The sequence below is a fragment of the Benincasa hispida genome, chromosome 10, assembly GCF_027475165.1.
Source record: "Benincasa hispida cultivar pf3 chromosome 10, pf3_genome.v1.1, whole genome shotgun sequence".
In the NCBI taxonomy this organism is placed as follows: domain Eukaryota; kingdom Viridiplantae; phylum Streptophyta; class Magnoliopsida; order Cucurbitales; family Cucurbitaceae; genus Benincasa; species Benincasa hispida.
The window spans coordinates 53,769,039-53,913,217 of NC_143487.1; the positions used below are offsets into that span (position 1 = coordinate 53,769,039).

Here is a 144,179-nt window from a genome sequence, read left to right on the forward strand (position 1 = left end):
AATTTTGCTATACGTTGGAATCCTTCAGACGCATGCCTTTGCATTAGTTGAACCTGCGACACTTAGTGAAATTTATTGAAATCCTGCGATGAGATGCGAGTCATGCAATTTTATCAAAAAGAATGTTTTTGTAAAGGTTATTAATGTTTGAAGGATTCCATGCGTTTTTCTTTAGAAAAGATGAGATTTATCATTAAGAATCCTGATTGTTCCAACTTTCGAGAGACAATAACTTGTATTTCTATAAGTTATCACAATGTAATGTTTAATCAACAAATCCCATGATAATCACAATTCCAATCAGCAACAGTTCAATAGCCAATGAGGGAATGGAGGAAATAATAACTACTTCAACAGTAATGTTAATGATAGAAATCGAACACGTGGAAGGGGGCGAGGCAGTAATGGACCAACATGTCAGCTTTGTGGGAAGTTTGAGCACACTGTGATGGTCTGTTATCATAGGTTTGATAAAGAATTTTTCCAAGCTTCAAGTCAAGGTAGAAGCAATAATGTTACACTTGGGAACAACAAAAATCCAACAACCTTTGTTGCTACCATCGTCCAAATCCTTTTGTAGCCACTTCAGAGACGATCCAACAACCTTTTGTCTAATGGAAAGAATGTTTTTATGCTTAAGAATGTTGTATGTGGGCTTGATATAGCTAAAAATTTACTTAGTGTGTCAAAACTCGCACAAGATAATCTTGCATTTATTGAGTTTCATGGTGATTATTATCATGCAAAGGACAAGGTTATGGGTTGCACTTTACTGAGAGAGGAGCTTAGTGATGGTTTTTATCGCTTAAATGGAGTCGCCATCTTGAAGGATGGAGTTCGTGAAGGAAAATAGTCTTTGCATAAAACTAATGATTCTACCGATTTTTTTTTTTTTTTTTGGAATTAGGATTAGTGTTGTTGGATCACGAGCTATTTGGCATAGACAATTAAGTCATCCATCATAAAAAAAAACACTAGAACTTTTTATTAAAGATTGCAATTTTGCTACCAAGTCTAATGAAGAGTTTGAATTTTAGAGTCATGTCAATTGGAAAAAGCTCACGCATTACCATTTCCTAACTTCACATCTCATGCATCAAAATGATTCAAATTAGTTCACGTCGATGTTTGGGGTCTGACTCCAATAACATCAACAAATGGTTATAAATATTATGTGTCCTTTATGGAGGATTATAGCCAATATCTTTGGATCTTCCCTCTCAAACAAAAATGTGATACGTTGTTATATGTTGATCTCTATCATCTTCCCTCTCAATTCCTAGTGAGCCATATGCCTCTTTATATTTCAAACTAAAACCTCTATTATATTCGTGTTGGTATATGTTGACGATGTCATAATCACTGAAATGACCAAATCTTGATTGATCGATTGGTTGAAATTATGGATAACAACTACATTATTTTATGGGCATTCAAATGATTTATCTCGAATCTGGATTTTTTATCAACCAGGTCAAATATTTTGATGACATACTCTTTAAACTCAATATTTTTGATGTAAAACAACTGCCACCCGGTGTGTTCAAGGAAAACACTTGTCGAGTATTGATGGTAAACCATTTAAGGATTCGTTGTTCTATCAAAGCATTATCGGAGCTCTCCAATATTTCATATATACATACTCAGACATCGCTTATGTTGTAAATCATTTAAGTCAATTCTTATAGAAACCCACAGATATTCACTAGTAGGCTATTAAACAAGTTATCCAATATATATGTAGCACTAAGAATTTTGGGTCCTTTTCCAACCAAATATTGTATACATGTTTATGTTTTTTTTTTTTTTTAATGCTGATTGGTTGTAAAAAATTGATGGCAACGTATTGTGTCTTTGTAGGGAACAATTTAGTGTCGTGGTCTTTGAAGAAACAAATTGCAGTTGCCCGTTCAAGTACGAAGTCAGAAAACAGAGCTCTAGCTCATGTATTTGGCTACAAAAGTTATTCGATGAAATGGAAATGAGATCCTCTATAAAATCCATTCAATGGTGTGACAAAATTAGTGTCGGGACTATGAGGATTTGCACCTAAAGCCTAGTAGTTATTTAATTATTTAATATATTATTTAATTAATTATTAAATATGCAATAATGAATTATCCATTACAGTAAAAATCTAAGGTTATTTCATGAAACTTAAATAGTATGTAGTTGACATATAGGTGGATAATCTATAAATAATAACCTAAAGGGTCTATAGTATATGGATAAGGTTGTGTGCCTTATCCTAGTGACACTATGGATATGATCCGCTTTGTAACTGTTATAAATGATGTGATCCAAATTGTTCATTTGGTCATGCAAGGAGAGGTATCATATACAAAGAGTTTGTATAGGAATAGACTGTGAAATAATTAATCTCTCTTTATAACTTCATTAATTGAAGAGATTAATACTTCATAGGATGATCACATGTAACTGGATTTGAATCCTGAGTGAGTTACGACCTTCTGTCTATTAAGGCTTGTCCTTTGATTTGCATGGGTGATAGTGACCCAGGTCACTGACTCAATATGCCTACCATTTTGGAGACTTGACCGAATAGAGAACTGAAAACATAATCTAACAAGATGGAATTCGCTTCTTTCCATTTAGGATAAGTAGATGAGTAGTTTTCTTAAGTACTAACTCCAAGATTTGAATAATGGCGCCTCATTTTCACACTGGCCTAAAAGGGACTTGGTTTATGATTCGACCATGAACAAATTGTTCATTAGAAGTGAAGGGTTTTAAATACCCGCAATGAAATCACGTGAATGTAATTAAGTCCCAGTTTACATTTTATAGAACAATATAAAGCAAAGAACGAAAACATGAATTAAACAAACTCAATTAAGCATGCTATTCAATGTGAAAATTAGAGGAATATAGGGAATTGGAGAACTTATCCTTGAAGATTCATATTTCTTAATTCCTCCCCCGATCCACAGCACAAACGATGACTGCTTTTTTCTCTTGGTCCCACCAAAGAAGCAACACAGTAAATAAAAAGGGAAATACCATCACGAGGGCTACCTCATTATTTCTAGGATAAAAATCGATTGAAAGTTTGTGGACTTCAGTGAGATTAATTTTGGAAAAAAAGGATAAGAGATTTGATAACAGAATTCACACAATGAATTTCACAGAGAGCATAATGTGAGGGAGAATCCAATTTTATAAACTACCCACGTTGTTATGAGAGATTCAAGGAGGGAGTTGTAAAATCTAACTCTCCCTCTCAAATTATTTAAAATTCAAAAATAAATTAAAAAAACATAATTTCAATTTTAAATAACATATATAATAACCAAGTTTAGTATATAAATAATTAACCATATGTTATATCATATATAACATATAATTTACAGTTTATATTATATCACATATAATATAATCTATAGTTTATCAATCTCTCAATTGATCTATAATATTAATATGAATTACATTCATATTACCTATAGTTTTATATGAATCATATTCATATAATTAATATTTGAATCATATTCAAATATTTATTTCTATCATTAAAACTTTATATTATAATGCATCATACACATTATATTAATTATATCTCATATAATTAATTCCCTTTAATTATTTTGAACAAATCAAATTAATCCAAAATTAATTCGATTCTCATTAATTTTAATTGAGCTAATGAGGGGATCTTATGAACCTATAGATTGAAGCTCCAATGATACTTGATTAATTAATTAAACTCTTTAATTACATTAATCAATTTTCATTAACTACTAGCCTGATAGTGTAAAGAAGCAAAATTTGGAAGCTAATAGAATCATTAAGTACTCTAATTATACTTAATTTAAGTTCAAAGCATGCTAAAAAAGGTTTTACAGAGTAGGGTTTGAGAAATGTACAACCTTTGTAGATTCACTTCAATTCCTTGCTGAATTCCATGAATTGGATCTCCAAATCTCTAGTAGACCACCCAGAGGATCTTTTCTACTATCCTCAGCCTTGGAATGAGTGATGAAAACTTAGTATTGAGCTAAATTGAGATAGGTTTGGAGAGGTATTTGAGAGAGTTTACATAATTTCAGAATTTCTTCATAAAATCAATTGCTAGCTCTTGAATACTCAAGATAATTCATGCAAGCACTAATCATTCTAGCTAATTGACACATCAATAAGTATTAGGATAGTGGGCAAGGTGTAACAATTGGGAGTAATCCACTAATTGAGAGCAAAAATTGGAGAAATCCACTAACATTTTAATATATATATATATATATTTGTTAATTTGATTCTTTAGTTTAATTTAATTTTATAATAAAATTAAAATAAAAATCATAATTCAATTCTGAAATTTAATTTCAACATTAAAAAATGATTTATTTATTTTAATTAATTAATAAATAATAATTTAATATCAAATATTAAATTAATAAAACACCTAACTGAAACATGAATCCCATTCACGTAATCAATATTTAAATCAATATTTAAATATTTTAAACTCTCCAATTACGTTTAATTTCAATAAATTTAAACATTTAATTATATCGAATATAATTATCTAAACCCTAATTTGAATTTGAATATTTTAAATTCAAACCCTAATTTCGAATTTCGAACGCTTCAAAATTGCTTAATATTCTAATCCAAGGTATAATGTTTTATGAATTAGTAGAGAGACCTTATGGACCTACAGTTCATGAACTCCAACGATTTGAGATTAATCGATTAAACTCTTTAAACCGAATTAATCAATATTTGTTTACTACCGAGACATACCATTATAGCTTAGTTGTTGCACTTTCCTCACTGTAGATATATTTCTGTCCACTTGATTTAACCATGATGAATAAGTCGATGTTCATAGGTCGTTTGTATTTACAGCTAGGTCAAAATTACTATTTTACCCCTACAAATGCATCTTGCTTTTTAAGCTCCCATTGATCCTCCATTGAACAATTGGTTTATAACCCATCTAATAAACCATGTCCCTCTCGACCATGAGAGGGTGAGGCCCCTTTGTTCAAGACCAAGAATCAGTACTTAAGGGAACAACCTATCTACTATCCCTAAAACGGGTAGGAGTGAATTTCATCTTACAAGACTATATCCCCAACTATCTATTCGGTCTTATCCTCAAAATAGGAGGCTTGTTGAGCAATGCTATTGAACTACTCTCATCTATGCAGGTTGATAACGGGCAGAAATGCACGTTATTACAACGCAAAGATATAAAACAATGTAGGAATGTGAGGTAAAAATATGCAAAATTGCATGTGCCCATCACATTAAAGCAGCTAATTTACTTATTTTGTGCAGGAAAATGCGTTGGTGCAAATGAAATTGTAATCCAAGGAATTCGGCGTCCACGAGCATTGAAAGATTTCAACCGCAAAGCCATGCGATCGTATGCGCTCGTGAGAATTTGCTTAAGTAAGTGACCGCATAAAGACGACGCATCAAGGTGAAAGCATAATAAATCATGATGGGACGAAAAGCTGATGACGATCGAATCCAAATTTAGTTGACAAGCTGTTAACGACACACTGTAGCAAGTACATTCAACTTTTCGGTGACCATTAATCGGTGCATCAGACAGAAGATTTAATGACCGCCCATCATTACAATCATTTGAGAGAAAAGCTTCTTCACCTTGAGCTCTATAAATACCGAAGGCCACCATCGTTAAAGGGGTTCGAGTTCAAATTCTACACAATTCGCCATATACATAGAAGATAGATCATAGATAGTCGTTAGTCTGTAATTCTTATACTTAGAAGGTGGAGGCAAGCGAAGAGAAGAAGACGCCAAGAGATCACTCCTAGGTAGTTTGAAAGACTGCTGGGAGGCGCTGCAAGCGGAGAGATGGCAGACACTTGTGAAAGCAAGGATATTCTTCTAGATAGAGTAGAGTAAAAAGACAGTGTAAAAGCCTTGGGAAACAAGACATTGCTACTAAACTTCTTATCCCTACTTTCCATTATTGTTTTATATTCTGATTTTATTTATAAAATGGAATTCTCATCTCAACATCTGTTCAATCTCTTCACATTTCGCATGAGTAGCTAAATTTCTGAATGGGTTGAGAAGCACTTAGCTAGCATGACCTAAGATCTTCACTTTATGCGATCATCTTGTCTTATGTATGCATCCTTCACTCTTTAGAGATACTTGAGAAAGTAGTATAAAGAAAGAACCTAGACTTGAGATAGTCAGGCTAGAATTTAGGCTTGAGAGAGTCAGATTAGAATCACATAAGCAAGAGATAGAAACTTAGAGATAAGTTCTGTTTGCTATTATGCATCGCATGCACCCTAGAAATAGGATATGATCGGTCACCTTGTGTATGTATATATCATTCATCATCGCATAGACAAGAATAGAGGCTTAGACATAAGTCCTGTCGACATTATCATATACATCGCATGCGTCCTAGAAATAAGAACTATGACATTTGCATTGAGAGATGACATGCTGTTGTGTGTGTGTAGCATGATCGCATAACTTGGACACAGAAATGTTAGCTAAATTCCTTCTTAACCCGTTTCCCGCATACTCATTGTAACTCTCGCTGTCATCAACTCTTTACTCAATTCCATCACATAGAATTATACTTAAACAACACATCCACCACTTATTTGTTTTATCACTACAAAGGAATCAAAATTTACCATCGCATATTGTCTTAGTAGTCCCTGTGTTTGACCCTAGGCTTACCAAGCAACCTAGTAGGATTTATACTTAGGTTTTACTTGGAAAACTTGCATGTGCAACGCATAAACCATCATCGCAATTACCCACCATTATTTCATCGCATTCACAATGCATCATAGATCAAAGGATAATCTCGAATATACAAGAGTTCATAGTTAGCTCAGGATTAAGATCGAGTTACCTTAGGTCATCAAATTGAAATAGTTAGTTCTAACAGTAAACGATTGTTATAAAGAAAAGTGACTATTTTATGGTCCGACCTTATGCAAAATTCTTTTGCATAGGATGCCCCTATGTCTCCATATAAACGATTTCAGGATAAAATGGTTTGTAATAGCACCGACTCAATAAGCCTCCCATTTCAGGGGTAAGACTTGGTAGATAGCTAGGAACATAGGTTGTAAGATGGAAGTCGCTCCTACCCTATTTCAGGGATGTTAGAGAGGTTGTTCCCTTAAGTGCTAACTCGGGGTCTTGAATAAGAGACCCTATCCTCTCATTGGTCCAAGAGGGATTCAATTTGGTGATTGGATCTCAAAAAAATTATTCATTAGAGGATTAGTGGAACTTAAGGAACAAGAGGTGATCTCGAGGGTAAAATAGCTACTGACCCAGCCGTTATTACTAACAACCTGTGAAAGATTAACTTACTAATTATGGTTATATCGAGTGGACATAATATATCTACAGTGAGAGGAGTGCAACTACTGAGCTTTAATGAAGTGACCCAGTAGTTAACGAATAAGAATTAATTAGGTTTAAAGAGTTTAACCAATTAATCTCGGATCGTCGGAGCCCATGATTTGTAGGTCCATTAGGTTCTCCTACTAGCTCACAAACGGAATAAACCTTAGAGTAGCGTGATGAGTTAATTTGAAACATTCAAATTCGAATTAAGGGAATTAGTAATTATATGCGATATAATTACTCATTTATTTATTGAATTAAACGAAATTAGAGAATAGGTTTATATTTAAATTCGATTTAAAAATCAAATTACATGTATAGGAATTCATGGTAGTGAAATTGGTGTTTAATTAATTTAATATTTGATATTAAATTAACAGAATTAATTAAATTGTTTAATTAATTAAATCAATTAAATTTTGAATTTTGTGAAAATTCAAAATTAGAAAATAAATTTTGTCTAATTTAATTTTTGAAAAATTAGATTCAATTTTCATGAAAATCTAATTAATTTATTTTTGAAATTAAATATCAATTTTAATTTGATTAAAATTAAATTAAATTAAAAATTGGAAAAAAAAAAACCCAATGTTAGTGGATTTTTCATATTTGTGTCACCTAATTCTACTAAATCCACCAAGTAGGTGGTGTCTTCATTTGATGAAGACTTGCAGCATGCTAAGGTTGTAAAAAACACTCAAGCTTCAACTTAAGAAATGCATGCAAACAATTGGATTTTTCTGAAATTCCATATTTAAGAAGAGTTCATCAGTTTCTGTGAAAAACCAGTCACCTTGTTCTCTAAATTCCCTTGTTTCAGCTTGTTTTGAGTCTCACAATTCAATCTTAGGTCCTAGAGAATAGTGGACTTCTGGTGGTTCACAACCAGTAGAGGAGTAGATTGCAGCTAAATTTGAAGTAAGAAGAAGATCTTTACAGGTATTTCTAAAATCCTCTTTCCTTTTGAAAAACATGCTTGATTTGAAACTAAAATTGATGGATTAGAGTGCTTAATGATTCTGTTTCTTCCGTTGCATGCTTGTTGAAACTAATAGAGACAACATTTGCTTTACTCGTTTGCTCCTTGACTTTCATCAAGGATTGGTATGTCTACAACTCGTTAAGGAGGGTAATCAAGTTTTAGTCAAGCTTGTTCATAACAACGTTGCTATGGAACTAAAGGAAACTTTCAGGTAGAGTTTCCAAGATCAAGAAAACCTAACTGGCTTTGTTGATAATAGACTCGTTCATCTCCACCACGTTAAAGTGGACCATCATGTTTAGAACATGTTCATGAACAGAGGCCCCTTCTTTCATTCAAGCATTAAAGATGTACTTAAGAGCGTTATGGCGGAGTTGTGTGGATGGTTGTTCAAACATCTCCCTTAGCGAATCTATGATCTCTTGAGCTATTAACATGAGCCCATGTTTCTTGGCCAAGACTTCAGATAAGCTGGCTAAGATGTATGCTCAGGTCTTTTCATTCACATTGATCCATCTTTCATATGCCTTTTGAACATTTTATGCTACAGTGTTAATAGTATTATTCCAACTTGTGTAATTATCGCTATTCAGTTTATCAGCAAAAAGCAAGCTTAAAGTACTGCTCGTCATAATAATAGTTGCTGAAACCATACAATTTATTTTTATTAGTTAATCATGCATTAACTAATTGAAACCAATCAATTTTAGCAAAAATTTAATGTACCCTATGTGACATTTATTTTTCCATGATACTTTAGTGAATCAGGATAAAAGCCACAGTAGGGTGATCAGTTACTCTTTCACTAAATTGAGACACTCTTGACTAGTCATTACACCAAAATAACTCATATTCCTGTAATGTTTAGTCATCATTGTTTGGTCTTGAAATCATTAACTTACTTAACAATTTCTTGTAAGTGTAAACCTTCAACTTAGATTCCAGAGTTTCGCCCCAATGAGCTAACCATAGGAAAAAACTGATTAGGGTAAAAATTAAAGTAATCCTATCCATTTCTGGAGTTTGAGTGAAATTTCATGCAAGCACCATCTGTAGGGGGACATAAGCAAAAGTGTCTTGAGGTCGAACATGAATGTTTACTACAAACTAATAAAAGAGACGGAGGGATGTGTTGACACACTTCCCTCTCCCACTTACTATAAACACTCTCTCCATTCACCTTATTATTGACCTATGTAAACATCACTAGTAAGGGGACACAAGCAAAGGTGCCTCGAGGTCGAGCATAGATCTCACGGTTTGAACTTTTAGGGAGAAACATAAAAAGAAATTGAAGTATCGTATATATCATTTTCCTCTATTAGGTCTTGAAAAGAACCATGATTTCTATATTAATTCCCTCAATTCTAGTTCAATTCTTTGCTTAAAATGTATATTTTATAGGTAAAATATGATCCTGAGATCAATGGAGTCATCATGAAGAATTTGGAGCTAAATTGAGCAAAAAATAGACCAAAAGAATCACTTAAGAAGAAGATCGATGCCAAATTACCAATCTACCCCTCAGCTAAAGCAAATCAGCACACTTCAGCAATGCTCGGAGCGTCACAACGCCTCAAAACAACACAATCCAATGCTTCCTCGAAGCTACAAGACAAAATGCTACATTTTGCTACAAAACAAGACAGCGTCGCAACACTCTACGCAGCGTCACAATGCTCCGAAAAATGACAAAAATAAAAATAAAAATCATGCGCACACGTGCCTACGCAAGCCAGCGTTGGCCTCCAAAATCGTAGGTTTGCAATGTTGCGACCTTCCTTAGTACAAAAGCTTCAGTTTTCAGATTACACACAAAAAGAACTTCATAATTTTTTTTAAGAGAAAATTCGATTCCTGCAAAATTTGAGAGCTTTTCTCTATATTTTTTCAGAGAGATTCTGTCAAATTTTGTTCAATCTTTGTACATTTCAATAAAATTCAATGGATTGCTTAAAGATTTTCCCAAGCCATGAGTAGGTAATTTCTTTTTTTTGAGATTATGTTTGATTAATCAATTCTTGAGGCTTTTCTTTAATTTTCTTCTTACAATTTTTTCTAGAATGTTCTTGCTAAATTGTGAATAAAATCTTTTAAAGATTGAATTGAGAACTCAATATTTATAGGTTTTTGTATGCAAAATTACATGACTCTTTAGCAAAATTGTAATTAGGTTGCAAGAACTAGTAATCTTGAATGAGAATTTGGATTTTTTTTTCCTATTTTCTTGAAAGAATTTTCTAGTTTAGAACATTTAGATTAATCAATCTTGATTTTAGTCTTCTTAATTTCAAGAATGTCATAGTTAAGAAAACCCAAGAAATTAATGCAATTTAGGGATTAATTGTGGAATGTCTTTAGGAAGCAATTATGAACGAAATTAGGGCTAATTGGTTAATTGGCTAATTAAGGCACTAGGGTCTAGCCTTAATGAACTATGGAACAAATAAATTGAATGAATTTATTTAAGTCAATGATGGAATTAGGTTAATCAACATAAAATCCCCAAGGTTTTTTTTCATTGAATTTCTTGCATAATTGCTTTCATACTCTCTCTCATTTCTCTCATTACTACCATTTTTCTACCAATTTTTGCATTATTTTACTTTGATTTTTGTTATTTTCTTTACAAACCCCTTCCCAATTTTTATCTTTTTGAATTTAAGTTTCATTTTTTGGCCAATTTATAGAGGTTCACTTGGGATCGACCTCTTACTCCACTATTGCTACATAGTAGTTTTAGCTGTAGTTTGAGTCTAATAAATTTCATTTGCTCGAGTTAGATAGAATTAACGACACCTATTTTTAGTTTCGAACATCCTCCCACTGAGTGTTGTACCCAGGATTGATTAACCTAGAAAAATTTGGCTATCAAGTTTTACAAAGTTAACAAACTTTGCCCAATGTAACGATTACATTGGTTAGTTTAGCAATGTTGATTTAAGTTTATTAAATAGTTTAATAAACTTTAATAATTCATTTCATGCTTATAATAAATTTCTCTAATTCACCTTTCAGGTCAGTTTTCAGGTAGGGGTATTCCGTTTCCGTCAGCTTAAATACTCTAGCCTAGATAGAACTTTCATTAGAAAAATGTCTCTTATAGATAAATTTGTTATAAACTTAATCTTTTATTCAAATCCAATTTAATCCTATTAAACAAAAATTAAAAGATTAAACATATCTCTAATCTCATTAGAAATATTATGAACATAGGTCTGAGGTGAAATCAATTTTAAATTATTTAAAACCAATCTAACCTATGTTTGCATGCCACTATTTATTATAGAATTTAATTTTAATTTCATTAACTAATAGATATTATAAAATCTATTGAAACAATTAAAACCCATACATGTATCTAATGACATACTTTAAAAAATTATAACAATTATAATTTAATAAAGTGGTGTTATGCATCATGCATCTCCATTTTCATTACAACATAAATAACAGTTATATAATAAAGTAATGAAAATTAAATAACATAGATCCAACCATCTAAACTATATATTATAACATTTCTAATATAAAATGATGCATAGAAATGTTATTTATACAAGCAATCATATAATCTAACAATTATATAATATGATGCATGAGCATACTTAATAATCATGCTACTTTATAGTATAATATTTATATTAATATGATGCATGAATGATGGTTTATCCTCTGGTGGGATTTTTCTATATGGCGTATAATATGACATATATGATTATAAAACCATACATCATATGTATAATAATTATAACAGCAATTGGGACCGAAATTGGCATCTTAAACATTAATTAAATTAATATAATTGTTATATTAATTTAATTGATGAAAATACAACATAATTAATAAATTATTACAGCTAATAATTAAATAAAAAATAAAACTGCATAAACTGCCTTCAGGGCCTTGAAACCACGATCAACATGCACCACTTGCACGTGCATCGTTCGGAGCATCTCAAAACTCTCTGCTAGCATTGCAATATTGGCGTTCTAATCTCCGTAGTGCAGTGTTACGCTGCTCGCAACATCGTGACACTCTATCCAGTGTTGCGACGTTGAGCACTCTGCCTTACAACATAAGATGAGTGTATAGTAATTTGGAACTAGAAACTATTGGAAACGAAGTAGGTCCTCACAATACAACTCAATAGATAAGAGAAGAAGATTGTTCTCTTACTCACACAAGATTGGAGAAACTAGAACTTGAATATTACTTTATCTTCTTGGCTTGCTTACAAATGACAAATCCTAAACATATTTATACTAGTAGGAAAATACATCAAAAGACATCAATGATAAATGCAAATACATGTAAATTTTCACCAAGACATGAACATTCATCAATGTATCTTATAGTTCATGTATTTAACTATTCCTTGAATCTCAACTATTCATGTATCTAATTAAATCATGCACCTTGAATATAAGTCTAGATTATTTCTATCATTCTCCCTTAATCTAGACTTGAGCAACTCCAAACTTTTCTCTGAACTTAACAAATAAGTCAAACTTCAGTGCCTTCGTAAAAATATCCGCCACCTGATCTTGAGTCTTGGAATGCTTCACCATCACTTCTCCATCTTTAACTAAGTCTCTAATAAAATGATATTTGTTTCTAATATGCTTGTTTTTTCCATGGAAGACTGGAGTTTTTGATAATGCAATGGCAGAACCATTATAATAATATAAAATAGTCTGACTTCTTTGCGTACAATTCAATTCTTTTCAACATCCATCTAAGCCATAAAGCTTGCCATCCAGCTACAGACAAAGAGATGTATCCTGCTTCGGTGGTAGAAAGAGTAACAATAGGTTGTTTCTTCGAAGTCCATGAAAAAACACCCGAACACTGCTAAAAACATAACTAGATGTGCTTTTATGATCATCAACATTACCACCCCAATCACCATAAAAAAAACCAACTAACACTGATTCTGGAACTTTCTTGTAATAAATTTCAAAATTAATAATGCCAAGAATGTAACAAAGCACTCACTTACCCACTTCCCAATGATTTCTTTTCAAGCTTGACACGAATCTGCTTAACATACTTACAACAAATAGAATATCAGGTCTTGTTGCAGTCAAGTTCATCAAGCTTCCAACTAAGCTTCGATATAAGCTTGGATCAACATCTTCTCCAATATCATTCTTGCTCAATTTCTAATTTTCATGCATGGGCATGTTACAAGGAAAAACATTTTCCATTATGAATTTTTTCAGTAAATCACAAGCATACTTTTGCTATGAGATGACAGTCTCTCCATCTTTTTATTGACTTCAATTCCTAAAAAATAATGGATGAGACCCATATCACTCATCTCAAATTCTCTTTTCAAGGAATTCTTAAAATCATCACACAACAATTTATCATTTCAAGTAAAAAGAAAATCATCGACATATAATGAAACAATAAGAAATTTGCCATACTTATCTTCTTTGACAAAGAGTGCAAGCTCATATGGACGCCTTCGTAAACCTATCTTTATAAAGAAAATGTCAATGCGACTATACCAAGCTCGTGGAACTTGCTTCAATCCATACAAGGCCTTTTTCAACTTGTACCCTTTGTCTACTTCTCCTTTTTTCACATAACCCAAAGGTTGTTAAACAAATATCGATTTCTTCAAGTGTCCATTCTAAAAGGCATATTTTACATCCATTTGATAAACTTTCCACTTATTTTGAGCAGTCAAAGACAAAATCAATCGAACTGTCTCAATTCTTGTCACAAGAGCAAAGATCTCTTCATAATTCACACCATATTCCTAATTGTAGCCTTTTACAACAAGTCTTGCCTTGTATTTTTCAATATCATCATTTGACTTCAGTTTTGTTCTGTACACCCATTTTCTCCAAGAACTTGTTTGTTTATTGGAAGATCCATCAACTCCCATGTTTCATTTCTTTTTATTGTATCAATTTCTTGATCCATTGCAATCTTCCATTGTTCATCTTGGATCGCCTCATCAAGATTTAAAGGATCAATACCGAAAAATAATGCAAAATCAATAACATCATCATCAATTCTGCTAATAACATTATAAATTTCTTCAATATTTCTCATTCTTCTTGGTGACATATCATCATCACTTGTTGAAGATGACGATGTAGATGAAGATGACACCACTGCCTGAATCTCTTCTTGCTCTAAGTCTTAAGCATCTCCATTCCCTTCCATGCTAACATGATATGGACTTTCTGCTTCTCCAACGACAACCCAGTTCCAGGATTCATCTTCATTGAAAATCACATTCCGGCTGATAATAATCTTTTTCGACAAAGGATTATACAACCGATAAGCTTTAGAATTTTCACTATAGCCTACCATAATACATTTTTATGATTTTTCATCTAATTTTCCCCTTAGCTTATCTGGTATATGAATAAGCTATACTCCCAAAAACTCTCATGTGATGAACACATGGTTTCTTACCATACCATGCTTCATAAGGAGTCATACCTAGAACACTTTTTGTAGGAGCTCGATTCAAAATATAAGCAGTACATGCAACATCTCCCAAAAACTCATTTGGCATCTTTTTTTCTTTTAGCATACTTCTCACCATCTCCATGATTGTTGTATTCTTTCTTTATCCAACTCCATTCTATTGTGGAGTCATTCGAGCTGTCTGTTGATGATGAACAACTTGTTCCTTGAAAATTTTATCAAAAACTATATATTCTTCTCCCGGTCAGATCTCAAAGTTTTTATCTTATGGCCACTTTGATTCTCAACTAAAGCTTTGTAAGATTTAAAACATTCAAATGCTTCACTTTTTTCTTTCAAAAGATAAATCCACAACTTTCTATTGAAATCATCAATGAAGGTTATGAAATATCGATTACCTCCATTTGATATTGTACGCATGAGACCACATAAATCTGTATGAATCAACTCAAGAGGTTTAGAGGCTCTCCAAGCTTTACCAGTTGAAAACGGATCTCGGTAATGTTTTGCAAGTATACACACTTCACAAATATTTGTCTCATGGTTGATATTTTGAATGCCTCTCACCATATGATTTTTGCAAAAATGCAATAGTGATATGAAATTCAAGTGATCATATCAAAAATGACAAAGCCAGGATGGATCCTTCAATATGTTGTTAAAACAAGAGATTTGGCCATATGTAAATTTAAGAGGAAACATCTTATTAGCAGTCATCTTTACCTTGGCAATAAGAACACCAATCTGATCTTTGATGGCACATACACCACCTTCAAATAAAACTTTTAAACCTCGCTGAAGTAGTTGGCCAATACTCAAAAGATTATGCTTCAGACCTGGAACATAGAATACATCCACAACTCGTTTTGTGCCTTTCTTCGTCTTAACGAAAATATCACCTCGGCTTGTGACTTGCAATCTGGTATTTTCACCAGTTTTCACTTCACTTTGGAGAGATTCCTCCAAAGTAACAAATATACTTATATTTCCTGTCATGTGGTTACTACAACCACTATCAAGACACCATGTAGACTCTATAACATCGTCTTCAGAACTACATGAAAGAAATAGAACACCTTCATCATTTTTCTCCTCTTTATGCGTCATGGTGGAATTCCCATCTCTATTTTCGGTGCCCAACAATCTGCTTGAAAATGACCATACTTTTTGCAATTAAAACATTGAATGTGAGAAAAATTACCACGACCACTTCCTTGATTTCTGCCAAAGCCTTTTCCTCTTCCATCTCCTCTTCCTCGAGATGAAGAAGAGCTTTCTTGTTGATTTTCAGAATTCATACCATTTCTATTATCATAGTTTCTTCCACATCCTCGTCTGCCACAACCACCACTTCTTCCACGAGAACCACCTCTGAATGAAATTTGCATATGAAATTCTTCCTCGGGATTAATATCAAATTTCTTCAATCTAAGCTCATGAGATTGAAGAGAACTCATCAAGCTATTTACTGATAGTGTAGATAAATCTTTTGATTCTTCAATTGCAATAATAATATGCTCAAACTTTCTTGGGCATTCTAAGAATCTTTTCAACAACTCTTTGATCACCTAATTCTTCTCCATTTGTTCTCAAACTATTGACACTCACAAGAAGACGATTGAAAAACTCTTAAACAATTTTGATCTCTTTCATGTTAATTCAATCAAATTCAGATCTGAGAGCTTGTAGTCTTACCATCTTTACCTTATCTTCTCCTTGATAGATGGATTGTAAAATATCCCAAGCCCCCTTTGCAGAAGAAACTGTTGAAATTCTTTCGAAGACATGTTCATCAACAATTTAATAAATGAAAAACAAAGCCTTCTTGTCTTTCTTACAATTTTCTCTCAACTCGGCAAGTTGTTCCTCTTTCAACAATATCCCACAATTCTTGTGAGTCATATAGCACTTTCATTTGAGTACTCCACTAATTAAAATTCTTCTCACTGAATCTTGGAAGTTGGGGTTGCAACATGTTACCACTTGAAGCCATCTCTTATGTTAGCTCTGATACCACTTGTTGGAAATGAAGTAGGTCCTCACAATCCAACTCAATAGATAAGAGAAGAAGATTGTTCTCTTACTCACACAAGATTGGAGAAACTAGAACTTGAATATTACTTTATTTTCTTGTCTTGCTTACAAATGACAAATCCTACACATATTTATACTAGTAGGAAAATACATCAAAAGACATAAATGATAAATGCAAATATATGTGACTTTTCAACAATACATGAGTATTCATCAATGTATCTTCTAATTCATGTATTCAACTATTCCTCGAATCTCAACTATTCATGTATCTAACTAAATGTAATTCATGCACCTTGAATATAAGTCTAGATTAATTCTATTAGAATCTTTTGGTCTTAAAGATTATTAGTTAAAACAAGCAAGAGTAGACAGTAGGTATCACAAACGGGTAGTATCTATCATCCTCACACCTTCTTTCGGGCTTGTGTTGTAAGCTCGGGAGGGGGTGTGACAAATCTATTATAAAAACCCTAGGTTAAGCATGCAGTAAAAAAATGTATAAAGAAAAGGAAACAAAATTTCTTTTGTAGATCACTCGAGTGAAATCGCCAATTCTCCTTAGGATTTCTTGAACACCACCAATATGGAAACACTCATATTTTTTTAGAATTGAAGTGTTGATTTGTGGGAACCAAAACAACAACAGGGATAGGGAAAGGACAATTTTTTAGAGAGATTTGTTCATAGAATGTTTTTGTGTATTGAATTGTCTTCACCTGTAAAACTTATTTTTTGTAGGTTTCTTAACCAAATAAAGAGAGAGATGAAAGGAAAGTGGGATAACCCACGTTTCAGATAACTCCCCTACGTGGGAGTTATTTTATTTACTTAAAAAAATAATTAATTTAGTAATTAATTATATCTTATTTAACTAATGATTTCATATAAATCATAATAAAATGAAACATCTCTCACATAACCTATAGTTTTAAAATCAATCTATTAAATTAAATTAAAAATTAATAAGTTACTAAATTAAATATATATTTAATTTGGCCTACATTTGAATCATATTCAATTGTATTTCTCTTATAACATATAGTTTTAGTATGCATCTAATGTGCATTAATTTTAATCTATAGTTTTAATACGAATCCAATTCATATTAAATTGATATTTGAACTCCTTCAAATATTTAATTATCCTATAAATTAATTTTGAATTATATCCAAAATTAAATTCATATTATAAAGTCTAATTAAAATATAAACTTTATATTATAATGTATCATTATACATTATATTATTTTCCTAAGTGAATTTGAACATTTCAAACTCAATTTAAGACATAATTGTTGGGTTGTATGTCCTAAAACTCGTAGTTTTGTAAACAGTAAACATATATAAAGTTTATTTAGATAAGTGTTATTGATTGTTTAATAACTCTAAATCTAATAAACTACAAACCCTTGGCTATTATCATGAATACTTGGACTTTATGTGGAGACATAAACTTGATCAAGTTCGAGTAAAATAGCCTAAACAGTCTATAGTACTTGGATTAGGTTGGGTACCTATTTCTTAGATACTATTGAATATGACCCGCTTTATGATTATTACAAATTTTGTAAAGTGTCATAAATGATGTGATCAATTCGTTCATGTAAGGACATGTGAGCGGGGGTATTCTACACAATGAAATTGTGTAAGACAGACCACGAAATAATCATTGTTACATATTAACATCGTTTACTGTTAACACTAATTAATTTCACTTCTTGATGACCTAGATAACTTGATCTAAATCTTGAGTTGTCTATGAACTCCTGTTTATTCGTGATTGTCTCTTGATCTGCATAGGTGAGGATAAGCCAAGTGTCGCTGCTCAATATGTCTCTCATTTCAAGGATAAGACTGAGTAGATGGCTGAAGACATAGAATCTACAATATGAAATTCACTCCTTCCCATTTTCGGGATAGTAGAAAGGTTGTTCCCTTAAGGACTGATCCAGGGTCTTGAACAAGGGGTCCCATCCTCTCGTTGACCTAAAAGGGAATAGATTTAGTGATTATGATCCTAAATCAATCGTTCATTAGAGGGACAATGGTACTTAAGGTGAAAAAATGTAACCCAGGGGTATTTCAGTATTTGACCTAACTAAGGTTACGTACAATCTGTGAAGGATCAACTTATTGATGACGGTTATATCAAATGGACACATAATATATCTACAGTAAGAGAAATGCAACTATAGGCTATAGTGGACAATCCTGTTAGTTAACAAATTTTTATTAACTAGGTTAAAGAATTTGACCGGTTAGTCTCGGATCGTTGGAGCCCATAATCTGTAGGTCCATTGGGTCTTCTTGCTAACTCAATACGGACAAAATTGAAGAACTAGGTGAATTAAGAATTTGAAATGTTCAAATTCAGATTTTAGGGAAATTTGTATTTTATATGAGATATAATTTACAATTAAATAATTAATTATTTTTTAGAATATACTTGATCATTAGCATGAAAGTGTTTTCTAAAACTCGATTAATGTGATTAACCAAAGCTAGGTTTCAAAGACAATTTAATATGTCATATTAAAATTGTTTATTTTTATTTAATTGAAATTGTTTTAATTAAATAATTTCCAAATTTAAAATATTATTTCATTTTTTATTATAAAATTAGTTAGTGGAAAAATTCAATTGTTGGATTTAACTAAGTGGACTTTGAAGTGACATTTCCTAAGCTTGATACCTAGAGATTACATGCTAATGGTGTTTGAGGTGGAAGACATGCAAAATGAATTTGCATGTGTTCTCTCTACAAAAGGCTTTATTTTTAAAATTTGTAAGACTAATGCTTCCTCTTTTGACCTATAATCTTCCACCTCTTTTATCTTTACTCTCCTTTTTTCTATAGTAAAATTCCCTTATTTTCACTAACAAAACGGTCCCACAACCGCGTTCTTCAACCGGAGAATAGCGGGGATTTACCATTGGTGGTGTCGTTCGTGCACGGGAGAGGAAGTTTGCGGTGGAGTCTTCAAAGATTGCATTTTCTATCCCTTTTGCATGCTTATTCTTGTTTTTTATTACAATTAGAAAGTTTTTGATTTCATCGCTTCCGCTGTGCATGCGTTCTTTATGTTCCATCAAATGGTATCAGAGCATGCTTATAACATTCTATTGCATTTTGGTGGGTGTTATTCATGTGATGAATGTTTGGTTAACTAAAGTGGATACATTATGGTTTTGACATTAGTTTTCCTTTAATTTCTTGTTAAAATTTGTGATTGCTTACATGTATATGAGCTTTAATCTGTGGCAAAGGGTCTGTAAATTTGCTAGAGTTATTAGATTCATTTTTAGGTTGTAACTGCTCGGTTTGGGAAAGAGGACAACTTCAATTTGTTGGAGAAAAGCTCATAGACCTGATTTAAGCTTTCAGACTCGAGTTATGTCTCCCAGACCCAAGAACACGATGACCCGACCCGGTTCGTATTGGGTTTTATGTCCTAAAACTCATGGTTTTGTAAACAATAGAACTTATTTTGAAAATTCAATAAGTTGTTATTGAGTAGATGTTTTGCTTATTAGAAATCCAATAAACCTAAAAGTCCCTTGACTATTACATGAGTACTTAAACTTTATGTGGAGACATAAAAGTAGATCATGTTCGAGTAAATAGTCAAAATGATCTTTAGTATATGAATAAAGTTGGGTGCCTTATTTTGGTAACACTATTGGATGCGGTCTACTCTGTAGTTGTTACAAAGAGTTGTAAAGTGCTACAAACGATATGATCCTAATTCGTACATGTTATGACATTAGGAGTGGGGGCATCCTTGTGCAAAAGGGTTTGTACAAGATCGGACCATGAAATTAGTCACTCTTACTTTATAACACTGTTTACTATTTAAGACTGACTATTTCAAAGTGATGACCTAGGTAACATGACCTCAATCTTGAGCTAACTATGAACTCCTGTTTATTTGGGATTATCCTTAGATTTGAATAGGTGAGGGTTGGCTCAAGAGCGTTGGCTCAATAAACTCCCATTTCACGGGTAAGACCGGATAGATAGTTGAGGACATAGTGTGTAAGACGGAATTCACTCCTACCCGTTGTTTAGGGATAATAGAGAGGTTGTTCTCTTAAGTGCTGATTTTGGGTCTTGAACAAGGGACCTCACCTTCTAACTAGCCTGAGAGGGACTCGATTTGTTGATTGGATCATAGATAAATTGTTCATTTGAGGGTTAGTGGGACTTAAAGAACAAGAGGTAATTTCGAGGGTAAAATAGAGATTTGACACAGCCGTTATTATAAACAACCTGTGAAGGGTTAACTTACTAATCATGGTTATATTGAGTGGACATAATATATCTATAGTGAGAAAAGTTCAACTATGGACTTTAGTGGAGTGACCTATTAGTTAACGAATGGTGGTTAATTCGGTCTAATGAGTTTAGCCAATTAATCTTGAATCGTTGGAGCCTATGATCTGTAGGTCCGCGAGGTCCCTCTATTAGCTCGTAAATGGATTTGCTCTAGAGTAGCGTGATAAGTTAATTTGAAACGTTCAAATTAGAATTAAACGAAATTGGAGAATTAATATTTAAACATGATTTAAATATATGAAGGTGGATTTGTGTAAAATTAATTTAATATCAAATATTAAATTAATTGGAATTATTTAAATTGTTTAAATAATTATTAATTTTATTAAAAAATTAATTTGTAAAATTAATAATTTTTTTATTTTTGAAATCAAAATTATTTTTCTAAAATCAAATTTGGAATTTGAAAATTGAAAAATACAGAAAATGGAAAAATGATATTTTCCATGATCATCTTCAAGTTGCTCACCCATAACCCACTGTCTTTAGGCTTCAATTACTCCAAGCATGAGCTCTCATGCAGCTATCTTCTTTGCATGATGGTCTGTAATATATTGAGAAGATTGGAGCGAATTTGAGGCAATGCAATCAATATAAATTTGCTGTAAATTTGGGTTGAAGAAGGAGTTCTTCAAGTGGGTTGTTGCTGTGAGTAATCCTCAAAGTTCCCTTGATTCAAGCTTATTTTGAGTCCCACAATGCAATCTAGAGTATCAAGAGAATAGTAGGGAAGATCTTGTGGTGGTCTACAAAATGATTTGGAGAGATTTACAACTGAAAATCGAGATTTCAAGTGTTCTACAAAGGTATGACTTGAAACCCATATATTTCTGTATAAGGATGCTTTAGTTTCTTCCAAAATTAATGAATTAGAGTGTTTATTGATCCTTGTTGCTTTTTACTGTGTGTTGATACAATATAACAATTGGTATCAGAGGATCATATAAGCATTCAATTCGATTTAATTTTGGTGTGGTGGGTTTTTTTCATGAGTTATATGAAATGGTTGCACTGATATGGTTTCTGAGATTTGGCTTTTAATTTCTCTTTGATTTCTCGTTTAGATTTGTAATTGGCTCTTGTTTGATGAGCTTATATGTGTTCTCAAGAGTCTGTAATTTATTCGGAGTCATTAGAGTTGAAATTAAGTTGTAATTGAAGAAATAAGTGAAGAAGGCCGAGCTGAGGATTCCATTTTTTCAGCCTCTGTTCATATCGTCGTTGAGGTTCAGTGCTAGATGATCGTTTAACTTCAGATGCTAAACGATGTGAAGAAAATCTAGACGATCGTGTAGCTACGGGCATTGAGCATTGAAGTGTTATACGCTAGATGATCGTGTACCTGCGGGAGCTAAATGATGCATTGAATTGCTATGTGATGGCACTATACGATTGTGTAGCTTTGCATGGGAGGTAAGCGATGCGTTGAAGTGCTATGCGATAGCACTATACGATCGTTTACCATTGTGTGTGCTTGATCAAGATGAGGCACTAGACGACGGTGTTAAGCGAGTGTAGTATTTGTCTGGCGCTAGACGATGGAGCTGCACGATAGTGTTAGACATTTAACGATTGTGTAGCATTGTCCGGCACTAGACGATGGCATTATGCGATAGATGGAAGACACTACACGATAGTGTATCTTGGTCAGGCGCTATGCGTTAGCTACTACACGATCAAGCAAACACTAAACGATTACACAAACGTAAGACGATGGTCGTCAATACTAAACGATTAGCCTTAGCGAGATATTGAGCATGGAGTGAGAACAACCAGTTTAACCGGTTCTCTTGAGGTTCAATTCGGTTCAGCCTCAAATAATTTTTGGCTGGTTTGGTTTAGACTTTGTTGGTCCAATTAAGACTATTTGGGTCTAATTGAAGTAGTTTGGGTTTGGTTTGGAGCTGTTCGAGCGGTCCAAAAGCGATTCAGAAGCTGTGTTGTAATAATTAGGCTTTTGTTTGCTTGTTTATGTATTTGATGTATGTTATAATTAAATAAATCTTGTATGTGCATACAGAATGCTATGTAGATTTAAAATCCCCCCGTAGGAAGCATGTTACGTGCATTGAAAGTATGTTATAATTTATTATAATATATAGTATGCATGTTATGGTTTCTTGTATTTAATATAATTGTTATATTAAATATTGAATGCCTTTGATGTATTTTGTGGATGTTTAGTATGTCTAAAGTTTTATAAGTTATTATAAAATTGGGTTAGACATTTAAAATCCATAACAAAGAATATTTGCATGCTCACGTAGGTTAACCACTCGTTTTAATAGTTAAAATAGGTCGTTAAACTTGTAAAACTCGGGTTACAAACTCAATCAGTATATAATCCTATCGAAGGATGGGGGTATTTAAGTTGACGGTCTACAGAACACCTTCTACCTAGGGATTACGATCGAATTATTGAGCGTTGATAATCAGTTTTATGAGCATACGTGAGCGATGTGAGGTAATAAAATGGTTTATCACCTAGACGTCATAGGTTTAAATCCATTTATAAGTGTTATACTTGGAAATTCAATAACTTCTATATGATAAAGTTATTAGAAAAGTTTAATGGGAGATTATTAACATATACGATACGTTATTCTTAGCTTTCACGTCCCTAAGAGTTCACAATCCATATTTAAGTGGTATTTCGTGTCACCCTAGGAGAGACCTCCATACGGAAAGTATTTTTTAGCTTAAATCTAAATTTCGGTGAATAAGGGGAAGTTGTTCGAATAGAAATCAAGTATACGATTTCAACTGCCACGTCTCCACATAGTTTACACTGTGAGATTCATATGACGCTTTGTGTCACCCTGGGAGTGATCTCCATACAGAAAGTGGATATATGAGTCAATAACAAGGTAAATGGGAGAAGTAGTTCATAGTAAGTGGGTGAAGAAAATGTGTCAACATATCCTGCGGTCTCTTTTGTGAGTTTGAACCGTGAGATTCCTATGTTGGGCCTATTGGTTAGTTTTAAGCGGCCCTTTGCTAGCCATTTAACAAGGGCTATACCCACGAAGGGTTGTAACATAGGATTCAGAACAACTCAAGCTCCAGAGATGGATAAGATTTCTTAGGTCCATTCCCAACCTTGACTCTCCACTTCGATAGCATAGTCGAGGCTGACCTCTGACATCTGAAAACGGAGGGTTACACTTATAGAATTATTAAGTGTTAATAATTTCTGACCAAAAGTGGTACCTAAATGACTATCGGAATATGAGTTATTCTGGTGATAGTATTTAGTAAAAAATGTCTTGTTGTAGTATCATTGAAAAAAATAATGGTTATGGGATCATTATTGTTACTTTTCTAAAATTGATTGGATTTAAAAGCAATTCACTTATAGAATTTGTTTATAATTTCAGAATGATAAGTTCGATAATATAATTGTTGGCATCAGATAAACTGATTGAGGATAATTATGTGAACTGAAAATTTGAATATTATACTTGTGATAGACAATTTGCGGTTTGTCTTAACAGAGGATTGTCCTCCCATTTCGAGCTCTAATAAAAACTGACTGTTCGGGATGCGGATGATAGATGGATCATGGAAAATGATAAAGCCCGTGCTTATATCCTCGCCAGCATATTTGATGTTTTGGTGAAGAAACATGAGGATATGGGTACTGCCAAAGAGATTATGGTACGAGGGATGTTTGGACAACCGTCCTTCACCCTGAGGCATGATGCTATCAAGTATGTTTTCAATAGCCGCATGAAAGAGGGGGCCTCTGTTCGTAAACATGTCCTGGACATGATGGTCCACTTTAATGTGACGGATGTAAACGACGTTGTTGTTGATGAGAGAAGTCAAGATTGTTTTATTCTAGAATCTCTTCTGAAGAGTTTTCTGCAATTCTATACGAATGCACTGATGAATAAAATTGAATACAACTTGACTACTCTGCTGAATGAGCTACAAGCTTACTAGACTATGTTGAAAACTAAAAGAATCAGAAGGAAAAATTACTACTACTGAGAAAGGGGGAACATCCTCCAAGCCTGACATTCTTTCCTCTTCGTAGAGTAAGAGTATTCCTGTGAAGAAACCTGCTGGAAAGAAAGGCAAGAAAAATGTTGCAGATAAAAGGAAGTGTTTCCACTGCAACAAAGAAGGGCACTAGAAGAGAAATTGCCCTCAGTACCTTGCCAAGAAGAGAGCAAAGAAAGCTAAACAAGCAAACTAGTTCCTGAGGATCGCTTGCTCAGCTTGACCAGTGGGAGTTGTTGTTGCTTGATCTTACTTGCTTTTATGATCTTGTAAAGAATAAATTGTATATAATTTTGTTGTGATTTGAAATGTTCATTTTCAGAAAATTATGTTTGTTCTTCTCATAGCAACTTTTGTTAAGAATCAAACTGTTAAAAGGCATTTGTAAATATTTAGATATTTAAAAACGGCTAGATCAAAGTATAAAAAGTTTAAAGATGTCTAGATCTAACTGTTAACAAGAGTTGTTAAGACAGGTCAGACACGTCTTATTCAAAGAGTTGAGAGTACCTCAATGTAGTGGGAGCAAAGTGTGACTTCCTGATCATTATTGAGAATAAGATGCATTCCCATATAGTTTAATTAAGATCCTATTGTACACTGACATGTTTACAATGATTCTCTCTAGTAAAGCGTTTTAGAATCACCTAGTAAGAATAGGAATACCATATTAATAACCTAGGGTAAGTGGGAGAAATATTGAGTATGGGATACCGGTTGGTAAACCATGGGTATGGGTTTCCCTAGTTTATTGTATTTCTCTATACAACTAAGAAACCCAGTCTTATATATTGGATATTTATGTTATCACTGGAGTTTTAGTCAAAGTGAGAGTTTATTTTGTAAACAATTGAACTTATTCTGAAATTTCAATAAGTTGTTATTGAATAGATGTTTTGCTTATTAGAAATCCAATAAACCTAAAAGTCCCTTAACTATTACATGAGTACTTGAACTTTATGTGGAGACATAATAGTGGATCAGGTTCAAGTAAATAGTCAAAATGATCTATAGTATATGAATAAGGTTGGGTGCCTTATTCTAGTAACATTATTGGATGCGACTTGCTCTGTAGTTGTTACAAAGAGTTGTAAAGTGCTACAAAAGAAGTGATCCTAATTCGTTCATGTTATGACATGAGGAGTGAGGGTGTCTTTGTCCAAAAGGGTTTGTACAAGATCGGACCACGAAATTAGTCACTCTTACTTTATAACACTATTTACTATCTAAGACTGACTATTTCAAAGCAATGACCTAGGTAACTTGACCTTAATCCTGAGCTAACTATGAACTCTTATTTATTCGGGATTATACTTAGATTTGCATAGGTGAGCGTTGGCTCAACAGCGTCGCCTCAATAAACTCCCATTTCAGGGGTAAGACCAGATAGATAGCTGGGGATATAAGGTGCAAGATAAAATTCACTCTTACCCGTTTTTAGGGATAGTAAAGAGGTTGTTCCCTTAATTACTGATTCTGGGTCTTGAACAAGGGGCCCCACCCTCTCACTGGCTCGAAAGGGACTCGGTTTTTTTATTAGATCACAAAATAATTTTTCATTAGAGGATCAGTGGGGACTTAAAGAACAAGAGGTAATTTTTAGGGGTAAAATAGAGATTTGACCTAAATGTTATTACGAACAACCTGTAAAGGGTTAACTTACTAATCATTGTTATATCGAGTGAACATAATATATCTACAGTGAGTGGAGTTCAACTATGGACTTTAGTGGAGTGACCCATTAGTTAACGAAAGAGGGTTGGTTCGGTCTAATGAGTTTAGCCGATTAATCTCGGATCATTGGAGCCCATGATCTATAGGTCCGAGAGGTCCCCCTATTAGCTCGGAAATGGATTAGCTCTAGAGTAGCATGATAAGTTAATTTGAAACGTTCAAATTATAATTAAACAAAATTGGAGAATTAATATTTATATATGATTTAAATATATGAAGGTGGATTTATGTAAAATTAATTTAATATGTGATATTAAATTAATTAGAATTATTTAAATTGTTTAAATAATTATTTATTAATTTTATTTGAAAAAATCATTTATGAATTTAATTTGTGACCTTAATAATTTTTTTATTTTTGAAATTAAAATTGTTTTTCTAAAATCAAATTTGGAAATTGGAAATTGGAAAAATACACAAAATGGAAAAATGATTTTTCCATTATCATCTTCAAGTAGCTCACCCATAACCCACCATCTTTAAGCTTCAATTACTCCAAGCATGAGCTACATCCCATGCAGCTATCTTTCTTGCATGATCGTCTGCAATATAATGAAGAGATTGGAGTGAATTTGAGTAAATGAAATCGTAAGCATTTTTGCTGAAAAATTCAATTGAAGAAGGAGTTCTTCAAGTGGGTTGTTGCTAAGCTATTCTCCAAGTTCTCTTGATTCAAGAGAATAGTAGAGAAGATCTTGTGGTGGTCTACAATGAGATTTGGAGAGATTTGCAGCTGAAAATCGAGATTTCAAGACTTCTACAAAGGCACGACTTGAAAACCATTTATTTATGCAATAGCATGCTTTAGTTTCTGCCAAAATTAATGAATTTGAATGCTTATCAATCCTTGTCGCTTCTGCTTCGTGCTGATACAATTCAACATGATCAGGATCAGACCATCTATAGCAAGTCACAACACTTGCAATTATTCTACAAAGCGAGTCACATCCATAGCATTTCCAGGATAAGGTTTCCCTTCTATATCTATATACTATTGACCATTTCGGTTATCACTTAAGACATGATCCACTTGTATGTCTCCACATACATGCTTAAGTTATAAACGACAGCCAGGGATTCTAGTTTATTGGTTTGTGGTAAAGCAAATAAAACATCCAATGTTCATAAACAATAAGTGAAGAAAATATCATATATTATACATCACAACGTTTGTTCAAAATTGTGTTTACAAACTACAGGATACGAGATTTTAGGTCACCATCCCTAACAATCTCCCAGTTGTCCTAAAACGGGTGGGGTGTACATACAACTAGTACAAAACAATAAACTAGGGCACTAAAGACCAGTACAAAAATATCTTCCACTTGCCTTAGTCCAGCCGCGGGCGGTTTCGTAGACCCATGCTTTGAAGGTGACCCTCAAACACTGTAGCCGTGAGGGCCTTCATAAACGGGTCAGTAACATTGTGCTCTGAAGCAATTTTTATGACTATCACGTCCCTTCGATGCACTATCTCGTGGATCAGATGATACTTTCGCTTTATGTGTTTGCCGCGTCTGTGAATCCTAGGCTCCTTGGCGTTCGCCACAACACCATTATTGTCACAATAGAGGGTGTCGAGCCTAGACATGTCTGGAACAACTTCTAGGTCTGTCAGGAACTTCCTGAGCCAAACGGCCTCCTTACCAACTTTACAAGCCGCTACGTACTCGACCTTCATCGTGGAGTCGCGATGCACCCCTACTTAGTGCTTTGTCATACTACTGCCCCTCTGTTAAGAATAAAAACTGACCCTGAAGTAGACTTCTGAGAGTCTTTATCACTCTAAAAGTCAAAACCTGTGTATCTATTAAGGATCAAATCCCTAGTTCCATACTCAAGCATGTAGTCCCTCGTTCTCCGAAGATACTTGAGGATGTTCTTAACTGCGATCTAGTGACCCTGACCTGGGTTAAACTAATACCTACTGATTATTCTCACATCATAAAAGATGTCTGGCCTAGTACAGAGCATCACATACATCAAACTGCCAACAGCAGATGCATATGAGATTTGTCTTATCTCTTTAACCTCTTAAGGCATCTTAAGACACATTTCCTTAGACAGTGTAACTCCATGCCTGAATGGCAATAGGCCCCTTTTGGAGCTCTACATCGAGTATTTGAGCAACATTTTGCCAATGTACGATGTCCGAGACAGTGCTAGCACTTTGTTCTTACGATCCCGAAAGATCTGAATACCCATAACAAACTTAGCCTTTCCCAAATCTTTCATTTGGAATTGGGTCGCTAGCCAGTTCTTCACTACAGTCAGTAGTCCTACATCATACTCAATGAGTAAGATATTGTCTATATACAACACTAAGAAAACTACTGAACCATTGACGATCTTCTTGTAGACACAGGGCTCATCAACGTTTTGGTCAAAGCGGTATGATTTGATCGCAATATCAAACTGAATAATCCAAGATCGAGATGTCTGTTTCAGCCCATAAATAGACTGATTCAGTTTACAAACTTTTTGCTCCTGACCTTAGGCAATGAATCCCTCGGGCTGCACCATATAAATGGTCTCCTCAAGATTGTCATTCAGAAAGGTCGTCTTGATGTCAATTTGCGAAATCTCTATTGGAATTGTCCTAGAACTCGCAGTTCGTTTTAAACATTCTACTTATCAATAATAATAAATTGTTGATTTTGCATTCTATTATGAAAATCTAATAAACATATCCATGGCTATAGTTTGAATACTATAACTTTATGTAGTGACATAAACATGATCAAGTTAATAGTATATAGCCAAAATGGTCTAATAAGTATATGGACGAAATTGGGTTTCTCATCCTGGTAACACTATTAGATGTGGCTCACTCTATGGTTGTTACAAGAAGTTGTAAAGTGCTATAAATGATGTGATCCACAGATCATTCATGTTGAGACATAGGAGTGGAGGCATCATATGCCATGAGTTTGCATATAGACTGGACCACGAAAATAGTCACTTTTCTTTATAAAGACCGTTTACTGTTAAAACTGGCTATTTCATTTATTAAGTAACATAGGTTAAGTCGATCTTAATCCGGAGCTAGCTATGAACTCCTATTTATTCGGGATTATCCTTTGATTTGCAAAAGGTGAGAGTAGTCCAACAGCACTGCTCAATAAGCCTCCCATTTTGGGGATAAGATCAGATGAATAGCTGAGAACATAGTCCAGTAAGATGGAATTCACTCCTACCCGATTTAGGGTTAGCAGATAGGTTGTTCTCTTAAGTACTGATTCCAGGTCTTGAACAATCAAGGCCCTGCCTTCTCATGATAGAGAAAGAATTTGATTCATAGGTGTTACGAATCAAAATTGTTCATTCGAGGGTCAATGGGAACTTAAGGAACAAGATGTATTCACAAGGATAAAACGGTTATCTGGACCCAGCTGTGATTATGAACAACCTGTGAAGAATCGACTTACTGATTATGGTTGTATAAAGTGGACATAATATAACTACAGTGAGGGGAGTTCAACTATGAGCTATAGTAGAGTGACCCATTAGTTAACGAATGCAGGTTCGATCAGTCTAATGAGTTTAGCCAATTAATCTTGGATCGTTGGAGCCCATGATCTGTAGGTCCATGATGTCCCTCTACTAGCTCGTAAATGGATAAGCTTTAGAATAGCTTGATAAGTTAGTTTGAAACGTTTAAATTAGAATTAAATGGAATAGGAGAATTTATATTTAAATATGATAGAAATATATGAAGATGGATTTGTGTAAAAATTAATTTAATATTTGATAGTAAATTAATTATAATTATCTAAAAAATAATTTTATAAAATTAATAAAATTTTTAGTTTAAAAATCAAAATTAATTTTGAAATCGGTTTTGATAATAGAAAATTGAAAAGTTGAAAAACATGCACAAATTGAAAAATGAGTTTTTCCATTACCCATCTTCTACATGCTCACACAAACACCATTTTCTTTCTCTTCATTTACTCCAAGCATGAGCTACAACTCATGTAGTGTTCACCTGCAATAAATAAAGAAGATAGGAGTGAATTTGAGGCATGCATTCTAAATAAATTTTAGAGGAAATTTTGGTTGGAAGAAAGGTTCTTCAAATAGTGTGGTGCTGTGAGCTTCTCCTTGTTTATTCATTGCTTCAAGTTGTTCTTGAGTCCCATAACTCATTCTAAAGCTCGAAGAGGATAGTAGGGAACACCTTGAGGTGGTTCACGGTGTTCTTCAGAGGAGACAACTACTGTTGATCAAGATCTTGAAGAGTACTACAAAGGTATGACTACAAACTATTTTATATTTAGATGAGCATGCTTTAGTTTCTACCAAAATTAGTGAATTTGAATGCTTATTGGTCCTTGTTGCTTCAGTAACATGTTGGTACACTCTAAGAATTGGTATCAGAGCATCATATAAGCATTCAATTCAGTTTTATTTTGGTGTGGCGAGTGTTTTTCATGAGATATATGAAATTGATGCACTAATATGGTTTTCTGAGATTTGGCATTTTATTTCTCTTTAATTTCTTAATTACATTTGTAATTGGCTCTTGTTTCATGAGCTTATATGTGTTATCAAGAGTTTGTAATTTATTTGGAGTCATTAGAGTTGAAATTAGGCTGTAATTGAAGAAACAAGTGAAGAAGATCGAGCTGTTATTCCAGTTTTTTTCAGCTTTTGTTTAAAATTGTCGTTGAGGTTCAAACGCTCAACAATCATCTAGTTCTAGGCATTACACGATGTGAAGAAAAGCTAAATGATCGTATAACTATGGGCACTGGTCATTGTGATGTTGGACGCTAGACGATCGTGTACCTGTGAGAGCTAAACGATGCATTGATGTACTATACAATGGCACTACATGATCGTGTAGCTGCGGTGCGAGCTAAACGATGCATTGAAGTTCTATGTGATGGAACTAAGTGATCGTGTAGCTGTGGCACTCAACGATGCAATAAATTTCTATGCAATGGAAATAAACGATCGTGTAGTTACGACAGACACTAAACGATGACATGAAGCGTTGTGCAATGGTGTTAAGCGATCATGTAGTTCTAACAGAGAGTTGAACGATGGGTCTATGCGATAGACAGAAGACACTAAGCGATCACGTATCTCTACCCAACATAAGGCATTGTGTTAGACGATAGCCTTTAGTGTTATACGATCAACCTTAGTGAGATTTTGAGGTTAGACCGAGAGCAGCCGGTTCGATCGGTTTTCTCAAGGTCTAATCCGGTTTGGCCTCAAAAGGTTTTTGGCTGGTCTGGTTCAGACTTTGTTGGTCTAGTTCAAACTTATCCGGTCTGATGCAAGATGCTTGGTTTTGATTTGGACCGGTTCGAGCGATTCAAAGACGGTTTTGAAGCTGTTTGTAATAGTTAGACATTTGTTTGCTTGTTTATGCCAAAACTAAAACCATATCAGTTAGAATTTAATTGTTTATGCATGTGATGTATGTAATAATTAAATAATTTATGTATATGCATACAGTATGTCATGTAGATTTAAAACTCCACCATAGAAGCATTTTACATGCATTGAAAGTATGTTATAAATGTTATAATATATAGTATGCATGTTAGGGTTATATTTAATATAATGGTTGTATTAGATATTGAATGCCTTTGTTAAATGTTGTCGATGTTTAGCATGTCTAAAATCTTGTAAGCTGTTATAAAATTGGGTTAGACGTTTAAAATCCATAACAAAGAATAGTTGCATGCTCACTTAGGTTAACAACTAGTTTTAATCATTAAAATAGATTGTTACTTTGTAAAATTCGGTTACAAACTCATATCGTTTAATAAACCTGTCTAAGGCTGGGGTTACTTAAGTTGACGATTTATGGAACACCTCCTACCTGGGGATTATGACCGAAAGATTGAGCGTTGTTAATTGATTTTATGAGCTTGCATGAGTGATGTGAGATAATAAAATGGTTTATCACCTAGACATTGTAGGTTAAATCCAATTATAATCATTATACTTGGATAAACCACTTACACTTAGGTTGTATAAATTTAGCCAATATACCTAAGTAAAACACCCAAACATTTAGAATACTTCAGTGAGAGATTAACAATATATTTGATATATAGTTATTAGCTCTCACGTTCTCAAGAGTTCACACCGTGAGATCCATGTTCGGCTTTGTGTCGCTTTTACTGAGACTGCTCCATTCGGAAAGTCTTTGCATGGGTCAATAACAAGGTGAATGAAGGAGGTAGTTCATAGTAATTGGGTGAAGGAAATGTGTCAACATTGTCCTATGGTCTCCTCCATTTTGAACCGTGAGATTCCTATGTTGAGCCTGCTATCGTTTTTAGGTGGCACTAGCAAGTCGTTAACCGCGGTGATCCCTTCGAAAGGTTGTAACATAGGATTCGGAACAACCCAGTTTCAGTAAAATGAATAGGGTCTTATAGTTCCATCTTGGGTATTGTCTTCTATTTCGGGGGCATATTCATATCGTTCTATAAGATTTGAAAATGGCGGGTCACACTTACAAGAATTACTAATTGTTAGTAAAGATCTTGACCGAAAACAATAATCAAAAGAACTATCGAAATATGAGTTATTTTGGAGATAATATTTGGTCAAGAACTGTCTTGCTTCTGTGAAGGAATTCTTGACTACCCCTCAGTAGCAATTGTTCTAAATCACTAAAGTATCATTGCAAATAAATAAAGATTTATTGGGTACTTTATTATTTTTTGCGAAAAGTGGATTTATATGCATATTTAATAGAGTTTGTTTAAGATGTTTCAGCAATGTCGAACTCAATCATACAAATGCTTGCTTCTAATAAGTTTAATGGTGACGGATATTCCAACTGGAAATCAAACATCAATACGATATTAGTTGTAGACGATCTAAGGTTTGTTTTGATGGAGGAATGTCCTTCAGTTCCCAGTTCAACAACCACCCGAAATGTTCGGGACATCTATGATAGGTGGGTGAGGGCTAACGAGAAAGCCTGGGCCTATATCCTAGCAAGTATATCTGATGTACTCAATAAGAAGCATGAGGTCATGCCCACCGCACGTGAGATAATGGCGTCATTACAGAAGATGCCAGGCAACCGTCATCCTCTATTAAACGTGAAGCCATTAAGTATGTCTATGTTACGCGCATGAAAGATGAAACCAACATAAGAGAACATGTTCTCAATATGATGGTTCATTTTAATGTTGCAAAGGCTCACGGAGCGATGATAGATGAGACGAGTCAAGTAAGCATGATACTAGAATCTCTCACAAAGAGTTATCTATCATTCAGAACAAACGCTGTTATGAAGAAAATCACTTATAATTTGATGACGCTATTGAATGAGTTACAGACTTATCAATCAATGATGAAACTGAAGGAAAAAGAAATAAATGTTATTTCGAAACCAAAGAAGTTTTATAAGGGATCTATGTCAGGAACGAAACCCACTGATGAAAAGAAGTCTGGCCCTTCTTCTTCTAAAGAAAAAACTGTACAAATTAAGAAGAATGGAATTTGAAAATAAACAAAACTCCCAAAGGAAAATGTTTCCATTGTGGAGAAGTTGGGCATTGGAAACGAAACTGCCCAAAGTATTTAGATGAGAAGAAAGCAGAAAAGGCAAAACAAGGTAAATCTGATTTACTAGTTGTTGAAAAATGTCTAGTGGAGAATTCTCACCTTACCTAGATATTGGATTCAGGAACCGTTAATCATGTTTGCACTTTTTCTACAGGAAAATAGTTCTTAGAGAAGACTTTTGGAGCAAGAGATAACTTTCAAGGTGGGAACAGGTGAAGTCATTTCAGCTGAAGCAGTGGGATATGTCAAGTTTCTTTTTGGAGACTCTTTTATCTTACTTAAGAATGTATTTTATGTACCTAAGATGAAAAGAAACTTGATCTCCATTTCCTGTCTGCAAAAAAATATGTACAATATATCTTTTGAATGTAATGAAGTGTTTGTTTATTCAAGAGGTGTTTATATTTGTTTTGCAAGACTTGAAAATAACTTATACATATTAAAACCAACTGAAGTGAGAGCCATTTTAAATATAAAGATGTTTAAAACGGCTGAGACTCATAATAAAAAAAGGAACATTTCTCCTAATGCATATCTTTGGCACCTCAGATTTGGGCATATTAGTCTCAACGGCATTGATAGATTGGTAAAAAATGGTCATCTAAATCAGTTAGAAGATATTTCTTTACCTCCATGTGAATCTTGTCTTAAGGAAAAAATGACTAAAAGATCTTTTTCTGATAAAGGTCTTCGTGCCAAAAAGCCTCTCGAACTTATATATTCAGACCTATGTGGTCTGATGAATGTTAAAGCACGAGGAGATTATCAGTATTTCATCAGTTTTATTGATGATTACTATAGATATGGCTACATTTACTTAATCAGTCATAAGTTTGAAACTCTTGAAAAGTTCAATGAATTTAAGGCTGAGACTGAAAATCAGTTAAGTAGAAGAATTAAAACACTTCGATCTGATTGAGGTGATGAGTATAATAGATTTACAATTAGATCATGGAATTCAATCCCAACTCACAACACCTAGAACACCACAACAAAATGGTGTTGCAGAAAGGAGAAATCGAACCTTTTTGGATATGGTTCAATCTATGATGAGTTATGCTCAGTTACCTCAATGCTTTTTGGGGATATGTAGTACAGACTGCAGTATTTATTCTAAACGTTGTTCCATCAAAAAGTGTTTCTGAAATACCGTATGAATTATGGAAAGGACGTAAAACTAGTTTACGTCATTTCCATATCTAGGGATGTCCAGCACATATGTTGGTACAAAATCCTAAGAAATTGGAAACACGTTTGAAATTATTCCTATTTGTAGGATACTCCAAAGAAACAAAAGGAGGATTGTTTTATGATCCCCAAGAAGATAAAGTATTTGTATCAACAAACGGTACATTCTTGGAAGATGATCATATTAAAAATCATCTACCTCGCAGTAAACTAATATTGCAAGAATTGACTAAAGATACTACAGAAACATCAATAAGTGTTGTTGATCAAGTTGGTCCATCAACAACTGTTGTTGTCTCGTCACGTCCACGCTAAGAGTTGAGGATGCCTCGACGTAGTGGGAGGGTTATTCAACAACCTGAATGTTGTAAAGGTTTAACAGAAACTCAAAAGATCATACAGGATGATGGTTTAGAGGATCCATTAACCTTTAAGAAGGCAATGGAAGATGTTGATAGGGAATAGTGGATAAAAGCCATTGACGATGAGTTGGAGTCTATGTACTTCAACTCTGTCTAGGAACTTGTAGATCAACCACATGGGGTTACACCCATAGGTTACAAATGGATCTACAAACGAAAATAAGACCAAACTGGCAAGGTGCAGACCTATAAAGCCATACTCGTGGCAAAAGGTTTTACCCACAGAGAAGGAGTTGATTATGAAGAAACTTTTTCTCCTGTTGCCATGATAAAATCTATAAGAATACTTCTTTCCATTGCCACATATTATGACTATGAGATATGGCAAATGGATGTCAAGACAACTTTTTTGAATGGTTATCTTGATGAAAGTATTTTTATGTCTCAACCAGAAGGGTTCATCGAAAAAGGACAAGAACAGAAAGTCTGTAAGCTTAATCGATCCCATTATGGATTGAAACAAGCATCCAGATCCTGAAATATAAGGTTTGATACTGTGATCAAATCTTATGGCTTTGAACAGAATATTGATGAATCTTGTGTGTACAAGAAGATAGTCAACAAGACTGTAGCAGTCTTAGTTCTTTATGTTGATGATATCTTGCTCATTGGGAATGAGACAAGTTTCCTTGCTGACGTAAAAAAATGGTTAGCAACACAGTTCCAAATGAAAGATTTGGGTGATGCTTAGTATGTTCTAGGAATACAGATAGAACATTAGCACTATCTCAGGCATCTTATTTTGACAAGATGTTGTCAATATATAATATGCAAAATTTCAAGAAAGGTATGTTACCTTTTTAGATATGGAATTCATTTGTCAAAGGAATAGTGTTCTAAGACACCTCAAGATGTTGAAGAGTTAAAGAGAATTCCATACGCATCTGCAGTTTGGAGTTCGATGTATGTCATGTTGTGTACACGCCCTGACATATGCTTTGCAGTTGGAATCGTCAGTAGGTTCCAATCCAATCCAGGACACAGTCATTAGACTGCTATAAAAAAAATCCTCAAGTATCTAAGGAGAATGAGGGACTATATGCTTGTGTATGGACCTAAGGATTTAATCCTTACAGGATACATTGATTCTGATTTTCAGACTGACGTAGATTCACTTTCAATGGAGGAGTTATAGTTTGGAGAAGCAATAAGTAAAGTTGTATCGCTGACTCCACAATGGAAGCAGAATACGTGGTTGCATGTGAAGCTGCTAAAGAAGAAGTATGGCTATACAAATTCTTGGCTGATTTGGAAGTAGTTCTAGAGATGCACTTACCTATCACACTGTATTGTGACAATAGTGGTGTTGTTGCCAACTCAGAAGAACCAAGGAGTCACAAACGTGGAAAACACATTGAAAGAAAGTACCATCTCATCCGGGTGATAGTGCACAGTGGAGATGTGATCGTCATAAAGATTGCTTCTGAAGACAACCTTACTGATCCATTTACAAAGGCCCTCTCGACTAAAGTGTTCGAGGGTCACCTAGTTGGACTAGGACTCCGAGTAGTGTAATCTAGTGTAAGTGGGAGAATATTTATGGTATTGGAGATGCTCTAGTTTATTGTATTTTTCGTTTATGTTTCTCAACAATATATTGTATATATTTGTTCTCACTGTTTATGTCACTATATATTTGTTCTCGCTAGAACATTATATTGGAACGCTATGTTTGTTCGAGGCTGACGCGCACATGAGCTAGAGGTCGCCAGTGTTGGGAATATCCTAGAACTCCCAGTTCGTGTTAAATATTATATTTATCAATAATATTAAGTTGTTGATTTTGCATTCTATTATGAAAATCCAATAAACATATCCATGGCTATAGTCTGAATACTATAACTTTATGTAGTGACATAAACAGAATCAAGTTAACATTATATACCCTAAATGGTCTAATAAGTATATGGATGAAATTGGGTTTCTCATCCTGGTAACACTATTAGATGCGGCTCACTCTATGGTTGTTACAAGAAGTTGTAAAGTGCTACAAACGATGTGATCCACAGATCGTTCATGTTGAGACATGGGAGTGGAGGCATCATATGCAATGAGTTTGCATATAGACTGGACCACAAAAATAGTCACTTTTCTTTATAAGGACCGTTTACTGTTAAAACTGGCTATTTCATTTAAATTTATAAAAAAAAAATAGGAAAAAAATACTTTTTGGTCCTTAGGTTCTTGGATCAAGTTTACATATTTGGTTCATAGATTTCAAAATGTTATACATTTAGGCCATGTTTACCAAATTATAATGAAATTTGATGTAATTGTAATGGAATTTCATTGATGGATCAATTGTAAATCACAAATGTAATTGGATTTTGCTTTTGATTGCGTTTACTTATAATTATGAATTTTGTCACACATACTGTTATTATTACCATCTATCATTATATTTAAGGGTCAAACCATAATGGTAACAATAAAAGTGTCAAAATTCATAATTTTTTTTCTCTAAAACAATAACAATAATGTTGATCTTATCAGTAATGATAACAATTACAACCTAATTTTCAAATACAATTAGATTGAGCATGCTCCAATTATCAATCAAATTGCATTTTTTTATTACAAATTTGGAGGTGGGTCACATGTGTCAATACAAATACAGAACACAAGTAAACAACATCAGAGGTAATCAAATAAGGCACACTTTTCATGTTACCATTAATTTATTATGTTTTAACGGGGTAAATGTGGCCTTATTCCTTAAGTTTTGAGTTTGGTTTCAATTTAGTCCACATATTTCGAAGTGATAATTTTACTTTTGAGACTTGAATTTTGTTTCAATTTCGTGTTAGGTTTGAAGATTTACACTTTTAACCTCGATTTTTCGCCGAATACTCACTTTCAATCATTGATGTTTATGTTTATTAATTAATTTTAAATAATTATAAAATGAGATTTAAAATTTTATTTTACGATTGATAAAAACATGTAAGCTTAATTAATTATAATTATTTTAAATATTTTAAATTAGTTATTAGACATTTAAATTAAAGATGAAAAGTGAGTACGTATTTAATGAAAAATCGAGGTTAAAAGTGTAAGTCTTGAGACCCAGAAATCAAATTGAAATAAAACTTAAATTTTAAGGGTAAAATGATACCATGTTGAAACAATGAAACTTATATACTAAATTGAAATCAAATTCAAATTTTAAATTTTAAAAATGTAATATTTTGAAATATAGAAACCAACTAGAAATTATACTCAAAATTTAAGAACAAAAAGTTTTTTTTTTAATGTACAAACAAAGAGTAAAATAATCTTTTTTTTTTTTTAATAAGTTTGAGATTTTATTAAAAATATAATGTATTATATTACTGTATTTTTATATGGTTGTACTCATAGTGGAAATTTTCCATCGAAATCTCGAGTGGTCGTGAAATTTGGTAGGAAACTTTTGTTTTTCCCCCTTTCAACTAAATTTCAAGAAATTTTTTAGAAACTTGGAAATTTCGACAATATTTCGAGAATATATATATATATAGGAATTAGTTACGTTAGCTTCAATTTATAGTTTTTTTCAATTTTATGTAATTATATAGAGTTTCATATGCCAATATCATTTTTTTTTATGAAGGATTAAGCTTTGTTAATGTGCTACTTTTTCTAATTCCTAATTTTTCTGAATTTTTAGCCTTATTTTCAATCCAAAACTTTCATTTACAAAGAAATTGAATTTGAAAAAATAATATATATTTATTTTTAACTTCATTCAAGAATTTTTCATTAAGTTTTCATATTATTCGACCTTTAAAATTGAATTGATGTAAGTTAGGTTTCTTTTACCAACCATAACTTACATTTTCACATCATTTTACCTCAAAATATTCCTAAACTTTATATTATTTAATTTTCTAAATTTTTTAAAAAATTTCTACTCTCGCATCAATATTTACACAATATACATCTAAGTATTATCTTACTTTATAGAAGTGAAGATTAAAAATGGTCAATTATAGTTTAATCAAGCGGAAAATCTAAGGTTCATAAACTAATTGTAACAATTTCCATCAATTTTCACAAAGTTTCTCGAAATTTTCATCAACATCAATATTTTCATAGAATTAGAATCTTGATATTTCCATCGATATCAATATTTCGAACTTTGATTGTATTATATTAATTTATTAGAAACAAAACTATCTCCCACATGACATAGAGGTCGTCTCTTTGAGACGATTTGCTTGGAAGTACTTAGTTATTATTTATAGAGAAAATGTTCTAATATGACTACTCTCATTCATAATTGGATAAATCATTAAATGATATATTAGTCTCTTCCGATACTTTTTGGTGGCATAGAGATATTAATAGGGAGAAAAGGGAGAATCCTTCATTTTAATCCCTCTATATCAAATTTTCTCCATCCCAATAACTCCAATATGGTTTCCTTATTAGACTTTGATTTTTAAGAATTTAAACTTACCAACATTACTTCAATCTATAAATTTGTATTTTATGATTTTTATCTATTATTTACTAATATTTTATTTTATTAAGTTAAGTTTTGAAATCTAAAACAAATCGTTTTAAAAAATTTATATTGAAGAGATGGACCTTTAATATTAATATTGTTGTTTTCAAAACTTATTAGAGAAATATTGTTGTTTTGAAATTTATTAGAGAAATATTGTTGTTTTGGGAGTTCGAGGCTAGAGGTCGAACGTTGAGAACTCGACTAATGTGAAGGTCGAACGTTAAGAACTCGACAAACAAAGAAAAACTTGGAAACAATACATAGGCCGAAACTTCAACCCTCGACAAGGGAAATCTCGCGAATCTCGCTTAGGTTGTCGAAGGTTGAAGTTTTGACACACATCCACCCTCGAGATTGCAAGTTTATTACTTTTCTTTTTCCCTCATAGGGGAAATAAAGTAATGAGATGGTATACTATATGTATCTGTGTACTCGAGCTGCTTCTAACAACCTATGCATTTTGTTATCATTTCGAATTAAATGGAGGCTTGTGGGATTGACGTGAGGGGGTGAGGATGGCTATATTTCTAGGAGCGAACTCCAGGCGAATATGAAGCACATGGATACAAGTTATGCCTTGGAATGAAAGACAATTCCGAATTAGCTTTGTCTACGAACAAAATTTTGTATATTAGGTTGTCGAAGGTTACACACATGTCGAAACTTCAAAGTGATTAAGGAGATAAGTGGGCTGAAGCAGATTAAGGAGAGAGCAAGATTCAAAGCGAGATAGTAGGAGAGAGCGAGATGTTGAACGAGATTTTAAGAGAGAGCGAGATTCAAAGCGAGATTTTAGGAGAGAGCGAGATTCAAAGCGAGAATGTTGGAGAGAGCGAGATTTAGTTTATATTGACTAATCTGACTAACATTGAATTTGGTAAAATGAAATGGTCAAATAATTTGAAAATGAGATTATTCAGGAATACACATTGAATGCTAAGATTACGCATTGAGTTTCTGGTAGTAGATCCATAATCAAAAAAATGCTTGTGATTGTTCCAGAAGAAATGAAAGCTAGTAATCATTAATGGAAAAATAACAACAATAACAGAGAGAGCGATATCTTAGGAGGGAGCGAGAGCGAGATCTTAAGAGAGAGCGAGAGCGAGATCTTAGAAAAGAGTGAGAGCGAGATCGCGAGATCTTAGGAGAGAGCGAGAGCAAGATCTTAAGAGAGAGCGAGATCTTAGGAGAAAGCGATACTAAGAGAGCGAGATCTTAGGAGAGAGCGAGACTAAGAGAGCGAGAGTCTTCACTTTATTTGAACTTTTCATAGAAATATATATAAAAAAAGGAGAAAAAAGAGCTAATAATCATACTATAATTGAATAATCATTAGACTATATTTGAATATATTAGATTATTATACTATAATTAAATAATCATTAGACAACAAATTGAATATATTAGATTATTATACTATAATTAAATAATCATTAGACAACAAATTGAATATATTAGATTATTATACTATAAATTGAATATATTAGATTATTATATTGATTACAAAAAAAAAAATTGAATACTTTCTGGAGCCCGTCTTAGTATCTAGAGCCCGTCTTAGTAACGAAGGACACTTCCTTCGATTATGTCCTAACTGGTTACAAAATCCACATCGTTGTCGAGTGATTGGTTCTGTCCAATCTATCTCGTTGTGATAACGTGAACTTTTCAGTCTACCAGGTCTTCTCAACAACGATGGATCAGGATGTAAGACGGACATATTAGGGTGCATGATCCAGTAATCTTCATGCGGTACAGGTTGAAATTGAGGAGAGTAACATTCAGCATACGTTGACAATTTGTAGTAGTCCTCAATAAAATCTTCGTAGTTCATGTTAAAATGTGAGCAAACGGCCATAAAATGCGAGCATGGAATGTCGAATGCTTGCCACTTGTTACATGAACAGTACTGCTCGGTATGATGGCTTGTTCGAGATCACTAAGTATGAAACACCTGAGAGAAATTGTAACACACGAAGAGGTGTGTTTAATTTTAGATCGACATGCTGGTATAATTATAGCAGTGAACAACCCAGCAAATGGTTGGTCGGGACCAAAATGTCACCATCGTTTCTGCTTACGACATATCGTCAACAACTTTAATAAAAAGTATGAATTTAATTCATTGAAAAATTATGTTTATCGTGCCTGGTGTCAGTTTCAAATTCAAAAGTTCAACAAAGCAATTAAAGATATCAAAGGAATAAATCGGAGCTGTCTAAGTTTTTTTTACAACATTAGTTTAGAGCAATGAACTCAAGCACATGATGGATGATTCATAATATGGGTGGATGACGAAAAATCTATCAGAGTGCATAAATAGAGTTCTCAAAGGAGCTCGAATGTTGCCTATAAATGCTCTTGCTCAGATAACATTCTTCAAATGGTTAGGAACACAATTTCGTGAGCTCACAGATGATGCAGACGAGGAAACCGTCATAAGATATACGCGAGCATATATACTACAAATGATGGGTGGAAGTTTGTTTTCAAATAAATCAAGTCATTTTGTTCACTTGATTTTCCTGCCACTGTTAGCTAACCTACATGATGCGAGACGGTATTCATGGGGTAGAGCATGCTTGGCATGGTTGTATAGACAACTATGTAAATCAACAAGACCTAAGGTTCGAGAGATAGCTGGGCCTCTCATACTTTTGCAACTATGGGCTTGGGAACGATTTCCAACAATGACTCCACAGCTACATCATGTTAATGATGCTCAGTTAGTTGGACGAGTCTACGGTTCTTGGTATGTTGTTTTAATTCAATTTAATTTTTATATCACTGATCTAGTTAATTTAAATTTTAAATTATCAATTTAAAAATTTAAGTGGAGAGAAATTTTGTGTCAGTAAGACAGCCACACATGTAGTCAACTAGTATAGATACATGTTTGATCTACTTCAACCTGAACAGGTACATTACACTAAACCTAATTGATTATTTTATTCACATTTTTATTGTATTTGTCTTTAATATTCTCTAATATAATATTTTGTGTTTCAGGTTATTTGGGAGCTGTACAAAATTATTGTGTATACTTTGCCTAATTTTTGTACGAATGGTCAAAACATATAGCGGACGATGAGTCCTCTCATATGTTTTCACATTGGTGAGTGGCATTTTCCTGATAGGGTGATGAGACAATTCGGTTTTCAGCAGGATGTCCCATCGCCTTGTAATACTGAACCCGTACTGCATGATATTGACCTAAGGACTGGAGATTGGTCTGAAAAAGTTGCACATTTGGTAGTGCGATGGCACTATCGTGCAAGATTTATTGTAGTGGGGGTTTCTCTTGAATAGTTTGACACAGATGTCACTCCATAATATATTCATTGGTATAATAATATCACAAGGTGCTACGTCACTCGTCCGGGAGAAGCTGTGGGTCATCTGGTAAATGAATGAATATTATCTAATTTTTTTAATTTAAATTTATTTTAAATATTGTCTAATTATTTTATAATTCACAGAGATCGAACAACAGTAGACTCCGTGAGGTTACGAATGATCCGAACCAAGTTCTTGCTATATGTAGTGACAACCAAAGCTATATGGAGGAAATTCATTATATGTACGATATACCTATTGTTCCTCCACCAGCTCCTAGACGTAGAGGACCTGTTCGGGAAGAGGATGAGTTTGATGAGGTTGCACATAATGTGGAAGAGTTGCCCCCTATGAAGCAGACACAAAGTCAAACTAATTATGTTAGTCCGATGATGATGATGTCAACATTTGGTTCAGGACATTATGACTCAGAGGCTGGTCCTTCGTCTTCATATGTGCATGGACATGGTTGGGGTCGTGGAGAGCATAATGAATATTTATATTATGAAGCGCCTGCAGAGGTACCACAGCAACATCAAGAAGAACCCGAGCAACCTCAAGTTCGAAGTCGACAACGACAACCAGCTCGAAATCGACGACATCCACCTTGTGGGACACATTGATTTTTGTAATTATTTTTATATAAATGAGATATTTAATTTACATTTTTTTTATTTTTATGAGTTATTATTTTTTTTTAATTTATTCTTTTTAGAGTTTAAATAAAATAATAAAATATTTTTAGAAATTGTTTTTATAAAATGGGAAATTAAAAAGAAAAAGAAAAAAGAAAGAAAGGATTAGAAAGAAGAAGGTGAAATGTGTAATAATTAAAAAGGAAAAAAAAAGGAAAATTTGTACGGTATTCTCCTCTCTATCATCTCACTCTCGCTCACGCTCACGCCCTTGAGCTCGCTCACACTCACGCCCTCGCCCACGCTCACGATCACACCCTCATCCACGTTCATGCCCACGCTCACGCTCTCGCTCAAAATCCCGCCCTCGCCCTCGCTCTCGCTCAATATCTCGCTCTCGAATTTGATTGGGAAGTTCAGTGGCAAAAAGAAGGAGATTCATTTGCTCGTTATTTAGTCAGACTTGCTGAGATGACAGAATCCGTAAAAATTATTCAACAAGCTTTGGAAGGAATTCCAAGGCCTTATGAAAATTTAGAAATACGATCTTTTGATAGAGAAAGGTCTCCGGAATGATAATTAAACAGACTCGATAATAATGTTAGGAAAGGCAAGGTCGAGGGTTCAAAGTTCGACGTATAAGTGAAAGGAAGGTCGAGGGTTCAAAATTCGACCTAGATAGGTCGAATTTTCAACCCTCGACTTATAAAAGAAAAAAGGTCGAATTTTCAACCCTCGACTTATAAAAGAAAAAAAACAACAATATTTTTACCGATAGTTTGAAAACAACAATATTTTTCTAAATAGTTTCTAAAAGGACAATATTCTTTTAATTTTCCTTGAAGAGATTGAGAAGAAATAAGTATAAATTTTAAAAAACAGGAAACTAAAATTATGATTGTTAACAAATGGTTCTACTTGAAACTAAAATTATGATTGTTAACAAATGGTTCTACTTAAAAGAAAATTGTAATCAAAATGAAAGGAGGAGCCTGTTATTTTAGTCAATATCGTGGAAGAAAACAATATTGTTTCTTGTACATAAATTTTATCAATTTAAATTCTTGAATTTCATAAAGTTTTTAAGATGATTTTTTCTTTTTTCTTTTTTATAAAAAAATATCTCCATGGACATAATTATTTTTAAAAAACATGAACATAATTTAATTGATCATAAGTCGTGCTGAAATAAAAGAAGAAAATAGAAAAATATCTTTTTAGTCCTTACGGATTCTCTGTGTTTCAAAATGCTATATGTTTAGTTCTTTAATTTTGAGTTTCATTTCAATATAGCCTCTAGGTTTCAAAACATTATAATTTTACCTTTGACATTTTAGTTTTGTTTCAATTTGGTCCCTAGATTTCAAGATTTTACATTTCAACCTCAAATTTTCATTAAATACTCACTTTCAATCATCGATGTCAACGCCTCATTTTCTACCTTTAGAGTTAATATATGTTAATAAATTTAAAATAATTATATTTAGTTAAATTTCACTATTTTTCATCACTCTTAAAGTTAAATTTAAGATGTTACTTCATAATTATTTTAAATTAATTAAGAGGTGTTGACGTCGATGATTGAAAGTAAGTATTTAACCAAAATTTGAGGTTAAAATGTGAAATCTTGAAATCTTAAAGACCAAATTGAAACAAAATTTAAATTTTAAAGATAAAATTGTATATTTTAAAACTTAAGAACTAAATTGAATTCAAACTCAAAATCTAAAGATTAAATGTATAATATTTTGAAAGTTAGGACCAAATAGAAATTAGATTCAAAATCTAAGTACTAAAAATACTTTTTCCCCGAAAAAAAATGTTGCAAGAGATTTAACTTTATCCGATATCCATACCTTTGAAATGAGTCTAAACTTTCTATTAATATTCCATTTTTTTATTAATTAAGTTATTGTCTTTGAAAGAGATATTTACTATAAAATATTTTCATATTCAATTTATGAGTTGCCAATTTTATATTATTTTTTGAAATAAAATCATATCGTGTACGCAATTATGTGCCAAGTAACCATGAATGTCAAGACAAGATAAAGGGATAAATTAGAAGTGTGTAGAGATTTCATAAATTAAAAAAAAATAAAATCTAAGAAAAGAAAAGAAAAGTGTGTAGAGATGTTCATGGAAGGAGGCAGAATATTCGGAAATTTATAGATGGAAGCATGATCTATTATATGTCACATCAACATGTTTTTTAAAATGAAAATGACTAAATGTTATTTGAGATACAACAATATCTATTTAAACAGATTTATAGTGTGAATAAATGAAATATGTGTTCTCGTAGTATTAGAAATTTGTAGTGGTAGATCAATAAGTTAGTGTTGTACTAGATAAAAGGTAATGACTAAATTAAAAAATATTCTGAACTTTCAAAAGTTTCATTATCTTGAATTTAAAAAAAAAAAAAAAAAAGTTTAAAGAATACCCTTACTAAAAACTATTAGTTTTTTGTTTAAAATTTTTATTTTAAAATATCCATGAATTTTAGAAATTTCATTAGTGACTTAAACCCATTTCAAAATAAATAAATAAATGTTGTTATTATTGTATATGGATATAAAATATTGGCACCTCATTTTTAAAATACGGTTGACTTTCAAAAGTTGCATTAACACTCTTAATTTATAAGAAAAAAGTTTTAAAAAAAATGTCTTTTAACATTAGTATACAAACGGAAACCATTTATCCATATTCATGCACTTCCGTATTTTATTTTTCATTTGTCTTCTCTATTTCAATTGTTACGATCCCACTTTTTATTTGAAACATAAATGGGCTTATTACCCAAACACACCAACATCTCAAAACAAGTCAGAAAGCATTCAAAGGAAATCAAAGACATGAGAGTCTTGTAAAAGGAGGAAAAACTCCAAGTTGTTCTATTTTCTTGCTTGAAGTAAATATTTAAGGTAGATGGGGCAGTATTAAAAATACTCAGTAAAATACTTGATGTTGGAGATTATAATATATCCATACATAAACCACATGCAGGTTAATTATAGTAGGACCTAATTTTTCTTTTCTAGCTTCTACCACTTTCCTTTAAATTTTGAATGTGCATCTTTTTCTTACACAGTTAACCTATATATCTTCATGCATATCTATGCTTCTTTAGATATGCATCACTTTCATGCATATCGATCTTACTACATCAAGTTCGATTTTACTACATCAAGTTCACATACCAGGGCCTCTGAACATGCACATTTTCATGCAAATAAAATCATAATGGAAAAGGAGGGAAATCGTTCATCATTTTCTTAGTTTTTGTGAACTTTTCTACTTGCATGAGGTCCCACATTGAAAAATAAAATTCATAACATGCGCTCACAAACGTGAAGTAGATAACATGACATACATAATCTTCCCATAACATAATATATACCACTCGTGTACAAGGGAGAATTTCATAGTACAAAGTGTTCGTGACGTGGAGAGGATTTCCAAGAAGAAAGTTTTGAAGGGTAAGTTCTTCCCTTTCCTTAAATATCATGATATAGAATTAATGTTTATTTTGTACATGTTCTCTATATTTTATCTGTTTTTCAAGTTTTCAAAACAAATTTCATTGGCACATGCTTTCATACGCTTCCACTGAGGAATTCTATTCCTTCACTCACCAATTTTATTTAGGCAACCAAAAATTGATTCAATTTTGAAATTTAAAAACAACTAAAGAATTCTAGGGTGTTGGTTCAGCATGATTTCTTAATTAATGATAGACTGATGATTATTTTATTGATAATTGTCTAAGTCTAGAAATCTGATTCAGGAGATCCTTTTTCAACTCAAACCATTCTAATTCTAATATGCCAATTTGAATCTCTCATAATTACCATACTAAGATGGCATTAAGACTCTTCAATTTCAACCCTAGTAATTGTCCTATCATTTTCATGCATATTCCAATAACTATCTAATTTGTCAAGTCTAGCTAAAATTCCTCTTTTCAAGCAGAAAAATCAGCCCAAGAACAATCAATCAATGGCTAATTAATCAGAAAAATTAATATAGACAAATTAGAAAACAATTGCATTCAATAAAATTTCACGAGTCAACAATAAATAAATTTCAATTCATGCTAAATCCAACACCCTAGAATCTAAGAGTTAGAACATGATAAGAAAAAAAATTCATAATTCCCCAAAAAAAAATTCAACCATAAAGACAAAAAAGAAAAGTAGAGATAAACGAAACAAATGTGTTGATCTTCCTTTTACCGTTAGCATCTCACGATCTCGAGCTCTTGACGTTCATCGATGAATTCTAGATTGATATCCAATAACATATCCCTTTTCAGACGACTCCTCTTTGCTCTAGGTCAAAAATCTCACCAATGATAGATATCCCTCGGATGTGACAGATCAACGTTTTAAAAAGCAATCTACATCACAGCAACGTGACACTGTTTAGTAGCACCACAATAGTATGCAAGTGTTCCACACATGTATGTTTGGAGTGTCACAGCGCTCCAAGGTAGCATTGCGGTGCTACCCCATTTCTTGCTCTTGGGTTAGAGTACTGTGCATAGATCCTTAGAGTGCAGCAACTCAACTTCTCCTTAATTTTTGGCCTTCTTTTTCCCTCCTAATTGCATGGTTGGTCCCTAAGTCCCCATATTTGGACTTTTACACCAATTTTTGTCCAAATAAGTTCAAATTGCTCCTATAACTCATTTCTTAAAATTTACTCAATAAACCACATTAAATCACACTAAGTAGCAATAATAACTCTAGATTTAATGATAATTAAAGCACTTTTCAAGTGCTTTTCACTTTCGTTCCAATGTGATTTGAAGAATTTAGTTTAATTAAGTATTTCTCTTGATTAATAACCCGAGACATATATAGATTAAAATTGTAAATGGTCGTGTTTTTGCATATAATTTCCCTAATACTTAGTGTTCTATGATAAGAATCCAAACTAATTCGAGTCTATCCTTGAGTTGATTTTCTCTAATTGAATTTCTCAAAAACCAATCATTCTCATTTAAATTTCAGTAATTTATTTCCATGCAATTTATCTATTTTTGTTTGATCACCCAACCAACCCCTCCCCCAAAATTGTCACCAACGAATTTGATAATCATTCTAAGAAAATAACAAGATTTCCTAAGAAGATGACTCGTGCCCACTAGCTACAAGCTCGTGAGAGTGGTAAAATATCATTTATTCTGGGTCCCGTAGACTTGGAGCAATTTCTCTTAACATTCGACATACCTTGGTTGGGTCTAAATATCTAAAGGTCTTAACTTGTTTAATGACATTTCTATGGATCATATTGATCAACCAAATGTGTATGGGTGTCAAGAAATGCAAATTAAAGTGGTCTAGTACAAGCATTACTGTTGGAAAGTAATAAACTTAATTGTATTCCAAGAGTCATATCCCAAAAGACTAGTTCCAATTCAATTCTTTCTAAGACAATACTAATAGGAAGATTTTGGTGGTAATTGATGGGAATAAGTAAGATTTTGGTTGTATGTTGAATATTATAGTGAACCGTAGATGACAATAAGAATTGACAACCAAATTTTAATCTGCAAACTTTATGCATTGAGTTATGTGGGCACATCAAGTCGACATTGACCAACATTGGACAGAAAACTATTCATACTCTGTAATGACCCGACTTTGGAGATCTCTAACTAGAGTCACTACTTCATGAATGCATGTTTTAAACATAGCAATAAAATCTTTAAGAAAGTTTTACTTGAGAAACATGAAAACTTCTAAAGAAAAGCTTTTAATTTTTTTTTTTTAAAAAGTAAACCATTAAATAAATAAGTATATAAAACTTTTAATCAGAGTTCCCTAAAAATAGTTATCAAAATAACAATGGAAAAATAAAATTTTCAACCTAACATCTGAGTTCTCTATCAAAACATTTAAATAACTTGTAAACATAAACTGAGCGGAAACGATTTTCTAGTCCCATGTGGCACGGTCACGAGTCCCTTTTGTCACTCACTAGTTTGTTCTTACATTTACCTGAAAAACATAACATAAGAACAGATGAGTATAAAATACTCCGTAAGTGACTCATCACTGGGCCTTTTAGGTGGACTGATTAACTCGTCCTATCTCGGGCATGTATACATATCATAGCATAAACATGGCATGGCATAAGTGTAGGATTTAGTGTCCTAAATCTCTTTCATCTTGTAGTTTGTAATTTGTAAATACAAATCATTTATTTAATAAAATAAGAATTATTTTATCTGAAATTTAGATAGCATTAACTCGATACAATAACCTAAGATCCAAGGTTGTTTACTGAAACTTGAATAGTATGTGGTAGACATACAAGTGAAATATGTTCAAGTAATAACCTAAAAGGTCTGCAATATATGGTTGAGGGTGAGTGTTTTATCCTAGTGATACTGTGGATATGACCTACTTTGTAATTGTTACATGAGTTGAAAATGTTACAGACAATATGATCCATATTGTTCATGTGAAGACATGTGAGTGGAGGTATCCTGTATAAAAAGTTTATATAAGATCAGACCACGAAATGATTAATTTCTCAATATAACACTGTTGCTTGAAGAAACTAACTTTTCACTAGGATGACCATAGGTAACTTAACCTTAATCCTGAGTGGGTTGTGAACTCCTATATATGAGGGTAATCCTTTGATCTGTATGGGTGAGGGTGACCAGTTTCTACAACTCAATATGCCTACCATTTTGGGGATTAGTCCGAGTAAGGAGCTAGGAACACAACTACACAAGATAGAATTCACTCTCCCATCGTTAGGAAAAGTAGATAAGTTGCTCCCTTAATAGCTGATTCCAAGACTTGAGCAATGAGGCCTCACCCTCTCATTGGCTCGAGAGGGATTAGTTTATAGTTGGACTATATTAGAGGAAACAATGACATTTAAGGAGTTAGATGTAACTACGGGGTAAAATGTAATTTTTACCCCAGCTGTAGTTACAAGTAATTTGTGAAGTGTCAACTTATTGTTGATTGGTTATATCCAATAGACACAAAAAATATATCTACAGTGCGAAGAGTACTGTTGGTCTTTAGTGGAATGACCGTAGTTAATGAATGTTCATTAATCCAATTAAAGAGTTTAGTTGATTAACCTCATATCATCGGAGCTTTTAATCTGTAGGTCCATAAGATTCTCTTGTTAACTCACTAAGGATAAAAACAAGAAATAATTGTTTTTAGAATGATTTGAATTGTTCAAATTATTTATGGAGATTTAATTAATTAATTATATTAATATGATTAGTATAATATATAATGTGTATTGATACATATAGTTAATTATAAATATGATTTATAATTAAAATTGTTTAATATGTGAGAGAAAAATATTTGAATGAGATTCAAAATGTCATGTGATTGCTATCTTATTTCTATTTGATTGTCATGTGATTGTTATCTGATTGATATTTGATTTCTATCTAATTGTCATGTAATTTTCATTAGATATTAAGTACTTTGTATTTCTGTTTGATTGTGTTATTTGTTGTTATTTGATTGATATTTGATTGTTATCTCTAATTGTCATGTGATTGCCGTCAGATGATTTTCATTAGATATTAAGTGTTTGATTGTTATCATTTGATTGATATCTTTAATTGTCATGTGATTTTCATTAGATATTAAGTACGTTGTGATTTCTATTTGATTGTCTTGTGATTTATATCTTTGATTACTTTAAGATTTCCATTAGATATTAAATACTTTATGATTTCTATTTGACTATCATGTGATTATTATTTGTTTGCTATCTTTGATTGTCATGTGATTTTCATCATATATTAAGTACCTTATGATTTTTATTTGATTAACATGTAATTGATATTTGATTGCCATTTCTGGTTGCCATGTGATTTTTATTAGATATTAAGTATTTTCTATTTGATTGATATGTGATTATTATGTTTGATTGACAAGTGATTTTTATTATATATTAAGTATTTTGTGATTTATTTAGTATTTCGTGCTTTTTATTTGATTGATATCTAATTGTTATCTAATTTACTTAAATGACTCCCATCTCAACCCTCCGGATTTGCATCCACCATTCCCTAATCATTCACTTGTAATCCACCAACAGCAAAATTATAATTTTCCATCAACTTCATTTATACACACAATATATTCATAATCACACAGAGAGATTTACATTTTTAAGAAAAGTAAGAAAAAAAATCGATTTAGGGAAAAAGAACTTTCTCTTTAAATTCCATTAAAGATAAGTCGGAACTCGGAAATGAAAGAGGATTTCACACTCCAACCCACCCCTACTGTTCATCCTTTTGAGCTGTCATCAATTTCTCCGGCAGAATTTTACACAATTACCAATCCAAAACCACCAAATTCTTCACCGATTTACCCGAACTCACTCCGATTCTTAGTAATTCCTTCTTCTTTTTCATCAAAGATTTGAGGCGGGGCTTTCCAGGTGCGGGAGGAAGGGACGCATGAAAAATCAGGAAGCAGAATATGTCGACAATGTCATTCTATTTTGGGTGGGATTTTTTGAAGAAATCAAATAGGAAGAGGAAGGGATCGGTGATGAATAGGAATGAATCAGAAGGTAATCGATGTCGAAGAGAAAGGAATTAGAAGCCAATCGAGAAGCAGCAAAGCCCTAAAGCTTCGTGAAGAGGAAGAGAAGTGGGGGCAAATTGATTCAAAAGTCAATGGGGGGTATTTTCGACTTTTTAATTTCAATCTATCAGTGAAATTGCTATCAGGCAATCATATGGCAACCTGCTGCTGAACATTGCTAATAAGTGGCAAAATAAAAGTGAAAGACTAACATCAAAGTCTAATATCAAATTGTGATAGATTTTTCATTTTTGGTAAAAACCTATTCTTTCCTAAAGGCTTTACAATTTATGTCACTATCAATCAAAACATATGTCCTAACATCAAAGACTAACATATCAAATTCTAACATTAGATGACAATATTGTTCAACTCAAAGCTAACATCAACTAGTTATCAACAAAATAACATGTTTTCAACAAAAGAAAAACGGTAACATCAAAGTCTACAAAGTTCTCAAAAGAAAAAAAAAAGTCAAATGTTCAGTTCAAAGCTAGGTGGTTCAATAACTGTGTATGTATTTTGTTTCTTTCTTGGAGATTTATGTTTCTTTGGTATTTCCAAATTAGTTGTTTCTTGGAGTCGGTTTCACTTTTCTTTTTGGTTGTTCATTCTCCACTTTAGGGTTATCTTGAGAAGACTTGCTCATCTACACTCTATTCTCAACAACCTAAAGAAAAAAGAATGAATTAGAAATAAGCATATGAATAGCAATCGGATAGAAATCACGTGGTAATCAAATAACAATTATAATGAAAATAACATTATCGGTTTTTTGCATTTGTCATGCTTTTTTTTCTTCTCCTTTTCTCTTCATTTCCATCTTTTGTTGTTTCTAATTCTTGGGTTTCATGTTCTCCAACCTATTATCAAAACACACAAAAAAATATATAACTATGAGTAAAAATAAATAAATAAAGGTAATCAGTAAAGGAATGATATATTATGTAACGAAAGACTACAGAATCAATAAGCACTTAAACTACATTTAATTTGAGTTTTAAGCATGTTGTTTATATGATATTCATAAGAGGGTTTGAAACACATATTACCTTTGAAGATTTCTCCACGAATTCAGCTGAAATCCACCAAGATAGAGCTTGAAATACCGAGAGGACTACCATCGAGATCTTCTCTACTATGCTCAAGCTGGAGCGTGGGTGGAAACACTTAAATTAAGTTGAATTGATGAAGAACAAATGAGGGAGGTATGTAGAATTTTCAGGTTATCACTTCAACAAGTATAACTTAGAATCCTTATTGTTCTTCAAGCATGGAACTCCTTTACATAGGTAGAATTCATGCAAATGTGTAGGGTTGCATGAAGAACAACTCCAGCTTGAAGATCATTGCAAACTAGAAATGGAATTTGGTGACTATCCAACATAATATGGTTAGTGGATTTTTCCCAAAAAAATGGAAAAATCCATTAACCTAAAATGATTTCAAAAATCATTTACATTTTTTATTTTCATTTTTCTAAAATTAGTTTTATAAAAATAATTAAAAAAATAATTAATTAAATAAAACTAAATTTTAATTGATTTTTAATTAAAAAATATTAATTTAATATCTAAATATTAAATTAATAAAATATCAATATCACCAATAAATCAATTTTATATTTAAATATTAATTGATTTTCCATTTTTGTTTAATTTCAATTAAATTAAATTTTTATAATTGTATCATACACAATTAATCGAAAAACCCTAAAATTGATTTTGAACGTTTCAAATTCATAACCCTAACTTCATACATCAATACTCAATTTTTTATTCCAATTTAATGAGCTAGTAAAGGGACCTAATGAACCTACAGATCATGAGTTCCAAGATCGATAATTAATTCATTAAAACTCTTTAATCGATCGAATTAATTATTATTCGTTAACTATCAAGACATACCACTATAGCTCGATAGTTGCACTCTCCTCACTGTAGATATATTTCTATCCATATAAACCATAATCAGTAAGTCAATTCTTCACAAGTTATTCATAATTACAGTTAGGTCAAAATTATCGTTTTACCCCTATAAATACATCTTGTTCCTTAAGATCCCACTGATCCTCTAATGAATAATTTTGATTCATAATACTACTTATGAATCATGTTCTTCTCTATCATGAGAAGGCGGGGCCCTGATTGTTCAAGACTTGGAATCAGCACTTAAGAGAACAACATATCTGCTAACCCTAAAATTGGAAGGAGTGAATTCCATCTTGCAGAGCTATGTCCCCTGCTATCCATCTTGTCTTATCCCCAAAATGGAAGGCTTACCGAGCAATGTTGTTGGACTACTCTCACACATGCAGATCAAAGGATAATCCCGAATAAATAGGAGTTCATAGCTAGCTCAGGATTAAAATCAAGTTATCCTAGGTTACTTAAGTATGAAATAGTTAGTTTTAATAGTAAACAGTCGTTATAAAGAAAAGTGACTATTTCGTGGTCCAGTCTATATGCAAACTCATTGCATAGGATACCCCCACTTACATGTCTCTACATGAATGATTTGTGGGTCACATCATTTATATTACCTATACAAAATGGGTTGCATCTAATAGTGTTACCAGAATGAGATACCCAATTTCATTCATATACTTATAGACCATTTAGGCTATACTATTAAATTGATCTTGTTTATGTCACCACATAAAGTTAAAGTATTCATACTATAGCCATGGATATGTTTATTGGATTTTCATAATAGAATGCAAAATAAACTACTTTATTGAACAAGATACTTAATAATATTTTATTGATAAATAGAATGTTTAACATAAAATTTACAAACTGCGAGTTTTAGGACATTCCTAACAATCAGATCGCTACCAGATTATAAAATAGGTGATGACAGTAAATTAATGAAGATGATCATGAAGAAAATAGTGTTATCGGTTTTTTACCTTCATCATGATTTTTGTTTGTCATTTTCTCTCTATCTTCTTCTTTTCTTTCTTCTTCTTAGATTTTATATTCTTCGACCTGCTTTTTAAACACACAAATCATTGTTATTTAAAAAAAAAAAACTGAAATTGCATAAAATCATGTTAATTATTTACTAATTACAACCCTCTGATCTTCTTCTCTTGTATCTTCTTTTTCCTTAGTTCTATCTTTTGGTTCATTTTATTATTCTTTAATTTCTTTGTCAAACTATTATATATGAATCAAAGTTTATCAAATGACAATCAGGAAACTCAGATGGCTATTTAGTATCAATTAACAATTAAATGACATGATAATACATATCAAAAAAATAAAAGGAATCAATTAGTAATCAAAGTCAGTCGGATGGGAATCATATTTCAATTAGAAGATAGTCAGAAACAACTAAATTTGGAATAGCAATATCACTTGGCTAATTTTGAAAAACTTCATTAATCGATCTTAAAAGTTCTTCGAATTCTGCTCGATCTTTTTTCTCTTTTCCTTCTTCTTGTTCTCTTTGTTTTTGTCCTTCATTGTCTTCTTATTCTTCTCTTTCTCATATTCCTATTTCTTCTTATTGGTCATTCTCTTATTGTTCTCGTCATTGTTCTTTTTCTTCTTCTTGGTGTTGTGCCTCTTTTTGACCTTCTCCTTCTTCAGTAATCTAAATAAGTTTGTAAGCTTAATCAGTCCATTTATGGACTAAAATAGGCTTCTCAATTTTGAAATATAAGATTTGATGTTGCGATCAAATCTTATGACTTTGATCAAAATATTGATGAGTCTTGTGTTTACAAGAAAATCATCAACAGTTCAATAGTTTTCTTAATGTAGTATGTAGATGATGTCCTACTCATTGGGAATGATGTAAGTCTACACATTGATGTTAACCCATGGTTAGCGACCCAATTTCAAATGAAAGATTTGGAAGAAGCACAATTTATTCTAGGGATCCAAATCTTCAAGGATCATAAGAACAAAACATTGGTCTTGTCTCAGATATCATATATTGACAAGATTTTTGTCAAGTATTCGATGTAGAATTTCAAGAGAGATTTATTACCTTTTAAGTATGGAATTATCTTGTTTAAGGAATAGTGTCTTAAGACACCTCAAGAAGTTGAGAAGATGAGACGGATCCCCTATTGATTGTTGGCAACCTATTGTATACAATGTTTTATATTAGACCTGACTTTTGTTATTTGAAATGTGCATAAACCGAAAAAACTAACGAATCAGACCGAATTGACTGGTTCGGTCCAGTTTCTTAAAGCATATGGAATCACTGATTCACTCTAGAGAAAAATCGAAGGATTCGATTCGGTCCACGATTCACTACCCTAAAAAATCGAGAGAATCAAACCAAACTGGCCCTATTATATTAATAGATATATTAAATTTTATATGAATAAATATATATTAAATTCTTTATCTTATCCCATGCCTAACATCCCAATAGATACCCAATATTAATTTTATCAGCCCAGCCTAATCTTTTGTTTTCTCTCATAAGATGCTCAACTTAAAAAAAACTAAATTTTTTATTTTTGAAAAAACCCTAAGTCCAAGTTGAAGTCGATCATCTGTTGGGGTTGATGCTCCAAGTCTCGTGTTCTATAGTTTGTAAACAGTATATACGAATGCTTGTGTTGTTAATATATGATATTTACTTCACATCTTGTATTATTGCTCATTTACTTGTTTTATTTGTTTTGCCACAAACCAATAAACATAAAATCCCTGGTTATCTGGATGTGACTCAAGCATGTATGTGGTGACATACAAGTGGATCATATCTTGAGTGATAACCAAAATAGTCTATAGTATATGGATAAATGAGGGAAACCTTATCCTAGTAACGCTACGGATGCAACCTGCTTTGTGGAATGGTCACAAGTATTGTGACTTGTCACAGATGGTCTGATCCTGATCATTCGTGTTGGGGATATACGAGCGGGGGCGTCCTATACAAAGAGTTTGTATAGGACCTGACCACAAAGTGTTAACGTCTCATTATATAACACCATTCATGATAGAGACTTCACTTCACTAGGATGACTATAGGTAACATGACCTCAATCCTGAGTTAATTGGGAACTCCTGCCATTGAGGGCAGTTCTTTGATTTGTATGGGTGCGAGTGGCCAGGTCGTCGATTCAAACCTACCATTTTGGGGATTCTTCTGATTTGAGAGCTGGGAACTCAACTACACAAGATGGAATTCACTCCTTCCCCGAGACAGGAGTAAGTAGATAGATATTTATTTATTAATTAATTGGTTAATTATAAGATAATTATGCCAAAAATTTCGCGTTTGGACGTGGGTTAGTGGGCAGCGTGAGTTATTATAACCGATGAGTTAAAATGAAAAAAGTTTTCATTTTTGCATCCCCTGTCAATTCGCCCAAAAGATTTCGTGAAGCGTGCGTTGGTGAAAGAAAATGATCACTCGAGAGCCTATGCGATAGTCGCTTCTCCGTCTAAACGATCGTTCATCTCGCGCTAAACGATTGCATATATTCGCTTACATGATCGGATAGCTTCTCTAAACGATCGTATAGTGTGTCGATTTAACTAAACGATCATACACCTTTTCCTAAACAATCGTTTAGTAAATTCTACACGATCGTATAGCTTCTCTAGACGATAAGCACTTCTACTATGCAATAGTGTCGTTTTTTCTCCCACTTGGTTATCGACTACACAGACTCGTGTTTCCTCCATCCTCTACCAAATTCACCAAAACCCACCTTTTGGGTTTTCACTCCGAGAATACCCGGGGCTCATTAGTGGTGGTGTCGTCTCCGTTGCGGCCGTGAGTTCACGTTGATCGTGTTGCTGCAGTCGACGTTCCTATCGGGCGTTGGTAGATCACTTTGAGGGTTTTCGCTACATTGGAGTTCTGAAGTTTGAAGATAGTCTTCAACTGGTATGGAACTCTTTCCCTTATGATTTTGTTGTTCATGGCATGACGATAATTATATTTGTTTGCATAACTGTATGTGTTGAATGTATATTGTATGTATTTCGGTCACGGAGAGATCAGAGCGATCCGAACACGCTCGTGGAACTCATCGATATGAGACCCTTCAATTGGTATCAGAGCCAGGTTCTGATACTCCGATTTCATTTGTTGCAACAAAATCACATATACATTCATGGTGGGTGCATTTCTACGCTGTTTAATTGTTAAATCTGCTAAGGATGTGCCAGATTAATGGATGTTTTCGAGATGATTAGCCTCGGTTTGATTTAGATCCTTTTACATTTGTAGTTATTTGTAAAGGCCCCTGCGTTTTTGGGCATTAATAATTGTTATCGATTCTGTATTCAAAGTTTGTTTGAATTTTGAGTCATTCGTCGAAGTTCTGGGTAAAGGTTGCGACCCTTCGAGGAAGGAGGCGATCTAGGGTTGATTGCATCGTGCAGAAGAAGTTCTATGTGATCGTTGTTCATCGCATCGTAAAGATGAAGGAGTACGCGATCGCTGATGAACGCATCGGTTAAATGATGGGGAATGCGATCAAGAGTTGGTCGCATCGGGTTGATGATTGGGTACGCGATCGCTGAGTATCGCGTCGTGTAGACGATAAGATGCTTGCTATCATTTAAAGCGCGCGCTAGACGATTGTTTAGGTCAGCAAGCTTCATCGCTTAGTAACTGGCTAAACGATCGCTTAGTAACTCAAGGTAAATCGTTTACTTGTCGTCACGCTACACGATCGCATAGACGATCAGGCATCGCAGCCTCGTCGTCGTCTACGTGATCGTTTACTTATGTTTTTATCGTCTAGTACGTGCTGAACGATCGTCTACCTACTAGAGTATGCTACACGATGAAGGCCTCCTAGCGGTTCAAGACCCGGCTCGCCTATGAACCGATTTGCTCAATGAAAAATGTAATAGATAGAATTTTTTTTATTCCGGATTTTGTAAAGGCTCATCCCGATCCATTAATCCTTTGTTTATTACATACGATGTATGTTTTTTATATGTCATATGGTATGTACATATAGTAAATCCCACCTTAGGTTATGCAATGGTCATGCATCATCTCTTTATTGTAATTGTTATAATTTAGAGAAGCATGATTTAATTATGTAAGAGCATGCTCAAGCATCATATAATATAAGAATTATATTTATGCATGCATAAAAAGCATTGGCATGCATCATCTTTATATTATAATTGTTATAGTATAAGGGTGAATGATAGCATGTTTTCTTGGTTGTTACGCGTTATATAAAAGTTATATATATAGTAATGACCGGACATTGCATGAAGCATGACACATAGGTTATTTTATAAATATTATAAACGCCTCGTTGTGCGCAATGATTTTAGTTGTTTCTTTTTAAAATTTAAAGAGAAATTAGAACTAAAAGAAATAAGAAAGACATGCATGCTTTCTTAGATTTAATTCATGATTTTTAAAGTGTTTAAAACTTGGATCACATGGACCTAAGATCACGGTTCTAATACGATTAGCAACCCTAAGGCTTTAATCTTTTAATTAGTTTAATAGGATTAAATTGGTTAATAAAAGGTTAAAATGTAGCAAATCTATCTATAAGAGACCTTTTGTCTAAGGCGAAATCTGTCTAGATTGGGGTATTTAAGTTGACGGAAACAAAAACATACGGTTATGCACAAAATAGAAATCACAACATGCTCTACTATAGATCAAGGGAAGAATCAACAAACCTTTGTGGACTCATCTTCAAGTTCCTTGATCACGAACGCTTATTCACAGCAACACAGCAACACATGAATGTTTGTCCAACACGATCGCTACACTGCACGAACACCGTGCACTCGAACTAAGAGATTGCCAAGGTCACAAACACCCTGAATACTGCGAACGGCCTCCATAGAACCTCGACAATGTCGAGTTGAGTATGACACCACCAAGAAGGTTACCTTGGTATTCTCGGTGCGAGAATCTAGAGGGTAGACTTGGTTTAAGGCAGAAAACTGGAGGAACCACAATCGTGTAAACGATTGAGCAAGTGGGAGATGGAACAACCTATCGTATAGGTCGATGCCCAATCGTTTAGGAAAAGCTATGTGATCGTCTAGCAAAAGCCTATCCGATCGTTTAGCTCATCGTCTAGCGAGTAGAACATTCCACGATCGTTTAGCTAACTCTAAGATGTCGCTTAGTAAATCTGATTTACTTGACAACTTCTCCATGAGAATTTTTCGAGATTGGAAATATCAAATCAACGTTACTAAAATTAGGAAAAAAAATTTCCTTTTATCTCACGGTTGCCATGAAACCACCAATAACCTCCCACTCAATTGGTTATTAGAGAAAAAGAGATAATTATCCAATAATTAATATTATTATAAACATAAATGATAATTACTTACCATAATATATTTATAACCTATAGTTTTAATTTTTCATCTCATGAAACATATAAACCATAGCTCTTTTTCTATACCATGGCACTTAATGTAAATCTCATTTACATTAACCCTCCAGTAGATGTATCTCATACATCATACCGATCATATTATATATAATCGAATTACTTCTTGTCAATTTGAACATTTCAAATCAACACCAAGAATTGATCCTCAACTTAAATCCATTGAGCTACCAAGGGGACCTTATGGACTTGTAGCTCGAAGCTCCAACGGTACGTGAATAACTAACTAAACTCTTTAGTCACGAGATCTACCATCCTTTAACTGCCAGGCACTCCACTAAAGACCGACAAATGAACTCTCTTTACCACAGATATATTATGTGTCCATCTTAACTAATCAATAGTGCGACAACCCTTCACAGATTGTTCGTAAGTATAGCACGACCAATAACCGTTATGCCCTTGTAGTTACATCTAACTCCTTAAGTACCACTGAATCCTCTAATGAACATAAGTCATAATCCTACTATGACTGAATCCTCTCTTCCAAAAAGAAGCTGTGGTCATTATGTTCAAGCCCCGGAATCAGCCCTTAAGGAAGCAATCTATCTACTTACCTCTGCTTTGAGGAATGAGTGAATTCCATCTTGTATAAGTGAGTTCCCAGCTCCCATATCAGACAAGTCCCCAAAAAGGTAGGCATATTGAGTTGGCAATCTGGCCACTCTTACCCATACTAATAAAAGGACCACCCTCAAGAGCAGGAGTTCCCAAAACACTTAGGATTGAGGTCGTGTCACCTATGGTCAATTAGTTGAGATGTAAGTCTCCAATATCAATGCGTTATATACAGAGTCTAGTCATCTCGTGGTCTGGTCTTATATAAACTCTTTGTATAGGACACCCTCGCTCGCATGTCTCCATATGAATGGTCAAGATCTACTATCTATAGTAGTTTACAAAACTTGCAAACCTCTACAAAACGGGTCGTATCCGTAGTTTCACCATGATCAGGTATCCCACCTTAATCCTTATAGTACAAACCTATCTAGGTTATCACTTAAAGCATGATCCACTTGTATATCGCATATACATGCTTAAGTTTACATAAGATAACCATGGAGCTTTGTTTATTGGATATGAGCAAATGTCAGAATGAAGTAACAATTATTTTATTCATAAAACAATGTATATAATTATAAACAACGAGACTCCGGGAGAATTAGGACACCAATCCCAACACAAAAATGTTTAAGCATATTCGTACTAAGTTAAAAAAATATCTAGAAAGAATAAATGACACAAAACATAAACTACTGTGTTTTGAAGAAACATGAAAGGAAGGAGAAGGAAGTTCTAGTTTGGTTGCCACAACTTTTAATGCTGAGAAATGTAGACTGGCACTTGCAAAATTTGTTATTATTGAAGAGATGTCATTTAGGGTTGTTGAGTCGGAAGGATTTCGTGAATATTCTACTACTTTGCAACCTAAATTTATTGTGTCATCACGATGGACGGTTACAAGAGATTATCTTTACTTTACATGGACTAAAAAAAAGTTGGAAGAATTTATTGGGAAGAAAGGTTTGAAGGTTACTTTGACAACGGACACATGGACCTCAACTCAAAATGTTAGTTATATGGTTCTCGCAACACACTTTATGGATGAGAATTTTAAACTTTTGCTTGATTCTAAATCATAAAGGAGAAATCATTGGAAAAAATTAAGAATGTTTTGTTGGATTGTAGATAATGTTGGCTCTAATGATGTGGCCATTAATTATTTGAGAAGAAAACTAAAAAATTGGAATGAGACCATTTTAGATGGAGAATTTTTACATGTAAGATGTTGTGTTAGTATTCTTAATCTCATTGTGGGGGGATGCTCCGAAAGAACTAAATGATTCAATTGTTAAGTTTCAGCATGCAATTAGATACGTAAGATCTTCACCATTTAGACTAGCTACTTTTTAAAATTACGTGAGAAATGAGAAAATAGCTAGTAAAATTTCACTTTGTTTGTATGTTCCTACTAGATGGAATTCCATGTATGTCATGTTAGACATTGCTAAAAAATTTCAAAAAGCATTTGAAAAATTAGAAGTGGAGGATGAACAATATGCTTTGGAATTTTTCGAAAATGACAAAAAAAAAAAGGAAATGGTCCTATTATGAGTGAAGATTGCGATAATGCACGAGCTTTAATCACGTTCTTGAATTATTTCATGATGTTACTATGTGAATTTCTGCTTCATTGACTATAACATCAAATCTATATTTTCATGAATTTTGTTTAATTTAACAACAAATTCGAGATTATGCAATATGTGATAATCCTTTGTTACCTGGCGAGAAGAATGGAAGCAAAATTTTACAAATATTGGAAGAAAAATGATAGGATAAATCTTCTCTTGTATGTTGCTATTGTTTTAGACCCTCGTTATAAGTTGGAATTTGTGATATTTATGTTTATGACTTTATATGATGAAGAGATGGAAAATGAACTTGGGAAAAAATTGAAAATGTGATTAGAAGAATGTATGATGAGTATAGAAGTGTTGATAAGGAGGAGGATAAAACAACAAACCAAATTGAGAAATTAGAGGATTTGATGGAGAAGAACAATGATGATGAATCTTGAGTTGATCGCAATTATTATAGATTTTTTGAACACGAGTAAAAAAGATAGCCAAGGGAGTAAGACCGAGTTCGATAAGTATATCACTGAGCCATGTGACAAATCCAAGACTCTAAAAGTATCAGTTTATCCCCTCGTAGATAGTAAAATTGACATATTAACATGGTAAAAAATAAATTATGAAAACTACACGATTCTAACAAAAATGGCTAAGGATGTATTTTCCATTCCTATCTCAATTGTAGCTTCAAAGCCTCTTTCAACATAGGAGGTCGGGTTTTGGACTTATATCGGAGTATATTGTCTTGAAAAATGGTTGAAGCCCTTGTTTGTACACAAAATTGGATGTGTTCTACACCAATTATACATAGAGATGAGATAATTGAGGTAACAACTGACCGTATTGAAAAGTTGAGTCAGGTAATTTTTTCAATTTAAATATACTTTTTACTATCCTTTTATTTATATTTCATAAACTATTTTTTTTCTTTTTGTAGAAACCATTAGTGGAGGAGACGAAGCATCCACGGTAGCTGCTAGTTAATCAAGGTGATTGAAGAATGGAGTTGGAGGTACCTTGTGCTTGCTTTGTCTAGAATTCAATTTTATTGTGTTTGGGCTTCAAATATTTATAATTTGTGTACTTTAATTTCATTTTAGGTTGTGTTTGAACTTTGACTGGGACTTAGACTAGATGGATGGATTGTATTTTATGTTTGAACTTGGATTATTGAGATTTTGGATGAACTTTAATTTAGATTTGGATGAACTTTGATTGAGATTTTGGATGGCCTCTAATTTAGATTTAGATGAACTTTAATTGAGATCTTGGTAACAAGGAATAGTAAAAACTAGCTAGAACAGAAGGCACAAGGCAGTAATGGAAAAGGATATTTTATTAAAAAAACTGAACCATCGATTAAAAACCGAATCGAACTGATCTGAACTAATTTAGGTTGGTTCGGTTTAATAACTAAAATCGATGAAAACCGATTTTTGAGGATTCTGCTTAACTGAGAACTGAGCACTTCGGTTGGATTCATGGATCAATCCAAAACTGGACCAAACTGAATGGTACACACCCTTATTTGCTTTGCAGTAGGGATAATCAGTAGATATCAATCTAATCCAGGATTAGATCACTAGATAGCAATTAAAATCATCCTCAAGTATCTTTGGAGAATGAGGGACTGCATGTTTGTGTATGGGTATAAGGATTTGATCCTAGGATACACTAACTTTGACTTTCAGTAACTATAGAAATTCTACAAAATCTACTTCAGGACCAATGTTCACTCTCAACGGAGGAGCTATAGTTTGGAGAAGCACGAATCAGGGTTATATTGTTGACTCTACCATGGAGGCAGAGTATGTAGCGGCTTATGATTCTGCAAAGGAGGTTATATGGCTTAAGAAATTTTTGATTGATCTGGAAGTTGTTATAGACATGTCAAAGCCCATCACACTTTATTGTGCTAATAATGGTGATGTGGCAAATTCTTGGGAGCTTAAAAGCCACAAACATGGAAATCAACTGGAGTGCAAGTATCATCTCATCTGGGAGATTGTGTATCGAGGGGACGTGATCGTCATGAAGATCACTTCAGAGCACATTGTTGCTGATCCATTTACAAAAGCTCTCATGGCTAAAGCGTTATATTCACCTGGAGACTCTAAGTCTACGAGACATATTGCATCTAGTCTAAGGAAAGTTGGAGATTTTACTAAGTGTGTAGTGTATGCGCTAATTTATTGTTTTTGTGTACTGTACTGATTTATACTTCATATTTGTCCACCCCACTAGCTTTAGGACATATGAGAGATTATTAGGGTTGATGCCTTAAATCTCGTGATTTTGCAGTTTATAAAATTGTATTTGCACAAACATATTTTATTATTTAATAAAATAAGCGTTATTTTATTTGACATTCAGTTGCATTAACCCAAAATCGGTAAACTACGATCCAAAGTTGTTGGATGTGACTTCAACAGGTATGTGAAGACATACAGGTGGATCATGATTAAGTAGTAACCTGAACGATCTATAGTAGATGATAAGGCTAGGTACCTTATCTTGGTAACATTACGAAAATGACCTACGTTGTAGTTGTTATAATCGTTTTAAAGTGTTACAAATGATCTGATTCTGATCATTCATGTGGAGACATGTGAGCGGGAGTATCCTATACAAATAGTTTGTATAAGATTGAACCATAAGATGAATAATCCCTCTCTATAACACCATTATTAGAATAGACTTACATTTCACTAGGATGACCATAAGTGACTTGACCTTAATCCTGGGTGAGTTGTGAGCTTCTGCTTATGAGGGTGGTCTTTTGATTTACACGGATAAAAGCAGCCAAATTCGCCAACTCAATATGTCTACCATTTTGGGGATTCGTCTGATTTGAGACCTGGGAACATAGCTGCACAACAAGAAATTCACTCCTTCCCGGTTGTTAGGGAAAGTAGTTAAATTGCTCCCTTAAAAGTTGATTCCGGGTCTTGAATAATGTGGCGTCACCTCTTCTCCTGGCTCGAGAAGGGTTATGTTATAGTTGGACTATGACTAATTGTTCATTAGAAGGATCATTGGTACTTAAGAAGTTAGATGTAACTACAAAGGTAAAACGATAATTCCGATGCATCTATACTTACGAGCAATTTGTGAAGGGTCAACAAATTGTTGATTGGTTATATCCAATGGACACAGAAATATATCTATAGTGCGAAGAGTGTAGCCGTCTGTCTTTAGTGGAGTGACTGACAGTTAATGAGGGTTGATTAATTTAATTAATTAATCAAGTATCATTGGAGCTTTAATCTATAAGTCCATAAGGTCCCCTTATTAGCTCAATAAGAATTAATGAGAACTAAATTAATTTTGGATTAATTTGAATTGTTCAAATTAATAAAAGAAATTAATTGTATATGATACAATTAATATAATGTATGAGATACGTTATAATATAAAGTTTTAATTAGAGAAATAAATATTTGTATATGATTCAAATATTAATTATATGAATATGGTTCATATAAAAAACTATAGTTTAACATTAATATAAATATGATTCATATTAATACTATAGGTTATATGAGAGAATAATAAACTATAGGTTATACTATATGTGATATAATATAAAATATAGGTTATATGTTATATGTGATATAACATATGGTTTAATATGATATATATTAAATTAGTTAATATATGTTTTAAAAAAATCATTTTTTGAGTTTTGAAAATTAAAAAAGGGGGAGGGAGTTATTTTTTTATAACTCCCTCAACCTCATTTTTCTCTCATATACGTGAAACATAGGAGAGCAAGGAGGTTAAATTTTTCATTATTATTATCTTCTTCCTTATCTCTCTGTGTAAATCTCTCAAGCAAGAAAACTCTCCCTTCTTTAAAATTAACCAATAGAAGCCCACACCTCTTAGTTGATTCTCGTTTGAGAATAATGAGGAAGACATTGTGGTGGTATTCAGATTTCAACCTTGTTGCTGTGTATGTGGTTGATCGATTCGTGAGATGAAGATCGAGTTCATGCTGTGAACGAGAGAGGAAGCTAGAAGATTGCTCTTCAAGGGTTAGTTTCGCGTTGCCCTTTTTCCTCTCTAATTTCATAGTAGAAAAGTATGCTTAGTTCTCTTTGTTTATCCATGTTTCTGTTACTCTATATCTTCAAGTTCTATCAAAAGAAAATTAAAGACACTTGGCACTCAATGGCTTTCAATTTGGAGAATTCAAATCCCTTTAGATGAGAGCCTATACAGAAGCATGATAGGAAGTTTACTTTATCTGACGGTTAGCTGACCTAATATATCCTATGATTTGGATGTCTGTGTAAGATATCAATCCAATCCAAGGGCAAGTCACTTTGCCAGTGTTAAAACGCATTCTTAGATATATCAATGGTACAGTAGATTATGGTCTTCTTTATTCATTTAATACAAATGGTATTCTAGCGGGGTATTGTGATTGTAACTGGAATAGTAATTTAGAATATACAAAAAGCACTTCTGGAGGTTATTTGTTCTTAGGGAATAATTTAATATCGTGGTTCAGTAAAAAGCAGAACTGTGTGTCACTGTCAACTGCTGAAGCTGAGTATATAGCTGCTAGTAGTAGTTACTGTCAACTGCTGAAGCTGAGTATATAGTTGCTAGTAATAGTTATACTCAGCTATTATGGATGAAATAGAGGCTTCAGAAGTATGATGTCCGTCAAAATGTCATGCCCTTATACCGTGACAACATGAGCACTATAAAAATATCCAAAGATTTTATTCAGCATAGCATGACTAAATACATTGTCATCCAATATCATTTTGTTAGAGAGCTAGTTGAATCTAAGGTCATGTCTTCTGAACATGTTAACATAGATAAACAAGTTGTTGATATCTTTACCAAACATTTGAATGCAATCCAACTTGAATCCTTATGAGATGTTCTTGTATTTTGAAAATTTGATTTGTAGCAATTAATGGAAGATTTGGCAAGTGTAGGGATTGGGCCAAAATTAATATTTGCCAACCCATGATTAATTTGTTTCGTCTGGTAGTTAGTGTTGTTATTTTTTTTTAATTTGATTTCTTCTCTCTCTCCATGCAGTTCAAATTCTCAAACGATTGAGGTGATTCTTTAGTTATTGGGTCTTTCTCTGCTTGTGCCCTATTTTATCATGCTTTTTCCCATCAACTGTAACTCTGTGTATAGCTATTTGAAGGAGTAGAGGTACATACGGTAAAAAGATGGTTTTCACCAAGCAGAAAGCCAATCAGAAATTTCATGCTCAGTTCAGATGTTTCCCCGTCTAGGGCTAACATTCCTAATGATCCTCTGGAAGGAACTTCTTCCTTTTTTGCCAAACGACCTCGTTTCACATCTAATCACATGGCTCTGCCTCCTAAGAATGTGAGGTATGATCTTTCTCTCTCTAAGCCCCTCGAGGCTAGTCCCTTTACTATGATTCTCTAGGATGGCTCTAGTGTTCAGAATGTTGTTCCTAATCTATCTATTGATAATATTTACCCCTCGTTTGAGTATGAAGTCCGTACGTCCTTGCCTGTGCATGTTGTTGACTCTAATATTGGTGCTCACTTGGTCTTTGATGTTTATGCTTCTAAGGTTGTGGTTAAAAAGGATGTCGATCATACTGAATCAAAACCTAGTTCTGATGGGTTGCATGGTGAGTCTTATACTATTGTTGGTGGTTCTACCTCTCTTGACCATTATGTTCCTCTTGTTGTCTCTGATATTAGTAAACCTAATACTGTTGTAACTTGTGATGTTGATACCGGGACTATCTCTATTGGTACTGATAAAGGCTCTAATGTGCCTATTATTTTCTTTGACATTATGCCTACCATGGGCGAGCAATATGTTCCTATCACCCGTTCTGATGTTGTTTCCTTCGAGGGTGATCAGGTTGTTAATAATCCTCCCAATTATAATCCAACTCCTCCAATTTCCTCCTATGTTCATGTAACTTCCTTTCACCCTTCTAGTGGTCCTAATGAGTGTTAGTCTGTGCCTGTGTCTGGCACTTCTTCCAACTCACTCGATGACTATGTTCCCCTTGTTGAATTGAGGAAGCTGAAGAAGAAGTCCAACCATACGAACCCTATTAAGAGTAGTCCTTCCTCCTATTCGCGATCTCACAACAATCCATCTACTAAAAAAAGAGTCCAATAGCTCCTTTGAGAATCTCTCCATGTCAAGTTCAAAAGATGATATTATTGTTGTCTCTGTCAAGTGTCGTCAATGAAAGGTCCCTTGCAATTTCCTTACTGTTCCTCTTGATGGCATGTCCTTTCATTGTGAGGACAATGTTCAGAAGTTGAAGTATGTGGTTCAACATTGTATTGCTGATGATAAGGTTTTATTTAAGAACACTATGTCCTACTTAAAGGTTATGGATTTTATTTAGCGTGTTGGTTTACCCAAGGCTGTTGTGGAGCTTGTGCCTTTTATCCTCGGTTGATGAGGGAGCTCATTGTCAATCTTCCTGCAAAGTTCAATGATCCCAGCAGTTTTGATTATCAGAAAGTTCATATTCATGGAGTTTGTTTTCCATTTTTTCTGCTGTTATCAATGCTTACCTTGGTCCTGATGAGTCCTCTCCCCTTGAGGCACCTCATCCCTCCACTGAAGATCTTGTTCTGAACTTACTGGAGGCACTCGGTTTGTTTGGCCACAACCTAGTCAGTTGTTTGCTTCTTTTCTTAGTGTGAAATATGCTATCCTCTTTTGGATTGGCATTGGTAATTGGTTCCTTTGAAACATGGCTCCGGTCTTTCCCCTATTCTTGCTAGTCTTCTCTATCAGAACGGGACACTTTTTACATTTAATTTTGGTGTATTTGTGTATAATTAGTTGATTCATCATGTTGATTTCTTTTAAATCAAGCTTCTTATTTGTTTATCGCGATTATTTATTGTCATTTTGATGTCTCGATGCCCTTCTATTCCTGGTCTAAATGATGCTTCTGGCCTTGATCTCAAGGTTTTCAATCTTAGCTACAAGATCTTTCAGGGTTCGCATGTTCCAGACATTGTTCATAACATCCGTCTTTCCAAAGCTACTGACATTCCTCTTCTTGAGGATCTTCAAATTTTTTTAGGTAGATTATTGGTTCCTACTGAGCTTTACATGCACATTTTTTGCATTTATCTTTAGAATCATGTACTCTGAGTAATGTCATTCGAGAATTAACTGATTTTCGATTCAAGATTGATGCTCTTGTTCATCTCTTGAGCTTATCGCTTCCTCACTCTAATGGTGCATCTTCTTCTTAGCCTCTTGCTCCTACTAAATGATTTTCTTTATGGAAAAAATGGGAGAATGGTTGGTTGGTTGTTTGGTTACCATGTCGTTTTTTTTTCTATTGTTGGTATTTGGGTTGACAGTGTTTCATTCTAGTTATTTCTATTCTGGTATTTGGTTATGGCTTTGCTCGACTTGTATGGATAGTTTCTGATAATAGTGATGTGATGTTTCTGCGTTGCTCTTCTTAGCCCGGTTATGTGTGGTTGGTTTACCGATAAAAGAAAATCTTTTGCCAAAGGGGGAGCTTATTATGTTAGGGTTGGCAAGTAATATTTTCTTTTCTCTCTCTGGTTGAATATTTTGTCTTTGGCTTTAGGTGTGGATATTTGGCTTTGTTTCTCTTGCCTTTTTTTTTTTGTTGTAGATTTTCATTGGTTATTATTTCCTTGTGTGCCTTTTGTCATACCTGTGAAATTATTTCATTTTTTGTTCTATATTTAGTTGGAGGCTTACTCTTGTTTTAGGGTATGCCATTTTTCTTGTTTTATGACCGAGTGTACCTTGAAAAAAAAGACTATGAATTGTGGATTGTGGTAGTGATCAAGAAAATAAGAAAAGAGGATTTGAATTTTGTAGAACTTGGTCTGTCCAAGTTTGTTTTTATAATGGTGAAAAGGTGGTTGAGAGAGTTATCAACTAATTGGTGAAAAGGGAGGTGAAGTTATTGGCAGCATCAGATTGAGGGGAACCTGAATCTGCAGATTCCTCTATAGCAGCATCAAAATTAGGAGGAGCCTAACCTAATCACTTTATGTTCAGTTATGTTTAAAACTGATAGTGTATAACATAGTTGATTTGTACTTTGTAAACACTTTACATTCTAGTGAATCTTTTTTCACCTAGACGTAAAGCCTCTGAGACGTAAGTGTGGATACACCAAACTGGATTAACAACTCTTTGTGTCTCTTTCTTTCCCTCTCTTTCATTGTGTCTATTATTGTCTTAACGATTGTTAGCAAGATTATAACTATATTGTAATCTACCTTTTCTATTTTCAAGAATTACAAGGCTATTAGAAAAAAATAAAATTACTTAATTCTTTAATGACATGCCTATGTGTTCAAACTTAAAATTTAATAAAACAAATTTTTAAACAATACATTAATTGTCAAAATGAGCATATCCTGACGATAATTGACATGTACTCCGTTCTTTGAAATCATAGATTCAAATCTACATACTTCACTTGTTATACTAAAAAATAGTATGTTATTATAATTACAAGGTTTTTTTTAAATAAAATGAGTTAATTGTCTAATGAAATACCTATCCGGTCAAACTTAAAATTTAATAAAACGTTTTCTTTAATAATACACCAATTCTCAAAATGTGCATATCTTAGCAGTAATTGGCTTGTACTCCGTTCTTTGAAGTATGAGGTTCAAATCCACATATACTTCACTTGTTTTAACAGTTAGTTTAAAAAACACTTTTAGTCATTAAACTTTCATAAAAGTAACAATTTAGTCCCTGAACTTTGGTTTATAAAGATTTAGTCCCTAAACTTTCAATTGTGTAATAATTTAGTCTCCGAGCTTTACTATGTAATAATTTAGTTCCTGTACTTTAAAATTTGTTAATTTATTCTCTATTGTAGAAATTAGTGTTAAGATTTAATGAGATTTCTTGTATAAATAAACTGATAAACTAAGTAGAGACTCAATATTTTTATAAACTCCAAAGTCTAACATAAAATAATAAAAATTGATATCTAATTTTGATAAATTTGTTTACATTAGGAACCAAATTGTTATGAATTTAAAAGTATAAGGATTAAAATATTACATATTAAAGTTCAAGGACTAAACTATTACAATGAATGTACAAGGAATAAATTCTTAAAAACTAAAGTTTAAGGACTAAATTGTTACCTTCCTGAAAGTTTAGGGACCAAAAGTTTTTTTAACCAAAAAAGTATATTATCAAAATTACAAGGTTATTTAAAATATAAAATAACTTAATTGTCTCCTACTTATTCAAACTTGAAATTGAATATAACATATTTTTTTTAATATTCACTCCTTGTCAAAGTAAGCATATCTTAAATGTAATTGACATATACTCTATTCTTCAAAGTTGAAGGTTCAAGTTCACATACTCCACTTGTTGTACTGAAAAAAAATAATGTTATCGAAATTATAAGGTCTTTTTAAAAAATAAAATGACTATAAATTGTGTAGTTTGTTATAATATTAAAGATAAAACCAAGAAATTTACCGGTTAAGTATAAATTTAGTTTTTTGGACTTAATAAATATAAAAACTGTAAAATAAAATAAAAATTAGGTAAAGGGATCATCGACCACAGTGGGAGTCGAACCCACGACCTTTTGATCCGAAGTCAAACGCGCTAATCCACTGCGCTATGCGGTCTTTTGATGTTAGATACTCCCTCTCTATTTATCCAAACGATGGAAGGGCAGAGGCCTTTGGTATCCCTCCAGTCAAGAATTGGGGCCTCACAATCACTAGCCAATATTCTTTTCTCTCATGCCTTTTTTCGTTCATAGTTCGGTATGCTGGTGTTCTAGTCTCCTCGTGTTCAATTAATACTTTATACATATTTGAAAGGTTCAATTAGTTCCTTATAAGACCCAAAAGTCTAGTCTCGGGGAGTTGAAAGGTGGGAATGGCCAAGATTCATCTCAGATACAATACAAATAGAATCCATTCTCTTTTCATATTATATTTCTTCATTTCCCCCTATGTGACTTTTTAAAACACATCTTTTTTCAAAAGTCTAGTCATATGCGTGATACATAGTTCATAATGTAGAACGCATTTAGTTCATCCTATTAGCTCGGCTCATCCAAAATAAGTATGTTAAAAATTTGATAATCTCACCAAATCTCTAATTGTCTTTTTGTATATATATATATTTCAAATCAATAATAATAAGATGAATGAGACTTCAATTACTATGCTATATCTAGAATAGAACGTACAAATGTATTTGAATATCTTGAGTTGTTGAAGTGAAGATTAGTTTTGTATTATTTAATGAGCATCTTGTATTTCATAAAAATTGGGGGCAATATAATCCTTACGTAAGGGCCATCCTACCCAACTTTCAGGCATTAAAATATGCTTTAGACATGGATGATTATCCTAATAAATTCCCAACATATCATAAGATTCCCTTTCGGGAAAATCCGCACTTTTCCAAACCCAGAAAACAGACGGAATTCTAGGATTCTTATGGACTCGTTGAGAATGATTCTGATCTAGTTCATGACCTATTAGAAGTAGAAGGCACTCTGTTGGGATCCTCAAGGACAGAAAAAGATTGCAGTCGATTTGATAATGATCGAGTGACATTGCTTCTTTGGCCCGAACCCAGAAATCCCTTAGATATGATACAAAATGGATAGAACTTCCCAGAAATAATTGCAATAATTGAGCGTGAGAGCCAAATGAATCGAAAGATTCATGTTTGGTTCAGGAAGGGATCATCGAAGTTTTGAAATGAATGGAAAGACAATCTACTTTCATTAAGTGATTTATTAGATAATCGAAAACAGAGGATCTTGAAAACAATTCAAAATTTAGAAGAACTTCGTGGAGGGGGCCATTTAACAGCTAGAAAAAGCCCAGGCCCGCTTACGAAAATTCGAAATGGAAGCGGACCAGTTTCGAGTTAATGGATACTCTAAGATAGAACGAGAAAAAATGAATTTGATTAATTCAACTTCTAAAAGTTTGGAACAATTAGAAAATTATAAAAATGAAACTATTCGTTTTGAACAACAAAAAGCGATTAATCAAGTACAACAACAAGTTTTCCAACAAGCCTTACAAGGAGCTCTCGGAACTCTTAATAGCTGTTTGGACAACGAGTTACATTTACGTACCATCAATGCTAATATTACGTAAAAAAATCAAAGTATCTTGGCCCTATCACATGAGTTAATCTGAAAGTAGGTAGATTGATTACAATATATATACTTTTAAATTCGTTTTACTCTTCCCCGGAAAAATATATCCACACATCATGCAGAAAATTATTACTATCCTTTAATCAATTTTAATAAAAACTAATTTCGAACAATCTTAAAAAAAAAGTTTGAATGACTAAATTTAAGATTTATTATGGAAAATTTTCAGAAATAGAAAAGTGTCAAACTATTTACTTTAATAGCAAAAGAAAAAAAATATTGATAGATACTGATAGACTTCTATCAGCGTCTATCACATAGGATCAATGATAGACTTCCATTAGTTTCTATCACTAATAGACTTCTATCAACCTCTATAAAAAAATATTAAACTTTGTTATTTTGTGTAAACAGTTTTTCTTAGTTTTCTATTTTAAAAATCCCCTTTGTTAAAAGCATAGGGACTAAATTTTGGCATTTGAAAATACATAGACTAAATTAGAATGCAATTTTTAAGTATGGACAAAATGTATCTCTAACATATTTTTTTAGTACACCAATTGAATGGATGATGAATCTAACTTTGACCTCAGGAGAATGAGTGAATAACGTTATCATTAAGTTAAACTCACATGGACAAATATCCTATCAAAGCCCAAAGGTGAATGATTTGATTTACTGGTTCAAATCTCTCATCTTGGCAAAGGAAATATAACTCAATTGTCATATAGATGTGTCAGGGGTGTTCAAGGTAAGAAGTGGAGTTGTGAACTCGCCCACAATGTAGAAAGATAGTAAGATATAATATTGATGTATTTTAGTAGTGGGAACCACAATCTCCTTGGACTAAAGAAGAAGGAAAATAATCAAAAGTAACCCTCAAATATTTTCATCATTCATAAATAATACGCTTTTAAAAACAATCAAACCTTGCTCAAAATTAAGTAAGATTAGGGAAATATATGAAATCTCGGTATTAATCATGCACAAAATTGATGGAACCATTAAAGGTCCTTGAGCGGAACATGGGATCAGACCCAAACCCAAAATTTATAGAACATAAATTTTACAGAAAAAATATATAGATTATGTACTTAAGAGATAATTGCAACATGCTTAAAACAAAGATTACAAAATAGAAAATGGGTTTAAGAAAATCTTACTCTTGAAGAATCCTTTTTCACGAAATTCTTTCTCCAAATCTTGTCACGTACAATCTTAAACCCTCTGACCGTCAAAGAGGATGCCACCACGAATGTTACCTATATATTCTCTAGGTGAGAATCCAGGAGTTTGTGTGTGCTCTGACTATTTTGGAAGAGGGAATTTTAGAGAGAAGAGAGGAGGAGAATGATAGTGATGAAGTTGGAACCTACAGAACACTTTTGTAAATTTTCTTTAGAAAGAAGAAGAAGGAATAACCTCATTTCCCACTCATGCACGATGTAGGGAGAAAAAATGGGAGGGAGTTAGTAACTCCCTACAAATGTTTTTCAAAATTAAATTTAAAATAAAATTAATTTTAATAAAAAAAATTAATATATAATTATATGATAACCACTTTATCATATAATGTATATTAAACTATATGTTATATCAAATATAACATATAACCTATAATTTAATATTGTATCAAATATAATATAGCTATAGTTTCTATTTTCTCACCAACGACATTTAATATAAATCCCATTTATATTAAGTTTAATTAATGAACCCAATTCACATAATTAATATTTGAATCATATTCAAATATTAAGTTCCTCTCCTATATACTTTATATTATAATGTATCAAATACATTATAGTGATTATATCATATACAATTATATTAAATTAATTATATCACATATAATTAATTTCCTCAATTAATTTGAAGAATTCAAAGTAATCCAAAAATTGATTCTCACTAATTCACGTTATGTTACAGAGGGGACCTCATGGACCTATAGCTTGAAGCTCCAACGGTACGTGAATAATTAATTAAACTCTTTAATTAAAATATTTACCATTCATTAACTATAGGGCACTCCACTAAAGACTGATAGTTGCACTCTTCGCACAACAGATATATTTCTGTGTCCATTGGATATAACCAATCAACAGTACGATGACCCTTCACAAATTGCTCGTAAGTACAGCTGGGCCAAAATTACCATTTTACCTCTGTAGTTACATCTAACTCCTTAAGTACCACTGATCCCTCTAATGAACTGCCACACCTCATCACGAGCCTTAGCCCAAGACCAAGAAGAGAGCGTGAAGATAACCAATTTACAACTAGGACAACTAATATACCAATATTTCTTTTGAAGGACTATGAATTTAGAATGTCTACAATATTCATATAATTTTTATACAAAGGTTTTAGCTATCCTACTGATTTTCAGCTACCCAATCCGAGTCATGCTCTGTGAGAGATTACCAATTCCTAGTGTTGGTGGCTTGGTGACTTTTCCCTGAACGCTCCGCTGCTCTACCTGGGGTGTTGGAGGGGGGGGGGGGGGTGGGGAGAGAGAGAGAAGAAAAACATTTGGAAAACATGAGCTATAAAGCCTAGTGAGTGGTGTCTTTAAATAAACAATAACTTTGACTACAGGATTATACTTTTTGAAAATCAATACTTAATCAACAAGAACATTACCACAAGTTCACCAATTATTTCTCCAGCCAAACCGCTGAATTATCCCTAGCTCATCCACTGGTCAAACATTCCCAGCTATACCACCTGTTATTCCTGGCATGATCGTACCTTAAAGCAATATAACAACAATTCTTGTGGAAACTTTCCCTATACCCTATTATCCCGCCAATATGCACATCGACTATTTTTCCGCTAGTTATGCTTAGGCAACTTGGCTATATTTCCCCGCGGGTGGTCACCGACTATGATTTTCCGCCGATCAAAATTGACTATATTTTCCCGCCAAATACCTTTTCAAGCATGCTAACTATATATCCCGGGTACAATTTCAATTTCCAACACAAACATACAAGCAATATCTTAACAAGCATAGTAACCAGATAAACATATATCCCTGTTCATGCTAGTTTAATATTATCCCTTATATATTTATTTACCTATATATATATAGAAATACATCAATAATACAATAACACAATAACCACTCACAGTTTTTGCAGGGGCTCTCCACTGCAAGTTTCCTTTGAAGTGTTTTATGAATTCCTCCCATTTCCAATGAAATTACAAATTAATACCATAATTTCACAAAATAACTTTAAAATATCCAAAATATCCTTTTATACCAAAATTACCAGCTTACCCTACTTAAAATGACAAAATTTCGGCCAAACCCCTCAAACAGCCCGTTTGGAGGTTATTCTGACCAAATATGGGTGTTGATGCTCGTGCACAAGGGTTGGGCAAGGCGTCCGCGACGTCAAACCTCACGTAGAAGGCACCCGCTATGCGTCGCGTTGTGATCGTGGCGTCCGTAGCCTGGGTGGCAGTTTGGCCTTCCACCTTGCTAACGCAATTCCTTTCTCCTCCATACTCCAAATGCGACGGCAGCCCGAGACCTTACTCTCAACTCACTATTTAGGACTTTAGAACTTGAAACTTGGAAATGGCACGAGTAAAATGCTACTAAGCCCCCCTATTTATAGGTATCCCGGGCTCCTCTCCACGTGACACCTCAAATCCAAATGTCTTTCCCTCATGCTGCCAACGATAATCCCTTGCCACCAAGGCCTTGAGTTGTTTTAACCTTGGTTTGCCAACGCAAAGGGTTCACTTTGCATGTAATATTAGTCTTACACCTTCTACTTAAGTAGATAAGGATTACTTGGCATGTAATGTCCTTAAGCCACCTCATCTGCTTAAGGTCTAAGATTTCCCCCTAACAAGTCATATGTCCAGATGATTTAGCATCACCATAGGCGCATTCCACACTTTCATGATCGCAAGCCAAATTGCGTCCATCCAACCACCAATGCGGCCCTCCAACCACATATGCGTCCATCCAATTGATGCAACATACGTATGTCCGGGCACCCCCCTTAGCGCATGCGTCCATCCAATCTTTGCGCCTTTGAGGTGTCTTTTTAATCTCACCCTTCTAACCATTGCAGCCTAGCACTTTTCCCCATATGTGACCTACTAACCTCGATTGTGCAACCTTTCCTTGTGCAACTTGGTCGCATATGCTAGATGCTAGAAAGGCTCATCCTAACCTTATGGCTTGGCCGTGTATGTCCTTTTCTTGGTTAGCCATCATCAATGCATCACTTGAGTCAAAACTCAAGGCATTACATCCTTGGTCGCATACCTTCTTCTCCCGCATGGCTTACCTTTGGCCTATGCGCTTGACTAGGATTATGACCATCCCTCTTCCACCACATACTATTTGCTCAAGCCTTTTCCTATGCGTCCACATGCCTCGAATGTCCTCGGCACATAGCACATTACTAATGCATAACAACCTTGGAGTCGACTTGGTTCCCAACTCAACACCTCATGGTATAGCTCACTATTGCCTAGGCTCTTGCTAATGCCTCCCTTATGACCAACGCATGTATGTCCTTGTTGCTTGTCAACGTCCATAGTCTCTTGCTCAAGACCAACGCAAGCAATCCTCATAAACCTTATTACCGCAAGCCTTAGCAACGCAAGGACAATTCACCATGCGTCCACCATAGCTTGTTTCATCGCCTAGCTCATCCTCTAGCAAGGCTGCCGCATAGCACCATCGCATAGTGTTGCCACATACCATCGCGTAGCATCGCTGCATCCATCGTGAAGAATTGCTTATTTACTACACAATCAACCCATGCACGCATCTCAAGCACCTAGCACCTATGTCTGCACAACTTGAAGCTACCACATGTTCTGCACCTCTCACGTCCTTTGTTGCCGCATGTTTGGTCATCATCACAAGATAATCGCAAGTCATCTTGGTTGAGTGCCTTTATATATAGCCCTTGCATCGAACTAACCTCAATTGTGTTAACTCTAATTTCCAATGGCACCCTATTTGGCGCACCATGTCCATGACCGAACACCACCCATTGGCACATTCCTGCGTCAATTTATCTTAATTTAACCTCAAACGGCTACTTGCCCAAATCCTTCTCTCTAGACAAACCCCTTTGACCAAGACTCGTTTCCCTATCCTAACCCAATACAGTCTAGGTTAAGGGTTAAGGTCTTACATGAACAATAAATCATAGTTCAACTATGATCAAACCCCTCTCAGGCCAGGAGAGGATGTGGCGCCACATTGTTTAAGCCCTAGAACCCTTGAGGGAGTAAATTTATCTACTTACCCCGACATTGGGGAAGGAGTGAATTCCTTCTTGTGTAGCTATGTTCCTAGCTCCCCAGTCAGACGAATTCCTAAAATGGTAGGCTTGTTAAGTCGGCGATCTAGCGACTCTCACCCGCAAATCAAAGGACTGTCTTCATAGGCAGGAGTTCACAACTCACTCGAGATTTAGGTCATGTTACCTATGGTCATTCTGGTAAAATGTAAGTCTCTATTGTGAAAGGCTTTATATAATAAGACTAAGCATTTCGTGGTCCAGTCTTATACAAACTCCTTTGTATAAAATACCCCTGCTCACATGCCTCAACATGGATGATCAGGATCCGATCATTTGTAGCACTTTACAACAATTGTAACATCTACAAAACGGGTCATACTCGTAGTGTCACTAGGATAAGGTATCCAACTCTATCCATCTACTATAGACCATTTAGATAATCACTTAAACTGTTGGGATTGGTGTTCTAATTCTTCCGGAGTCTCGTTGTTTGTAATTATACACATTGTTTTATGAATAAAATAACTGTTATTTCATTCTAAATATACAAGTGAATCATGCCTTAAGTAATAACCTAAATAGGTCTGTACTATAAGGATTAAGATGAGATACTTGATCCTGATGACACTACGGATACGATTCGCTTTGTAGAGGTTTGCAAGTGTTGTAAACTACTACAGATGGTAGATTCTGACCATTCATATGAAGACAGGCGAGCGGAGGTATCCTATACAAAGAGTTTGTATAAGACCGAACCACGAGATGACTAGACTATGTATATAACACTATTGACACTAGAGACTTACATCTCACCTAAACGACCATAGGTGACACGACCTCAATCCTGAGTATTTTGGGAACTCCTGCCTTTGAGGGTAGTCCTTTGATCAGTATGGGTGAGAGTGGCCAGATTTTCAACTCAACATGCCTATGGGGATTTGTCTGATTTGGGAGTTAGGAACTCAATACACAAGATGGAATTCACTTCTTCCCTGAAGTAAGGGTAAATAGAGAGATTGCTCCCTTTAAGGGCTGATTTCGGGGCTTGAACATAGTGGCCACAGCTTCTCTTTAGAAGAGAAGATTTAGTCATAGTAGGACTATGACTTATGTTCATTAAAGGATTCAGTGGTACTTAAGGAATTAGATGTAACTACAGGGGCATAACAATTATTGGCCAAGCTGTATTTACGAGCGATCTGTAAAGGGTTGTCGCATTATTGATTGGTTAAGATGGACACATAATATATCTATGGTAAGGAGAGTTCAACTGTTGGTCTTTAGTGGAGTGCCTGACAGTTAACAGATGGTGGATCCTGTGACTAAAGAGTTTAGCCAGTTATTCATATACCATTGGAACTTCGAGCTACAGGTCCATAAGGTCCCCTTGGTAGCTCAATGGATTTAAGTTGAAGATCAATTCTTGGTGTTGATTTGAAATGTTCAAATTGACAAGAGGTAATTCGATTATATAAGATATCATTGGTATGGTGTATGAGATACATCAAGTAGAGGATTAATGTAGATGAGATTTACATTAAGTGCCATGGAATAGAAAAAGAGTTATGGTTTATATGTTTCATGAGATGTAATATTAAAACTATAAGTTATAAATATATTATGGTAAGTTAGTTATCATTTATCTTTATAATAATATTAATTATTGGATAATTATCTTTTTTTCTCTAATAACCAATTGAGTGGGAGGTTATTGGTGGTTTTCATGGTAACCGTGAGTTAAAAGGAAAAATGTTTTCCTAATTTTAGTATTCAAGAAATTTGTTGTTTTGAGATTTCCAATCTCGAAAAATACTCATAGAGAGTTGTCAAGTAAATAAAATTTACTAAGCGACAGTTTGGAGTGAGCTAAACGATTGTGGAGTACTCTTAGGCGATAGACACTCAGCTAAGCGATGAACTAAATGATCACATAACTTTTAGTAGAGATTGCTTAGCTTTTCCTAAACGATTGGGCATCGACCTATACGATAGGTTCTTCCATCTCCCACTTGCTTAATTGTTTACACGATTGTGTTTCCTCCGATTTTCTGCCTCAAACCAAGTCCACACAGAGCCCACCCTCTGGATTCTCACATCGAGAATATCAAGGTAGCCTTCTTGGTGGTATCATACTCAACTCGACACTGTCGAGATTCTGTGGAGGCCGTTCGTGGTGTTCGGGGTGTTTGTGACCTTGGCGATCGCTTAGTTCGAGTTCGCGGTGTTTGTGCTGTGTAGCGGTCGTGTTGGACGAGCATTCTTGTGTTGCTGTGTTACTGTGTTCGAGCATTCGTGATCAAGGAGCTCGAAGATGAGTCTGCAAAAGTGTGTAGATTTTTGTCCTTCATTTTTTTTATAGCATGCTATAATTTCTCTATTTAATGCATAACCGTATGTTTCTATTTGTGATTATAATTGTAAAGTTCATATACGATTATAATTTGGAATGATCTTTCCACTGCTCATGAAAATCTTCGTGTTCGATTTCCTTCAATTGGTATCAGAGACAGGTTGTTCTAATATTCTAAAATTCAATTCGGTTTTGAACTTCTTTTACAATCATGGTGGGTTTTCTGCATTCGTGTTTAATTGTTAAGTGCATTTGTGGATAGAGTTGATGAATGTTTTCGGGTTTAATTGCCTTTGGTTAAAGTTTTCTTGAATTACAAAGTGTTAATTTGTAAGGACCCCTGTGTTTTTTTGGTGTAATTAACTTGCTATCGAGTCTATAATTCAAAGAGTTTTAGTTAGTTGAGTCGTTCGTGATGAAGTTTGAAGCATGGAGATGCGGTTCTCAACTTAGGAAGAAGACCAAGAGTTGATCGTATTGTGTAGCCTAAGGTAAACGATCGTTAGGATTTATTTAAGCGATAGTGTAGATTTTTCTATATGATCGTATAGTATTTACTAAACGATTGTTTAGCTAATGCTAAGTGATGGGGTAAATCATTTACTCTATCGCGTAGCGTTGGTTGCCCAATCGCGTAGGCACTGGAGGTAGATGATCGTAGTGGGAGCATGTGATGCTCATCATTTAGTAAAAGGCGTGTGTTAAACGATTGTGTAGTTAGCAAGCTTCATCGCTTAGTTACTACCTACACGATCGCGCGGTATACGATACGAAGGCGCTCGCTAAGCGATCGTTTAGGCGATGGTGCTTTGTCGCATCATAATCATTTAGACAATCGTGAAAGGCGTGCGTTCTGCGGAGTGCGCTAGGCGATCGTGTACCTTAGGCTTCATCGCTTATTAAAAGGTACATGATCGTTGCTAAACGATTGTTTAGCTCCGGGAGCATTGGTAAATTATAAAATGAAGCGTTTGTTCTTTCGTATAGACGATCGCTGGGAGTTTGGTACACGATGGTTGGAGACACGTTGCTTCGCCCTGACAGTTCAAGACTCGATTCACCTGTTTAAACCGGAGACTCCTTGTTTTTGTAATAGTTAGCTTTAATTTTGTGGATTTGAGGCAATTTTACCCGGTTCATCAACATTTGTTTATTATATATGTGATGTATGGTGATTATATGGCAAAGTGTTTGACATATAGTTTTAAAAACCCACCTTAGGTTATGTAATTATTCATGCATCATGTATTATAAATGTTATAATCTAGCATGAAGAAATTACATGAAAGTATGCACATGCATCATGAAATATAAGAGTTATATTTTGCATGCAGTGAGCATTACATGCATCATCCTTTTATTATAAGTGTTATAGTCTAAGGGTGAATGGAAGCATGTTTTGCTTGTTTCATTGTTGTTTTGTATAAGTGTTATATAAAAGAAGTAGCAATGAATGAACAATGCATTGAGCATGACACTTAGGCTGTTTATAATCGTTATGAATGCCTTGCATGTCTTAGCTTTGCATTGTGGTTTTGGTTATTTCCGTTTATAAGTGTTATAAAGGAAATTAGAACCAAAATCAATAAGAAAAAGTTGCATGCGGACTTAGGGTGAACTCAAGTTTTTTAAAAGGATTTTAAAATTGGATTGAAATAGACCTAAGTTCAAATGATTCTAAAGAGTTTAGTAACATAGATTAATCTTTTAAAATCAGTTTAATAGGATTAAATTGATTGGCATAAAAGATTAAATTTGTTTTAAATCTATCTATAAGGGACCTTTTATCTAAAGCGGGTTCTGTCTAGGCTGGGGTTCTTAAGCTAATGAAAATATAACACCCCTACCTGGGAATCTACCTGGAAAGGTGAATTAGATAGATTTTTTTACAAGTATGCGACAATTTGGTCAAAGACTCCGTTAAAGTGTTTAATAGATGATGATCAAAAGTTGTTGAATTATCCAAGGTAAAAGTTACTCTTGGGAAAACCTAAAAGTCACTTAGTTAAAATTCTTAGCCATGTTTTTTCTAAGTAAACTAAACCCTAGGTTATAAAATACTTAATGGGAGGAAGAGATGTATCTGATATGTCTATGATTCCACTCATGTTTCTCCCTGTATGTTCACACCGTGAGATTCATGCTTGGCCTCGTGGTTCCCTGGGAGTATCCCCCTTCGGATGGTGTTTTCATGAGTCAATATCAAGGTGGACAGAGAGAGTGTTTATAGTAAGTGGGTGAAGGGTGTGTGTCAACATGTCCTATGGTCTTTGTCATTAGTTCACATCGTGAGATCATTCTGTACTTCCTCATGGTACCCTGGGAGCGTCCCCCTTTAGATGGGTTTTGTACAGTTGGTCAAGATCAAGGTGAATGATGACATGCAGAATTGCATGTCATCTTAGGCCTTTTATTTAGAATTATGAGGGTTATTAAGTAGAATATGCAGCAATTATGTTAGGAATTCATGAGAAAATGAGCTTGCGTTGTTCAGGTAGGTTCCTAACATAATTGCCGCATATTCTCATGAATTCCTAACATAATTGCCGCATATTCTACTTAACAGCCCTTATAATTCTAAATAAAAAGCCTAAGATGACATGCATTTCTGCATGTCATCGGTGAACTATAGAAATGGATAGGGTCGTTCTAGGTGTTGCCCTAATAGAATTTTTTCCTTCGAATTGGTTTTTTGGGGCAGATCTCTAAGGCCTAAAATGGCGGGTCATACTTACGGGAGATTGTTAAGTAAGTTAATGATCTCTTGGCCAAATCAATGATGACTAGTTGTTATAGGAACAAGAGTTGTTCTGGAATTAATGACTAGTTGAGAACTTTTCAATTTAGAGGAGGGATAAATGACCTCCCTTCGGCGACTTTTGTCCTAAATCTTTAAAGCATCATTGCGAAACTAGATGTCACATGGGGTTCATATTAGTTTTGCTAAAACCTTATTAGATGTTGTTTATTTTACAACTGGTATTTGCCTAAAACCTAACATAGGTCAATGTGTTTTTCTTTTCAGCAACTCGTTAGTATTTCTGCTTAGTGCTTTTAATATGACCGATTACATACAGTGGAAAGAATCGTGTGAAACGTATTTCGTGGCAAACGACCTCGAATTTGTCATGGTTGAGGAGTGTCCTCAAGTCCCAACCCTTGATGCACCGCAAAGTGTTCACAATACATATGAGATGTGGATGAAGGCTAATTCATTGGCCTAACTTCACATTTTGTTTAACATACTTGATGTTTTGGCCAAAAGGGTTGAGCATGGTCATTGCATACGAGATCATGAACTCGTTGCAAGATTTTTTTGAACGTCAGTTCTTACTTTTTGAGCATAAAGGGATAGATGACAAAACCAGTAGTGTCAGTTGTTTTGACACTGTTCCCACTACTCTCCAAAAAAGGAAGAAAGACAGTAAATTTGATTTATTGGTCTTGGAGACGTGTTTGATTGAGAATGATGATTCTGCCTGGATCTTAGATTCGGATGCTACCAATCATGTCAGTTCCTCTTACCAAGGATTCAGTTCCTGACAAACGTTGCCACAGGGAGAGATGACTCTACAAGTCGGTACTGGTGAGGTTATTTCAGCTATTGCTATAGGTAGGCTGAAGTTATTTGTTGACAAGAAACGCTATCTACTACTGGATAATGTTTTCGTAGTTTCTTATATTAAGAGGAACTTAATCTCGGTTTCTTGTCTCATTGAACAAGGGTATACCGTCTCTTTTCTGAGAATAAAATGTTTATTTTCAAGAATGGAATGGAGATTGGTTTTGGTTCAATGGAAAGTAACTTATATGTACTAAGTTTGTTAGTCATAAAAGCCTTATTTAACACTGAAATGTTCAGTATGACAACAACAGCTAAAAGACCAAAGGTTTCTCCTAAGGAAAACACCTATCTTTGGAATCTAACGTTAGGTCACATCAACCTCAATAGGATTGAGATGTTGGTGAAAAGTGGATTTCTAAAGAGTTTAGAAGAAAATTCATTGCCGGTATGTGAATCACGCCTCGAAGGCAAGATGACCAAACGACCTTTTACTGGAAAAGGTTACAGAGCCAAGGAAGCCTTAGAGCTTGTACATTCAGATCTCTGTGGTCCGATGAATGTTAGAGCTTGGGGTGGGTATGAATATTTCATCTCTTTCATAGTTGATTATTCAAGGTTTGAGTATCTCTACCTAATGCAATGTAAGTCTAAAGCCCTCGAAAAGTTCAAGGAGTATAAGGCTGAAGTTGAAAACTTGTTAGGTAAGAAGATAAAAACACTACGATCTGATCGTGGTGGAGAGTATATGGACGTCTAATTCTAGAACTATATGATAGAACATGGGATTGTATCCCAACTCTCGGCCCCTGGTACACTTCAACAGAATGGTGTATCAGAAAGGAGAAACATAACCTTGTTGGACATGGTTCGGTCTATGATGAGTTATGCTCATCTTCTAGACTCGTTTTGGGATTTTGCAGTGGAGACTGCATGCTATATCCTGAACAATGTTCCCTCGAAAAGTGTTTCTGAAACACCTTTTGAGTTGTGGAGAGGCTGTAAAAGTAGTTTACGCCACTTTAGGATTTGGGGCTATCCGGCATATGTGTTAGTGACTAACCCAAAGAAGTTGGAACCGCATTCGAAGGTTTGCCTCTTTATAGGCTACCCCAAGGAAACGAGAGGTGGATACTATGATCTGAGTGAGAACAAAGTGTTTGTTTCTACAAATGTTACCTTCTTGGAAGAAGACCACATCCGGGATCATAAGCCAAGGAGTAAGCTCGTTTTGCGTAAAATTTCTAGTGAGACCGAGACTGCTGAGGGTTCTCAACAAGAGTTGTTGAACAAGCCGTCAGATCAACAAGAGTTGTTGAGGTCAGAACATCTAGTCAACCAACTCAAGATTTGAGATTGCCTCGACATAGTGGGAGGGTTATGAACCCATCGGATCGCTACATGGGTTTGACTGAAGCCCAAAACGTCATTTCAAATGATGGGGTTGAGGATCCGTTGTCTTTTAAGAAAGCAATGGAGGATGTTGACAAAGATGAATGGGTTAAGGCCATGAACCAGGAAATGAAGACCACGTACTTCAATAACGCATGGGAGCTTGTTGATCCACCTGATGGGGTAAGACCTATTGGGTGTAAGTGGATCTATAAGCGAAAGAGAGGTGTAGATGGAAAGGTGCAAACCTTTAAGGCTTGACTTGTGGCAAAGGGTTAACGAGTTACATGATCCACCCGTATGTCTCTATATACATTTTTAAGCTATGAGATAACCTTGGATGTTAGTTTGTTGGTTTGTGGGTTTAATGCAACTAAAAGTTAAATTAAAACATCACATATTTTATTAGATAAATAAGATGTTTGTACAATACAATTACAAACTATAGAACCCTACGAGATTTAGGGCACCAATCTCGACAAAAATTTCACTAGAAAAATCCAAATATATAGAATCTCAGTGTTAATCATGCCCAAGATTTTGTTGGGAAAGCCCACAACAACCGATAGATGAAAACCTAATTTTTTTAGGGTAGTTGAAAAATATAACAATCAAGCCCAAAATATTAGCAGATATAACACAATATAAAAAAAAATTGCAGATATTGTAAAATTTAGATAGTCTATTAGTGATATATCATAATATTGATAGGAGTTTATTAATGATAGACCATATCGTTAGTAGAAGTTTATCGGTGATAAACCATATAATTGGTAGAATCTGCTATATTTGCAATTTTTTTTAAAATGTCATTATAAACTAAGTCGTTAACACTAAAAATGAGATCTATTACAATTACTTTATTTTTTTTTTAAATTTAAATTACGGTGGTTAACCTTAGTCGAGATGGATCGAGAAAAACTATTTCAACGAATTTTATAAAAGAGCAGTAGTTTTGAAGGAAATATTTGAAGGTTGTTTTTGAAAATTTTTCCATACAACTTTACTCTTCTCTAACACCTATTCTCTAAGGCCCGTTTGACAACCACTTAGTTTTTTGTTTTTGTTTTTTAGAATCAAATCTATTTCATGCACATTTCTTACAATGATTTGCATATTTCTTAATTACAATAGTTGAATTCTTAGCTAAATTCTAAAAACAAAAACAACCTTTTGAAAGCTATTTTTTTTTAATTCTCAAAATTTAGCTTGGTTTTTAAACCATTGATGAAAAGTAAATCACAAAAGAAAAAATTGAAGGTAAAAGTAGTGCCCATAGGCCTAATTTTAAAAAAACAAAAATAGAAAATAAAATAGTTACCAAGACCTAAATTTTTGGACTAAACACTCCTTAACTAAAAGATACATGGTTCAAATCTATTTATTGTACTAAAAAATTTCCACCTATTGTGAATTTGAGGAGTATGACCGGAACACGAATATAGAAAAAATATAATATAATAATTTATTTATATAATGATATTAAATATATATAATATAATATAAAAAAAACTAAAATTATAAAATTGGATAATATGAAAATTAATAGAATTTTGAAGTGGAGTTCTGCTAAACCAATTAATTGCAAACGTTTTATAAATAATTCTGCTAAACCATTTTGTGTATGAACATGAGCTATAGGAGAAAATGACAGGAGCTCGTGCTGATAACGTGTTGTGAATTTGAAGAGCACGGCGAGAACACGGATATAGAGAAAATATAATATAATAATATACTTATATGATAATATTAAATATATAAAATATAATATAAAATAAAATAACTAAAAACATAAAATAACTAAAATTATAAAATTAGATAATATGAAAATTAGTGGAATTTTGAAGTGGAGTTCTCACCGATGTATATGTGATTTTAAGATCCATCAAATGCCACTATTTAATAAGTAAAGTGACAAGTATGATATGGACTTACATGAACACTAAACATGAATAATTACAAAGCACGTAGACAATATGAAGGATGATACATGGCTTTTGGGATATCAATGAAACATCTATTTGCTATTATAATATTCATAATACCACCTATATAATGTTGAACAAAAAAAGCATATATGATAAATTTATATTCATGTAACAACAAATGAGGAAAAGAAAAAAAAAAAAAAAATACGAATCCAGTCAAAGATTAAAACGGTTGGGGACAGAAGACACTGTAAAAAATGTAAAATGGGAGTACGCCACTGGGGAAGCGTGAAATCTACTACACAGGGAGGGATTTAAGTTTGTTTAAAGAAAAAAGGGAAGGAAAAAGAAGAGATCCCGGCGTTAAATGCCGACAGAGGAGTTGTATCCAGAGAGCGACGGAGCTATGGGCTGGGGGTGGTCGATCTGCGAGGGAGTGGTGGCTGTGGGTTCAGTTTGCCTTCTTGGATGGGCTGGGTTATGGTTCTTGAATAGAAGGCTCTACAAAGAGTACGAAGAAAAGCAAGTTCTCGTTCAAATTATCTTCAGCGTCGTCTTCGCTTTCTCATGTAATCTACTTCAGCTCGTTCTCTTCGAGATCATTCCTGTTCTTTCCAAAGAGTGAGTCCTCTGTGTTCAATTTCTGCAACTTTGCTCTCTAACGAACTCACTTCAAATTGTATTGTGGGTTGTCTGTCTGAAATTTTGGGCAATTTGGACCTATTTCTTGTTTTTGGTATTCCCTTGTTGTTGTGGAATACTTGGGCTCGAGTGGTTGGTTGTTTGATTATGTTAGAAATTGTGTGGCTTTGTTTTTGCTTTCTGTTGGAATGTAATCGAGCAAGTAAAATAGGATTTTAATACCTTGGTTTGGTGTTTTGTTTTATTTGGAGAAGTGATTAAGAGGTGATCTCGGAGTTCGTCTTTGTTGCTGGATAATGGGAAAAAGGAAGAAGATAGATGGGGTTTAGAGAAAATGGTTAGTCCACTACTAAAGAAGAAAACAATGCAGCTTACTACAACCTTTAGATTGCACATAGACATATCTTCTGACCTGAATGGAGGAATACCACAAGCCTTAAGAGGAAATGACACCAAAATTCAACCACTTCAATATTTTCACAAGGCACACAACCCACACTTCCAAAATGGTTGTATTCTCCATCAAGTTCATCAACTCTCACTGATAACAAGAATTTTGTAGCCACCTGGTTCAGTTTTCAGGAAACTGCAAAATGTTTATTGTGAATTGTGATGTTTTAGAAGATGGGATTGTGAATAGTAAGAGTAATACTCAAGGATTCTTGTGGATTGTTTGATATAATCATTATTTTAAGCCACCAATTGAGCAAACAAATCTTGCTTTGTAATAGCGAAGCCACACATTTTGGTTGATATTGTTTGGTATGTTAGACATTGCTTTGAAGGTTTAATATTTCGAAGGACAAGGTTACATCAATTGTGAATTGCTTGGAATTTTTGTTTTTCTTGGACTATTATTTTGTGTTGGAAGAGATTTGAAGCAATTTTATGGTTGGAGTCTTTCATTTCTCTTTTTTGGATTTTGAAGCTTCCTTCAATCCTTGGTTCACTTGCCATAAGATGCCCATTTTTCTTGTTCCTCAATTGAACTTGAGAACGAGTTTATATTCTTAGAGGGGTGAATAAAAGCAAAATAATTTGCAATTTAGTTAGGATGGTAGGTTGTTTTAGTATAATTAATTATGTTAACTTAGAACTATTGTTTTTGTATTCTTTATTTTGCAAGGCTCTAAAAGTCTTAGAAGAAGTTGCTTCATTATTTGTCCTCTAAAAATAGGAAGAAGGGAGCAAGTCAAGAGATGCAACTTCGTTAAACTAGATACATTCTTTTTTTCTTTTTAAGAGGAGAAGCAAAGTTCTAAAATGAAATAAAGGAGTAAAAACCCAAACACCTAAAGGTAGATCACACGAAAGTTTTCTAATTAGCAATTGTAGTAGAGAGGCTATGATCAGTAGAAGGGTCTTTACACTTACACGAATACAATGCATGAAAAAGAATCAAATTCATAAAATAATCAATGGAAGAAATACCCTAAAGATGTGACCATTTCTTTCTCCCCAAAGAAACCAGAGAAGGACACAATTGAGAGCAAGCCATAATAATTTCTTTGTACCATGGAAAGGATGCCCCCCCAAAAATAGAAGCTAGAAGATCATAAATGATATTCGGCAAGGCCAAAGACCAACCAAAAGCCTCCAAAACGGTCATCCATTAATCTGGAGCAAAGGAGCAATGAGCAAATAAATATCCACAAGACTTCGAATTTGACAAATAGAAGACTTGATGGACGTTGATATTTTTTTGCTCTGGTGCTTCTGGTTTTTATTATTATTTTTCCCTTTCTCCTTCTTTTACCTTGTTTCATTGTATTTTGGAGTATTAGCCTCTTCTCATTATGTCAATGAAAAGTTCCATTTCCTTTAAAAAAACCAAGAAGGAAGGTGAAAATAAGGCATTCTTCTCTGTAGATGATCATCTTTGTTAACTGCAGAAAGACTAAGCTTCTACAGGAAAATCTTAATCTTCCTTGGATAAGTATCATTCTAAATCACCGAGTAAATATTTTTAATAATTGGTATAGGATTACCAACAAGAGTCTCCAGAAGAGATTTAGCTGTGAAATTATTGGAAGGATCTAGCGGTCAAGACCAACAATCATCAAATTTCCTTAGACCAATCAAAGGAAAGAAGATGAGAAAGATTAGCCAATTCAATGATTTCCAAATCATTAAGGTTCCGACAAAAACTCAAATCCCAAGCAGCATGAGCAAAATTGCAAACTTCAGCAAATGTACAAGCCAATTGAGTAAGTCGAAAAAGACAAGGGAAAACAGTAGTGATAACTCCACAACTCATCCAAGAATCATGCCAAAAAGAGATGGCCATGCCATTAACTTAGCATTGATTAGCATGATGAGCATGACGGCCTAGTTATATTCTACTTTCTGCATCTCCAAAGATGAGGAGATATGTATCCTTCTTTGGGAAATTCTTTGCAAATTAGCTTTTCAAAGGCTATGAAGAGTTGGCATCACGTGTCCCTGACGGGAGCTTTCTAAAAAAAAAGCCATCAATACATGTGACAAGCTTCAAAGGAGAATGCCCTTCATGCCTTTGTCTCCACAATGGAGTCACCTTATGGTGTCACGTGCATAGGACCTTTTGGAACTATCTCCTTTCATCTTTTAGTTAGCATACCACTCTTCTGAGAGACTCTTCCTTCCCATGTACTTGGAGAGTACCTTTTCCAAAAGGAAAAGAAGCTTCTTGGTAGAATTTTATTAGAGCATCCTACTAGAACATGCGTCAAGAAAGGAATAGAAGAATTTTCCGAGAAAAAGAACTCCCTTATTATAGATTTTTTGTTGCTATAGTTAATTCAGTTTTGACATGGTGTAAACATTCTCTCTTATTCCACCATTCTAGTTTTTCTACTCTCCTTTTCAAATGGTGTAAACGTTCCCATCTACTTACTAATGGAATGCTGTATAGACTCTGTTTGATAGGTTAAACTGATTTTAACAACAAATATAAAAGTTTGATCGTAGAGATTAAAGGTTAAATGTAATTAAGTTTCTTTCTGTAACATACTTCCATGAATGGTCCCCATTCAAACAATCAAAGGACAGATCTTCCTTATTTAGAAGCATCCTGAAAAGTATGTTAACACTCATTTTTCATGGTTGAATTTGTTGCAGGTTGTTCATAATTTAGGTGCATTAATCTTGGTTTATTTTAATTGCTACAGGGCAAGATGGCTGAACTGGAAGGTGGATTTGTTCTGTCTGATACTCCTACTAGTTTTCATGTTGCCTTATTATCATTGTTACTTGATGCTTTGCAATGGTGGTATGCTTCTTCCTTGCTAGTCTAATAACTGAATTTCACTATTTTCTTCCTTTCATTAAAATTATTTTATCCTCTTATGTTTTTCCGTAAATATTAAATTAAATGAATGTTACGTGAGTTAGTTCTTATAATATAAAAGTTGCACATCTGAGATAAGAGTTACTTTTTGTTATTTAAAACTCTGACTCTACTCAATATTTCAACAGAATGAAACAATATCAAATACACTTAAAACTCAATAGTCCTGTTTGAAGGGATTTGAGGTTGAACCTGAAGTTTTCATTTGTCAAAGAATTGTGTTTTATTTCAATCACTAGTGAAATTACAATTTTCTTTCTTATAAAAAATAATAAATTAAAAAAATTACAATATTCTTTAGAATGAAACTCACCAAAATTTCAACTTCTTTTTTTCTTTTTGGGTAAGAAATTGAGCTTTATTGAGTGAAATGAAAGAATATACAAGGGTATATAAAAAATAATAAACCCACCAAAATTTCAAATTTTTCTTTTTTTTTTTGGTGTGTGTGGGGGGGATAAGAAACAAATTTCATTGATGTGTGAAATTTATAAATGAAGGTTGAAGCCCAAACTAAAGGAGTTACAGAAAAGATTTCTCTAATTGGTCGAAAAGGAGAAGAGAGAATATGATCTGTAAAATGTAATACATACACACCATGACATAGTAAGGAAAATAACATGATCAAAGAATCTATCAAAGGTGTGTTCCTTATCGAGAGAGGTGTTTGTTGCGCCCCTTCCAAGTTATCCTCAAATTTGTTTTATGATAAACAGTTGATCCTCTCAACAAGATGAGCCACTTTGCCTTTTGTGATTGCCTTTTGGCTTTTGGGGGTTCCCCTATTTCATTAATCAATGAAAATTTTCATTATAAAACCTAAATGAGCCACTTTTTCCTTGACGGGAAGACAAGATGCTATTAATATAGGAAATTTGTTGTTTCATGAGGCAGTTTGACTGTGCGGGGCCGCCGTTCATTTATTGTGACAGCAAATTCTGTCCTCAAAACCGTTGAGGCAAAAATTTGACGTCCTTAAAACTTAATATTCAACAATACATGCCGATTGCAAGCTCATGGACAAACTGAGATCACCAATTGAATATTGGGTACCATTATTGTTGCATTTGTGTATAGGCCTCAATATATGGCGCAACATTACCTCAGTCAAGCAAGCCAATTTTGCCTTTGTTCAAGCGCACAGTTTTAGATTGTCTGAGCAGAATTTGTTAGGAATCCAGTTCACCTGCACAAGAAATAACACAAACACACTCCAACCAGACACCCAACTCCAAGAATCACGGTATTCAGTCTCCCCCTGAGTTATGATATTAACCAACAACCAGCAGTAATGATTCACAAGAGTTTCTAATACAGAAATACAAGACAAATAGCAAAGGCAATAGAAAGCATAAAGAAAAGAATAATCGGCGATTCGAGAGGCCGTCTCTCCCAAGAGTTCACTCCAAAAACATTCCTGCTGCTCTCCCTTCCCAAAACCTACAAATACCCCAAAACACTGGTCCCCTCCTTCCGTACGAAGCTCCACGACGTGCAGCCGCCCTCTAACGGTTTGTTTGTACCATTTCCACCATGGTCCCCCCTTGCTGGTTCTCACTCTTTGTTTCAGTGTCCACACTTCCTCTTTTACCCTTCTTCCTCTCATAAACCTTCATAATTGGAAGCCTCACAGAATTCTCTTATAACTAAATTAAAAAAAAAAAAAAGAAAAAAGGGAAAAAAAAAACACTGTTTTCATGGTAGAATAAGGTTTTCAGGTATGGTGATAACTTTTGTTGTTCCTAACCTTCTTATGTGATGCCAAAACATTTATTCTAGGTGTAAGGAAGGAGCGGGCTGCTCTTGGAGCCATGTTATTCTTACTGGCCTTTCTTTATGCTTTTTGGCGAATGGGCGTTCATTTTCCAATGCCTTCTCCTGATAAAGGTTGGAAATTTTGTTTTGAATTTACTGTTTCATATTGCCATCCTTTCAGATATTTTAAAGTTTTGCTGTATGCATTATTAGTACCTGTTATTGAATAACTCCAACCCCCCACCACCCTATCTCCCGGAATTCAATGTTAGTACCTGTTTGTTTTACGTAATACTTTAACTTGACATGTACGTTCGTTTGTAACTTTTTACATATAAATGAAAAACTTGTTTCCCATTTTTTTTTAATTTTAAAAGAATATCTTCTTTTACGACCTCACTTGAACAAGATCTGTTCTATAGGGTGTACTATTGTGTCCTCGATTTCTAAAAGAATGTCTTCTTTTCAGGCTTCTTTACCATGCCTCAATTGGTCAGCAGAATAGGGGTGATTGGGGTCACTGTGATGGCTGTGCTGTCTGGTTTTGGAGCTGTAAATTTGCCTTACAGTTATTTGTCTCTTTTCATCAGGTACCTGTTATTTGCAACTCCTTTGGATTGGAGCACTCTTCCCCCCCCTTTTTTTTTGAAAATTTCGTACATTAATGATGTTGTTTCTTATCTGCTACCCCCACCTGCCCTCCCAAACAGGAAAAAAAAAAAAAAAACATTTGAGCTGAAGTTTCAGTTCAATTTTTTTTTTCTCCAGTTGTGTTTTGGATACTCTCATTTTCATATCTTATCACTTCAAATATTCCAAGTTAAAACGTGAGATCTTTGTGGCAATATGTAATTCATTTTGAGATGAGAGGTTTTAAGTTTGACAGGAATGAAGGGAAGTCCTTCATTACCTTGTTCAATTAGTAGCAGCAGAAGATGACGTTAGTGCAACTATTATCCACTATGGAAATGTTTTAAATACCCATTTCTACCTTGATGTCATTTTGGTTTTTTAATTCAATTTAGCACTATCTTCATGGCTAGAGTTTTCCATTTCTCATAGTGCATATGGTTATTTTATAACTTGTAGAGAGATTGAGGAAACTGAAATTAAGGCTTTGGAAAGACAACTAATGCAATCCATCGAGACTTGTATTTCAAAGAAAAAGAAAATTATTCTTTCCCAAATGGAGATGGAGCGGGTTCTTGGCTCAGAGGAGGTATCTTAATATTAGTTTTATTAGCTGGTTAAATCTGAAATTTTATGATTTGATGGTATTACCGACTTTATTTTTCATGCTGATTCTATAATTTTGTCCCCAATATAATGACCTTTTTTTATTTTATCTATGATCTTTTAAAAGTTTAATTTTGCCTATAAGTTCTAGATTTTAAGTTCTAAGTTTTTCAGCCTAATTCTTATAAATTTAAATAATAATGATGTGAAATTCTTCTTTTTTCTTTCTCATTAACTGTAGTAGGTGGGTTGTCAATATAATAGCAATTTTGTAAGTATTTGCGAGGACTTTACTTTTGGATGGAAGCCCTTTTTTAAATAGTTAGTTTGGCTTGGATCTTTGGGTTGGATTTTCTTTCTTTTTCTTCCATGTTTCTTATGGAAGCTCCATTTCCATAAAATATCGTTGCATTTTTAATTGGTTTAGTCTATTTTCAGTTGGGTAAATTATTACACGTTAAAGTATGTGAATTGGGTAGATGATTGTTTTCTTGGATGTGTGGAAATCACTAAAATAAAGCCCAAGATATTTCTAACTCAGTTTTATAAAATGTAACTTCTTGTCATATTGAAACAGTAATGAATTTGAATGCTTATTGTGAGAGTAAGAACTTGTTCGAAAAAACTTGACACATACAAGATCTTGATATTTATTAGCATCACCAAATGCTAACAGATGAATGTTACAGAATTCCAAGTCTAGATCTTTCTTTAAGAGGCTAGTTGGTACTGTTGTTCGATCAGTACAAGAGGACCAAAAAGAGCAAGGTTAGTTGTTGTCTTTTATCCCTTTGAAGTTACTCTTTTCCTTCTTTTTCTTTTCTGTTTTGCTTTCTATTAAATTATTTATCACCTTTTTCAATTTCTTGCAGCATCTCTTTGAAATTTATTTTCTTACGTTCTTTCCTTTTTCCTTGATAAGTATGACTTCTGGTATTACTCAATAAAAAACATTTATGAATTGAACACGAAAAAAGATGTGAACGAAGTGTAATGATTTTCAGAAAATCTTCATTCTCCCATGATATTGTATGATTATCCTTGTAGTTTTGTTCTCACTTTTTTTGTTTGGCCTTTGTTCTTCATCTTATTTTTGCCAATTGTCTGGGATCTATGAAGATATTAAAAACATGGAAGCAGAAGTACAAGCATTGGAGGAGCTATCAAAGCAGTTATTCCTGGAAATCTATGAACTTCGTCAAGCTAAGGTAAGGTTTGTGCTGTACTGTTTGTACGAGTGTAGAAATTTGTAGCACAATTGCTTACATTACTTTCTCTACCATCATTTATAACGGCCTAAGAGTTTTGAATTGGTGTATGGGTTTATAGACTAGAAAAAAATTTTCTTTCCTTCAATTTTGCAAGTTTGGCTTTCAAGTCCCCTGGGAAGTTATGCTTTATGATCGTAATTTGCTATGTTTTTCTGTCCAGAGGGGAAGGTAAAATGTCTATATAGTTATGGTAGAAGTTGCTATGGTAGTTGAGGTATTATAAATATTGCTGGAAATGCAGGGAGGATTGACAGTTTTAGTACTTGGATGTACTGGTGACTCGGTTTGCACATATGTGTGTGTGGTATGTATGTATGTCTGGGGACTAATAGTGACTATTTTTTGGAGTATGGTTACTCTTTTTGCTTCTACGTGGCACTCCACCTCTAAATTCTTTTGTAATTATGGCCTAACCCAAATTTATACTAGTTGAACTTCTTTTTTGTAAATTTTTGTGTTGTGGGGGGATGCCTCATCTCCCCTTCCTTTTGTATCGCTCTTTGCAGTAATGAAAGTTGTGTTTTTTTTTTTTTTTTTGGATAAAAAATAAATTTCATTAATGTATGAAATTTACAAAAGATGGGCATGTTACCTGAACCGGAGTTACATAAGACTTCTCTAATTGGTCAAAAGAGATGTATGATTATGAGATGTAAAGATAGATGTACTTTTGCACCAAGTCATAGTAAGGTAGATAATATGTTCAGAAAAGGTGCCAAAAGAGCTTCCTTTATCATTAAACAAGCGATTGTTCCTCTCCTTCCATAATAACCATAAAAAATCTTCTTGTGTGAGCCAAAAGGATTGCTAGTGAGAGTATACGTAAGGAGGCTTGGCAAATAAATCATTAGGAAGAGGAGTATGATAGGAAACTGATCTTTTAAAGTGTATTTATTGATTAAGTGTGATGACACGATCGTATAACATAACAGCTAAACGATGGACTTGTTCTTTACTAAACGATGAATGTCAATCAACAACTACATGATCGCTTACTCTTACTACGCGATCGCTTACAAACACTAAGCGATCGTTTACATTCACTACGCGATCGCTTACAAACTCTACACGATCACTTACTAACACTACATGATCGCTTAGACACACTACGCGATCGCTTACCGCAACTACACGATCGCTTAGTAGAGGAAGTAGGCGATGAATGGCACTCCTCGGCTATTCCTACACGACAGACTATCCTGAACTCCACCCTCGAGAGCTCACTTCCCTCACTCAAGATATTCGGTCTTCAATGCCATCTCTTTCCGTTTCTTTCTTCTTTTAAACCCGAACTTCTCCCAACAGAATTGAAAGTAGTTTAGCTGTGGTCCCCAATCTCCTTAACCGACTCAACCGCCTATTTTTCTATATTACCTCTATTCTTCCTTTTTTGATATTGCAGTATAATTGGAGACCTATCATTACCTCCCTTCTCCACCCTTACCTTGTCCTCAAGGTAAAATTCTGGGAACTGATTCTGAAAATCATCCAACACCTCCCAAGTCACCTCATGCTCTGGCAGCCCTTTCCATTTCACCAAAACTTCACATCCCCGCTGAGACAACCGAGGTCGAGAGCTCAATACAGCCTCTGGTTCAGGTAGCCAAGTATGATTTTCATTGACTAAAGGATCTACAGATGATTTTCCTTCTGGCTGTCCAATCACCTTTTTGAGTTACGACACATGAAAAACTAGATGGATCGACACCGTTGATGGAAGCTCCAACTTGTAAGCTACTAATCCCACCCTGACAATAACTTGATATGGCCCATAATACTTTGGAGACAATTTCACATGCCGCTTTTGCCGAACTAAGATTTGGCGATAGGGACGCAACTTTGGCCATACCCATTCCCCGACTTGAAATTCTATATCCCTTCGCTTCCCATCCGCAAATTTCTTCATTTTCTCCTGAGCCACCCTCAAATGCACCTTAAGTACTCGTAGTGCAGCATCCCTATCTCGCATCTGTTGGTCCAATGTTGCATTCGCAGTGGAATCATTCCCATAATAGATCAACACTGGAGGCGGGCGTCCATACACAATCTGAAAAGGAGAAAAGCCAGTGGAGGCATTATACGTAATATTATACTAGTATTCCACCCAATGCAACCAGTTAATCCATTCTTTAGGACATTCCCCACAGAAACACCTCAAATACATTTCTACGCTGCAGTTTACCACTTCTGTTTGACCATCCGACTAAGGATGATATGCTGTGCTGTGATGGAGCTTGGTACCCGGCAGCTGGAACAACTCCTGCCAGAAGTGACTCACAAACACTTTGTCTCGGTCCGAGACAATAGACTTCTGCACCCTGTGCAACTTTACTATTTCTCTACAAAATACATCTGCTACAACTCCAGCATTCCGAGGATGTTTTAAAGGCAAGAAATGAGCATACTTGCCCAATCTATCCACTACCACTAAAATCACATCATACCCCTTGGCTTTGAGTAAGCCTTCAATGAAATCCATCGATATGTCAGCCCATACGACATCAGGAATAGGGAGCGACATTAATAACCTTACTGGGGACAAGACCAACGACTTATTCTTCTGGCAGACCACACACTCTTCCACATATTTCTTAACAGCTCTCTTCATTCCTTCCCAATACAGTTCTCCGGATATTCTTTTGTATGTCCTTAAGAACCCCGAATAACCGCCAAAAACAGAGTCGTGATATGTATGCATGATAGTAGGTATCAAAGACGAGGTACTTGAAAGTACTAACCTCCTCTTGTACTTCAGCACGCCCTGATGGAGAGAAAAATCTTGTACTGTGTCCTCCTTCCGAAGTACTCGGCCTTTACTTCTTTGTAACCGATCATCTTGCTCTACTTCCTTCTGAATTACAGCCATATCGATCAAAGTAGGAGCTGATAACTGAGCCAAATTAGTTTCCATATCCACTCTGGACAGCGCATCCATAGCCCCATTCTCCAATCTCGGACGATAGACTACAAAATCATAACCAAGCAATTTAGCAACCCATTTCTAATGTTGCGGTTGTATCATCCTCTGCTCAAGTAAAAACTTCAATGCTTTATGATAAGTTTTGATGACAAATCGTCTTCCTAACAAGTAAGATCGCCATCTCTGTACGACCATGACAACAGCTAACAACTCCCTCTCGTATACCGGTTTCGCACAGTCTCTCATTGACAGGGTATGGCTGTAAAAAGCTATCGGCCTTCTTTGCTGCATTAGCACCGTGCCTATGCCATACCCCGAAGCATCGGTCTCCACCTCAAAGGGTATGCTGAAATCAGGTAACGCCAACACAGGCAGTGTCATCATAGCAGTTTTGAGCTTCTCAAAAGCGTATTGAGCTTCCTCTGTCCACTGAAAAGTCCCTCCTTTTAAAATCCGTGTCAATGAAACCACTATACTGCCATAGTTTTGTACGAATCTCCGATAATAGTCAGATAATCACAAGAACCCTCGCACCTCCTTCATTGTCTTAGGTACCGGCCACTACAACACTGCCCACACCTTCTCCGGATCGACCTCCACCCCTTGCTTTGAAATGATATGCCCCAAATTTTCCACTCTGTCTTTTGCAAATTGGCATTTCTCCTTATTAGCATAAACTCCCTTAACACTGATAGTACCACCTCTAGATGCTGCAAATGCTCCTTTAGGTTTCTACTATACACTAGTATATCATCAAAGAATACCGACACAAAATGGCGTGAGGCCTAAATATAGTATTCATCAGTGCTTGAAATGTGGAAGGTGCATTAGTTAAACCGAAAGGCATTACCAGGAATTCATAACACCCTTCATGTGTTCGGAAGGCAGCCTTCTCAACATCCTGTGGGTTCATCCTTATTTGATGATAGCCTGACTTCAAGTCCAGCTTAGAGAATAGAGCAGCTCCATTTAATTCATTGAAAAGTTCTTCCACCACAGGAATCGGAAATTTGTCTGGAATGGTGGCAGTGTTGAGAGCATGGTAATCCACACAAAATCTCCACCCTCCATCCTTCTTTCTAACCAGTAGAACAGGGCTCGAGTAAGGGCTGGTGCTTGGTCTAATGATGCCCGAATCCAACATTTCTTTGACCAATTTCTCCATCTTAGCATTCTGATGATACACATATTTGTATGGAAGACATTTATCGGACTGGTTCCTTCCTTCAAGTGGATATGATGCTCTATACTTCGACGAGGGGGCAGTTCCTCTGGTCATTCAAATATATCCTGAAACTTATTTAACAGGGTTGATAGAGATTCTGGTATTGAGTCGGGTTCCTCACTTACACATTGCTCTGCCACAGATTCACCTCCGCTTATCATTCGACATTCAACCAAAAATCCTTGATCTTCAACTTCCCACGTCTTCACCATACATTTCAGACTGATTCTTGCTTTTGTCAGACTTGGATCCCCCTGCAAAGTAACTTTTCGGCCCTCATGAGCAATTGTCATTGTTAGATTCCACCAATCGACTTCTGTTTTTCCGAAAGAATGTAACCATTGCATCCCAAAATCACGTCTACACTTCCTAGCTCTAATGGCAGGAAGCTATCATTCACCTTCCATTCTCCTATTCTCATTTCCTCATTCTTGCATACCCCCTTACCACGCACCACGGTTCTCGATCCCAAAACCACTCCGTAATTTGTCGTTTCTGTGATTTCCAACTGCAAACGATTCGCTAATCCTTCTGATATGAAATTATGGGTAGCTCCACAGTCAACCAATATCACCACCGGTTCCCCTTTGATCTTCCCTTTAATCTTCATTGTTCGAGGGTTCATCAAACCCACAACCGAATTCACAGAAAGTTCCGCAATTGGCGAGATTTCTTCATTCACCGTCAACACATTCAATTCCAGCGTTCTTCTCTTATTTCATCTTCTTCGTGCAACTCCAATTCTTCACCGGACACATGCACAACAAGTAACCTCAGTTCTCTCAGTTCGCGCCCTTTGCACCTATCCCAACAGTATACTTTTCATTGCATCGGAAACAAAGTCCTTTCTCTCTCTTCGACTGGAATTCTACGTCTGTTAACCTCCTTGCCAGAATTTCTCTCCGGTTATCGTTGGTCGACACACCTTGTAATGTGATTGTCCTCATCGGAAATGTCTCTCCAGAGTTCCCTCATTCTTTTAGTTCACTACTACCTCCCATTTTACTCATATTTTCAATATTAAATTTCGAAGAATTCGAGTTTTGGATCTTACCTTCGAATGTTCGCGCCCGACCCGCTTCGACCCCCGCATTCTCTCTATCTTCAACACGCTGTGGTAACGACATCATTTGCGCTAACCCGGACGGGTCCCAACATTTGACCTCAACTTTTATCCACGGCACTAAACCATTCATGAATGTCTCTTCTAACACTTCATTTGGTAGGTGTGGTAATGCGCTACCAATTTATCAAACAGATTTCGATATGCTTCTACAGTAGTTTCTTGTTTGATAGCCAAGAATCTACCATAAATCGATCCCTTTCTTAAAGATCGGAATGGCTCTAACATCCTTCGCTTTAGATCTTCCCAATCTTTGAACGGCTCTCTATTTTCCTTAGACCGGTACCAGTCTAATGCGGCGCCGTCGAAACTCACAACCGCCACCGTTATCTTCTCGGATTCAGTCAGTTTATGAATCTGAAAATAGCAATTTGCTCTGAATAGCCACGCATCTAGATCACTTCCGTTAAACACCGGCATCTCTACTTTTTTGAATTTACTTCGATCGCAAGTCGCTTCTTCACCGGCTGCTTTAATTGAACTATTCGTTCTGCACACATTATTGTTATTCGATCCTTCTGCCTCTTCCATCACTTTCATTTTTCCCTTTGCCATTTCCGTAATATAGGAAATGAGCATTTGTTGATGTTTCTCTGCTTGCAAACCCAATCGCTCAATACTCTTTGCTAACGATGCCAAGTTCTCCTCTATGGTTGGTAATTTTTGCATTTCGACTCTGAGTCTAGAAATCTCCTGGTCTAGTAACTCCAGCTTTTCCTCAAATCGTTTCTAAGCCATGCCTGGCCAGGTTTTTCTCTAATACCAATTTGATAGGAAACTGATATTTTAAAGTGTATTTATTGATTAAGTGTGATGACACAATCGTATAACATAATAGCTAAACGATGGACTTGTTCTTTATTAAACGGTGAATGTCAATCAACGACTACACGATCGCTTACTCTTGCTACGTGATCGCTTACAAACATTTAACGATCGTTTACATTCACTACGCGATCGCTTACAAACTCTACACGATCGCTTACTAACATTATGCGATCGCTTACCGCAACTACACGATTGCTTAGTAGATGAAGTAGGTGACGAATGGCACTCCTCGGTTGTTCCTACACAACAGACTATTCCGAACTCCCACCCTCGAGAGCTCACTTCCCTCACTCAAGATATTCAGTCTTCAATGCCTTCTCTTTCCATTTCTTTCTTCTTTTAAACCCAAACTTCTCCCAACATAATTGAGAGTAGTTTGTTGTGGTCTCCAACCTCCTTAACCGACTCAACCTCCAATTTTCCTATATTACCTCTATTCTTCCTTCTTTGATATTGCAGTATAATTGGAGACCTATCAGAGTAGACCATCCAAAGTATAATATCTTTCCAAAAACGCTTGGCAAAAGGGCAGTGAATGAAAAGGTGGCTCGGGGTCTCATAAGCGAAGTATGGTGGCAGCATTGTGGAAACGTCTCTGTCCTTTTGTCATTTGTATTGATGGCATTGTGACTAATTTCCCAGAGGATGAATTTAGTTATGTTTCTTATCCCAAAATAATAATAATAATAATGTGTGTGTGGTATGTATGTACTGTATATAGATAAGAGTCTGATACTTTTATCGGACATTATCAAATTTACAAAACATCCTAGGAAATTACAGAATGCCATTTCATTTGGAAGATATCAGTGTTGGAGAACAAGTAGAAAATAGAAACCTTTGGAAACTGAATTCCACGAAGGGGAAGCATTAGGTCTAGGAGTGACGATTCCCAAATTTATTTATTTCTAATCTCGCTTCTTTCTTTCTTTCTCTTTCTCTCTCTCTCTCTCTTTTTTTTTTTTTTTTTTTTTTTTTTTTTTTTTTTTTCTAATAAAAAATAGAGCATCCATAGAGGAAAATAAAAGAATATACAAGGCGTAAAAGAAATAAATAAGGAATAAAGAAAATAGAAACCCAACAAAAGAAATGCCTCAAGCTACAAGTAGGAACTCCGATCCAAATGGATCAAGTCTAGCTGATAATTATAAAACATATGCGAAACATAAGCCTAGGATGAGGTCTTTCGTTTTTTCTCAATGAAAGTGGCTATTTTCTTTTTTTAAAAAAAGCCTAGGGTGAGGTATGAATTCTACTAATCCCAAACCTCATCCCAAGACTTCTCTGACCCCTTGAAATTCTATTATGGCTCTCTAACCGAATATCCCAGAAATGAGTAAAGAAGCAAAACTTAAAGAAACCTGCCTCTGCAGGGAGGGTGTACCAGAACTTCCTCTAAGTAACCCTAAGATCTCTGCCATGCCATGGAAACATTGCAGGACAGAACTCCAGACAATAAACCCAAATCAACTGAAGAAATTGAGAGCTCCAGAGAAAATGGTCAGAGTCCTCCAACGTGCCTCTTCAGAGGGTACACCACTGAGGCCCCAAACAGAGAGAAGAATACCTCTGCACATGGTCTAAGGTATTCACTTTCTTGTGAAGATCTGTCAAACAAGAACTTGATCTTAGATTTTAACCTCTTGAGTGAAGAAAAGACATAGGGACATTGGCGGGAATAGAGGGAGCACAAAAAAGATAGTAAAGAGTGCCGTAGGAAAAACCTTGGGAAGGGCTAGAGGTCGAAAATTGAAAATTCCTCTTCACCTGATAGACATGGGCATCCCTCAACTACAAAAGAAAGGTAGCTAATTGCTAAATCACTCAATCAAGATTGAATGGATGATCTGCGAATCTGGAAAAAAAAAAAAACACATTAAAATAGTCAGATAAGTTTTCTTTTAAAAAACTAAGTCTTTGTCTTTGATAAGCTCTAGTCATGCGTGTAATAGGCCATCTCCTAATTGTCTATACACGCAGCCATACCAATTAATGCTGTATTTGCCAGGTTGATTAGTAAATTAGTAGTGCATTGTTGGTCAGTCTAGTATGAAGCATTAGCAATTGTTGTTCTAGCCATTTACTGGTTCATATATTCTCAATACAGCATTTCCTACATGGGAAACTACTTCACAGTTCTTCTGACTTGGCAGGAGGCTGCAACTTATTCACGTACCTGGAGAGGTCACATGCAAAATCTACTCGGCTATGCATGTTCTATCTATTGTGTGTATAAAATGATTAAGGTTTGTTAATCTGCTCCTTTTTCTATGTCTTTTGTCAGTAAAAATAATTGGTCCTTGCGTTCAATAATTCATTGTGAACTTTGGTATGCTAATGTTCAACAATAGATATTTAAAGCCAGTGGGTTTTATATTAAATTGTTGTGATGAAGAAGTAAATGTGACAACATTTTTTGTTAATTCTTTCCTTAAAATTGCTAATTAGTTGTTAGGGTAGAAACCATTTCATTTGATATCATGAAATGAATATAAAAGAAAGTCCTATTGTAGATAATTACAAGAGAAACATCCAATGAAACATGAGGGTATTTAAACTGTAATTACAAAATGGAAAAGATAATTTACTTAATGAAAAAGCTCATAATGAAGTAGACTTGCTAGTTGATATGATATGAAATTTTCCTTCACCCATCAGCTCTTAAGTCAATTGGTGACTTAACATGGTAGCAGAGCAGGTGGTTTAGGAAGTTCCTGTGTTCAAATCCCTGCAATGTTATTTTCTCCCCAATTAATATTCATTTCCACTTATTGGGTCTTCTTCATATTTCAAGCCCACAAGTGATGGGGAGTGTTAGATGATACGATATTAAATTTGTCTTCACTCATCAGCTTAAACTTTTGGGTCAATTTAACAAAATTCAATAAACTTATAGATGGGTTGGTGTTTATCCGAGAATATTTGTGTGTTTCATTCCAACCATAAGTTCCCAACAAAAAAATATATGTATATTCATTTGTTTGTTTTGCCAGAGAATCTTCTTCTCCTCCTTAGATGGGTGACCCGTAGGGAGAGGGAGAGATGAGTGATGATATCCCCTAGTCTTGTTATGCACCATCCAAAAGAATCTTGTATAAAAGTGCGGAATTGTCGGGAATTTTTACGAGATATAAATAAATGCGAAATAAACTAAATTATATTTCAAACTCCTACTTCATAAGTTAGAGCCAAATAAGTAATCGATCATAAAATTGTAAATAAAGTGGATAAGGGAAAAAGAGAATGACACCAAGAATATACTGGTTTGCCTCAAACTTGAGACTACGGTCTAGTCTTTTGCAACTGCAGGTTCTACTGTGATGGAGATTACAAAGAAATCCTCAAACTCGTGCTACAAATCTCTCCTAAATAGCCCAACACGAACTAATTTCTAGTACCACAACCCGGTAACTTGGAATAAATAAGAAGAGAGACCCTCAATTCCAAGAAAAATACCCACGGTATTTTTTTCAATATGCTTACCGTCACTCTAAAAAAATGTTGAAAGAAAACCACCAGTGAAGCTCTCACTTTTTTCTCAGCACATTTCATAACATTCTTCTAATACAGTTTCTTTTAAAGAGATTTCCACCGCCCTCAATTGCTTCTTTAATCATTCTTCACCTCCAAATTAGCCAATAAGAGATGTTGCTTATTGAGTTAATTGGAAAAAACGAAATGGGCCTTAATTTTGTTTCATAAAACCACCTCCACATTTAGCCAATAAAATTATTGCATATAGGTTAAGAAAAAAATGGGCTTGGAGTTTTGTACTCCACAATTCCTAACAAGAATGATGGGGCAAAGTGACAATTGCTGAATAAATGGATATGTTTCTCTTGGTACTTCATGCAAAAGTGGTAGCTATTGGGAGAGATGGATAGCCACGGGACCTCTTATGGAGCTTGTCATATGTACTAATGCAAGAGTGGCTATGTTCCAAATAAATAATTACCTGTTATTAGTTAATGACTTCTGGTTAGTTATTTCTGTTTTTCTTTCTTTTGCAGTTTCTATGATTTATCTTATAATTTTAGATTTCCTGCAAAATAGTGCTTCTAGCTCGCAACAGAAAACTATTAACCAGGAGATTACAGCTCTTACTAATTATTCTTCAAGCCAACAGTAATAAAAAAAGAATAAGAAGTACCGTTCATTCCCTGAATCCCAGTACTCTAATACTCGTTTTAAGAAATAGGAATAACTTTACATGCACTATTTAAATTATACTATAAAGTTCCTTATCATTTAAATTTTTATCATTCTATTCTTGATCTTTTAATTATGTCAAACCCTATCGGTTATTGCCAAAGCAACCATAATACCATATGTGTTAGCGACCAAGAGATTTGCGGTTCGAATTCCCCCACTCCTTACCTTCTCTGTTGTTGCTTAGATTAGAAGTAATCTTTGGAGTCTGTTTTTTGCTTAGAAGTAATCTTTAATGACTCCAAGTTGTTTCATTTTCAAATTCTAGTATAAATAATGTATTTACGTCTTGGTATCTGATTCATTTGATTTTTCCCCTGTTTTTGCAGTCTTTGCAAAGTGTTGTTTTCAAGGAGGTATTTTTATAATTCTCTACTGTTTATTTTATTATTTCAATTCATATGGTAGATGTAACTAAGGGATTCTTACGTTCTTGGAACCATGTTTTTCAATTCGTATTCTACCTACTTGATGTCTTCCACTTTTCATCAATATTCAAATATGTAGGCTGGTTCAGTTGATCCTGTGACAATGACAATTAGCATATTCTTCCAATTCTTTGACATCGGGATCAACGCTGCATTATTATCTCAGGTAGTCTTTTATGGTGCTAATTTTACTTCACCATTGTGGATTGACTGTTAGCTTCACTCACCTGATTTACTTAATGTACGGTTCTAGCCATGTTGGAAATGATAAACCTTTTATCAAGATGTCAACATTCAGTCGTTCAAAATGTTTGTCACAGTTTCAAATATTATCATTGCCAGAACCCAAGCTATCTACCACTGACAATCTCAATGAAGAAATCCTAGGCTATCCAGTTCCTTTATTCATCCACCGATTTCAAATTGGAGATCATTTTTGTAATACACCTTTTGGTGGTGGGAGTCTACTAACTTCCTCCTTTTATTTCATCGTGATTGAAATTTTCACTCTTTTGAAAAATGAATGAGATTTAATAATTGATCAAATAGACTTATTATGTGAAGATGGAATTTGCTATAAATATATGATCAACTTTGTTTCATATTCATAAACGTTTTGTTTGTGGCTTCCTTTTCGGACCACCCTGCATTTCTTGGAGTTTATAGTGACATCAGGGGGACAGACCAGATGGAAGTTTTTAGGCATATAAATTATGGAGGGGAAAGAAAAGGAACTTTCCATTTAGCTTTTTGTTTGTGCGGGGGTTTTTCTCTCTCTCCTTTTTTTCTTTTTTTGGTGGTTTCTATTAACCTTGCTTTTTCTGACATTTCTTTCTATTTCTTCTGTAGTATATATCCCTACTATTCATTGGCATGTTGATTGTAATATCTGTACGAGGTTTCTTGACCAATCTAATGAAGGTATAATCTTTGGGTTTTCATTTTAATTGCTTGTTTTTAGTGATATTTAGGATGCCCGCTTTCCTTTTTTATTCTTTTTATTTTTTTATCTTATGCCGCCAATGCAAACTAATTGAAGGGATGTTCTAAGTGACCAAGTATCACCATTTTGCAAAAGGAACATATATTGTAAAAGTAATTAAGATTAGTTTTGAAGCTTCCATTTTTTCTTGTAAGTTTTCCTGTATGATTGCGGCATTCATGATACATTTAAGTTTGATCCTAGTGTACATTCTTATTCCTTGCGAGGTGCGTCTGTGTGAGTGTGACTAAGTGCAACAATTAGCTTTTTTTTCTTTTTTATTGGGCTGAAAGTAATGCAATTACTTGGCAATTATATTTTCTACTATCTTTTCCTCTTATTGTTTGAATAATAGTTTGTACCAATACCTTGAAGTCTAAATATATACAATATTCATTTTACTTCAATATTCATTTTACTTTCCTTTTTTTTTTTTTTTTTTTTTTTTTGCTGGCATAGTTCTTTTTTGCAGTCTCTAGAGTTGGGAGTGGATCTTCGAGCAATGTTGTTCTTTTTCTCTCTGAAATCATGGGAATGTACTTTGTCTCCTCTATCCTTTTGATAAGAAAAAGCCTGGCAACAGAGTACAGGTATGAAAATATATTTTACATTCGAGTTGGTTTTGGCTTCCTGTGTGGAGTGTTTATGTGGATAAAGTATGCTTGTACTAGAAACGGCATTACAAAGAAAATGGGACATGGAATCCAATTCTAATTCTCAGTGCATTTGGCATTCACAGATAAAAGTGGAAGATTTTTTGAACTCCCGAAGTTGAGCTAGAAATATTTACGACTTTTCTGGAATTTGTAGGCTTCATAGCACCTCTTGACATCTAAAAATTGTAATTAATCACCTTGGTTTATTTATTAATACTAATCGGAGAATTTTTTGTGTAACCTATTTGCCTTGGTAGTGAACAAAATTTTAATTTCCCCCCATTTTTTGTAAGCATGTTTCTTATTCAATACACAAAACAATATCGCCATCTGTAAATCTTTCTTGCTGCATAGTTTTAATGAATAGCAGGCAATATATTGATCTATCATTGATAGGCCTTCTTCATTATTAATGTCCGTATTCCCTCAGGTTGATCATAACAGATGTATTAGGAGGAGATATTCAGTTTGACTTTTATCACCGATGGTTCGATGCGATCTTTGTGGCCAGTGCCTTTCTTTCTCTACTTTTGCTTTCTGCACATTATACATCAAAGCAAGCTGACAAACACCCAATAGATTAACTCAAATAAGGTATGTACATGAATATTCCTTGTTCAATTATTGGGCCACTTTCATATATCATGGTTAATTAATTCATGACAGGATAGGTTTACAGAAGTTTCATTAAAATATAATGGTTCTGATGGGGCTCCTCTTCTAAGATCACCTATTATATGCTTACTATCCTCTAACTTTGTGATTCAGCAGTTCAACCACTAACATGAATCATGAACGCAAATACAAATGCAAAAAATCATTACTGTCCAGTGAGTCATTGTGAGTGTCTTGGTGAAAGTATTCCATTTGAAATCCTAATAATTTTACCTATAAAGAAGTCAGATCTTTTGCAAATGTTTCAGTGATCTGTATGTCATGACCATAGTATCTGTCTGGTTCATCTATTAAGAATGTTGTAGTTTAAGCTTTTCATAAGGAGGATTTATCTTCCCTTTTATTATTTCCTTGGCTACATTTGACACAGGAATTATGCCCTAATGAGAAAGAGAGTCGATTCTCAGTTGACTTTTCTGCCTAGAACGAGAAACATATTTCTAGAACTTATTTCATTGGTTTTTTTCTTTTTTCCTTTTCTTTTTGTTAATTTCTAAGCATGTATTCATTTGTTTTAGTCTGAAAAAAGTTTATCAGACGATCATTTCTCATATTACTTTGACATAAGATAATGGAATTCTTGCTTGTTTTCAGTTAGAACATTTTCTAAGCATTTCCTTCTTTCTAACTTCATGAAAGTTTCTTCCCCTTATTTGCACTCCCTTTTACCACAAACAATATTACTACAATCATCAATTAATTTAACAATTGGATTAATTGGAGTCTTCATATGATTAGCATAGGAGCATGGTTTTCTTTTCCCCGGCAGTGTGGACATATCTGACAGTATAGTCCACGGTTGGCCCCCTTTTCTGTCTAGGATTAATTGGAGTCTTCATATGATTAGCATCGGATTTATCTTTTTAAGCATGGTTTTCTTTTCCCCGGCAGTGTGGACATTTCTGACAGTATAGTCCACGGTTGGCCCCCTTTTCTGTCATGGTTGATGGTAGAGTGGCCAGTTGGGCAAGAAGTTCGTGACTGATACTTGATCCTTATTTAAACTGAGCTCCTAATTTTGAACTAAAGATTTTAGTTGAGCTCTATTTCAAAGAGAAAGAGGTCTTATGGGAAAATTTCATCCGAGCCTTTTTTTTCTGGTCCATATGGATGGGAAGGAACCGACGCACCTTCGACAAGCCGCAGAACTTATCTGTTTCTTTGAACACTTGTCTTATCTTATCTTGCTCTTTCTTTGTGTAAATTCTCTCTATACTTTCAAGGTTTAGTCTTGCATCTCCTATAGCCAATGGAAATGATTTTTGTAATTCCGGCTCCCTTCTGTAATTTTGTATTGTCTATGAAATATCATTTAAAGGATTGTATCTTTGCAACTGGATGCAGATTGAGAATACTGGGTAGCTTGGAGAAATCAATTGAAGCCTACGGAACACCTTGAGATCGGATTATCAGTTAGGCTGGATTCTGGCCTTGTCTGGATGCATGGAGTGCAGTAATAACGAAGAACGTTGGCATTGTGGTCGTGGGATGGGATGAATTCTTTTTTGCTCATCCTCTTGTATAGAAAAGGGTTTGACTGGCAGTATCAAACCTTTTTCCTTCAGTAGTAGGTCAGTATTCGATTTATTGATTATGTTTCCTATATAATAGCATTGTCTCAGATTATGTCAAGCAGTGAAAAGATGAGTTTATTATATCTGTGCTTGGTTTTTTTTTTTTTTTTTTTTGAGTTGTGATGTTCTGTAATGGGATGCCTCTTTCCACAGAAAGTTGTAGCAACTGTTTGATGTTTTGTGTTTACTCCATAACTTCTTTGAAATTCTATTCTAGGTATACAGATGCTTCACTTTAAAATTAATCTCACTTTGTTATAGAGAACTTAGAAGGAAGCTAGGTATCTAGGCCATTAACAGAAAGATTGGCAACTCTATTAAAACAGGATACTTTGGAGCTTTAGGGTGTGTTTTGCCCCAGGAGTTGTGCAGTAGGAGTTGGGAAGTACGAGTTGTGTACTCCACTCCATATTTGGTCAAGGAGTGTAAGAAGTTGATAAGGTATAAAATTGATGTTTTTTTAGTAGTAAAACCCACAAACTCCTTGTATCAAACAAGGAGCGGAGTTTACAAGTTCTACTCTCTAACTCTTGCTCCTCAACTCTTTGGGCCAAACATATCCGTAGAGTGTGTTTTGACCCAAGGAGTTGATGAAATCCACGCCATGTTTGGCCCAAAAAGTTGGTGGGTCCTACTACTAAAAATCATCAATTTTATATCTTATCATCTCCTTATTGTGGGTCCCACGAGTTCATAATTCCCTAAATTTCGTAACTCTTCATTTGATGGCAGTATTTTTTTATGCAAATTATTCCATGAAGTTCTATTTTGTGCTTGGGGGATTCTTGAAAGAATTATGATGATAATTATATGTACCTGAAGTACAGTCACAAATAGCATTTCTTTAAAAAGTAGGTTGGTTGCATGTAGAAAAACAATTTTAAAACTTTAAATAGTGTTAGTTACCTTGTTGAACTTCGATTTTATTTAGTTCTTGCCATTGACATTGTTAATGATGGCATAATATATCCAAACAAGTCGGTTGATTTAGCACGGCATGATAGAGAATATTAAACAAAATAAAGTTATATGGTTTTAATGTTAAATATCTATATGTTTAATCTTACACAACATGAAGTGATCTTTTTTTTTACAACTCCAACATAGGTTGTGGAATTTTGACCTTTCGGTCGATGACAAATGTCTAAACTAGTCTACTTGTGTTCAGGTTGGTTGGGAAACTTTGGACCTTTTAGAAAAAGTAGAAATGCCCTTATCCATGACTTTATTCGTACTAAAAAAAACTTGATTTTATCCTCATTAATTTCTTTAAAATTATATTATGTATTTGGTAGGAATGAATTTATTCTATGAGAAGGTTTAGAGAGGAAAGGATGTTGAGAGAGAAACCATTATTACTTTTTTCTTTCTTTTTTTAGATAACTAGACCATTAGTACTAGGAAATTTAAATTTTATTTTAGTAAGTAAAAAAAAAAATTGAAAAAAAAAATTGTAATTAATATATCGAATAGTTTATTACATTGTTTTACCAGTATAGTTTCAACTACTTGAGAAAAAAAAAAGAAGACAAAATATGAATTTTTCAAAGGCAAAAAAGGTAATTGTCGTTCAAACTCACATTCTTGTTTGATATTGATATTTCATATCTATGGTCTAAATCATATCCAGATATGAGATATGTTATTTTAGCTTGAATAGTTGTAATATGATGAAGGACGTGATTGTCCATTCAAAAATATTTGTCGTTAGGTCGTGATTTTTTCTATCTATGATCTACATCATACTTATATATGAAAAAATATACCACTTCAATTCAAATAGTTGTAATAGAGTAAAGACATGATTGTTTGTTCAAATATGTCTACTATTGATCTTGATGTTCATGTTCATTGTCTAGATCACACTTGTACGTAAAAGGATATGCTATTTTAAATGAAATCACATTAATTTGAATACTTGTGACATAGGGCAAATAGGAATTAAGAAAAATTGTAAGGGCAAAATAGGGATGAAAAGTATCTTCCCTTATAGCCCTTTTTATATATAGTGTAGATTAAAGATAAGAAGATTAAAAAAAAAAAAAAACATTTTAGGGTTGTTAGGCCCCAACTTGAAGTTGGTGGGGTTGGACTATTGTAACCTAATTCATGTTTGAAACTCTGAATATAATAGGCTAACAAAAGAAATAGCAAAATAGGTCTCATTTCAAAAAATGACAAAAAAAAAAAAAAAAGTTTTGAAATTACAAAACGGTAAGTTGATTTTCAAGGTTATTATTTAAATATATTAAATGACCAAAATAATTGTAAAAAATGACCAAAATTTCTTATCAGGCAAAAATTATAAATAAATTGAAAAAGAAAAAAAGACACTAAATCATAACAAAGCAAGATTTACTTGTATTTTTTAAAATTAGATATAAAAAAAAATTAAGAATAATTCAGTAAAGTAAAAATCTTCGTTATTTTAATTTAAAAGCATTAAAAAACTTAAAATTAAATTTAGTAAATAGAAATACAATATACCTCTAATTAACCTATAAGCCTTGTAGAAACGTGCAAAAAAAGGAAAAAAAAAAAAAAAAGAAGAAGAAATCAGATTACAACTGAGACTGAACCCAATCATTTTGATACACTATATTTGAAAAAAAATAAGAAATATGACAAGCCCTTCGAAGGATGTAGATACAGTAATTGCATTTTCTTCTTCCAGTTTCAAATCTCTAGAACTCTATTCCATTTAAGAATGCAATGAAAAGAAGAGAGAATTACACAGATTTTTGGCAAGGATGTCATTCTCCTCGAGAGTTCGAATGATTTTTTTTTAAGAAAGAGAAACTTCATTAATGATGAGCAACAAAATTAGGAGTACATAAATCGTTTTGGGCAAGAGACAGATGCAAAAACAAAAAGGAATCTCCCCAAAACAAAGAGGAGCCAGAATCAAAGGCAAGAGAATTGAAACAGTGGGCTGATAAACTACAAGCTATTAGAGATATGAGAAAAGAGATAGGAATCAAACGAGGCACAGAGAGTTGCACATCGTAGATCTAATTATTGATTTCTTTTCAATAAAAGTTGTAACCTTTGAGAGCATTAATTGCAATAAGAGAGTTTTGATCAACTTCCACCCCTAATGGGGTGTTTGGCAACCCAAGTTGAGTTGCTATTTTTTACCAGCTCAATATTTGGTCCATCAACTTTAAATGTTGGTAGGCTTGAGTTGCTTATTTTACCAATTCACCCATACCTACCCCAAATCTCCTCAATTTTCTATCCCTCTAATGTTTTTAATGGTTTCATTCTTCAACCACTATTAATGACTACTACTACCACACTTTGGTGACATTCTCTGATGACCATCTTTGGGTAGCCAACTCCAACGATCAACTCCTAGTTTCGACAACCACCTTCGACGACCAACTCTGACAACTATTTTCATACAGAGCAACTCCATCGACATACTCTGACTTCCACATTTGCACGATCAACTCCGAGACAAATAACGTGCTCCATTAACCACCTCCGACGATAATTTCAACGACTACCTTTACACAAGCAACTCCGACTACCCCCTTCGTGTGGCAAACTCCAATGACCAACTCTAGACTCCAAGAGCCGCCTCCAACGACAACTCCAACGAAGACAACCTTGGATGATCAACTCCAGTGGCAATCATTTTTCCACTTCTGACTTTCATTTTTTTAAATTCATTTAAGAGTGGTTACTAAAGAAAGACTATGCTAAAAAAAGGTACTTGTCTTTTCTTTCTTTTATAATAAATTCGATGTTGCATTGATGTGGTTTCATACATCTTCTTTTAGATCACATATCGACTTTGCCTCCTTTAAGTCTTGGTGTTTTGATCTAATTTATTCCGAACCTTGGAAGGTATGTTGTAGTATGTTTAATTTTAGTTTTATTTGCATTTAGTTTCATTCTAATCTAACGATAGTTTGTTATATTTCTTGTAAGACCCAAATTAATTGCATATTTCCTCCAAAAAACAAGATAAGAATTGGGTTTTTTTTTTTAATTAACATTAATGGTTGAGTTAAAATTATTTGACGGTTAAAAATTGAACGTTAGGGAGTAGAGAAAAATGTTTATTTTATTGAAATATGACATGTCTTTGGAGATGTAAATAAAATTGTCATACAATTGATTGTTCAAATTGTGTGGTGAAAATATGTTATATTTTTAAAGAAGCGTCGGAGATTTCATTTGATTGGCTTTATATTTTTCTAAGGCCTTGATTTCTGTCTCATAAAGTACCTTAACATTGACTGTTGACATCATAATATTTTCCTATATAATATCCTTATCTGGAAAAATCTGGTAGATTGGTTTTGTCTGATATTTTTATTTAATGAGCCGTGGATTATCTTCTCCTATTTGAGAGTTATTTCCTTTTCTGAATTCGTTTATAAAAGGTGTGATTTATTGAGAGCTATTTCGAAGAAGCCGAATTGTATTTTTTAGAGCAAAACGATTTTTGTACCTCGACCGAACTATTCTACATTGTGTACTTTCTTATTATTCATTATTCCATTGTAAAAATTATTCATCCGTTGATTACAACACATCAAAGATTATCATGGCTTAGGGGAAGCCTAAGCCTTAGCTGCCAGAGAAGGGATTCTCAATCTTAGGGGGAGCCTAAGACTCAGCTTCAAAGAGGGAGTTTTCCATATTAGGGGGATCCTAAGATTCATTAATGAAGGGAGTTCATTAATTTGAAGGAAGATATCAATATGAGAGGAGTCTCATTACTAATATCATAAAGCTTAGAGGGAGCCTAAGTACATTTGAGATGGAGTCTCACATCTAGGGGGAGCCTAGGTGACTTGGAAGTTGAGCTCTACGTGAGCCACTGCAGTAGTTGGTGTATTACAGATAAGTACTACGTCGTAAATTACTTAACTCATCAATATTAGTGGATTATCTTTTCTGGACACACTGCCTCCAAGACGTAGGTGGTTTATCATTGAACTAGGTTACCAACCCTAGTGTTCATTTACTTGTTTTTGTTTATTGTTACAATTTTTGTTAATGCTTTCTGTTTAACATCCGGATTTCGAGTGGCAAGTCATCCTAATGCTTATTCAATTGGTATCAGAGTGGGTTATCTTTATCTCAGGTGTTTCGATCATGGATGGAATCAAAGAAGATGGCTCTACCACTCGTCCACCAATTCTAGATGGAACTAACTATTCATATTGGAAAGCATGAATGACTGCCTTCTTTAAGTCAATCGATAGAAAGACATGGAAAGCAGTGGTTTCTGGGTGGACTCATCCTACCATCAAAATTGATCATGAGAAAGAAATCTTGAAGCCAGAGTCACAATGATATGGAGAAGAGGATGAAGCTTCGTTGGGGAATTCTCGTGCCTTTAACGCCATATTTAATGGTGTAGATCGCAACATATTCATACTAATTAACACTTGTGTCTCTGCTAAAGAAGCATGGACATTTTGTCCGTTGCATATGAGGGAACTTCCAAAGTCAAGATGTCAAGGTTGTAGTTGTTGACATCAAAATTTGAGAACCTTAGAATGCATGATGATGAGTCCATTACTGATTTATTGTTAGACTACTAGATATTACAAATGAGTCCTTTGCTCTTGAAGAGAAAATCCTAGAAGAAAAACTTGTCCAAAAGATGCCTAGGTCTCTGCTTAAGATATTTGATATGAAAGTTCTTGCAATTGAGGAAGCTTATGACATAACCAGGTTGAGCGTAGATGAATTGTTTGGTTCTTTACTTACTTTTGAGATGTCCCTGGATGGAAAGATCGAGAAGAAAAATAAGGGTATTGCTCTTAAATTCTTTGTTAAGTAAGAACTTGTTGATCATGATAGAGAGTCTGAAAAATAACTGTGTTCTTAAACGGTTTGGCAAGATGTCTGTTGCGTACAACACCTACAAGCCTGGTGGCTCTTTCCCCTCCAATCAGACCAGACATCAAAATAGCAAGAAGGAAGTTGAAAAGTCCGATTGGTCACATTTAGGTTGAATGCCCTAACTTCCTTAAGAAATAGAGTAAAGGATGTGTCTTAACTCTATTTGACACTGAAACGGAAGATAGTATGACTCAGAGAAAGATGTTAAAGCTCTTGCTAGTAACATTTCGTCAAACACCTCATCCTATGAGGTTTCTGAATATGACGTTTATGCAAAGTCTTTGATGCTACGAGCCCTAAAGCATTAAATCCTTCGTATCATGCTATGTTTCTTAAATGGCGAGAAGATCAGAAAGCCCTTGTTATATAAAAAGAAATAATCGAGACTTTAATTGTTGATAATCACAGGCTGATGTCTACTATTGCAGAATTGAAGCAGGAATTTTCACAGGTTAAATTTGAAAAAGATACTTTGAGTAATTGAAAGAGTTAAATAACATGCAGCGAAAGTATTAAGGATCCATAAGCATTCAAATTCACTAATTTTGGCAGAAAATAAAGCATGTTTTTTTTTTTTTTTTTCTAAAAAGAGGGTTTTAAGATCATACCTTTGAAGAACTCTCCAAGATCTTGATTATACAGCAGCAGTTTTCACTAGAGATCACCGTGAACCACCTCAATGTCTTCCCCACTATCCTCTTGGAGCTTTAGACAGAGTTGTGGGACTCAAGAACAGTGTGAATCGATGAAGAACAATGAAAAACACACAGTAGTCCAAATGTAAGAACTCTTTCTTCTCATAGAGATTTTCTCTCAAAATTTCTGCATTAGCTCTTTTCAAATCACTCCAAACTTCTTTATTTATTGTAGATGAACATGCAAAGAAGTGAATTGCATGGCTTGCAGCTTATGCTTGGAGTAATGGAGAGAAGGAGATGGTGTTTGTGTGAGCATAATGAAGATGATAATAGAAATACAACATTTTTCATTTTTATATGGCATGCAAAAACCAATTTTCATTTTTCTTTTAAAATCAAAAAATGATTTCAAAACTATTTTGATTAATAAAACTGAAAAATTATTTTCTAAAATTAATTTCATAAATTAATTTAAAATAATAATTAATTTAATATCAAATATTAAATTAATTGTTGCACAATAATCATCTTCATATATTTAAATCATATTTAAATATATATTTTCCTGTTCCATTTAATTTGAATGTTTCAAATTAATTTCTCAAGCTACTCTAAAGCTTATCCATTTATGAGCTAGTAGGGGACCTCGCGGACCTACAGATCATGGGCTCCAACGATTCGAGATTAATCGGCTAAACTCATTAGTTCGATCTAACCCCCATTCGTTAACTAATGGGACACTCCACTATAGCCCATAGTTGAACTCTCCTCACTGTAGATATATTATGTCCACTTAATAACCATAATCAGTAAGTCAATCCTTCACAGGTTGTTCGTAATCACAACTAGGTCAAAAATATCGTTTTACCCATGTGAATACATCTTGTTCCTTAAGTTCCTACTGATCCTCTAATGAACAATTTTGATTCATAATCTTTATGAATCAAATCCTTTCTCTATCATGAGAAGGCAGGGCCCCGATTATTCAAGACCTGAAATCAGTACTTAAGAGAACGACCTATCTGCTAACCCTAAATAGGGTAGGAGTGAATTCCATCTTGCAAGGCTATGTCCTCAACTATTCATTCGGTCTTATCCCCAAAATGGTAAGCTTATTGAGTAGTGTTGTTGGACTACTCTCACCGTTTGCAGATCAAAGGATAATCCCAAACATACAGGAGTTCAAAGCTAGCTCAGGATTAAGATCGAGTTAACTTAGGTTATATGCTTAATGAAGTAGTCAGTTTTAACAGTAAATGATTGTTATAAAGAAAAGTGACTATTTTCGTGGTCCAATCTATATGCAAACTCATTGCATAGGATGCTCTTACTCACATGTCTCAACATGTACGATTTTTGGATCACATCATTTGTAGGACTTTACAACCTCTTGTAACAACTACAGAGTAGGTTGCATCCAATAGTGTTACCAAGATGAGATACCCAATTTCATCCATATACTTATTAGACCATTTAGGCTATATACTGTCAACTTGATCCTGTTTATGTTATTACATAAAGTTACAACATTCAGACTATAACTAATGATGCGTTTATTGGATTTTCATAATAAGATGCAAAATCAACAAGTCATTATTATTGATAAAATAGAATGTTTAACACGAACTGCGAGTTCTAGGATATTCCCAACAGCAAGAATGTAAAAATGTTGAACAATCGTACCAAGACTCTTGAGAACATCCTAATAAAAGGAAAGGCAACAAGCAATAACTCTGGGCTTGGTTTTTCAGCAAGCAGTAGTCAACATAATAAACAGTTTAAAGGGAAGCAAAAGACTGAATTTGTTAGAGCTCAAGATCCAGAGTCCTATAGTGTTACAGAACCTCTCTCCCTCAATCCAGTTGAGAAAGGTAATTATGTATTTAGGCGGAGATGGATTTGTCACTATTTTGGCAAACTGAGTCATAAATATCATTTTTGCTATCAGTTATTGAAAGATCTTCACAGGCTCTCTTTTTTCAAAAAGGTTGCTCACTTTGTCAGAATTACAGACCAAGACAAAGTATGATAATACAGGTATGTAGAGAGAAGAACACTTGGAACAGATGCAATGTTGTCTTGACCTCCCTCAGGTCGTCTACCAAAGTGATTGGTACTTTGATAGTGGTAGCTCACTGATGTTGATATTCAACATGCAGAAGCAATTAGGATTCTAAGCACTCTAAATACATTAATTTTAGAGATCTAGCATGCTTTCAAAGTAAAAACATAGGGTTTCAGAAATTTACATTTGAAGAACTCTTTAAATTACTCAATCTCCAGCTGAAATCTCCTCCAATGGCTTGTAAACTACCACAAGTGTCTTCCCTACTATCTGGCCTTAGATTGGATGGTGGAATCCAAAATAAGCATCAATTTGATGGAATTTGGAGAGAACTTCAGTTTTTGGTGTCTAGACTTAAAGATAACCATTTCTCATCAAGTTTTCAGAAATTCCATTCACCCATTCTCAGTAGATTAAGTTTGTTTTTAATTCTCTTCTACATGAAATCAAAATTACATAAGGATTTGACACCAAACTTTCATGTATTAAGCGGGAACAAGGTGGAAGAAGTGGGATTATCCACTATCTCAAATTTTCCAATTTAAAAAATTGATTTTCATAAAATCAAAAAAATCATTTAAAAAATTAATTCACTTAATTAATTTTAAACAAAATCAAATACTTTTAAAATAATTTTAAATAAATTAATTCAAATAATTCATTTTAAATAATTAACTGAAATAATTTAATATCAAATATTAAATTATTAAACCACCAGTTTCATAATCATGAATCCCTATTCATATATTTAATATTTCGATATTTTCTAACTCTCCAATTTCGTTTAATTCGATAATTAAATGTTTAATTATATCGCATATAATTAACAATTCTCTTAAATCGAATTTGAACGTTTCAAATCTTCTCATCACACTGTTTTAAGGTTTAGTCCAGTTATAGTAGAGGGACCTAATGAACCTACAAATCATGAGCTCCAACGATCCGAGATTAATTAGCTAAACTCTTTTAACTGAATTAACCAACATTCGTTAACTACCGGGTCACTCATTAAAGCTCAATAGCTGCACTCTCTTCACTGTAGATATATTTCTGTCCACTTAATTTAACCATGATCCGTAAGTCGATCATTCACAAGTCGTTCGTATTTACAGCTAGGTCAAAATTACCGTTTTATCCCTGTAATACATCTTGTTTCTTAAGTCTTTATTGATTCACTAATGAACAATTGGTTTATGGTCCTACCAATAAACCGAGTCCCTCTCAGTCATAGAGAGCGTGGAGCTCTTTATTCAAGACCCAACTCTTGGCTTGGTAATGCACTCGGGCATAGATCCATTTTTGTACTAATACTTTTCGTCTAAATAAGTTCTCTTTCGTCTGCCGGGAATGAACGAGATTCTGATTCAAGTTTCGTCAGTCAGTATCAGTAGCTAGGACATATCTCTTGTAATGCTTTCTACTATTCTGATCGAGAAAGAATCTCTTCCGAACGACGGAGTCGGTACTTAAGGGAACAAGCTACCGGCTAACCCTGAAATTGGGTAAGAGTGAATTCCATCTTGCAGAACTATGTCCCCAACTATCTACCCGGTCTTACACCTAAAATGGGAGGCTTATTAAGCGGTTATGTTGAGCCGCTCTCACCGACATAGATTAAAGGATAATCTCAAATAAATAGGAGTTCGTAGTTAGTTCAGGATTAAGATCGTGTTACCTTGGGTCATCAAAATGAAATAGTCAGTTTTAACAGTAAACAACGTTATAAAGAAAAGTGACTATTTTGTGGTCCAGTCTTATACAAACATCTTTTGCATTGGATGCCCCCACTCGTATGTCTCCACATGAACGATTTCAGGATCACATTGTTTGTATCAAATATAAAGCGGGCCACATCCATAGTGTCCCCAGGATAAGGTACCCAACCCTATCCTTATACTTATAGACCATTTTGACTATATACTCAAACTTGATCAACTTTTATGTCTCTACACAAAGTTCAAGTATTCATGCTATAGCTAGGCATTCGTTAGTTTACTGAATTTAGGCTATTACAAGTGCAAATTACATGTTTAATAACAACTTTATTGAATAAACCTCCATAACAGCTTTATTGTGAAGAAAATAAGTTTAAAGATTACAAACTGCGAGTTTTAGGACGTACAACCCAACTCCCACTTTGACTAAAACTCTAGTGGATTTACACATATACCAATATATACAATGTTGAGTATGAGAGAGTAATTATAAATACAATAAATTAGGGTATCAGATACCCATGAATTCTCCCACTTGTCTTAGATTTATGAATCTTGTAGTCCTAGTCCAACTAGGTGACCCTCAAACACTTTAGCCGTGAGGGCCTTTGTAAATGGATTAGCTAGATTGTCTTCGGAGGCTATTTACGTGACGTTCACGTCTCCTCGGAATACTATCTCCCTGATGAGATAGTACTTGTGCTCGATGTGCTTTCCGCGCTTATGGATCATCGGTTCTTTTGAATTTGCAACTTCTCCAATATTATTACAATAGAGGGTGATAAGCAAATGCATATTTGGAACCACTTCCAAATCGATCAAGAACTTCCTTAGCCGTACTGCTTCTTTCGCTGCTTCACATGCAACTACATACTCCGCTTCCATGGTGGAGTCAGCAATACAACTTTTCTTTATACTCCTCCATACTGTAGCTCTTCTGTTTAGAGTGAATACTAATCCCAAAGTAGATTTCCTAGAATCCACATCAGCCTGAAAATCAGAATTAATATATCTTGTACAGATCAGATCCTTAGCACTATACACAACCCTATAATCCCTCGTTCTCTGAAGATAATTGATGATGTTTTTAAGGGTAGTTCAATGATCATATCCAGAATTACACTGAAATCTGTTGACTATTTCAATTGCATAGCATATGTCTGGGTGTGTACATAGCATGACATACATCAAACTCCCAACTTCTGATGCATAAGGAATTTGTTTTATAGCCTCAACATCTTGAGGTGTCTTAGGACATTATTCCTTAGACAGATAAATTCCATGTCTGAAAGGTAACAGACTCCTTTTGGAATTTTGCATCTTATATCTAGACAACATCTTGTCAATATAAGATGTTTAAGATAATGTTAGCGTTCTGTTCTTGCGATTCCAAACTATTTGAATTCCAAGAACATACAGTGCATCTTCCAAATCTTTCATTTGAAATTGTGATGCTAGCCATCCTTTAATGTCAGCAAGAATTCCTACCTCATTCCCAATGAGTAGGATATCATCAACATATAATATCAAAAAAGTTATAGTCTTGTTGACTATTTTCTTATATATACAAGGTTCGTCAATGTTCTATTCAAAGCCATAAGATTTAAGATCAAATTTTATATTCCAGGATCAAGATGCTTGTTTCAACCCATAAATGGATCTTTTAAGCTTGCAAACCTTTTGCTCTTGACCCTGTTCAATGAACCCCTCTGATTGAGACATATAGATACTCTCTTCAAAATAGCCATCCAGAAAGGCTTTCTTGATATCCATTTGCCATATCTCATAATCATAAAGGGCATAAATGGATAAGAGTATTCTTGTAGATCATGACAACTAGAGAGAAGGTTTCTTCATAGTCTACCCTCTCTTTTTAGGTAAACCCTTTTGCCACAAGTCTAGCTTTATAGGTCTGTACGGTACCAGTTTGGTCTTATTTTCTCTTGTAGATCCATTTGCAACCAATAGGTTTTACCCCATCTGGTTGATCTACAAGTTCCTAGACTGAATTGAAGTACATAGACTCCATTTCGAGGTCCATTGCTTTTATCCATTGGTCTCGATCCACATCTTTCATTGCCTATTTAAAGGTTAATGAATCCTTCAAGCCATCATTGGGTATGAAGACCTGAGTTTCTGTCGAAAACATGTAACGTTCAGGCTGTTGAACAACCCTCCCTATACTTATAGACTATTTTAGTTATATACTCAAACTTGATCCACTTTTATATCTCTACAAAAAGTTCAAATATTCATGCTATAGCCAGGGGTTCATTAGTTGATTGGTTTTAGGCTATTACTAGTGTAATTTACATGTTCAATGACAACTTTATTGGATAAACTTTAATAACAACTTTATTGTAAAGAGAATAAGTTTAAAAATTACAAATTACGAGTTTTAAGACATACAACCCAACACTCGCATCATATAACTGCTAAAAAGAGCTATTTATCTAATCTCAAATCTGTCAGCTCAGGAAAAGTTACTTTTGGTGATGGTGTAAGTGGTAAGATCATTGGAAAAGGAACTCTAAATTATCTAGGTTTTCCAAAATTGAATGGTGTAATGTTGGTTGAGGGGCTTACTGCCAAATCATTAGCATTAGTCAACAAGGTGACCAAGGTCTGAACGTGAGTCTTACCAAAGACAAATATGTTGTTACAGACGATGTTAAAGCTTTTATCATTACAGGTATATGCTCGTCTGATAATTGTTATCTGTGGAGTTCTGATAATACTTCGTAAGTTTGCCATCTCTCTAGGCAAGATGAAGCTAGCCTATGACATGAACGCCTTGGGCATGGCAACATGAAAACTATACAAAACGCTTTTAGCAAGAATGTTGTAACTGGTCTCCCTTTTTTGCCTATATCAATTAAAATTATATGTAGGGATTGTCAATCGAGAAAATAAACTCAAACTTCTCACTGAAGGAACTTTCAAAGAGTACCTCTGAGTGGCAGCGAGATCGTTTCAAACTCATTGTGACAGAATTACCACATTCACATTCAAAGAGAATAGATATGCATTTAATAACTAATTACAGGCATGCTTTGAAACTTAAATAACAAGAGAACAAGAAACGTACTAGTTGAAGAACTCTTCTTCACCAAAATCTCGCTCTCGTCCAACGGGCTGCTTCTCTCGCTCTCATTGAGAACGTCCAAGCAAATCTTCCACCAAATCACGATCGTCTATCCATGAACGGACTCCACACGAACACAGCAGTAGGGAGGACACCACCACTTAGAACCTTTGGTATTCTCGGTGTAAGAATCCAGGAGGTGTGGGCTCTGTTGGATTTGGCAGAGGGAAGGAGAAAGAGAAGATCGTATACCACGACAAAACAAGTGGGAGAATATCTATCGTATAGATGATGCTTGATCGTTTAGGAAGAGGTACACGATTGTTTAGTAAAAGAGTCACGATCATATAAACGATCGTTTAGTAAACGCTCGAACGCACGATCATTTAGGAAAAAGCTAGACGATCATTTAGCAAATCCTATGTGATTGTTTAGTAAACTGCACACGTGTATACGATCGTTTAGAAACGTTGAGCTATTGTGTAGGCTCTCGGTTTGCTATGCGATAGGCAATATACACCAAATGTGAACGAATGTCTGATCTCTTTGCAAAATGAAAACGATTTTCATTTTATTCTTCAGTTACGAACACTGAATGTAACCTCCTACTATAACACAGTTACGGAGAAAATGCCGACACAATTATCCTATAATTGTCCAAAAATAAATAATAAATATAATCATATTATATTTGGGAGATACTAGATGAATATCGTGTGGTTGGGTGCTTGTCGTTTAGAGAAATATACACGATCATGTAGGTTTTACTAAGCAATCGTCTAGTAAATGTTAAGTGATCGTTTAGGTGTGCTCGGCACGCTAAGTGATCCTTTAAAAATCGCGTGCGGTCGTCTAGTGTACGGGTGTGCGATCGTTTAGGACGATGGGTGCTATCGTATAGGCTCTCAATGCTAAGAGATCATAAAGTTTTCACATCGTGAGAGATTTTCTTCGTATCTCACAAAATGAAAAAAAATATATCATTTTATTCTTCAGTTACAAGAACTGAAATCAATCTTCCCATTTTCGCAATCTCATAACCGCTTATTTAATTAAATAATGAATATAATCATATTATATTCTTAACCTATAGTTTGATATCATATATATACTATAGTAATTTCTCGTCTACTTGATATAAATCATATTTATATCTAATTTTCTCCAAAATAATGTATCTCATACATTTAGTCAATTATATCATATATAATCGAACTCCCTCTTGTCAATTTGAACATTTCAAACTGACCCAAAAATGGATTTTCAACTTTATCCAAGCTACCAAGGGGACCTTATAGACCCGTGGCTCAAAGCTCCAATGGTATGTGAATAGCTTAATAAACTCTTTAGCCAAGAGATCCACCATTCGTTAACTCCAGGCATTCCACTACAACTGAACTCTTCTTGCCACAGATATATTTCTGTGTCCATTGGATATAACCAATCATGAGTACAATGACCCTTCACGGATGCTCGTAAGTACAGCTAAGCCAATTTACCGTTTTGCCTCTATAGTTACATCTCACTCCTTAAGTACCACTGATCCCTCTAATGAACAATACAACATAGTCCAACTATATGTGAACACCTCTCGGGCCAAGAGAAGGTGTGTAGTGCCACATCGTTCAAACCCTAGAATCAGCCCTTAAGGGAGTTATCTATCTACTTGCCCCTGCTTCGGAGAAGAAGTGAATTCCATCTTGTGCAGCTGAGTTTCCAGCTCCCAAATCAGACAAATCTCTACAGTAGTAGGTTTTAGTCGGCGACCTGGCCACTCGCACCCATTGATAACGGGCAGAAATGCACGTTATTACAACGCAAAGATAAAAAACAACGAAGGATTGCAATGGTAAAAATATATAAAATTGCATCCAAAAGCATTAAGTTTATAACATTGCGATCGCATGCGTCCATCGCATTAAAAACAGCTAACTTATCTATTTTGTGCAGAAAATGCGTTGGTGCAAGTGGAATTATGATCCTAAGAAATTAACGTCCGAGCGCATTAAGAGATTGCAACTGCAAGGCTATGCGATCGTTTGCGTTCGCGAAAATCTGCTCAAGAAGGTGACTGCATAGAGCCGGCGCATCAAGATGAAAGCTTAATAAATCACGATGGGATGGGACAGAAAACTGATGACGGTCGATTCCGAATTAAGTTGACAAGCCATTAACGACACACTGTAGCAAGTACACTAAACTTTTCGATGACAATTAATCGGCGCATCAGACAGAGAATTAATGACATCCTATCAGTGCAATCATTTGAGAGAAAAGCTTTTCACCCTGAAGCTCTATAAATACCGAAGGCCACCTTCGTTAAAGGAGTTCAACAAGTTCGGTTTTTCATTCCAGCTGAGCCATATAGAAGATAGTTAGCCTTTGTTCATAGTTTCCTTATACTTAGAAGGCAGAAGCGAGAGAAGAGAGAAGATGCCGGAAGGTCGTGCTGGTGTGAAACCCGGATTTCAATTTTTCCTACTTAAGCAGGTGATTAAGGGAATTAACTAAGTGAAAGTTAAATTCTAGGTTGAGGTGAAGGAAATTTCTAAGTGTTTAAATAAAGATTGTTTAGTAGCTTTGAGATAAGCCTTAACTAGTAAAAATTTGGTTAAGTATAATGCCAAAAAGGAACTATGCATTGGAAGCCAAGGCAGAAATGGCTTAAGTACTAGACAATGTGTTGGCCTTGAGCTAAGTGTTGGTGTGGTGCCATGTGTTGGCCATGAACCTTTGAGAGGTTATTTGGGTATTGAAAGAAGTCGATGGTATGCGACCGATAGTATGCGGCCGATGGTATGCGGCCGAAGGTATGCGGTCAATGGTATGTGGCCGAAGTTATACGGTCGATGGTATGCGGCCGAAGGTATGCGGTCGATGGTATGCGGTAGATGGTATGCGGCCGAAGGTATGCGGTCGATGGTATGCGGTAGATGGTATGCGGCCGAAGGTATGCGGTCGATGGTATGCGGCAACACTACGCGTTGATGGTATGCGGTGATACTATGCGTTGGTGTCATTAGGTGATACTATGCGTTGGTGTTATGCGGCGATACTATGTGGTGATGCTATGTGGCGGCCTTGCTAAAGGATGAGCTAGGCGATGAAACAAGCTATGGTGGACGCATGGTGAATTTTCCTTGCGTTGCTAAGGCTTGCGGTAATAAGGTTCATGAGGTTGGTTGCGTTGGTTATAAGGAATGCATTAGCAAGAGCCTAGGCGATGGTAAGCTATACCATGAGATGTTGAGTTGAGAACTAAGTTGACCCAAAGGTTGTTATGCGTTGGTGATGTGCTATGTGCCAAGGACATCCGAGGCATGTGGGCGCATAGGACAAGGCTTGAGCAAATAGTATGCGGTGGAAGAAGGCAGGTTATAATCCTAGTTGAGCGCATAGGGCAAAGGTAAGCCATGCGGTAGAAGGCATGCGGCCAAAGATGAGCGTTGCGAGCATCTAAGAATATGCGACCGAGTTACGTCAATGGGATGCACAAGGTAAGGTTGGATGAACGCATATGAAGTTAGAAGGACGCATATGAGGGATGGCGCATAGGAGATTGGATGGATGCATTCAAGGTCGTCATCCGGACATATAGCTTGTTAGGATGAAATCTTAAGCCTTAAGCAAATGAGGTGGATGCATAAGAAAACATGCAAATTTGAGGGCTATGCGTTGGTAAAAGGGGAGCAAGACACCTTGGATTGCAATGATGCAAGGTTGCGTTAATAGTGTAAGGAAAGGACACTTGGACATGCAGCCAAGTAGGAGGTGTCGGCATTAGAGAAATCTTGGACGCCTATAAATAGGGCCAAGGACTTCAGATGAGAACTCAAATTCTCTTCAAAGGACATAAAGAATAGGGTATGAAGGCTAATGGGAGGAGATTACGCGTTTATGAAGAATGCATGCATTGGTAGCAAGACCATGCGTCGGTCATGAAGTTCCAAGAGAAGGAGATGCTGTCGGACAGGAAGGTCTGGAGGTAGCATCAAATTGGGACGAAGAGTTCTCCCAGAATACTCGTGCGTTCGGAGTGATTTCAAAGCCATCTGAAAGCTATGAGAGTCCAGTTTTCAGGGTAGGGCTTCTGGAGAAGAAGCTCCAAGGAATCAAGCTAGAGAATGAGAAAAGATAGAAAGGTCAAGCTGTCGGGTAAACTTGGGCCAGTCTTGATGTTTTGAAGATTACGGCCAAACCACGAGGAGTTCTAAGCTAATATTTTGAGGTAAGCTTCTTGAGAAAGTTAGAGCATATTTGTAGAAGGAAGTAACTCGAGATAAAGCCTAGAACTATGAGTAATCTGAGCTTTAAGTTGAATCTGGATCTTAGGGTTCAAAAGAGAAGCCCGAGAAGATCAAGAAACTTTTAAGAGAAATATTCCTACCTTACCAAGGTGGTGGTACTATCCTTTAAGTCTTAAAGCATATCTTTTAGAGTAAATTGTATATGCTTATGTTATGAATGAGTATCTAGCATGAGAATAAGACTATGTGATCGGGATGGTCAGGGGGTCAATAGACCTAATTCTTGAGCCCGAGAGCAAAACCTTACGGGATGGTCAGGGGAACGAGAGATCTAGTTCCTGAGCCTATGGGAGGATCCTCGTATGAGATGGTCAGAGGGCCGAGGGGCCTAGCTTCTGAGCTCATGAGTGGGGAGCTATGTGCACATAGGAGACAAAGGAAACGAAAAGAGTAAGCGTTGTAAGTTTAGTAACAGTTAACTATCTACCGTATGTGTAGGTAGAGAATAGACTCATTCTAAATAGTCATCAGTTTAGCTATCTACCGTGCGTGTAGATGAAGTTGAGACCAGACTCATTCAAAGTGGAGGTTTGAGTACTAACCTCGTATACCTATGATATGCTTGTCATGTATGAGTTGAAATAGACTCTAAAAGTTGCTTATCACTCACTGAGCTCTGTGAAGCTCATTCTTTTCTTTTCTATTTTCTTCCCAGGTAGCGAAAGATGAGGACTTCCAGGGTGCTGCTAAGGTCAAGGTCTGCCACATGCCACAGTTACACTTCTTGAGGGTTTTACAGTTGTTGTTGTAAACTTAGTAGTTAAGTCTTGAAGTTGTATAAATGTTTCATTGTTGTAATAAAATGGGCCTACTTAATCATTTGAGGTTATCTCCTTGACTTTAAGTTTACTGAGTGAAGTAAAGAGGTTCAGTTGGACAGTAGGTATCACAAAAGAGTGGTATCTGTGGTCCATCACGCCTCTCCTCGAGCCCAGAAGTGCGGGCTCGGGGCGGGATATGACAACTTGGTATCAGAGCATAAGTTTCTGGGAAAGTTGAAGGGTTAGTTGATACTAGTTTGGTATCAAAGTATATGTTCCTAGAAACCAGAGGGTTAAGTTAGAAAAACCTGAGGTATGAGTGCAGTAAAACTAGAGGGAAGTGTGGTAGAGAAAAGGTTTAAAGAGAAACCTAAGAAATTAGTCAAAGTGAGAGTAAGAGGAATAGCGGAAGAGGCATGACCTACCAGGCAACCGGAGCTGAAACTCACAACTCTACTTGAAGATCTACTGAAGAAGGTAAGTATGAATTTATGTTATTCTCATGTAGTATTTGAGATAAAAATGATTATATTGTAGATAGTTTTGTTCAACATCTAGCTTAGATATTGCTAGGTGAGGTATCATTGGATAAACTAAGGAGTTAGTATCAGAGTAGCGCAATGGAAGCGTGGTAATAGACAAGGTTATAAGAAGTTACAACAGTGGTTGTTGTGAAACCTTAAATCGGAGTTAGTTCGAGTAAATTTCGAGGACGAAATTTTCTTAAGGGGGAAGTAAATGTGAAACCCAGATTTCCATTTTTTCTACTTAAGCAGGTGATTAAGAGAATTAACAAGTGAAAGTTAAATCCTATGTTGAGGTGAAGGAAATTTCTAAGTGTTTAAATAAAGATTGTTTAGTAGCTTTGAGATAAGCCTTAACTAGTAAAAATTTGTTTAAGTATAATGCCAAAAAGGAATTATGCGTTGGAAGCCAAGGCAGAAATGGGTTAAGTACTAGACCATGCGTTGGCCTTGAGCTAAGTGTTGGTGTGGTGCCATGCGTTGGCCATGAACCTTTGAGAGGTTATTTGGGTATTGAAAGAGGTCGATGGTATGCGGCTGAAGGTATGCAATCGATGGTATACAGTCGATGGTATGCAGCCGAAGGTATGCGGTCGATTGTATGCAGCCGAAGGTATGCGGTCGATGGTATGCAGCAGCACTACGCATTGATGATATGTGGCGATACTATACGTTGGTTTCATGTGGCGATACTATGCGTTGGTGTTATGCGGCGATACTATGTAGTGATGCTATGCAGCAGCCTTGCTAAAGGATGAGCTAGGCAATGAAACAAGCTATGGTGGACACATGGTGAATTGTCCTTGCGTTGCTAAGGCTTGCGGTAATAAGGTTCATGAGGTTGGTTGCGTTGGTTATAAGGAATGCATTAGCAAGAGCCTAGACGATGGTGAGCTATACCATAAGGTGTTGAGTTGAGAACTAGGTTGACCCAAAGGCTGTTATGCATTGGTGATGTTCTATGTGCCAAGGACATTCGAGGCATATGGGCGTATAGGACAAGGCTTGAGCAAATAGTATACGGTGGAAGATGGTTGGTTATAATCCTAGTTAAGCGCATAGGGCAAAGGTAAGCCATGCGGTAGAAGGCATGCGGCCAAAGATGAGCCTTGCGAGCATCTAAGCATATGTGACCAAGTTGCATCAATGGGATGCACAAGGTAAGGTTAGATGAATGCATATGAAGTTAGAAGGACGCATATGAGGGATGGGTGTATAGGAGATTGGATGGACGCATTCAAGGTCGTCATCTGGACATGTGACTTGTTAGGAAGAAATCTTAAGCCTTAAGCAAATGAGGTGGATGCACAAGAAGACATGCAAATTTGAGGGCTATGCATTGGTAAAAAGAGAGCAAGACACCTTGAATTACGATGATGCAAGGTTGCATTAATAGTGTAAGGAAAGGACACTTGGACATACAGCCAATAGGAGGTGTCAGCCTTAGATAAATCTTGGACGCCTATAAATAGGGCCAAGGACTTCAGATGAGAACTCAAATTCTCTTCAAAGGACATAAAGAATAGGGTATGAAGGCTAATTAGGAGGAGATTACACGTTGATGAAGAACGCATGCGTTGGTAGCAAGGCCATGTGTCGGTCATGAAGTTCTAAGAGAAGGAGATGTTGTCGGACAGGAAGGTCTGGAAGTAGCATCAACTTGGGATGAAAAGTTCTCCCAGAATACTCGTGCGTTTAGAGTGATTCTAAAGACACCTGAAAGCTATGAGAGTCTTGTTTTTAGGGTAAGGCTTCCAGAGAAGAAGCTCCAAGAAATCAGGCTGGAGAATGAGAAAAGCCAAAAGGGTCGAGTTGTCGGGTATGCTTGGGCCAGTCTTGCTATTTTGAAGATTCCGGTCAAACCACGAGAAGTTCTGAGCTAATATTTTGAGGTAAGATTCCTGAGAAAGTTTAGAGCATATTTGTAGAAGGAAGTAACTCGAGATAAAGCCTAAAAATATGCGTAATCTAAGCTTTAAGTTGAATCTTGATCTTAGGGTTCAAAAGAGGAGCCCAGGAAGATCAAGGAACTTTTAGGAGAAATATTCCTACCTTACCAAGGTGAGTGGTACTATCCTTTAAGTCTTAAAGAATATCTTTTAGAGTAAATTGTATATGCTTATGTTATGAATGAGTATCTAGCATGAGAATAAGACTATGTGATCGGGATGGTCAGGGGGTCAATAGACCTAATTTCTAAGCCCGAGAGCAAAACCTCACGGGATGGTCAGGGGACCGAGAGGTCTAGTTCCTGATCCTGTGGGAGGATCCTCGTATTGGATGGTCAGAGGGCCGAGGGGCCTAGCTTCTGAGCCCATGAGCGGGGAGCTATGTGCACATAGGAGACAAAGGAAACGAAAAGAGTAAGCATTGTAAGTTTAGTAATAGTTAACTATCTACTGTATGTGTAGGTAGAGAATAGATTCATTCTAAATAGTTATCAGTTTAGCTATCTACCATGCGTGTAGATAGAAGTTAAGACCAGACTCATTCAAAGTGGAGGTTTGAGTACTAACCTCGTATACCTATGATATGCTTGTCATGTATGAGTTGAAATAGACTCTAGAAGTTGCTTACCACTCACTGAGCTCTGTGAAGCTCATTCTTTTCTTTTCTGTTTTCTTCCCAGGTAGCGAAAGGTGAGGAGTTCCAGGGTGCTGCTAAGGTCAAGATCTACCACATGCCACAGTTACACTTCTGGAGGGTTTTACAATTGTTGTTGTAAACTTAGTAGTTAAGTCTTGGAGTTGTATAAATGTTTCATTGTTGTAATAAAATGGGCCTACTTAATCAGTTGTGGTTATCTCATTGACTTTAAGTTTACTGAGTGAAGTAAAGAGGTTTAATTGGACAGTAGGTATCACAAAAGTGACAGTAGGTTATGGTAGTATGCGGTCACCTTGTGTGTGTGTGTCATTCTTCATCGCATATACAAGAATAGAGGCTTAGACGTAAGTTCTATAGACACCATTGCATACATCGCATGCGTTCTAAAACTAGAAGCCATAGCATTTGCATTGAGAGATGACTTGCTGTTGTATGTATGTAGCATGATCGCATAACATGAACGCAATCTTAGGAAGTGTTAGCTAAACCCCTTCTCAACCCGTTCCCTTGCATACTCATTGTACTTTCGTATTATTAACTCTTTTGTCAAATTCGCCACATAAACTTCATTCCTTAAACAACATACCAACCAACGCATTGTTTTATTTGTTACCATAAAGTAATCGAAAACTATCATCGCATACTGTTTTCTTAGTCCCTATGTTCGACCCTGGGCTTACCCAGCAACTTAATAGGATTTATACTTGGATCTTGCTAAGAAAACTTGCATGCACAACGCATAATCCATCTTTGCATTCTACACCATTATTTCATCGCATTAACCACACATCACCCATGAAAATCAAAGGACCATCCTCAACGACAAGAGTTCCCAACTCACTCGGGATTGAGATCATGTTATCTATGGTCATCTTAGTGAAGTGAAGTCTCTGTCATGGACGGTGTTATATAACGAGAAGTTAACACTTCGTGGTCAGGTCTTATACAAACTCTTTGTATAGGACGCCCCCGCTCGCATGTCCCCTACACGAGTGATCAGGATCATACCACTATGACAAGTCACAACACTTGTGACCATTTCACAAAGCGGGCCGCAACCGTAGCGTTACAGAATAAGGTTTTCCTCCTTTATCCATATACTACAGACCATTTTGGTTATCACTTAAGACATGATCCACTTGTATGTCACCACATACATGCAAGTTACATCCAGATAACCAAGGATTTTAGGTTTATTGGTTTGTGGTAAAGTAAATAAAACAATTAACTGAGAAAAATCAAGATGCGAAGTAAATATCATGTATTATACATCACAAGTGTTCATACAAACTGTTTACAAACTACAGAACACGAGATTTTAGGGCATCATCGAGTCGAAGACTCTAGTCCTTTCTCCCAGGTTGACCATTTGAGACTTCCACCTGCCCATTCATCTAGCGATGATATGGAGTAGTGATACGATGCTAAACGTCATATTTCTTTAACAGGGAAGCAATGATTCTGTTATAGAAGTGAGTCTCCTGGTCACTAATGATAGCTCTGGGAAAGTCAAATCTACTCAAGATGCTAGACTTTAGAAATCTTGCAACTATCATAGCATCGTCTGTAACAGTGGGCTTTGCTTCCACCCATTTGGAAATGTAGTCCCCAGCTAACAACATATACTTAAACCCACAGCTAGAAGGAAAGGGTCCCATGAAATCTATCCCCCATATGTCAAATATTTCACATAAAAGTATAGGGACCTAATGCATTTCATTTTTACGGGACAGACCTCCAGATTCTTTACAATGTCGCAAGTTTTACAAAAGAAGTATGCATCTCTAACGAGAGTATCCCAATACAATCCAAAATCTAAGAACTTTTTAGCAATTCGCTTGGGACTAAAGTGCACCCCACAAGCATGCTCATGATAAAAAGTTAAGACATAAAAGAATTCATCGTTTGGGACACACCTCCTAATCATTTGATCTGAGCAAAATGTCCACATATAAGGATCTTCAAATACATAATATGTTGACTCATTTTTAAACTTATCAAGTTTATGCTTTTTGGGATCAGAAGGAAGATCACCTGAGACTAAATAATTAACCAGATCTACATATTATAAGGTTATGAAAAGAACATCCGCGGACATCATTGTGTGGTCCGAGAAGTCTTCATCAGAACAAAGACATCAATGTGTGGTTCAAGAAGTCTCCATCAGAATAAAGACACCCTTTGGTTGTAGTCAGTCTGCTTAGATGATTGGCAACGACATTTTAGGACCTTTTTCTATCCTCGAGCTTTAGGTCGAACTCCTAGAGGAGTAAAACCCACCTCAGCAGACGTGGCTTGGACTCTTTTTTTGACATCAAGTAGCGAAAAGCTGCATGGTCAGAGAATACAATAATTTTAGAACCAATAACATAAGAACGAAATTTTTCTAGAGCAAAAACAATAACAAGAAACTCCTTCTTTGTCGTAGTGTAGCTGCATTGGGTCGGGTTCAGAGTCTTAGAAGCGTAGTAAATCACGTGGTGCTTTTTGTCCACTTTCTGGCCCAGAACCGTTCATACTGCAAAGTCACTCGCATCACAAATTATCTCAAAGGGGAGGTCTCAACGAGGAGCTTGCATGATCGAAGCATAAGATAGAGCATTCTTCAGCAAGTCAAACCTTGTTTTTCACTTGTCATCAAACACGAAGTCCATATCCTTCTGAAGCAAAGAGGTCATTGGCTGAGCAATTTTGCAATAGTCCTTGATGAATCTGCGATAGAATCCTGCATGGCCAAGAAAAGAACAGACCTCCCTCATATTTGTGGGGTAAAGGAGCTTAGCAATGATATCAGTTTTTGTAGGATCTACTTCAATACCCTTTTCAGAAATAACATGCCCAAGTAAAATTTCATGCAAGTCCATGAAATGACATTTCTTAATATTCAACACTAAGTTAGACTCGATGCATCTTTCCAAGACTCTAGAAAAATTTGACAAACAACTAAGGAAAGAGTCTCCATACACCATAAATTCATCCATAAGAACCTCTATGCAATTCTCAATAAATTCAGAGAAAATACTCATCATACGACGTTGTATACCTTCTGTTGTTACTTTTTTTGTTAAGACTTTATTCTTGACATTCAGACATGTTATTTTGATAGTTATTTTTGGTTCTGGCTTAAAAATATAAGCCAAATGAGGAGTTTGTTGGAGATTTCATTTGATTGGCTTTATAATTTTCTAAGACCTTGGTTTCTGCATATATCTCACAAAATGCCTTAACATTGGGTTTTAACTTCATAATATTTTCCTGCAAATATTTTTTTCTTATTTGGAAAAATCTAGTAGATTGGTTTTGTCTTATATTTTCCTTTAATGAGGCATGGATTATCTTCTCCTATTTGGGAGTCATTTCCTTTTCTGAATTCATTTATAAAAGGTGTGGTGTATTGGGAGCCGTTTCGAAGAAGTCGAATTGTATTTTTTAGAGCAAGACGATTTTTGTACTTCGGTCGAACTATTCTACATTGTGTACTTGCTCATTGTTCATTATTCCGTTGTACAAGTTCTTCATCCATTGATTGCAACATGTTGAAGATTATCACGACTTAAGGAGAGCCTAAGCCTTCGCTGCCAGAGAAGGGATTCTCAGTCTTAGGGGGAACCTAAGACTTAGCTTCGGAGATGGAGTTCTCCATCTTAGGGGGATCCTAAGATTCAACAGTGAAGGGAGTTCACTAACTCAAACGGAAGATATCATTGTGAAAAGAGTCTCATCACTAATATCATCAAGCTTAGGGGGAGCTTAAGTACGTTTGAGAGGGAATCCCCTAGATGACTTGGGAGTTGAGCTCTACATGAGCCACTATAGTAATTTGTTTATTATAGATAAGTACTATGTTGTAAATTTCTTAACTCATCAATATTAGTAGATTATCTTTCCTGCGCACACTGCTCCTTAGACGTAGGTGATTTATCATTGAACTAGGTTACCAACTCTTGTGTTCATTTACTTGTTTTTTTTTATTATTATAATTCTTGTTAGTGCTTTTTGTTTAACATTCAGATTTCGAGTGACAAGTCATCCTATCACTTTTTTAAGAAGCAAAACAAAAAGTTATTCAATTTTTAAATTTCTTCAATGTTTATGATTGAGGGTAAGTAGTTGTAAAAAGATTTCATTTGTTTGGAATATGTTTGGTGTTTAGGAACGGAGAAGAATATACTATGTAATTGAGTGTTCAAAAATTGAATTCAAAATTCGTGTATAGTATATGTTTACTTTGTAAAAATTTGTTATATTTTAAGAACGGAAACTTACAAATTTTAGAAAAATATGTGTACAATTGGATTTTAAAAAAATAGCAAAAAAATCCAATAAAAAAACAATTTTATTTAAAAACTGCACTAGATACTCCAACTCAACTCAACTCTGCATCTCAAATACTGACTTTCTGATTCAACTCAACTTAACTTAGCACCTCAAATACAGACATTTCAACTCAACTCTGTACCTCAAACACAGATAATCTAACTTTCCATATAAAAATTACCAACTCAACTCAATTTTGTGCGTCATGTTAAATTCTACAAGGGATAGGTAAAGACAAATAGCAACCAATTCCACCTGGATAGAACTAAGAAGATAACTCATTCAACAACTTTTTGCTGCAAAAGAAGCAGAACCAGATGAATTGTAAATCACTCTACCAACTCTTGATTCTGAATCCATAGAAATCTAAACGCCATCAACATTCAGTTTGAACCCATCTACAAAGTTCATGAATTGTAAAGGACAAGGTTAATTATTAAAAATATTTAAGAAAATGGTTAATCAATAACGATTTAAATTTTTAAAATTATATCTGGATAACAACAATAAATCTGAAAAAATATATATATATTATTTAACTTATAAATAAATATGTTAATAGATATGATATTTTTATAAGTAAATCTTTGTTTAGAAAAAGATAAGGGGTTTTTGAAAAATCATATAATATTATATATATATATATATAGATATATAATACATACATACATATCATATAATAGAGATTTAGTAAAAAAGTTATGGTTGAAGGCGAGTGTATTATGATCCTCTAATGGCCCGTTTGGTTGGGGGATTTTGGAGGGGAGAATGGGCTTCGGCATTTGAAGCCCATGTGTTAACGTTTGATGGCTTTGACTCATTTTCCTCGACATCCTTATTTTTTAACTGTGCAAAAGGGTGGGTTTGCTAAAATCCTCTACCTCAAGTACAACCTTTTTCTTATATCTCCCTCAGGTAAAACTTCTTATTTTATTTTTTTTCTTACATTTTTTTTTATTTTTTTTCGTTTCTCTTTTATTTCCTTCAATTCTTATAATTATATCCTTCTATTTTTCCTTCCATTCATGAATATTAAATTAATTTATATTATTTAATATTATTTTAGAATATTAACTTTCGAATAATAAATTAATTAATCATTAATTATTTAATATTAACTATTATAAATTAATTATTGAAAATGAAATTTCATTTATTGAAGTATTTGCATAAAATTGTTGAAAATAATACATGAATCGAACACAAATATTGTGATTAATTTTTATTAATTCATTTATTATTAACCTATCATATTTATAAAATTTATTTTTTTTATTATTTATTAACATGTCACTTTTTTAATCTATTTTTTGACAATTCATATAATATATTGTTTATTTAATTAAAATTAATATTTCTAATGGTGAACTTAATTAATTATAAAAATGAGTAAGTAATAGATTATACTTCACATGATCACATTCTTTAAATATATTAATTGATTAATTTCAAATTATAAATTATCAACTTTCAAATATTTATAATCAAAATTATAATTGATTCTTAATTATTCTTTTATCAATATATTAAATTATATTTATTATTTGATTAATTAATTTAATATTATTATATAAGATTGTCATGCTTAATTTCATAAATTAGATACAAACATAATTTTGGTCTGGTAAAATCTGATAGCAATTCCTATGCACAATCAAATACAGCTATCTTTGATTCTCATATATCATATTCTCGGACATTCTATTCCCAAGCATCTTGGCATCTTATATTCCCAGTCATCTATACAACCTTAAACCAAACTGTTGAATGAGAAATTTCAGCAAATCACGAGTTGCTACATCATTAATGAAAGCCCAAGCCTATTGAAAATATTATAAGTTGGATTTGACCAAGTAATTAAAGTCGCTCAGACCCAACCCAATTCAAACCCATGGTGAAATTTTGGGCTAAATTAAAGATTAAGCTCAAGCCCAGTATTTTGGCCCAACAACAAATGGGTCCAAGTCCAACTTTAGCCCAAATCTAATTTGGGCGCAATAAAGTAATTAGGCTCGAGCCTATGTAAGGCCATGAGAAACCTCTATAAATAGAGGCCTTATCTCTTCATTTAGGGAAAAGGTTGGAAGAATTAAAGGCCAAAGTTCTCTGAAGATCTAAAGTTTTGAAGCTCTGAGGATATAAAAAACACAACTCCTTCAAAGCTCTAAAGATCAAAAGACATATAAAAGCTGTGAAGATCAGAAGACATATCAAAGCTGTGAAGATCAGAAGACATATTAAAGCTCCGAAGATCAAAAGGTATATTAAAGATCTGAAGATTTAAGCTCCCAAGATCCAAGTACTGAAGCTCCTAATTCTTGAAAACCAACGCTCTCAAGCTCTCAAGTGCTGAAGACTGAAGCTTCTCAAAGTTTCGAAGACTAAAACGCTCAAATTTTAAAGAACTGAAGATCTAAACTATTTGAAGGTTTGAAGATTATAAGACTTCAACAAACTGACTGTATCTTCACAACCTACAAGCTGAAAATTCAATCTCCTCAAACTCAAGAAACAACTCACAGGCCGATCCAAAATGATCAATAGGCTCAAAGACTATTCCAAGCAGGTAAAAAATTCTACATTCTAGAGGGCTTAGAGAGAATTCTCCCAACAACTAGAAGACTCTCTGAATCTTGAAGCTGACTACACCTAAAGACTAAAGTCCTTTGGAGATACAAGCATTCTTCCAAGACTTCAATTCCAAGATCATCACGCGCTTCGCTTCCTCAAATCAAGCGTACGCATTGGACTGAGAGAGAATCAGAGGATCAAGTACTAGAGATTGAACCACATCACATCAAATCAACATTAACATCAACACCAACTCAAGTTCAACTCCACAAAACAAGTTTCTCATGAAGCCTCATACGAACATTAATCTTCCAAGAAGATCAACAAGTCTAAAGGTCGATCATCCAAGAAGATCAACAAGCCTAAAGGTCGATCATCCAAGAAGATCAACAAGCCCAAAGGCTGGTCATCTAAGAAGATCAACAAGCCCAAAGGCCGGTCATCCAAGAAGATCAACAAGCCCAAAGGTCGGTCATCCAAGAAGATCAACAATCCCAAAGACTGGTCATCCAAGAAGATCAACAAGCCCAAAGGTCGATCATCCAAGAATATCAACAAGCCCAAAGGCCAATCATCCAAGAAGATCAACCAACTTAAAGATTAAAGTTTATTTTGAAAGCTTCAAATAATTATTATATTAGAGATTGTATTTGCTACACTAAAATTAATACAAATACAAAAGTTCAAATTCCACGAATTAAGTTTCTTCGAAAACCTCGTGCAAACAAATTGGCACACCCAGTGGGATTTCTCTACCTCTCATCTATCTCTCAACATCCAAACAAATAAATGGAACCAAAGAAAGTTGTATCCAAAGTTACCATCACAAGTGACACTTACATAGGCTATGTCATCACGAAGAAAATCTGGGAACAGCTAATGGAATCTTCTAAAGGCGGGATCTTCATCAGAGAAAATCCCTTGTTTGACAACTATGTTTCTACTTTTGATCCATCAAAGAATGAATCGTACTTTGATGTAGTGTCTGTCATGATGCTGGCATATCAGCAAAGTTGTTAAAGTAAGATAACATGCAGTGGAAGAATCAAGGATCCATAAGCATTCAAATTCACTAATTTTAGTAAAGATTAAAGCATGCTCATCTAAATAAGAGGGCTTTGGATCATACCTTTTAGAACTCTTCAAGAACTTGATTAAACAGCAGCAGTCTTCACCAAAGATCACTGTGAACCACCTCAAGATCTTCCCACTATCCTCTTGGAGCTTTAGATCGAGTTGTGGGATTCAAGAACAACTTGAAGCAACGTAAAACAGAGAAAAGCTCACAGCAGCACACCTTCAAAGAACCCTTTCTTCCAGTTGAAATTTTCTCTCAAAATTTATGTGTAATGCATGCCTTCAAAACACTCCAATCTTCTTTATTTATTGCAGATGAACTTGCATAGAAGAGATATGCATGGCTTGTAGCTCATGCTTCGAGTTTTAATGAAGAAGAGGAAGTGGGCTTTGCGTGATCATGAAGAAGATGATAATGGAAAATCTCACATTTCCATTTTGTGCATGTAATCTAATTTTCAAATTTTTCTTTAAAACCAAAATTTGATTTCAAAATTCAATTTTGATTTTTAAAACTGAAAAATAATTTTCTAAAATTAATTTCATAAATTAATTTAAAATATTAATTAATTTAATATCAAATATTAAATTAATTTTTTGAACAATAATCATCTTCATATATTTAAATCATATTTAAATATATATTCTTCTAATCCGTTTAATTTGAACGTTTCAAATTAATTTCTCAATCTACTCTAAAGTTTAACCATTTATGAGCTAGTAGGGGGACCTCGCAGACCTACAGATCATGGGCTTCAACAATTCGAGATTAATCGACTAAACTCATTAGACCGATCTTAACTCCCATTTTTTAACTAATGAGACACTTCACTATAGCCCATAGTTGAACTCCCCTTACTATAGATATATTGTGTCCACTTTATAACCATAATCAGTAAGTCGATCCTTCACAGGTTGTTCGTAATCACAACTAGGTCAAAATTACCATTTTACCCCTGTGAATGCTCTTATTCCTTAAGTTCCTACTGACACTCTAATAAACAATTTTGATTCATAATCTCTATGAATCAAATCCTTTCTCTATTATGAGAAGGCGGGGCCCCGATTATTCAAGATCTAGAATCAGTACTTAAGAGAACAACCTATCTACTAACCCTAAATCAGGTAGGAGTGACTTCCATCTTGCAAGGCTATGTCCCTAACTATTCATCCTGTCTTATCCCCAAAATGTTAAGTTTATTGAGCAGTGTTGTTGGACTACTCTCATCATTTGCAGATCAAAGGATAATCCCAAACAAACAGGAGTACATAGTTAGATCAGGACTAATGTCACACCTCTTCCCAGATTACTCTTCTTAATCCAGAAGTGAATGTGACGACAGTAGTTACCAACCCTTTTGTGACACTTACTGCCTAACTAACATCCTTAACCTGCTTAGATCCTTGGAATACATATATAAGATTCACCAAACTAATGAAACTTTAAAAAATAACCTCAGAACACTAGGGATCAACAACAATATAATTACATCATATTAACACATACAGAGTTCAGCGGTCCAATATACTTTACTAGTCCCTAATAAGAGCAACACATATGTACAGATATTTATAGAGTAAACACCTAAAACTTCTCTCTAGACTTTGGACTTTTAACTGGAGTCCTTGAGTTGTAGAGCAGGATGATAGGTAACCTCTGGGGAGATGACCACTACTTGGGAAAAGAAAAACATTTGAAAGAATGAGCTACTCGCCCAGTGAGTGACTTAATAAAAACATAAATCTCATGCTAAAACTGAAAGCCAGAAAACATAATACTGGAACTAAAACTTGCCAAGCAAACGTGTACATAAAACTTTTAAAACTATTGTATCTAAAAACATAGCTAAAATGATCCCCGGTTGAGAGAGAACCCTTTTGTTCAATCTCAACATCGATTATCATGTTCAAGAGAGAACACTTTTATTCAATCTTTCAAACATTAGCCTGGCCTGGGGTGAGAACTCTTTTTTTCAATACCTTCTAGCCAATGCTAAGAAAGAACCCTCGTGGTTCAATCTTATCGTCGGGTATCATGTTTAAGAGAGAACCCTTTTGTTCGATCTCTCAAACATAAGCCTGGGCTAAGGTGAGAACCCTTTTGTTCAGCACCTTATAACCAATGCTAGGAAAGAACCCTTTTGTTCAATCCTACTAAACTGATTAACTGTCATACGTGCACGTAGAGTAAACTGGATCCTGATGTCAAGGATCATAACTGAGGCAGGGTACCACTGCTTATTATTGAACTGAGTGAATTATTCTGATACCTTCTCTATGTACTTCAGCATCAGAATCATAACATAACTGAAGCTAGGTAGTACAGCTCGGATACCTTCTCCTTGTACTTCAGTATTGAGCTGAAAATGCCTGATAGGAAAACATTTTCATAAAACAAGCTTACTGAAAGCTTGATCTCATAAAACATAGTTTTCATAAGAATATCATTTGCTAACGCATGCTCAAC

General features: G+C 34.7%; 1 protein-coding gene, 1 non-coding gene and 1 pseudogene across 2 annotated transcripts; 1 reads left to right on the forward strand and 2 right to left on the reverse strand.

The window, feature by feature from the left end:
- Positions 1-73,235: 73,235 nt before the first annotated feature.
- TRNAR-UCG (transfer RNA arginine (anticodon UCG)) lies at positions 73,236-73,309 on the reverse strand. Its single transcript has one exon. It is a non-coding gene; the product is annotated as a tRNA-Arg (tRNA).
- Positions 73,310-89,470: 16,161 nt separating this feature from the next.
- On the forward strand, positions 89,471-112,364 carry LOC120088182 (GPCR-type G protein 2). The gene is made up of 14 exons (XM_090305981.1): positions 89,471-89,946; positions 93,117-93,217; positions 95,075-95,182; positions 95,520-95,640; positions 96,140-96,269; positions 96,976-97,054; positions 97,406-97,494; positions 105,807-105,899; positions 108,192-108,218; positions 108,370-108,456; positions 109,140-109,211; positions 109,732-109,862; positions 110,359-110,522; positions 111,948-112,364. The coding sequence occupies exons 1-13, from the start codon at positions 89,693-89,695 to the stop codon at positions 110,510-110,512; spliced, it is 1,446 nt and encodes a 481-aa protein (XP_090162107.1). The 5' UTR covers positions 89,471-89,692; the 3' UTR covers positions 110,513-110,522; positions 111,948-112,364.
- LOC150033465 (uncharacterized) lies at positions 102,479-103,494 on the reverse strand (annotated as a pseudogene).
- Positions 112,365-144,179: the final 31,815 nt, after the last annotated feature.

What these genes read in the sequence shown, in the direction of transcription:
- LOC120088182 (XM_090305981.1), top strand. Translation starts at nt 89,693, where the DNA reads ATGCCGACAGAGGAGTTGTATCCAGAGAGCGACGGAGCTATGGGCTGG. An exon ending in CTTGATGCTTTGCAATGGTG is followed by an intron (nt 93,218 to 95,074) that starts GTATGCTTCTTC and finishes CATTTATTCTAG; the next exon opens with GTGTAAGGAAGGAGCGGGCT. An exon ending in GTGTGTATAAAATGATTAAG is followed by an intron (nt 105,900 to 108,191) that starts GTTTGTTAATCT and finishes CTGTTTTTGCAG; the next exon opens with TCTTTGCAAAGTGTTGTTTT.